The 144,179-nt window shown below is 47.0% G+C and overlaps 1 protein-coding gene and 1 pseudogene across 5 annotated transcripts; one reads left to right on the forward strand and one right to left on the reverse strand.

The window, feature by feature from the left end:
- Positions 1 to 11,179: 11,179 nt before the first annotated feature.
- On the reverse strand, positions 11,180 to 96,958 carry UBE2QL1 (ubiquitin conjugating enzyme E2 QL1). 5 transcript variants are annotated; one of them, XM_074387348.1, is made up of 3 exons: positions 95,626 to 96,405; positions 12,885 to 13,011; positions 11,203 to 11,260 (listed from the first exon to the last, which is right to left on the reverse strand). In XM_074387348.1, exons 1-3 carry the CDS (start codon positions 96,403 to 96,405, stop codon positions 11,247 to 11,249), a joined length of 921 nt encoding a protein of 306 aa, XP_074243449.1. In that variant the 3' UTR covers positions 11,203 to 11,246. The 5 variants fall into 5 exon arrangements, 4 of the variants coding, with proteins under 4 accessions (XP_074243456.1, XP_074243449.1, XP_010341363.2 ...); XR_012514231.1 differs by lacking the exons at positions 11,203 to 11,260; positions 12,885 to 13,011 and adding exons at positions 52,803 to 72,460; positions 77,510 to 77,774; XM_074387355.1 differs by lacking the exon at positions 12,885 to 13,011 and having other exon boundaries at positions 11,180 to 11,260.
- LOC141581034 (ras-related protein Rab-5B pseudogene) lies at positions 13,385 to 16,810 on the forward strand (annotated as a pseudogene).
- Positions 96,959 to 144,179: the final 47,221 nt, after the last annotated feature.

The following is a 144,179-nucleotide window of genomic DNA, read 5'->3' on the forward strand; positions in this document are numbered from 1 at the left end:
GGCCATCCGCATTCGTCTGAGAGGTTTTCGGGATCCGGGCAGGAATACACTTTGAAAGTGGCAGTAGACTAAATGGCCTGGAAGGGATAGAGCCCAAGTCCGGCTTTGTTGCTGCTTGCTTTATGACTTGGAACAAGCCATTTCATCTTCTACCCATCGCTCATAGCTACATTGGAGGTCACAGACCTCATAGATTTCTTTGGAAACTTGTTCGTGCTTAGAATGCAATAAAAAAGTTGTAAAGTATTTATATCCATGAGGTCTTTGAAAAATGCTGAGAACTCATAAAATGGTGATGTCAAGGTTATAGAGCTTCCTCTCTGATGATACATTTTACAGAACAGCCACAGAAGAAAAGAGAGAATACTTTTATTAAAAATGAGACTCTTAAAGGAACATGCAGGGAATTTTCCCCCAACATTTTCTGTAGGGAGGAAACCCCGCAAGAGCTGAGGCAAGAGCCTGAAGCCTCAGCCTGCTCTCAGATAAATGTAGAATTAGAAACAAATTAGAGACACAGTTATATAGTTATTCCTATATATAGTGATAAATAACTGCATAGCTATTCATAAGTAATCACAAATATATACACATATATAATGATATATATAATGATATATATATATGTGTATATATTTATACAGGCCAAGAAGCATGGGACTGAAGTGGCATTGGAAAAGAGGTGACCCTAAGGCAAGATGCTCTAAGTCCTCTGTCACGCCCACATAGGGGCTGCTGGAGGACGCCTCGGCTGGGCGACAGTGTCCGTGCTGTGAAAACGCCCACCGTTCAGCCAGCCAGGGAAGGAGGTGTCCAAGATGGCAGAGACATCTCCTTCCCCGGAGGAGTGAGGAGAAAACTCCGCTCCTCCAAGCTCTTGTGGTAAGCCTGACAGCTGTCAGGGAGGCCCGCAGACACCCTGGGACTTAACTGTCTCTATGTGACACTGTGCTTCAGCGATCATGATCATGTTCCATGGCGACTCTCAGGTTCTGCTTCTGCACCTGGTTCCTCTTTTTATGAGAAGATAAGAATTAGTAATAGTAACGTAAATCACAGTGACCTTGCGATTTCTTGACAAGTAAGAAAAAAGTGCTGACGCCTTAGGTTTCCCCCCCCACCTCGGCTTCTTTAAAGTCTTGGGCCCCCTGTCTCCAAGACATGCGATTTACCTGACCCTGTCACTGACCACCATGACCTCATCCTACCTGTCCTGCTCCCTGCTTTGTACTCAGTAAAAGTCAAAGTGTCCAGGCACTCGGGGCACTGCTTGTCTCCAGGCTTTGGGTAGCAGTGGACCCCGGGACCAACTCTTTTTTCTCCATCTATGTGTCGTGTGACTTTATTTTTAACTTCTCATCTCTACACCAGCAGGGAGGGACTCACTGGACCCTATAGGGCTGGACCCTGTGATTTTTCAAATTGCAAGTTTCTCTTTCCTACTGTAGCTATGAACAAAGCCCAGTAAGTGAAGTGAAGATCTTTTCTTTTTGGGCAAACAGAGCTTCCTTTTGATATGATCTTCTTATTTCTCTAACACACCCTTTGATGCTGGCAGGTGGAAAGGCTCAGTAGTAATCAATATTCATTGACACCGCCCCCTTCCATGGACAGGAATATTGTGGGAGGCAGGAACATAGAAGGCCTTGCTCATCTCTCTTGTTTTCTTCTCATGCACCTTGGAACAGGGGTCTGGCTAGACTGGCGGATTACCTTGTTCTCGCACTGATGATAACGACATATCTGAGACTGGGTAATTGATAAGGAAAGAGGTTTAATTGACTCACAGTTCCACATGGCCAGGAAAGCCTCAGGAAACTTATAATCATGGCAAAGGGGAAGGAAGACACATTTTACGTGACAGCAGGCAAGCGAGAATGAGAGCCAAGTGAAAGGGGAAACCCCGTATAAAACCATCAGATTTTGTGAAACTTACTCACTGCCATGCGAACACTATGGGGAACACTGACCCCATTATTCAGTTATCTCTCACTGGGTCCCTCCCACAACATGTGGGATTATGGGAGCTACAATTCAAGATCAGATTTGGGTGGGGACACAGCCAAACCATATCAGCTGGGGTCATTTGGCAGGTATCTGCTCTAGGCCTTGCTTGTGGGCCGGCTTCCACCTACATTTAATGTGACAAATGAAAACCAAGAGAGAAGCCAGATGCAAGAATTCCTTCATGTGAATTCACCTGGGCGGGGAGATTAGAGAAAAAAAAATGAAGCTTCAGATTGCCAACCAACAAAATCAGTGCAGATCATTCTAGACTCAGTGGAGGTCAGAAAAGATGAAACTGACCTGGGCCATTCGGTTGACCTTTCTGTGTCATAATGCACCTCCCGCTGGGTCTGCCTGGCTTTTCCCTTCCTCCTCCTGACTCCCTCTTCCCGTCCTTCCCAGGATGATTGTAAATGACCTGAAGTCCCCCCAACAATGAGGACATCAGGGAGACCACAATCTGTGAGCTGGGAGTGCAGACACTCACTATGCTAACTGTGGTGGTTCATACTGGAGGTTGGGAGCCTTGGAGTTGGGAACCTGAAAAGAATGAGAGTGAAGGAATTTAGGAGCTCTTAGGAAAAGACCAGAGTAGCTACAGTAGACAGATGGGAATTTAAAGAAAGATGGTCTCCAAGGACTGAGGCCAGGGGAGGCATGAGGTTGGGTGCTGGGCAGTGCCAGGGCCCAGTGGATGTCCCTGGCTGTGAGGTTGAATGAGCCTGGCATGGTGAGTGCTATTTTTCTAGCTATATTCAGCTGCCCAGACATAGGAGCAGAGTTGGGGAAATTGGATTTAACTGACTTGGGGATTTGCCAGGAGTGTAGACGTGGGTGATGACGTGGGTGCTGATGTCCTTGGAAACTGTGGAGGAAGTGGCAGTGTGCATGGCACATAGTCTGCAGGTGCAGACCGCTGGGGCCTTGATACATACAGGTTCTGAGTGTCAGGGCTGAGGCGGGGCCTGAGACTCAGCATTCTTCGCCGGCTCTCGGGAAGGCTGCAGCTGCCGGCCAGGAAGCCCACGTCACACAGCAGGCTGCATGGGACAGCAGTGGCAAGAGGGCACAGAGCTCCGAGGGCCTGGGCAGGGCAGGGGTCTTCGGGGGCAGCTGTCACAGTGAAACTGCAAAAGAACTGACATAACAAACTCCATTTTTGTCTAAGGGATCTCTACCCATTCCTGCGTGTAGGCTACGATAATTTTAGAGCACTGAGATAATACGCAAAAACAGCCGTCCAGGAGTTCTAAAAACTACCTCTGGGGTGAAAGGGAAAGTATGTAAACAACTGTGTTTTGTGAAGGGAGCAGGGTGACGGACCAAGCACAGATGCGTTCCCCCACTGCTCGGACCCTCCCTGCTGCCCCGGGCTCTGCAGCTGTGAGTTCCCTTTTGCTCCCAATCCCCAGTCCCCGCGCCCGACCCCCTTAACCTGCAGAGAGCCTGAAACATGAACTGATTTCCAGTGGTGCTTTTAGACGCTGTATGGCCACCATCTTGCTTTTCTGGCAGTCTGAATAAACCTGCTTTTCCTCCCACCAACTCTTATCTCTTGACTTTTGGCTTTTGAGTGATGAGCAGCTGAGCCTGGGTTCAGATACACAGTGAGAGGTAAGGGGCCCCACTCCCCCTGCACCGGTGGAACTGGGTGTGGGAGAGAAAGGAGGACTCCGGGTGACGCGACGTCTTCTAGGAACAGTCAGCTTTTCATGACAGATGGAGGGAATGAGGCTTCAGAGCACAGGTTGAGGTGATGGAAGGTCCCGCTGGAGCTCCAGCCTGGGAGGTCCTCGGCTCAGTGGGAGGGGCGCTGAAGAACCCACAAGAGGGCCAGGAGAGTGTGGGCTGCCGAGGCCACAGAAGCAGGGTGTGGGGTGACACCGGCCTCCACTGACTCCACAGCTTGTCTGCAGGATGTGCCAGTGCTGGCGCTGGGACACCCATGCCAGCTCCTTTGGAGACGGGGTGGGTAGGGGTGGAGACGGGCTGAGGGAGGCAGGCCAGGTCAGGGAGTTGGGTGAATTGTGCCTCGGAGGTGCTGGCACTGATCTCGTGGAGAAGGAACCAGGCCTCGCAGGGTCATACAGCTTTGCATGGAGGACCCTGCAGGGATGGCGGTGGCTGGGTGAAAGGACCCCAGCAGCGGGCACATGGCCAGCACGGGTGTGGTGTGGGTGGCTTGAGGGACATGGTCTCAGGAGCACCAGAGGCTCTATGTCCCCCAGATGTTTCCGCATTCCCACGTTACTTGTTCTTTGGTGGAGGTGACTGACATTCTGATGAATGCACCGATAATGACACAGAGCGTGACTCAGTTTCCTGGGGCAGCTGTAACCAATGACCATAAATTGGGTGACTTGAAGTCATAGAAACGTGTTCTCTCACATTTCTAGACCCCAGAAAACTGGGATGGTGGTGTCAGCAGGCCTGTGCCCCATCTAAGGGCAGGATGGGGGGGCCCCCTCCTCCTCCTCCGGCTTCTGAGGGTGTTGGCCGCCCTCAGTGCTCCATGGCTGTGGCTGCAGGGCTCCCTTCTCCACCCCCATCTTCATGCCACTTCCCGTCCTGTGTCTCTGCCTGCAGACCTCCCTCTCCTCTTAGGACACCAGTCATTGGATCACATGTCCAGGATGACACCCTAACCTGATGACTATTTCCTAAAAAAGGTCACATCCACAGGTAAAAGGGGCTGAGACTTCAGCATATCTACTGGGGATACAAATTGTGTCACACTACAAATTTGCCCACTACAGAGGGGAATTATGTGAAGCAGCCAGAGTCATTCACCCCGGAATTCACCACCTCCCCCTTTAGCTCTCCAGCTGGTTACTTAGACCCCAGGCGGAGGGCCTACTGGGAAGGGCTACGGAAAGAAGGCAACCAGAGCCAGGTATGGAGGCCAGGAAGGCACTGGAGGGAACGGGGCTGGGGCTGGGACTGGGGCTGGGGTCAGAGACCAGGCCCCAGGGGGAAGTTTTGTGGCCTAGGAAGGGGGTGAACAGGTGCTAAAGATGCCTGTGAACTCCATCCTGGGTGGACTGTTGGCTCTTTCAGTATTTCTGGGATGCAAGATCCTCAGGGATGCTCAGAGCCCATGCCCGCTTTACGTGCCGAGGAGCAGGGAGTGGATACATTACAGAGTGGAGACAATACTTTTCGGCATGGCCGAGTTCTGGTGAGGGCCCTCTTTCTGGCGTGTAGATAGCCTGTGTCTTCATATGACCTTGCTGTGTGTGTGTGTGTGTGTGTGTGTGTGTGTGTGTGTATGGAGTGGTCGAGAGAGAGAGAGAAAGGAGGGATTAAAGAGCTCTCTTGCTTTTTTTTTTTTGGTATGGAGTTTCACTCTCGTTACCCAGGCTGGAGTGCAATGGCGCGATCTCGGCTCACCACAACTTCCACCTCCTGGGTTCAGGCAATTCTCCTGCCTCAGCCTCCTGAGTAGCTGGGATTACAGGCACACCCCACCATGCCCAGCTAATTTTTTGTATTTTTAGTAGAGACGGGGTTTCACCTTGTTGACCAGGATGGTCTCGATCTATTGACCTCGTGATCCACCCGCCTCGGCCTCCCAAAGTGCTGGGATTACAGGCTTGAGCCACCGCGCCCAGCTCTCTTGCTTTTTCTTACAAGGACACCGGTTTCCTCATCAGGGCCCCACCTGCATGGCCTCATCTAAACCTAATCACCTCCCAAAGAGCCCAGCTCCACATACCGTCACATTGGGCTTTAGGGATTCCATATGTGAACTTTGGAGAGACACAAACATTCCTTCTGTAACAGGACTCAAACTGAGGGAAACACTTGGCCCCATTCATCCCGACCCTTTTCTGTCCCTTTTTGAAGATGTCACGGTGACTTTGACAGGATCGAAGTAGAATAAACAGAAAGCATCCAACGTCCAGCCATGGCAGAGGGCAGGTCCCTGAGCCAGGATGCCGTCGGGGATGTGTTTCCATTTCTGGATCCTACTCCCTAGGAGGGGAGCGCTGTGCAGGGCGTTGGTGAGGAGGGAACGTTCTTCCCGAGGCTGCTTTTGACATCACCCCCAATAAGTGTGAGTCGGTGAGATGGGGTGGGGGCTGCGGCTGGGTTTGCGACTCTTGGCTTGGGAGACCCTCCCCGCTGAGCCTGCCCACCAGGACTGTGGGGCAGAGCCATGCTTCAGAACACCCACCTTTTGGCACAGAGTGGTGTCGGCCGAGTTCCTTACATGCAATTCATCTTCCTACATCAGCAGGCCTACCGAGGTGCTCAGCAGCTGCCCACTTCCCACCCTAGGGCACCCACCTGTGCCTCTGGGCACACAGGGACATCCTCCCACCGAAACCTCTGTGGCTCTGGGGCTCCCCAGGCTGTGCTCCTTACGCTCCGAGGGAACCATGGAGCAGCCCGAGGACCAAGGGAGGACTTCAGCACAGCCGGTGTCCCGGGTCTTCAGTACTCCTGTCCTGGGGGGTGCGGTGCTTTGTTGGTAAGGACCTTCCTGCTGTACCCACCGCACAGGCCACCTGGGCCTCAGGTCTGGCTGGTGGATTTCCAGAACAGGCAATTATAAGACACACGCCACATTTTCTTTTGGCCTTAACTGGAAAAACTTTTCTTCTGAGCCTGCTGGATGGTACCACCAGAATGCTCCGAATGGCTTCGTGTTGTAGTAACCTAACCTGGGTTAGCCTAACTGACTCCATCTTAGCTGCAAACCTGACAGGCTCTCTCAAGCCTCTCCCTCCCTGCCTCGGCCCCTCAAGTGCATTACCGGGTCACGCTGCATGCCGAGCTTTAAACCGTCGAGAGTGGTTCCCAGTGTTCCCGGGACCTGTAACCACTGTAACCTGGTCCTGCTCAGCAAGGCTATCTGCTATTGTGAATATCTTCCTTGGTGATATATTGTATGGACAGTTCCCCTGCTACCCCGCTTAGTGATTCTGTGGAAATACCCTTAGCTACCAACAACGCTGGGAACCTCTCTGAAGCGGGGAACAGAGGCTCACAGCCCCAAAGGGACTCCCCCAAGGCCTCCGGGCTGTGGTTCTCATTCAGGATCTGTCTGGACAGAGCTGGGTCTAAACCACTGGTTTCCAACCAAGGGCAATTTTTCTTCTCCCGGGACATCTGGAAATCTTTGCAGATATTTTTTATTTTGCTTGGTATGTACATATTTTTAATTGAGGTGAAATTCATTCACATAACATGAAATTAACCATTTTAATGCAAACCACTCAATGGCATTGACCGCATACACAACATTGTGCAACCACCACCGTATTTATTTATTTATTTTTGAGACAGAGTCTCACTCTTGTCGCCAGGCTGGAGTGCAGTGGCGTGATCTCAGCTGACTGCAACCTCCGCCTCCGGGGTTCAAGTGGCTCTCCTGCCTCAGCCTCCTGAGTAGCTTACAGGTGCCCACCATCACACCCAGCTAATTTTTGTACTTTTAGTAGAGACGTGGTTTTGCCATGTTGGCCAGGCTGGTCTTGAACTCATGACCTCAGGTGATCCACCCGCCTGGGCCTTCCAAAGTGCTGGGATTACAGATGTGAGCCACCATCCCCGGTGCAACTACCTCTTTTATCTAGTTTAAAAACATTTTCAATGAAAAGGAAACCAATCCCCATCAAGCAGATGCTCTGTTCCCAGCTCCTGGCAGCCTCCAGCGTGCATTTTGTCTGTACGATTTACCCAGCTCAGATAGCTCATATAAATCGAACCACACAGCACACCCACTTCTGTATCTGACTTCTGTCACTTAGCATTATATTTTCGAAGTTCATCCCTGTAACAGCACGTATCGGTATTTCATTCCTTTCTGTGGATGAATAATATTCTGTCGTATGGATAGACTGCAATTTGCTTACCCATTCATCCGTACATGGGCATTTGGATTGGTTCTGTCCCTTGGCTATTGTAAATAGTGCCGCTATGAACATCCATGTACATCTGGAGACATTTTTGGTTGTCATAATTGGAGGGGAGATGTGCTACTAGCATCAAATGGGTAGAGGGCCAGGATGCTGCTAAACATCCTACTGTGTGCAGGAGAGCCTCATACAACAAAGAACTATCCAGTGTAGAAGGTTGGCAGGGCTGGGGTTGAGAAACCAGTCCCGCATTTCCATGTAAAGGCTAGAACTCACTGGACCCCAAACCTGCTTTGTCAAAAAAGTGACTTTTGTAGAAATTCATATCTTTGAGTCCTCTTTGTCTCCACTGGAAAATCCTGTTGACCCTCCCTTCAAGGTATGTCTACAATCCTGCTGCATCTCCACTTCCATTTACCACAGCATCCAAGCCCTGATCATCTCTTCTCTGGATCCAGCAAGGGCCTCATACTTGAGCCGCCCACACCGATGCCTTCAGTTTGCATGTGGCTGTGCGATGGTGGCCCAAGTCTGTAGGTGGCCCCCAGAGGGCCTGTGTGGCCAGGCTGTCCTTCCTTTTGCACGCTCTCCCTCTGTCTTCCTCACTTATCCCACTGTAGCACGCTGACCTTCTTCATGGTCCTGGAACACACTCTGGGTTTCCCAGGGTGGATTCTTTGCTCTTGCTATTCCCTTGGCCTTGAAAGTTGTCCCTTCAAACATTCCCATGAGCTGCCATCGCTTGGGTTAGTGTGGTCTCTGCTGACATGCTGCCTTCTCAGAAGTCTTCTCTGTCCAAGCCTCTCTCTGTCCCTCTTGCTCTGTTTTGTTTTTCAGAACACTTGTTGTTACCCAGTCATAAAGAATGTTTGTTAGATTTATTTGTGTGTGTTTCACTTTTTTTTTTTTGGTCCTCTCTGCTAGAATGTCAGTTCCATTGTACAGGAACTTTGTCTTTGCAGGGCTCTCAGCTCCAGGAATAGTGTCTGCCACATAAACACTCAGTGAATACTTGTAGGATGAGCAAACCATTATATTTTGTGAATGAGCTCAGGATCCCTGAAACATTACACTCTCGGGGATTATGATCCTTTGAAATACAGTGTTGAATTCAAAGGTGTGTGCAAAAAAGGTTCTCAGGCAAGTAAACCAGAGGTCACAGTTTGCATGTGGTATTATTGCAAGCACCTGCTAATGCTTGTTTGTGTGTGTATTTTTAATGTAGAAGAGTCTCTCCTACTCTTACTCAGAGGCTGTTTTAGACTTTGATGTTTGATAAATTTCCAGCAAATGTTATAGACTGCATTTCCAGGCTGCAACAGGCTGAATGCAGAAAATCAGAATGCATCAGGCTTGGTGGATTGAGACCGAAGGCTGCAGCAAGAGATGAGAGCAGCTCGGAATTATCTAATGCAGGCCAAGAACTCAAAAGCTCAGAGCCACCTGCATGTCGGGGAGGTAGCTCTGCACACCAGCATGTTACCTAAAGGTGGGGTCTGGGCAGTACCAGGACAGCTCCTGCCCCTGAGGCTCACACTGAATCTCCACAGTGTTTATAACTAAGGCAGAATTCTTTACTTGAAAGTATAATAATGTGCACCCATATTTCAGTGTTATTATCCAAGATGGCTAAAACTCTTCAAGTTTTCTTTAAACTTTAAGATTTTTGTGGACTGGAAAACCACCTCTGTGGATCAACGCATCCTACTATGATGCTGGAGAATGAAGGGTTGCCATCAATGAGCTCATGTGCTGGTAGAGCAGAATAAATCTAAGGCTGGCCATGACCAGTATTTCTGCTACTGGGGAAGTCCAAGACTAGGATCCCTCAGGACTAGCTTCTGATGGGCAGGAGAACCAAGGAAGTCCTAGGAAAACTCAGCAGCTGAGAAGCTCTCTTCCTAGCTAGACTGGCTCAGAAGAAGGTCTACACCAAAAAGTTTCAAATTCTGTGCTTACTTGCTTAGAATTGTGAATGGAATGTGGCCCATGTCCAGTCTTTGCTCACCACTTCCCATTCTCACTCTATGCTGTAAACCCAGGCACTGGCACAGGTACACAGCAGCACATGTGCATGCCAATCATTACTCTTACTGACAGGTACCAACTAGATCTACTAGAGATTGCAGTGCATGGATACCAGAGTATGATGAGAACAAATAAAAGAATAAGGATGCAGAGTAACCAGCTTCACTGAATGACTCATTCATCAGTCCACCCACCCATTTATTCATCCATCTATCCATCCATCATCCATCCACCCAAGCATCCAACCATCCATCCATCCATCCATCCATCCATCCATCCATCCATCCACCCAAGTATCCATTGAACCATCCATCCCTCCAACTGTCCATCCATCCATCTACCCAAGCATCCATCCAACCATCCATCCATCCATCCATCCATCTATCCATCCATCGATCATCTGTCCACTCAAACATCCATCCAACTGTCCATCCGTCCATCCATTCATCCATCTACTTATCCATCTATCCATTCATCAATCCATCATCCATCCATCCATCCCTCTATCCATCCCTTTACTCAACTAACCATCTAAGCATCCATCCCTTCATCCATCCATCCATCCATCTCTTTATACAATCATCCATCCAACTATTCCTCTTTCCATCCATTTAACAACTTCTCACTGGGCACCTACTGTGTTCAGACATTGTGCCAACCATCTGATAATAGGCAGTGGACATGACAGACCTGGGTCCAGCCTTCATGACACTTAGATAAAGAGCTATAAATGAAAGGACATGAAGGATTATTTCTCACTCTTTCCTACTAGTGATGGCACAATGAGGCCCAGAAAAATGACCAGCCATCAAGAAGGAGGAGGTGGTGGAGCTGGAGGAGAATAGACACGTTTTGACTTCCCACCCAGTGTTCTCAGAGGCTGCTGTGAGCTCACTGGCACTCTGCACGCCATGACCCAGACTGAGCTTTTCTGAAGCCATGTAATGAAGAGATTGCCGATGCTCTGTATGAGGGTTCTCCAGAGAAACAGAATCAGAACCAGTAAGATATGTGTGTGTGTGTGTGTGTGTGTATGTGTGTGTATGTGTACAGTGTTGGGGTTAGGGGAGTCAACCTCTGAGTAGTTGAAGATCTGTTTATAAGTGTTGACCTTCCAAAACTTTTGACTCCCAAAAAACCTAACTACTAGTAAAGTATTTTTGACCTGAAACCTTACTGATAGCATAATTAACCCATATTTTATATACTATATGTGTTAAATACTGTATTTTTACAATAAAGTAAGCTAGAGAAAATTTTATTAAGAAAATCATAAGGAACAAAAGAGATATTTACTATTCATTAAGTGGAAATGGATCCTCATAAAGGTCTTCATCTTCATGGTCTTCACATTGAATAGGCTAAGAAGGAGAAAGAGAAGGGATTAGTCTTGCTGTCTCAGGGGTGGCAGAAGTAGAAGAAAATCTGAGTATAAGTGAACCCATGTAGTTAAAACCCATGTTGTTCAAGGGTCCACTGTGGGGCATATGTGTGTGTATACACGTAGAGTTTACATATATGTAATGATCTGCAGTTAGCAAGCTGGGCTCAGAGGCCAAAATCAAGAAAACTGACAACCCAGTGTGAAGGTCATCAGGCAGGAAAAATTCACCCCTACTCAAGAAAGAATCAGCCTTTATGTTCTAGTCTATGAGCTACACATCAGGGAGGGCAATCCACTTTGTTCAGTTTATTGATTTAAATGTTAATCTCATTCCAAAGCACACTCACAGACACACCTAGAATAAAGTTTGACCAAATATCTGGGCACTGTATGGCCTATTAAAGTTGACACATAAAATTAACCCTCAAATGCTACGAGGAGCGCAGACCTGCCCAGCAGGAAGAGCTCGTAGGATGTGAGAGGTATCATGCATGACAGGGGAGGTTTGGGAGCTGCGCTGTAGAAAAGTTGAATCGTCACCATGGAAGCCAAACACACCGTCCTTCCCTTCCTGGTAGGTAATGCTATGAGCATCTGGGAAGAGGGAGGAATCAATTTTCTCTTTTTGTTTTGAAGGGAGAGCTTTTGGATGGCTTTTCTTTTGTGTGTATGGACTATTTTCCATTGCTCCTGAGCAGTATTCTTTCAGAACCTGAGAATCCATCTTAGGAGATAATAAACAATACACACAGCAGAGGAAAGAGAACACCTCACATCTGCACACTTGTCTTTTCTTTTTTTGAGACAGGGTCTCACTCTGTCACCCAGACTGGACTCAGCTCACGGAAACCTCCATCTCCGAGGTTCAAGTGACTCTCCTGTCTGAACCTCCCTTGTAGCTGGAATGACAGACAGGTGCACACCGCTACTGCCCGGCTATTTTTTGTATTTTTAGTAGAGAAGGGGTTTCACCATTTTGGCCAGGCTGGTCTCAAACTCCTGACCTTAAATGATCCACCCTCCTTGGCCTCCCACAGTGCTGGGATTACAGATGTGAGCCACTGTGCCTGGCCTCACATCTGCACACTTCTAATGAGAATCTGCTCTGCCTTGAAATTAGGCCTACTAGCTTTTTAATTTTTCTATTAAAGAACAGCAGAAAAAATTGCTGTTTGATGACTCTGGCAGTGATTGTACATCCTCAGTAAGCCTAAATTGGACAGTTAGAGAGCCGGGAGTGGCTGTCAGCTCTGGCCTACATACTTTTTCCTGAGGAGAGCAGTAAAATACAGCAGAACACTTCAGAATGGTCACCTGGTGATCAGGCCTGGGGACCTGTACAGGGAAGAAGACAGTTCTTTGCCCCAGAAACTGAGCGACCACACTCACTCCGAGGCCCTAGACAATCTGAAGACTGAGGGTCCGCACCCTTGCACAGAGGGCAGGCGTGGGGCAGGTCACAATCAGGTGTTGCTTGATTTGGTATTCTGTAGGAACAAGGTCCAGTGAAGACCATTTAGCTGGTGGTTTGCCTACTGGTAAGATGTCTGCTTGTGGTGAAAGTCCAAGTTTGGAATAGCCCAGAGAAACAGGAGTCCCACCTGGAGTGGATCCTTGAGCCTCGAATGGGTGATGTTGACACAGAAGTTCGGGATACCGGAGATGGGAGAGAAGAAGCCTGGTCCTGAGCTCCCTGCAGGGGTTCCTTCTGTGGCCCTGGGTTGATGACTGTGGGTAACAAGTGACAATCTGAGCGATTAGCAGCTGCATTGGAGGGCTCTGCGGCAGGCAAACGTGCTAGGCCGCAGCCCGGGTTAGTAGACTTCTTGGGCAGTAAAGGCACAAGGGCATGCCAGCTTCTGAGCCCTTGGGTTGTTGAGGTCTGTATTTGCAGGGATCCCACAGGCCAGCCCTCTCTAGATTCTCTGAGGAGAAATTGTTTCTCCTGATCACCAGGAAAAGCAGCAGCTCCAGGGAGGAATGGAACAAATTTCTGCTCCCAGCTTGTGGACTTGAAAGAAGTCAAGGGGCCTACCTTTCCTTGCTCTGGGTTGGCCTGTCCCAGCACCATCTTGGTTGTCTTCTTGGGTCTCTGGGTCCTATGTGGCAAAGACCTGTTGACAGGGCCCCCAAAGGACCAAGGGGCTCCCGGGGTCACCACAACCAGAGGCGGGGGCTGAGCCTGAACCTGGTGAGATGTAAAGGCATCTAGCAAGGTGGTGTTAATGGATAGAAGGGAGAGAGGAGAGCACCAGGTGGAGTGTTGAGTAGAAGCGTGTCCAATAGGAAACCCCAGTCAGGGCTGTGGAATGAGGAATGATGGCATTGAAACCTCAGCCGAGGCCAGCACAGGGGCCTCTGAAGGAGGCAGGATGCAGTGCTGGAGGACTGAGGCAGTGTTTGCAGGGCTCTTGGCCCTAGCTGGCGGGAACCGCACAGCTCAGTGCTGAGCTACTTTGCACTACTGAATTTCTTGTGTTTCATCATTTGTCCTTTATCACTTGTCCATATTGTCTTTAAGTCTGTTGATACGACTGTGGTTTCTCTTTGATAATAAGTACCCGGGGAAAGGGCCAGGTACAGATCCAACTGCTCAGGAGAGCATCTACAGCCATGTTTGTTTTTTGCTCAACCTAACTTCAAAAATAAGTCTGATAGAATTTTTCACTTTCTTAGTGACCTCAGAGAGGTTCAGCACATTCTTCTCATGGTCCACCATTCACTTATGCATTCGATAAATAGTAATTGAACTTCTTTGCACTCGGTCTGGTACTATGGTGTTAAAAGATGGGTCATGGATTCTTTTTTTTTTTTTTTTTTTGAGATGGAGTCTCACTTTGTTACCAGACTGGAATGCAGTGGCCAGCTCTTCACTCATTGCAACCTCTGCCTCTCGGGTTCAAGTGATTCTCCTGCCTCAGCCTTCCGAATAGCTGGGACTACAGACACGGGCCACCATGCCCAGCTAATTTTTGTATTTTTAGTAGAGATGGGGTTTCACCATGTTGGTCAGGATGGTCTCGATCTCTTGACCTCATGATCTGCCTGCCTCGGCCTCCCAAAGTGCTGGATTACAAATGTGAGCCACTGTGCCTGGCTGAAGCATGGATTCTGTCTTTCCAGGGAGTTAGTTACATGAATAATTTTAATACAAGATGAAGATTTGCATACTATTCAATCATCTTCCAAGAAAACCCAATAGAATCAACAAATGATTATAATAAAAAGAAAATTTACTAATGTTGATGGATACCTGATAAGTTTAAAAAAAATCCAGTGTTTCTCTAAAACAGAAATAACCAGCTAGAAAAACAAAATGTAAAGTATCTAGAAATCATTTAAGAGTATATGAAGCTTCTAAGGGGAACATTTAAAACTTACTGACAGATATGTTAGATAATAGAAATTGATGTGAATAAATAGAAAAGAACACCTCTCCAAGATGGGATGACAATATTTTTAAAGAAGATAGCTCTTAAATTTCAGTGAGACATCCAATAAGTGAAGTTTTTTTGAAGGAACTTGATAAACTTATTATAAGATTTGTCAGAATCTAAAAATCTCTGAAAGAAAAGGAGTGGGAAAGGGAACATGTCCTACTAGATATAAGGACGTTCTGCAAAGATGCAGTAACAGGGACGATATGGTATTTTTAAAAGAAAAAAACAGCCAAGGAATCATAGGACAGAGCTGAGAGAGAGATCCTGGGAATCCCACATGGGAATAGAATACACAACAAAGGTGGTGCTGCCTTACAGGATGGAGCCCACGTGGGAGTCGTCTCCAGGCCAGAGTGGGCAGGTCGAACACGGAGCAGGCACCTGCAATCCTGCGGTCTTCTCTGTCAGCCTTGCGGGGAGGCTCCAGTTTCCAGTTATCCAGTCAAGCCTCATGTAGGTGTTGATCTCAAGGAATTTGGTAGGTGTGATTAAGGTCTACAATTGTTAGTGTAAAGGGTTCCCAATCCAGACCCCAAGAGAGGGTTCTTGGACCTCTTGCAAGAATGAATTTGAGAGGTAAAGAGTAAAGTGAAAGCAAGTTTATTAAGAAAATAAATGAATAAAAGAATGACTACTCCATAGGCAGAGCAGAGGTGTGGGCTGCTCAACTAATCATGCCTACAGTTCCTTCTTGATTGTATGCTAAACAAGGGGTGGATTATTCATGAATTTCTGGGGAAAGGGTGGGAAATTCCTGGAACTGAAGATTTCTCTCCTTTTTAGACCATAGAGAGTAACTTCTGTGCCTTGCCATGGTGTCTGTAATCGATCATGGTACTGGTGGAAGTGTCTCTTAACATGCTAATGTATGATAACTAGCACATAACAAGCAGTGAGGATGACCAGAGGTCGCTTTCATCGCTGTCTTGGTTTTCGTGAGTTTTGGCTGGCTTCTTCACTGCAAACTGTTTTATCAGCAAGGTCTTTGTGACCTGTATCCTGTACCCACCCATCTCATCCTGTGACTAGAATCCCTAATCTCCTGGGAATGCAGCGCAGCAGATCTCAGCCTTATTTTACACAGCCCCTATTCAAGATGGGAGTTGCTCTGATTTCAATGCCTCCGACACGATCAGCATACTTTACGAAAGGGAGATTGCCTAGGATATTCTGAGCAGGCTTGATTCCCTCAGCTGAAAGGCGAAACTGCGTGTTCTGTATCTGCAGTTTCAGCCAACTATGGATAGAAAGTATTCAGAAAAAATTCCCAAATGATAAAAAGCAATGCAACAATAAAACATAATACAAATTGAAAAACCCAATACAGATTCGACACAGGCTTGGGGACGACAGGGGAGACGGAGCCCCAGGACTGTTGAAGTCTGGAAATCCCCTCCCCTCCCCCTCTTACCTTTACGGCATCCCCCTCGTCCACCCTTTCCCACTCTGATGATCTGGCCACGACTTAGCAGAATTACACCCAGGCCCAGTGGGGCCTGCAAAATATGCCAGTTCAAATTTGTTCTGCTGGGAGAATCTACAGTGGGAAAGTCAAGCCTGGTATTATGTTTTCTCAAAGGGCAGTTCCATGAGCACCAGGAAAGCGCCATCGGGGAGGCTTTCCTCACCCAGTCCATTTGGCTAGATGACATAACAGTCAAGTTTGAGATCTAGGACATAGCTGGGCAGAAGCGATGCCACAGCTTAGCCCCCACATGCCACAGGGGTTCCCAAACTGCAATGGTGGTTTATAACATTACTAATCAGAAAACCTTTGCCTGAGTGAAGACACAGGTGAAGAAACTACAGCACCAGGCCAGTCCGAGCCTCACGATTGCCCTGGCGGGGAACAAAGCTGGCCGGCCAATAAGCGTATTGTGGAGTCTGAAGAGGCCCAGGTGTATGCAGATGAGAACAGCTTATTGCTTATGGAGATTTCAGCCAAGACAGCTATGAACGAGAATGATTCCCTCCTTGCAATAGCTAAAAAGTTGCGAAAGAGTGAACCCCAGAATCTGGGAGGCACAGCAGGCTGAAGCTGGGGTGTGGATCTCCGTGAACAGTCCCAGCGGAACAGGAGTCAGTGACATAGCAACTGAGGGTATGGAGCTAGCACGAGAGCTGAGAAATAACCTCCCTCCTGACGCTCAGCACACAGCCCCTACGGGGGCTCAAACTATCTTCCCATCTCAGCCTTCCAAGTAACTGGGACCACAGACACGTGCCACCGCAGCTGGCTGATTTTGTATTGTTAGTAGAGATGGGGTTTTGGCATGTTGCCCAGGCTGGGCTCACACTCCTGAGCTCAAGCGATCCTCCCATCTTGGCCTCCCAAAGTGCTGGGATTACAGTGTGAGGCACTGCCCTCAGCCTGTGCCATTTTCTATGACACTTGAGCATCCTTGGATTTTGATATCTGCGGGGGTTGAGGGTGGTTCTGGAATCAGTTCCCCATGGATACTGAGGGACGGCTGTACTTCATCCTGGTGCTCAGTTGGAGAAAATGCTGTGGTGTGACCACAATGGCTGGTTGCTTTCCTCTGTCTATTCTTCCACAGTAATAGACCCCAGTTTGGTTTGTGGCATAAATAAATGAAAAATGTTTCTACCTCTTTTGGAGTCAGCTTTTGGCCAATAAGATGCAAGCTGAAATGTTGTGTGAAGTGTCTGGGAACTATCTTTAAAAGACAGGGAGCATAACCTTCATCTTCCCATCCCCTTTCCTGTTGTCTGGAATGTGGATGTGATGGCTGGAGCTTCAGCAGCTCCTTTGGACAATGAGGCAACATACTGGGAACAGGAAGGAGCCAGATAGAAGTAGCTTGGGCCCAGGCATCCATGGAGTCACTGTACCTGTCTCCCAGATAAACCTCTGGTGTGGAGGCTGCAGACCTTTAAGTCAGGACTTCTTCCAGAGACTAACCATCTGAGGTTATTTTATGTGAGATAATAATATATCCTTATGTTTTAATTTCTATGGTATGGAGGTTTTTGTTATAGGTAGCTGAACCAAGTCCTAATACACTTAAGGAAGGGAGATTAAGGCTGTTGGTTGGTCCATCCTGGTGGCACGAGACACAGGTATTGATGAGTAATTGGTGCAGGAGGTGTGAGGAAAAGAGATAGGTTGAGATGCCACTCACGTTTTTTGCATGAGTGCTGCACTGGCAGAGCTGGAGATGGGGAGAGAAGGACATCAGGGAATGCAGTGAGCTTGGTTTGGGTCAGAGAACGCTCAGGCTATTAGAAATGAGGACCTGGGAATTAAGGAATAGGCCTGGGGTGGAGATGACACTGAAGTAATTAATGGGTAGAGCCACACAGTGAGTGAGATCACCCAGGAGCATACGTTACAACGTCGGATGGTAGTCAGTTACGACTAGCCGGCAAGAAAGGAACCAGGAGGAGCAGGGGAGTGGGCGGTGGGGAGGGAGGTGCAGGGGAAAGGGGATGGAGAACAGAGCAGCCTCCCCAGTTGGAGAGATGGGGTGGGCACCAGCCAGCAATGCCAGCTGCAGTTGCTCCTCAGGCAGTCCCTGGCCAGGTGTCCACATTAATTTTTCTAGCAAAACCCCTAAGTGGGAAGGGAGTCGTAGGGATATGAAGGGCATGGGCACAGCAGGGAGGTGGCAAAGGCTTAGCGGCGCTGCCAGGAACAGAACTGATAGTTCCTGAGTCCAGGTGAGTGGGGAGCAAGTGTAGCCCCAAGGGGCCCGGGGAGAGGGTGCAGCAGGTCCTGGCCCAGGAGGCCCACAGTGACACTGCTGGGCTCTCTGAGGAGGGAAGGATGCCGAGGCCTTCATTTTCAGGCTGGGGGATGCCCAGTCAACTCATAGCCCCTCTGCTTCTGGCTGTTGATGCAGTCCGGGACATCGAGCCCATTAGCAGTCACTCTGCTTCCCGCTCCAGGCACGGGTCTCCCCGCTGCTGTGGGACTTGTGCTTAGCTTGGCTGTAGCTCCTGTGCTTGTGATACCATCTTGGAAGCTGCTGAATGCAAAAGGAGTCTGTGTGCCTCTGGAGCCCTAGAAAGAGGGGCTGACTTTTGGGGACAAACTTATTTGGATGGCCTGACTCAATTTACCTTTCAAGAAAAGGTATGATATGGTTCCCAGACAAAGCATCCAGACAGTTACCATAGAGGCCCTGGAGGCTCTGTGTGTCCAGAACCTGCTGCTATCCCTTCCCACCCAGTGGACACTGGGGCCAGACCATAGGTGGCTCAGCCGTCCCTCCTGCAGGGAGACCCGCAGCTGCTGGCTGGCACCGGTTCCCCAAGGGTAAACACTGTCTCCTTCTCTGATGTTCACTGTTGCCACCTGAGTTTGGCAAATGCCTCCCACAATATTTATTCCAGCATTCCTGCTGGCCAGGAGATTCTTAGTGCCGCAGTTCCCAGCAACAGGGTCTCAGAGCTCCTATAATAAACAATCCCGCTTTCCGTGGCTTGCCCAGTGCATTCAAAGGTGACTGCACTGGGAGTCCTTTCTCGAAGGATCTGAGGAACCCAATCATGTCTGGCTCAGCCACCTGGTCCTGACTGTCCCTTCCCGCTCCTGGCAGTCTGATCAACCACAAGTCCATTCCAGGTTCCTTCTTACTCAAGTCCCTGTCTACACTGACCCCTCTCACCACATGAGAGGATTATAACATTCAAAACGCCTCACAGACCCAACATTTTCAGTTCTATAAAAACAAATCCGCCCCCAAATGCAAATCCTCATAGTGCATCGTGATCTAGAGTGTTTTGAGGTGTCATGAACGCATGATGCTTGTTAAAACGAAGCTTTCAGGGAAAGTACATCTCCCTAAGATTTCTGCTATAGTCATGGAAAAAACAACTTTTTCTAGTTTTTAAGTTTTCTTTCTTAGAGTACGGCTACATACAGCTAACTTAGCAGGTTGTAAGATGTTTAAAACCTCTCCTTGACTGTTTGGGTCCAGGTAAATGTCTTGGCTGGCTTTCGCCACAGAGTGACCCAACTGATTGGGGACGCTTGTTTGTAGCCAACGCACCCCCACCCACACACTGTCTTGTCTCTACCTAGCTCGCTGGCCCGGGTGGTGACGCCCAGTCTTGAGTATGGATGCCTGTGGTCTGTATATCACAGTTCTTCCGGCAAAACCTTCAATTAGAGGAATGCAATGGGGATTTTCATCAGCACTTAATACCACGTCTCAGTGGCAATTACAGAACAACGAAGACAGATCAAAACTTGTCAGTAGAAAGACATTTACAGGAAAAAACCCTTTCAATATTTTGAAAGAAAAATAAATAGGACTCAAATCAACATATACACAGTAATGCATCACTGGAGCTTCTCTGCTAAGAGAGATGTGTTTAGATCAAGTTTCACTTGAACCCTAAGTAAATAAATGCTAACAGGGAAAGCCAGTGTCACTAGAGGTGGCAAGGGGTGGGGGCCAATGGTGCAACTGATGCCAGATGGCATTCTGGGAAATCTCCCCACACCGTCCACATAGCGATGGGTATGTGTTATAGCTGGAGTTCTTCAGAGAAACAGAATAAATAGTCTGGCAGTTTGGGGAGCAGCTGATGAGCAGTGGTCTGAAAACTCCGGCAGGATTTCTGTGTTGCTGTCTTAGGGAGAATCCCTTCTTTGGGAAATCTCCGTCTTTGCTCTTAAAGCCTTCAACTGATTGCCTAAGACCCACCTATATTATAGCAGGTCATCTGCTTTATTCAAAGTCTTCTGATTTAAATGTTAATCATATCTTTAAAAAAAAAAAAGCCTTCATAGCAACATCCGGACTAGTGTTTGCTGAATGACTGGGACCATAGCCAGACAGGTTGACACATCAAATTAACCATCACAGTGGGAGAGGCCTTTCTTGCTGGACCTCTGCTGGCTGGATGGGGTTTCTGATGTCACATTCCCTGCTGGTGAGCCCCTTAGCATGTCCTTATCTTACTTTCCTCATTTCTGAAATGGTATCCTAATCGCTCACTCCCCATGGGGCTGCTGTATAGGCTGGGTGTGGTGAGGCTCAGACAGTAGCTGCCTCTGGCCAGCTGCTGCGGGGTGCTCGTGAGAGGTGTGCGTTTTCAGTCAGGGGATTTAGTGTCTTCTCTCTGGTTTTCCTCTCCCCATTTCATGGGGTGACCCAGTTTTTATGTTCCTTGTTTTTTCAGATGAGGTGAGCGAGAGTTATATGACATGGTCAAAAGCAGAAGCCGTTTGTAAGAAACTTCCCTCCCTGTATTTGAGAAAAGTGGAAACCAAGGGTGGAGGTTTGCTGGGTGTTCAGAGGTAGGTCCCAGGTGTGGAGGGGACTTGGGGGTCCCTTGGGGGATGGCCTGGCTGCAGAGGGAAGAACTCCAAACCCTCAGGAGGACCAGCCCCCAGGCAGGCAGGGCCTCTGGGCTTCCCATCGGGGGCCGCAGAGTTGCTGAACTCTATAAAGGTCTGCTGGGCAGTGAGTGTCCCCACAGTGACCAGGGTGGACACCTGAGGGAGGGCTCTGGGGCCCTCCTGATGCCTGGCTGAGACTCAGTTTCCTGCCTTATGGCAGATGGGGGACGAAAGTTAGAACTGAATGGATTTAAAGAAAATAAAGAAATGACTTGGTCTTACATTCTTGTTTGCTAAATTAAAATTACATGTGTCTCCACTCAACTGTTAGTTTGTTAGTGATTCCCACTAATAGCCATAGTCACAAGATTGTGCTGATTTATCCACCCCATCCCTTGTCGACACTGTGGCCTTGTCTGGGCTGAGTGGTGCTTCCCTTTTCTGCAGGGACACCTGGCCCCGCATGGCAGGCGGGAGAGCCAGACTTCATTAGCTCTAGCTCCAGCCCGAAGGAGAGATGAGCGCCCCGCTACTCCTGCCCGCCGCCTCCCAGCAACCAGGCCAGCGCCTGCACCCACTCAGGCTTGCAGACAAAGCTGAGCCGGGAGGGCAGCACCTTTGTCCGTTGACAACAAATGCTGCAAAGGTCACCGATCCCATCGTCTTCCTCCTGCAGCCGTTCGGATCTGTCTCCTTTCTGGGAACAGACGCTGCTCCCTGGATTCTTGGCCAGTGTCTCCTGGGGGACTCTGAGCTTGCTCCCTGGGCCCATCCTTCTCCCTTGTAGGCACAGCCCCTCTCTTTCTTGAGGACTTGGGGCCTCGTAGTCTTCACCCTGTCCGGGGTATCGAAGCCATGAGGATGCTGGAGTTGGAAGTAACATAGACGCTCTCATCTCTCCCACCCTTTAATTCACAGATCTCTTCAACACTCCTCACTCATGGGCGTTCAGCCATCAGATAAGCCCCGTGACGGAGAACTCACTTCTTCCCCAGGGTGATTTCTTCCTCACCAGAGCCCCGTTCTGCAGGAAGTTCTTCCTCACCCAGAGCCCCGTTCTGCAGGAAGTTCTTCCTCACCCAGAGTCCCTTTCTGCAGGAAGTTCTTCCTCCTCCCAGAGCCCCATTCTGCAGGAAGTTCTTCCTCACCCAGAGTCCCGTTCTGCAGGAAGTTCTTTCTCACCCAGAGCGCCGTTCTGCAGGAAGTTCTTCCTCCTCCCAGAGCCCCATTGTGCAGGAAGTTCTTCCTCACCCACAGCTCCGTTCTGCAGGAAGTTCTTCCTCCACCCAGAGCCCCGTTCTGCAGGAAGTTCTTCCTCACCCAGAGCCCCATTCTGCAGGAAGTTCTTCCTCCTCCTGGAGCCCCGTTCTGCAGGAAGTTCTTCCTCACCCAGAGCTCCATTCTGCAGGAAGTTCTTCCTCACATTGGTCTCCCTGTAACTCTCCATCAGGGTTCATGGCTCAGCCCCATCCAGACACAGAAGCCGACCTCTTGTGAGGTCCCTAATGAGGACCACCCCTCAGTGTTGAAGACCTTTGGCCCATACACATGAGGTCTGTGGGATGACACCAGACTGTTGACCAGTGTCTGTTCCAGAGGGGACAATGCCCCAGTGTGTGGTGGAGGGAGAGGGAGTGGAGGCCTCAGTGCTATAAGCAGGTGTGCTGAGGAGGTGAGAGCTCGATTCCTTGCATAATCTGAATTTCTCTCTGTGCCCAAATGCACAGCGTAGCAGAGAGCAAAGACGGAATACACCGCCTCTCTCCCTGAGAAGGGCAGAGGGACCAGCCAGGCTCAGGCCTCCTCAGGTGCTCAGGAGAGAAAACCCAACCTAGTGGTCAGCACCAGATGAATGGATATACGAGAGATGTGGTCAATCCTCGCAGGAGAATATTATTCATTCTTTAAAAAGAAGAAAATTCTGACACATGGTACAGTGGGTGAACTTCAAAGACATTGTGCTAAGTGAAATAAGCCAGTTGCAAAAGGTCCAAGGCTGTGATTCCACTCCTATGAGGTCCCCAGAGGAGTCACGTCCTTAGAGATGGGAAGTGGATGGGAAGTCCGGGAAGATGAAGCACTTCTGGAGATGGAGGGAGGTGAGGGCCACAAGACAGCGTGACCATGCTTGGTCCCCCTGAGCTGTATACTTCACGATGGTTACAATAGCAAATTTTACGTTATACATATTTATGATAATAAAAATACAATTTGAAATGAACAAAGGAGGATTAACAAAAAGCCAGACCTTGACAAAAACAAAAGAAAACACAAAACCCCCACCAGAATCTCACCTCAAATTCGGGATGGAAATGCCTTCTCTGGTTCTCTTCAAGGGGGAAGAGGGCAAATCGACAAGGTCAGGTAGCAAGGGTGTCAGGAGCAGCTTCCACAGGGCAGCAGCTGAGCCACGGGCACAGGAGGCGCCCCCCACCCGGGCCAGTGTGAGGGACAGAGTCCTGCCCACAGGATTGTGGATGCAGCCACCTGCAGTTTCTGGAGCAGGCTGAGCCAAGCGTCTAACTCATCGGGGCTGCCCGCGGCCTGAGGGCCAGGAAGTGCCGCCCTCAGGGGGACCCGCTGAAATGTTGAAAGGAAGTTCCTTGGCCATACTTTATTTCCTTCAGTTTCAAACACTCCCAAGTTCACCCCGACCTCCCATCCCTGCCGCAGCCTGTGTGGACTGAATGCAGCCTCGCAAATTCACGTGTTAAGACTCTAAGCCCCAATGTGCCTGTATGCAGAGAGTTGGCCTTCAGAGGGAGGTACTAGGGTGGGTCCCAAATGCAGTAGGGTTGGTGTCCTTGTAAACAGAAGAGACATCAGAGCTCTCTCCCATTGCTCCTGTTTCTGGAATGGGTGTGGGCTGCCTGGGAGCCGTGCCCTCTGGCTGTCCTCCACAGCGATGTGCAGGTGCTGCTGTGGGGCCTCAGGGCTGGGGCCTGACCATTCGGGGCATTGGAAGGGGCTCAGGTCTGTGGGTACCTCTGCCCACATAGATGGGGTTCATGTTCCCTCTGAGCAGGAGGAAGCTCCATTTCTGATGGCCAGTTCACCTTGCTCTACTTCCCAGACATGGCAGACGGCTCTGTGGTCCATCTCTGCCGACTTCCAGGGCTGAGGCTGGGGGCCTCTCAGATGCTCCAGTTCAGAGAGCACCTCATTCTCTGAGTCCTCACCACACTTCTCAGAGAAGAAGACTTGCAAACCTCTTAAGAGGCTGAGTAGGACTGGGAAGGGGCGGCCTAGATCCAGGTTTGGAGGCAGGGGAGAAGCTGCTCACTGCCAGCCTATGGCCATCCTAGGCCCCTTGAGGGGACCTTCCTGAATCATGCTTCATCCTGCCTGGACCTCCTGTCCCTAGGGAGGCAGCCCCTTGTTTCCTCCGTGGCTGGGAAGCCTGAGCCTTTGCTGTCTAATAGGCAGTGCATGCTGAGCAGTATATGGAAAGAAACCAGCTGGGGAGACAGCCAAGCCTCCCTGCCACAGTGGGACTTGTGCTCAGCCTCTGAATCAGCCTCCGAGTCAGAAAATTTCATGCTGCCACAGCGCTTCCCAAGGAGGTACATAGTCCAGGATACGCCAGGTTACAGGATGCTCCAGGGTACAGGATGCTCTGGGTACAGGATGCTCTGGGTACAGGATGTTCTGGGTACAGGATGCTCCGGGGTACAGGATGCTCCGGGGTACAGGATGTTCTGGGTACAGGATGTTCTGGGGTACAGGATGCTCTGGGTACAGGATGCTCCAGGGCACAAGATGCTCTGGGTACAGGATGCTCCGGTGTACAGGATGTTCTGGGTACCAGATGTTCTGGGGTACAGGATGTTCTGGACACAGGATGCTCTGGGCACAGGATGCTCTGGGTACAGAATGCTCTGGGTACAGGATGTTCTGGGCACAGGATGCTCCAGGGTACAGGATGCACCAGGGTACAGGATGCTCTGGGGTACAGGATGCTCTGGGGTACAGGATGCTCTGGGGTACAGAATGCTCTGGGGTACAGAATGTTCTTGGGTACAGGATGTTCTGGGCACAGGATGTTCTGGGTACAGGATGTTCTGGGGTACAGGATGCTCTGGGTACAGAATGCTCTGGGTACAGGATGTTCTGGGTACAGAATGCTCACGGGTACAGGATGCTCTGGGGTACAGGATGCTCTGGGGTACAGGATGCTCTGGGGTATAGGATGTTCTGGGTACAGGATGTTCTGGGAACAGGATGTTCTGGGTACAGGATGTTCTGGGCACAGGGTGTCCTGGGGTACAGGATGCTTTAGGGTACAGTTGAAATAGACAAAGGATGTGCAGTTAAACTTGAATTTTAGATTAAAAAAAATTAATATTTTAGTGTAAGTATGTCCTATGCCATATCTGGGACATACTTACACTAAAAGATCACTTTTTATGTAAAGTTCTGCTTCAACTGGGCAGTCTATATTTTAATTGTTAAATCTGGCAACCTGCCTAAGACAGGGAATGCATTCCTGCAGGGACAGGATTCAACAATTCAGGACTCCTTTTTTTTCTGGGCTTCCCCAGGGCCAGCCCTCTCCAGGGCCTCATCAGAATCCCCAGGGATGTGTTCACTCTCCTCCACTTGTCCTTGTAACGGATGCTTCTTGACCACCTGATGACCAGGCAACTGGACTTTACAATGGGGTGGTAAAGGCTATGACCCAGCCAGGGTGCCAGCAGGCGGGGCAGGTGTGGAGAAGCAGAGAATGGGCAGGATCAGCCAAACCTGCAAGGGTTATGGTGGCCTGCGCCAGGGTGGGGCTGATGTAGCCTTGGCCCAGGCTGGGAACAGAATGAACTCCCCTCTGGTGGGGAGGGAAGAGGTGAAACTGGGGGAGGCCAGGAAATATAGGGGGTTCCTCCATGCCAGGTGGTGCCTAGGCACTTGGGTTCACCCATGCCCCCACCCTCACCCCACATCAAGAGCCATAAACTCCAGTTAATTACAGAACGAGTGCGCATAGCACACCGTGGAAGTTGTCAGATTCAAAGTGGAGTCACTTGTGTCAAACTCTTGACAAATAGAGCCAGGGAAGCAGCGGGGGTCCCACACACCATTTGCCTGATAACAGAAACTCTCACAAGAAGTTTTCCCAAACTGCAGCTCACTAATGAGTCACACGAGGGCAGCCAGCAGCACCAGGACAGCCCCAGCTTACACAAGAACACCCGTCTGGCACACTGTCACCCAAGCCCAGTGCAAAATGACAAGGGCCTAACCCTAGCTCCAAGATTGCCAGTCACACCCAGCAACTGCCCACACTTGCCCACTGGCACGTGCCAGCTCTTGCAAGTCACTGCTAGTGCCCATGAACTTTCTTTCAAAACAACTTGGGGCCACTCCTCTTTCCCCAGTCAACCCTAACTTGTCCTTGTTCTCTGGATTCAGCAGAGGCTGCTCTGGTCTGTATCGATGTCCCAGATTTTAATCCTACTTCTTGTGTATTATTTCAAACAAAATCTTATTTAGAGATTCATCTCTACTTTTTTGCATGTTGACACAGTCTGGGGTCAGAAGTGGGGTTTGAAGCAGACTCACCTTGAAAAGATCAACACCCTTGGAAGGATTGGATGGGGTGCCCACACTGGGGCTCCTGGAGGGTCCCTGCCCCTGGCTTCCAGGGGTTGCCTCCTCTCCTGGTCCCATGACTCTTTCTTGAGTTGAACATTTATTTTTCTCTTGGTTGAGTTCTTTGGTTTTTCTTGGGATTTGTTTGTGAAGGGTCTTTTCCCTGCTGGCTGCTGAGGTCTCCTATTAGGAAGGGTGATACGATTTGACTGTGTACCCACCCTAATTTCAGCTTGAATTCCCACATCTCGTGGGAGGGACCTGATGGGAGGTGATTGAATCATGGGAGCAAAGCTTTTCTGTGCTGTTCTCTTGATAGTGAATTAGTCTCACGAGATCTGATGATAAGTCTCCTTTAAAAAGAGGAATTCCCCTGAACAAATTCTCTCTCTTTTTGTCTTCTGCCATCCATGTAAGATGTGACTTGCTGCTCCTTGCCTTCTGCCACGATTGTGAGGCCTCCCCAGCCATGTGGAACTGTGAGTCCAATGAAACTTCTTGCTTTTGTAAATTTTCCAGTTTCAGGTATGTCTTTGTCAGCAGCTTATAAACAGATTAATACAAGGGCTTTTCTTTTCCTGATTTACGAGGGTCTTTCCCTCCTGCTAAAGAAGGCTGTGTTGTCCTTTCCAGTGAGCACGTATTTTATTCTTTGGTTTCTTTTCACACACCAGATATTTTGCTTTTATGTATTTGGCATTAGTGCTGGCTTGACTCGATACATTAAAGTATGGTCTTTAAAAGTTCAAAGATGGGCTAAGATAGTTCTCTTCTTCTTGGACTCTGGCTGGTGACACATTCAAACATTATGGAGGTCATTCAGACATATTTTTTTCTTAGAACTACATGAAAAGACTCTGACTTAAAATCTGATGGTCCAGATAGGTTGTGTATTTCAGGGGGTAACTCAAAGCCCCATACTGCACCCAGTACTCGAGGACTGCCTTGCTGCAAAGCACCACCTCAAAACCAGCTGGGTGCTCTCCCCTTGGGAGGCTTGCCCACCTTCCCACACCTCCTCCTCAAGCTACAGTCTATTTTCCACCACGCCTTGGCTATTCCAGCATACTGACTATATAAGTAACAACACTTGAAAAACAGCAGGTACAAAAAAAAAGTCATTTGACCTTCATGCTGTTTCTTAAAAGCAAAAGATGCAATTCCCATGTAAAAGACACACTCCCTGAACTAGAAGGAAAGGCAACACTCTTATCTTCAAGGATGAGGAATTAAAGCCGAGGAAATACTGCACAGAACTCGTTAGAGTGACTTTTATCTTTTAAGCCTCCTCACATAATTTGGTTCACAGCCTTCATGAGATGAGCTATCTGGGCAAATGAAAAGCCTCAGAGTTTAGCCTTGCTCCATTTTGTCAGGCATATATTTTGGATTCAATTCTCTTTTTATAAACTTATGACTTTATATTACTATGTTTTATTCATCACAAAATTTTAAAGGTAAAGACTGTAAGGTCTTTGTCTATATGTTTATATGGTTTTAAAAATGTTTATATGCTATATTACATGATCTTTTTCTGTAAAAATGTATAAAAGAACTTTATTGGCTTAAAGAAAAAAACAAGCACTTAAATCAAATAATTTATCACCAATATAGTAATTATCCTAAATTTCTTTTAGTTGACCCGACTTGATTATTTTTGGTGAATAGGCTGACTTTAAATTGATTAACAAACTGAAAATGAAGACATCTTCAGAATTGTTAGCATGGATTTCTTTTTGGTTGGGGGTGGTGCTGCTGAGTTTCTTGGTCAAATGTTATATTTGTCTCTGTTAAATAATTAAAATCATAAAAGTATGTGTTTGACGTAAGAACAAAAGTACAGATAAGAGTGTAATGCAATGCCATTGTTTCCTGTATATTAAAGACAAGAATTTAACATTTAGGGTTTTTCTTTGACAGGAAAGTAATTTGAAATAATAACTAGCTCCAACATCTCAGTTTGCATAGCTAATCTAGGTACAATTGTTAAAAAATAAATTCATTAAGTGAATATAAATTGAATAAATGTTTATAGATAAACTTTTCATGAAATTTGAAATCTTAGATACGTTACAGTGAATTAAATAATAGATACTCATAAAATAGCTGAGTCATTTCTTTTTTCTTTTTATGTTTTTAAGTTCCTGGATACATGTGCAGGACGTGCAGTTTGTTACACGGATAAATGTGTGCTGCGGTGGTTTGCTGTGTCTATTAACCCGTCCCCTACGTGTCAAGCCCAGCACGCATTAGCTATTTATCCTGACGTCCTCCCTCCCACCACCCACCCTCCACCCTTCAGGCCCCAGTGTGTGTTGTTCTCCTCCCTGTGCCCATGTGTTCTATAGCTGAGTCATTTCTAAATAAAATACTGAAACATGAATTGCTAAACATAGATTCAAGTTTACCTACTTTTGGTTTCCTAAATTGTATAAAAATTCAAAAGATATTTGGGTCTATTAGTAAATAAATAACTCCACATCGATAAGTTGTTCTATGAAAATATATTTTTAGATAACATATATAAAAATATATATTATAAATATATGTATATTTATATATATGTATTTGTATTTTTTTGAGACGAAGTCTTGCTCTGTTGCCCAGGCTGGAGTGCAGTGGCGTGATCTTGGCGGCTCACTGCAACCTCCACCTCTTAGGTTCAAGTGATTCTCCTGCCTCAGCCTCCCTAGTAGCTGGGATTACAGGCATCTGCCACCATGCCCAGTTAATTTTTGTATTTTTAGTAGAGACTGGGTTTCACCATGTTGGCCAGGCTGGTCTTGAACTACTGACCTCAGCTGATTCTCCCGCCTTGGCCTCCCAAAGTGCTGGGGTTACAGGTGTGAGCCACCACACCCAGCCAAGATTATAAAATACATAGTCATGAGATGTTAACATATACACAGTATATAATAGTTCAAAATTACTTTCTGGGTTTTTACTAAAAATTAAGGTTACTAAAAACTAAAGCTTTAAATTAATATATGTAATATATGGATATTCTCTATGCACAATATATACAAAACAATTTTTGTATGGTAAAAAATTTTGTGTGGTCTCAGTGACAAAGGGAAAAAAGAATTCCTAAGGTAAAGTAATTGAATATTTTAATATAAAAAGGGGAAAGCATGGGACCAAGACTGGGGGCTTAGAAGAATGTTGAAAGGGCTGAGCAGCTCGTGTAGAGTGTCTGAAGATGGGCCTTGCCCAGGGAGCTGGAGTTTTGTGTGTGACCAGGCTAGCTGGGATTGGAAGGGAATCATTTACAAATATTTCTGAGAACTTAGCATGGATGTCAGGGGTGCACTGATAAAGGCCTGGAGTCTGTCCTGTATGTTTAGAGCAGGGTTTTCTTAGGATGTTGATTTGCTCTTATGAAACAAACAAACAAACAAACAAAAAACAAAACAAAACAAAACAAAAAGCAAAGCTTCGCAAGGGGTTTTGATTTCAATGTTGAAATTCGTTCCTTTAAATTTCCAGCCATCTTCTGAGCTACAGCTTTTCCCTGTTTTACAGTTTCTATTTAATTTCAAGTTGGAAACGCTGTCTTCTTCATTTAAATTGATAATGTTATTTCTCACGGGAGAGTTTTCCTCTTAAGGTGTTTCTGATTCAGGATCTCAAGGGTCTGGCTTCCTACCCGTGTCACTACATGCAGCCAGTCTGTGGGTCATGCATCGTTGCCTTCTGCTGCTGTTCCTTCTCTCCTTAAAAGGCACATCTTTTCGCTTAACTAAAGTAGCAACTGTCTCCCTCACATTTTTCTGTCTGTTGCTATAGTTTTTATCCCTCCAGATCTGAGTCTGCTCTCGTCGTCTGACGCTGAGAATGCTTCTCTTAAAGGCCTAGGAGAACAATGTTTTCTTTAGCAGAACTTGAAACTCTACTCTTAGATTTTCTTGCAGTGTCTAAATTGCTCTGCGTAACCAGGCAATTTCACATGCTTTTAGTTTTTCTAAAAGCCATGCATTCCCCTGCTCAGGTATTGGGTCTCCTGATTATATTATTCTTCTGTAATATTGGTGTACACGAAGAACCTTAGATGCCTACTCTTCTAGTAGCGGACTGAATTCAAGCACTTTTTCATCAAGTTTGACTTCCAGGTTATCCAAACAGGTTTCCCATAAAAAGAGATTTCTTTTGTTTTGTTTTGTTTTGTTTTCTACCTTTTAGATAAACAGAGCTAGTGTGCTGTAAGGCAGTTTCCTGTGGTTTGTGCCATCTTTATTAGGGTTTTGATTACTTGGGAAAATGAAGTCATCTCTAATACAGGTCTAAGAATTTTCTCCTCTCAACTATGTAACTTTCTGTGTTTGCTTTTGGCATCATTCTGAGTAAATAATTGACTATTTGACAAACTTCTCAAAATCAGATTATAATTACAGTCTTTTTAACCTAAAATTGACTTTGGGATTTTTCAGTTGGTTTCCTTAAAAGCCTCAGAGGATGTATTTCTCTTTAGGCTTATTGGATATATTATGTAAAAATCACTGCCAAATAACAATGAGATCTTTTTAAACTTATATTTATATGGATATGTTTATTGATGTGAATATTTAAACATTATATGACATTTATAAAAGTCTAATAGTTCTGATGTGCTGCTGTCAATCATAGTTCTGGTTGTTATCTTAAAATGTAAAAGAAATAACTGAATTTTCTTTTTGATTGCTGAACTTCGTCCGATTTTAGTCATCATCATTGTAAGTTCTTGTCATCTATAGGTCGATTTTTCTCTAAAGGCATCTGTAATCAGATTATAAAAAAGACTCTAAGGAGTACTCTTAACTACAGGCTTCTAATAACTTTTAAATCAGTGGACTCAATAACAATTTCTAAAACACAGATGAAAAACTAATGGATTCATGAAATTGCTAATCAAGATCGAGCAGAAGAAAACTTACATGAGATTGAATAACTGATAAAAATAATGTTTTTTTGAAATTTATTTGAAACGTTGCTGGTTTTTTATTTGAAATATTGTTGATTCTTAAATGTTTTGTTTTCCAGATTTAAGAAAACTTTCTCTCTCAAGCTACCTATAGTTTACAGCAATTTGGTGAAGTATAGTGTTATAAAGGAAGGTGAAAACATGTATTTTTTCTTCCAAATTGATCCTTCAAAATTAAAAAATCTATTTGTGAGTTTTTAATTTTATGATGATATAGCTATTTACAGAAGTTCAACACAAATCTCTTTTCTTTATAACAAGATGCATCTGGAAATGTTAATTATATCACCAAGGTTTCAGTGACACGTCATATTTAAAATTGCATATGGGCATCACAGATAAAATTTAAAGCTTGCCTTGAGGCTCTCTAGCCTTACAAAAAAGTTCAAGCTGAGATTAAATCACTATTCTTGCTACACTTACGTAAATAATCAGGCCAAATCTGGTGAAACGGAATTATTTTACAAGCAAATCAGTCTTACTCTGATTATCTTTGACAAATATCAGAATGACTATAATGTCACCTACCATTGGACTGCAGCTCTGTGAATTGTTTTCGAGTTCTTGTAATCTAGCTGTAGACTGTACTAGATCCTGAATTCGAGTTCCCCTCAATATCTGGTTACAACCCTCCCACTAAGTACAAGAACCACTGTCTTCCGCAGGCCCTATAAACTGAAACTGAATGCAGTTCTGAGGACAAATCTTGTGTCTGATGTTTGGACCAGACAGAGTTCACCAAACTGCCCAACACCATAACCAGAGACATTTGCACAACAATATGCCAACTTCATGCTGTAGACAGCTTTTCTCAAGACATCAGAGCAAGCCTCCATATCATAAGGAGACTCCTACACTGTTACCTTTGTCACTTGTCAGGGTTATGCTGAAGGTAAAATTTCACTATTAGTAACTACTATGGGTAACTTGACAGAACCTGACATAAAAATTCCTTTCATTCACCGAGTGGGTAACTTTAACAACATCCTTAACACAACTTTTTGTTCAAATTGTACCAGGGGTCTCTTTTGTAGAGTTGGCGCTATGCTTTAATTCAACCAAGTCGAGGAATGCCACTCAATGGCTACCATAGGCCTCGCCCAGTTCCCCTCGACCTTTTGATTAGTTTAGTTCTTGCCCTTAGGCTTGGGCTCTTGGTCCAAAGCCGTTGAATAAACTGGATTTTTTTTTTTTTTTGAGATGGAGTTCCGTTCTTGTTAACCGGGCTGAAGTGCAATGGCGCGATCTCAGCTCACTGCAACCTCTGCCTCCCAGGTTCAAGCGATTCTCCAGCCTCAGCCTCCCAAATAGCTGGGATTACAGGCGCCCACCACCAAGCTTGGATAATTTTTGTAATTTTAGTAGAGACGGGGTTTCACCATGTTGGCCAGGCTGGTCTCGAACTCCTGACCTCATGTGATTTGCCCACCTCAGCCTTCCAAAGTGCTGAGATTATAGGCATGAGCCACCGAGCCTGGCCATAAACTGGATTTTTTATGCTCTTGCATAGTAAATAATAATTATGCTGGAGCATAACTGAATTATGCATAATTCAATTTACTCTGAATTATTTCCTTTAACCGTTGTACCTGCTGTCTGTCCAATCTCTGCAGGAATGACACTCCAAATATAGTAATGCTGGCCCAGCACTTCAAAATGATAACCAATGCTTATGGAACTGACAACATGGAACTTAACAGTGGACTCAGGTGGACTTAGCCTGACAGCCACTTTCTTCAGACTCCTTTGCTGCTCAAATGTGGCTAAGAGGGTTTTGACACTAACTCCTATTCACCAATCACTTCCCTGACATCGAGCCAAACTAGCAACCAAGGACAGGTCTGTACTGCCACAGCGGGACAGTCAAAACCTAACCCCAGAATAGTTGATTCACAATACTTTTGGTGAAAGATCTTGATCAAAAGGGGGGAATGTAAAAGTTGTAAGACTCAAAATGAAATCACTGGTGTCAAATCCTGGCAAATGGAGCCGGGGTGGGGGTAAGAATGGGGGTGATATGGTTTGGATTTGTGTCCCCACCAAATCCATGTTGAATTGTGATCCCTGGTTTTGGATCACAGGGGCAGTTTCTCCTGGTTTAACACCATCGCTCTTGATGCTGTCACTGAGATAGTACTTATGAGATCTGGTTGTTAAAGCATGGGTGTAGCACCCCACCCCCCATCCCTCTTGCTCCTGCTCCAGCCATGTAAGATATTCCTGCTTTCCCTTTTTCCTTCTGCCATGACTGTAAGCTTCCTGAGGCCTCCCAGAAGCAGAAGCCACTATGCTTCCTGTATATCCTGCAGAAATGGGAGTCAAAGAGGCTTAATTGAAACTCTTTTCTTTTTAAGTTACCCAGTCTCAAGTATTTCTTTATAGCAGAATGAGAACAGACTAATACAGGAGGGGCTCTGATGCATTATTTTCCTGATAATAGGAACTATCACAAGAACTTTTCCCAAGCCACAGCTTACTAGATAAGCCATACAGCACAGCTAGTTGCTTATGCAAGAACAGTTGCCCGATACTCTATCTTACAAACCCCAAGCAAAACTATAAGCATCTAACCCAAATTCCAAGATTAGAAGTTGCATCTAGCAACTACTGACACTTGCCGGTCAACACTCACCAGCTGTGGTAAAATGATGCCAGGGCCAATGAACTTCCTTTTAAAATAACTTGCATAACCTCCTCTTTCCCCAGTAGGCCCTAACCTTTCCCTTTATTCTTTGAACATGCCGGAGACGAGTCTGGTATGCATGTATGCCCCAGATTGCAATCCCACTTCTTGAATATTATTCCAAATAAAACTTTTAATCCAGAGATTCATCTCTTTCTCTATTTTTTTTTAACATTGAAACATGGCTGGTAAGGGGCAGCAAAATTAAGGGCAAGGCAAGATCTGGGGGCTGGGATGGGGTGGAAGAGGTCACCGTCACAGACAGAGTGGCCAGGAACGGGCCTCACTATGAAGGCAACGGTCAGTCCAAGGCTTTCAGGCAAAGGCTGGATAGCAAGCAACTCAGGCAGGAGAAGGCAAAATCCCTGAGGCTGAGAGCAGCGGCTGGCACACTCCAAGGACCAACAGAGAAGCAGGAGAGGGGTCCCAGTAGAAACGAAGAATGGGGGGCCTGCCCTTGGGATTCACTCACAGGTTGTGGCTTTGCAATTAGAGAAGGGGGACACTCAAGGGTGTTCTAGAGAGGCCTGGCATGACCACTCTGGGTTGGAATGGACCACTCTGTCTGCAGAGCTGCGAGTATTCTGTGGGGTGTCAGGGACGGTCAGCGATTTCTAGACCAGACTCAAGCAGCTCGTCACAGGCCTTTCTGGTTTTCATAAGGAGAACGGGCATTCCGGGGCAGAGCAGGGCCACGAAGGCCAGCTGGACCCAGGCAGCAATCCAGCCAGGGAGGTGATGGGGAAGGTGGTGCCTAGACGTGGGCATGGTCCAGGATCAAAGGCCGAGATGGGTGCTGGCTGTGTATGGGAGCGACAAGGACTCCAGCAAGGGTGGAGGGTGGGTTGTGGTCACCTTCACGGAGGAAGGCAAAATGAATGAACGAATGCTCAGGTGGGCGGTGAGTCTCCTGGGAACGGCTGAGCCTGCTGTGGTTGGACACAAGGATGGGGTGTTGTGATGGGAGATGTGGCTCAACATGATTTGGAAGTGTCGTTGTGCAAATGTCTCAGCGTGAAGCCCCAGCAATCAGCCTGGACTCCTCACACCACTCACTGCCTCCCGGGGGACACACTGTCCCCAGGTGCTGCCACAAGTCTCAGTGCCTCCCCCTCCCCCACACCCATGGCCATTGCTGCCCAGATGCCTGGCTGGCCTCTCTGTACTGGACATCTGTAATGAATGGTATCCCTGTCCCGGGCCTTTCCCCCTTGGGCAATGGGGACAATCAGAGGCAGCCATTCCTGTGTGATGGCCTGTCATCGCTCTAGAAATGCAGCCCAGCCATCCTTGCGGCTGCCTGGCTCAACGCCCCCATCGCTGGCTGTGCACCCCCCACGCCTCCAACTATTCCCGCCGTTTCTTGGCTCTGTGCTTGGCGGAAGCTGCTCTACTGCCCGGGACTCTCCCTGACCTGGCCACGGCAACCCAAAGTCAGAAGCTGCTCCCTGACCACACTTGCTCCTACAGGAGCCGAGGCCCGGAGCTGCACCCCAGCTCACAGCGGTCATGAGAATCTGCCCTTGTCATGTGTCTCTTTCTTTCACTGGGACTTCTCTCTCCCAGGAGTGACAACTCCCACCAGGGCACACGGGGGCTTCATTTATTTTGTCCCTAGTGTTCAATAGGTGCTCAGGCACCTCAAACAGAGGTCACTGACCCCCGAGCTAGCTCTGTCTTCCCTTCCAGCATTGCGGGGCATGCTCTCCCCTTGTTCTTTAGGCCTGGTGTGCCCATAGGTCAGGTGCTCCTAGATCCAGGTGACCACACTGTCCCCTGGGGACCCTACATTCCTGTCCACCCTTGTCAAAGTTTCTTTGCTAAACTCCCAGAATCATTCTCACCTTCAGAGCCCCTGCTCCCTGTGGGCCTGGCTGGATGACAGTCAGATGTGCTAAGCACCGGAACAGCCCGGCCCTGGGGCTTTTGATGTCTTGTGAGTGTCAAGGCTTCCCCGGTGGTCACCTGCAGGGACCTTGTGTCAGGCCGTTCTCGCATTGTTATAAAGAAATACTGGAGGCTGGATAATTTATAAGAAAGGAGGCTTCACTGGTTCACGGTTCTGCAAGCTGTATAGGGGGCATAGTGCTGGCTTCGGCTTCTGGGGAGGCCTCAGGAAGCTCCCAGTCATGGCAGAAGAGGAGGCTTGCATGTCACATGGCAGAGTGGGAGCAAGGGAGACAGAGTCGGTGCCACCCTTCACAACAACCCCCTCTCTTGAGAACTCACTGCCATCAAGATGGCACCAAACCATGAGGGATCTGCCCCCATGACACAAACACCTCCCACCAGCCGCTCCTCCAACACTGGAGACCACAATTCAATACAAGATTTGGAGGGGCATCCAACCTGGGTTAGAGCTGCGGCTCAGGTAGCTCACCTGGAGGCTCAGGTGTGTTGGTTTCTTGTCACTGCCACCACAAAACACTACAAACATAGTGGCTTAAAGCACACACACTCATTATCTTACCATGCTGAAAGTCAGGAATTGCAAAGTCAAGCTGTTTCCAAGGCCGGCTCCCTGTAGGGGCTCCAGGGGAGAATCTGGTCCTTCTAGAGGCTGCCGTGTGCCTTGGCTCCTGGCTTCTCCATCACATCACTCCGACTCCTGCCTTCTGTCATCACGTCTCCTCTGACTCTGACCCTCCTTCCCCACTCTGATAGGACCCCTCTGCTGACACGGGGCCCACCCGGACAATTCAGGGCAGCCCCCGCAAAGCCTTCGCTTCGTCACCCAGGCAAAGTCCCCTTTGCCATGCGAGGTGACATATGCACAGGTCCTGGGGAAGACGTCCATCAGGGTGTCCCCAGGGGCCGTGAGTCTGCCAGGTGTAGCGGGCCAGGGCTATGTTTCTGTCACCTCTGCTGGTCTCATGTGTGACAGGTGTGGGCCTTGTATGTGTGTTCTTCTGGGTGGGCTGTGCAGATGTGTCTTCACCATTGAGAATTCTGCTCTTTGCTCACCTGGAGAAGGGCACCTGGCCTGAAAACTTCTGTTTGTTAATGGGTGTGCGACCTGTGGTCCCCAGGCTGGTCCTGAGTCATTGCTAAGGGACTTTCAAGGGACCTCACTGGGTTAGCTTGCGTGCCCTTCGAGGCACATGTGCTGCAGGGCACAGAGGCTGCTGAAGAGCTCAGAACAACCCCTCCTTTCTTCTCTTCCTCCTCCTCTCACCCATGCCAGCCCCAGATAGAGTCAGGTGATTCCCCCTCCCTCCCAATCTGTGTCCTGCCAACATCGTGGCAGCCCCTGAAATCTCATAGATGGCCCCCTTCAACTCGTACTGTCTCTTGGAGCCTCCTGATCACAGATTTCCTTTTCAGTTCTGCTTTCTCACTGCTCCCTTCACCTTTGATTGCTTTTAAGTAGAAATTTACAGGAAATATAAAGCGTTTTCCCCTACTAAAATGGGGAAAGAAAAGAAGCCACAGAAATAGAATTCCAGGACACTCAAGTGGGCCACTTGGGCCGTTCTGTGTGAATTCTGTCACTTGCAGGCCCACGCAGCCCTGCTCCCTCCCAAGGGATCTTTGTTCCAAGGGCTGCTTCCTGGCGGGCATTGGTGGAATCAGTGCAGCCCCAGACCAGGCAAGCCCAAGCAGGATGGGAACCCTTTATGGACGTGTCCCACACTTCCACCCCATCTTCAGAATGTTGGGGGAAGGAAAAAGAAGCTTTAGAAAGAAAGAAGAAAATGAGAGGGAAAGCAAATTATAGGGCACACTCTAGACTGATACTTTGCTCAGGTCTTGCTCATGTGGCGGGCTCGTGTTCTGTTTGTGGCTGGGAAATGCCAGTCTTCTGTTTGTGGCTTTGTATAGAAAGGCACATGTCTTCCTGCAGGCAGGTTTTGCCAGCGAGCCTGCCTGGGCACGAACCCGGCTATCCCAGAGAGAGAATCCAATCTAAAGCAGCAAACTGATGATTTCATGCATGACTCCATGTTTCATTTAGTCCTGGCCTGATGAGCTTTGGGAAGGAAGGTAATGAACCTGACCCACAACCTCCCACGCACTTCCACATGCATCCAGAGGCTACCGTCCATGGGAAAGGTGTGGCGTGAGACCTCTCTTGCCCTCTTTCCTTGGTCCCTGTTTCTAATTTCTCTCTTGTTAAAATGTTCCCTGTTTCTGTTTAATCCTGCACCAGGTCTTACAGAATCTACTCTGCATAAGACAGCTCTACCAGGGCTATGCACAGGGCTGAACTCTGGGAGCGAGCAGGGACTATTGAGCGTTGGCACAAGCCCCATGTGTGTGTTGAGAGAGGCCAATGAGGGAAGCTTGTTTTTCAGGAAGCACCAGTGTTTCCTCGTGGTTATTGGAGATGGAATTATGACTGGCCTCTTCCTTTCCTGGAAAGATTGATCTTTTTGTACCCAAATCATTTTTTTCTGTTCTTTCTCCTCATCCTCGATTTGCCCCTGAAGATGTCTGTTCCCAGCCAGGAAGGGCACAGGTGATGGGGGCTGATGAGTCAGGACTGTAGGGAGCGTCTGCAGAACCAAATGGCAGGACTGGGGTGGTCAGCTGTGACTCAGTAAACATCTAACTGCAGGTTTTCATTACTCAGAGCAGAGTCAATAGAGGAAAATCCAATTAAAGCAAAAAGGTACACTTTGGCAGCTGGCGATTCACTCTCCCAAAGGAGCCCACGTGGGATTTCCTAATGAAATGAGCCCTTTGTGGATCCTAAGGCTGAAGAGAACCACAAGTTCCTTGCTTCCTCTTTTCTCCCTGGGCAAAGTCTCCATTGAAGAAGCAGAAGGACCAGGACCGTGTGTCCCTCCTGTCACTGGCCTTGGCCTCAGGTGCACTGACCTGCTCAACGGGGCAAGGCCCTGCTCTGACCCAGCACAGGAAAGATGGAGCTGAGTGGGCTCTGGTGTGGCAGTGCCATGATCACGGAGCAGTGGGGGTGGCAGGGGTTTGCTGCTCACAGAGGAGGGAAGGGCTTCCCCTGAAGCCAGTCACAGGTGGAGCGGGCATGCAGGTGTTCGTGCCAATCTCCGTGCTGACGGTGATGCTGGAGCGGGTTGGGAAGTGGTCCTCACAAAGATATGTCCACATATTAAATTTCCCTTTCTCTTATTTGGGAAATGGGTCTTTGTAGGTGTAATTAAATAAAAAATCTTGGGACGAGATCATCCTGGTCTATTTGGGTGGATGCTGAATCCAATGATGAGTGTCCTTATAAGAGGAAGACAGAGGAGATTTGATGAAGACAGAAGAGGATAGAAGAGGAGAGGCCGCTGATGGAGACAGGGACTGGAGGGTGGCAGCCGCAAGCCAGGGAGCACCCAGGGCCACCTGAAGCTGGAGGAGGAAAGAGGGTCCTCACCTAGAGCTTTTTGAGGGAGCATGGCCCAGCCAACACTGTGACCTTGGACTTCTGGCCTCTGGAAGTGTGAAAGAATAACTTTCTGTTGTTTTAATTCACCCAGTTTGTGGCCATCCGTTACGGCAACCCAGGATACAAATACAGTGCCCAGGGCACAGTGGTAACCATGCATAAATAGCTGGACAAGGCCAGGCTCTACAGAACCATCTCTTCATCACTGAGCTTGATGTCTCAGGGTAGGGGCAGACCAGGGCAAAAATGGGAGCTTTGCCATCTATGTTAGTGGCTGTGTAATAAATTACCACAAATTTAGCAATTGAAAAAACCATTATTTATTATAAACCTGGATGGAGTTGGAGACCATTATTCTAAGTGAAGTAACTCAGGAATGGAGAAGCAAGAATTGTATGTTCTCACTTGTAAGCAGGAGCTAAGGTATGAGGACCCGAAGGCATAAGAATGAAGTAATGGACTCCAGGGACTTGGGGGAAGGTGGGGGAAGTGGAGAGTGATAAAAGAATACACATTGGGTACCGTGTACACTGCTTGGGTGATGGGTACACCAGAAAATCAGAAATCACCCCTAAAGAACGTACCCATGTAACCAAACACCACCTGATCCCTAAAAATGATAGAAATAATAATATTCGAACAAAAAACCACAAAATTTTTAAAAAAACATCTATTTATCATCTTTTAATTTGCATGGGTTGAGAGTCCAGGCCCATTGCCTAGCTGGGTCCTTTATGCAAGGTCTCACAAAGTTACAGCTGAGGAGCTCACTGGGCTACGTCTCTCTCTTTTTTTTTTTTGAGATAGAGTCTCAGGCTGTCGCCCAGGTTGGAGTGCAATGGCGTGATGTCAGTTCACTGCAACCTCTGCCTCCTAGGTTCAAGCAATTCTCCTGCCTAAGCCTCCTGAGTAGCTGGGATTACAGGTACACTCCACCATGCCCGGCTAATTTTTTGTATCTTTAGTAGACAAGGGGTTTCACCATGTTAGCCAGGCTGGTTTTGAACCCCTAACCTCATGATCTGCCCACCTCAGCCTCCCAAAGTGCTGGTATTACAGGAGTGAGCCACTGCACCCAGCCAAGGGCTATGTCTCTTTCTGGGGTTTGGGGCTCTTCTTCCAAGCTCAGGAGGTTGTTAGCAGAATTTAGACCCTTGCAGCTGAAGGACCGAGGTCCCCGTCTGCTGTGTGCTGTCAGCAGGGGCTGCTTGCAGCTTCAGGAGACCCCTACAGTTCCCTCCCCTGTAGCCCCCTCACAATTTGGCATCTTGTTCAAAGGCCTTCAGGAGGATCTCTCTTTTCAGAGATAGGCTAGACTCTCTTTTAAGGGGAGGGACAGTGGGGAGTAAGGAGGATGGGGAAGGATAACATAGGGAGAAGTGCCAGATATAGGTGATGGGGGGATGGAGGCAGCACACCACATTGCCATGTATGTACCTATGCAACAGTCCTGCGTGATCTGCACATGTACCCCAGAACCTAAAGTGCAATTATACATATATGTCTGTGTGTGTATGTGTGTGTGTGTATCTATGAAGCAGGGTATATCAACATCCATGCCCCATTGGGATATTGGGTAGTCACTCTGTAATTTTCCCCTTGAGCATGTTAATACATGTGTATTCTGTTTCTCCTCTTACAAAAAAAAGAAAAAAAAAAAAAAAGAGCTCAGCTCAGGTCAGATGTACCCAAGTTAATCTCCCTTTTGATGAACTGGAACTCAACTGCTTAGGGACCTTAAGTACCTCGGCAAAGACCTCTTCATCTTCTTCATCTTTACCGTATAATGTAACATAACCATGGGGTGATATCCCATTCACTTTGCTGTATTCTATTGGTTTCCCCTCTTCAGAGGAGGGGATGATGTGGGTGTGACTCATTGGGGAGGGAGGTCACCTTCAGATGTGGCTGGCTTCTTCCTTGCTGTTCTTTGCAAGCTTCTGATGTCTTCCTAGCTCCTTTCCTTCCTCACCCGGACTCCGGCACCTGCACACTGCTGGGGTCTTTGTTCTTTGCTCCGAGTGGGGCAAAGTATTGATGGCACTAAGAATTGTGGGTACAGCTACAAAGGCCCGTTTCCCAGATAAAGGAAAAGGTTTCAGGGTTTAAGACACAGGATATCTTTGTGAGGGCCACTTCCCAACCCACTCCAGCATCACTGTCAACATGGAGATCAGCATGAACACTTGGGTCCTGCGCTGGCTTCGGGGGAAGCCCTTCCCTTCTCTGTGAGCAGCAAACCCCTGCCACTCCAATGGCACTTGAATTTTCCGAAAGATAGAAACTCAAATTCCCCGGGACATGGTTCAGGATATTACTCTTGGTGCTCATGAATTATGTCTGAAAAAGAGTAGAAGCAGCATAAAAAATAAAAATTCAAAACTGTGTTATATTAGACACTAAGGATGCATTGAAGGTCTTACCAAAAGAACAAGAATAAGTAAAACATGTAGTGAACTAGTGGACATAGAATCCAATAATCTTCCACCTACGAAGGAGGAATCCTGTGGAATTTATTCTAGATTCAACTCTGCTCATCAGAGTGTGGCCATGGGTGGGTCGCTTCAGCTCTTTGGTGTCTCTTTTCCCTGAACTGTGAACACTAACATTCCCTCAAATGCTGACACTAACATGACATCAGATGAATGTAAATGGGACCATGGGTGTCCAGCGTCTGACATGGACTCCCTGCCCAGGCACATAGTGCCTGGCCGCCCCATGTCCCTGTAGCGCTGTCTGAGCACCCAGCAGGGACAGGACCACTTCAGATTGCCAAGTGCCAAAGGCCTTTGAAAACCTTCTCTAAAAGGCAGATGGTTTGGAAAAAAACAGGAAAAACATCCAGTGTTAACTTGCTGCCTTCAATCCAGTGTCTTAGGGACTTAGGGTGAAATTCCCCATGACATGGTACAGGATGTTATTCTCTGTGCCCATGAAGTATGTCTGAAAAAGAGTAGAAGCAGCATAAAAAAATAAAAATTCCAAACTGTTATAATAGACACTAAGGATGCATTGAAGTTCTTACCAAAAGAATAAGAATAAATAAAACATGTAGTGAACTAGTGGGCATAGAAGCACATTATCTAGCAATTTCAGTTTTGCATTTCTTATTTTGACATGGCAGGAGGCCAGGAACAAACTTTCCATATGCCTGAGGATCTCTGAGTTACAGCACTCTTATCTGTGAGGTCCTGGGTGATTAAGATGTGATGGGTGGGACTCAAGCCTAAATTCTGGCCTAGACCACCTGGACACCTGAGGGCGATGCCCGCCTGGAGGACACTTGGGCAGGTTCAAGCTGTGTTCTTGGTTTGGGCTTTGCTCCATAGAGCTCAGAGGACCCCTGAGCACTGGTGAGGTGGGGGCTGTATCTTTTGTAAAGGAAGAGAACCCTGTGTGCCTCTGGCCTTTGGTACTAAGAAGCAGAATGAACTGCTTCCTTGGGCTCCTTTCCTGAGTCCCCATAGCCCAACCTAAGCCCCTATGGGGGAAACAACCTTGCCTAGAGAAAATGTCAAGGAAAAAAATGATATTTCCATGTAAGGCCCATAGGGTAGGCCTGAATCATTCATCATTCACTATCTATTTATTCATTTATCTATCCATCCATCCAACATCTATCCATTCATTGCATCCATCCATCCATCTGTCCATCCGTTTATCAGATCATATCTCCATCCATCCATCCATCCATCCATCCATCCATCCATCCATCCATTCATCCTGTCATCCATTCTGTCCATCTGTCTACCCATTAATTCATCAGTTCATTCAACCCATCCACCCAATAACCCATCCATCCACCTATCCTCTGCAACCCATTTGGTTTCTGTCTAACATTTTCCACTCAAGCCCTTTGCGCTGCACCAGCCCTGTGGGAGAAGACTAAAGTAACGTAAATCCAAAGAGAGGGAGAAATCCAAATGAGCTGGAAACTTCCAGGAAACTGAATCAACAGAAAACTCTCATTCAGAAGAAGCGCATGCTTTTAACCTATATGTTCCCTACCTGCAAAGCTTCACACTATGGCAAACTGCCCACAAAATAATACACTCTTTCTCTTGACCATTATTGGTATTCCTTCACTGTGAGGGATGGGACGCTGGTATTGCTGGAGGTTAGTGCTTAGAAAGTGTATGGGAATTAGCACTATTTGAAAAGATGTGGGTTTGAGTGATGTTTTTGATTTGGTGTGTTGTCTTTTGAAAGGAATACTCTGGCCCACTGACAATGACCTACACTATTGACGTGACCAATATATAGTTGCTAATGGCTCTAATTTGGGTGTCTGATTAATGAAATCAGATTTTAAACAAATCTGTGTCCTCCATTGTAAGATTACAAAATTGTGTGCCCTAATATAGCCTGAAGTGAGTAAACCTTACCCAATTGAAAAAGAAATTCTTTTTTCTTTTGGGGGAATTATTCGTAAGATAAGAGAATTAATTTGGGAGGTATATATGTATCTCTCTGTCTCTCTTCATCAATATCCTTTTCCTAGGCCTGCATTAACAAATTAACACAAACTTGGTGGCTTGACACAACAGAAATTTATTCTCATGGTTCTTGAGGTCAGAAGTCCAAATCAAGGCACTGCCAGAGTTGGTTTCTTTTGTTTTCTTTCTTCATGTTCCAAGGTGGTGCCGCACTCCTGGGTTCACCCTATGACTGTGTGCGGGCAGATATACTTTATATTTCTAAGGCCCCATGTCTGGTCCCAGCATTGTAATACATTAGATGAGGCTCCCAGACTCTGAATTTAACTTCCTGTGCCTTAAAACAATCTTCCAGACAATGGGGTCTCTGGGTTATACTTCCCTTGTCATAAAGAATCCTTTCACTGCTAGAAGGCATTGGACGAGGGTAGTTTTAACCCCCTCTACGTGAAGGCATGGAAAAGTGTTTGAACAGACTCTGAGCCGAGGACAGAGCCTGGGGCAGACAGAAACAAATTAAATCACAGAGTTCCTCCTAAGAATCTCCGAGGCCATTTCCATTTATTTATTAAGTAAATAATCGGCACGAAAATTAGAAGTCATAGGCTTTGCTTTAATTTTTGATGCTATCTTTCTAAAGTACATTTTAACAAGCTCCGAAATATCATTTACCGAAAGCGGCTACTGTTCCCATTTGAATGTGAGAATGTCTGAACCTTGGATGCCGTGAAGTCCAGGGCTCTGAGGACATCAGGCAGGGACACCAGATCCCCAGCAGGCGAGAAGGTGGTCCTCCACGACAATCAGGAGCACAGAAGAGGAAAACAAAGGAGGCAGTGTTACCAGTGTGTGCCGTTTTGGAAATTGGCATGTTTTTTGGAAAAGCGACACCATAACATGTAGAAACTAGAGTAAAGTGAGAAGAAAACCCTTGAAACGATGAGAATAAGATTGTATAAATCAAGTAAGTATGTGTGGGAATACACACAGCATTCGGTAAAGGTGAGAAATGCTATCTATCGCAAAATTATGGGAACCACTTAAAAGGGGTATACTGCAAAGTTGTAGCTGGAAACATCCTTGAAGTTAGAGACTTAAAAGTTGGTTTAGTATTGACTTAATGTGATGTTGTAGTGATTCAAGAAAGTAATTGCCCATGTTTAAGTAAAATCAGATTAGAAAAATCAATTATACTTAATGCCTGCTTCTGATCTATAAGCTGCACACTATCACCTACTAAATCTGCCTCTCAGTGTTGCCTAGAGACGAAATGAGAAGATAGTTCTAAAAGGTCTCTGAGAAATTACAAACTTTGCAAATGTAGGAAAAGGGAAAGAAAAGAATGATTTCCTATGGGAGAGTTTATTCATGCTGCTTAGAATTATTCCATTGGATTTTACCTTCAACATGTTTTATTAGAAAACCTTTAATGACTCAAAAAATCCTCTGCGATGGGTTTAAAAAAACATTGTACTTTCAAAACTCACTGTATCCTGACCTTGCAGCTGATATCCTGGCTCACTGCTGTACAGTGATACATAATCTCAACACTTGAAGGTTGAACAAGTGAAACACAATCGATTTCAACTTCATTTTGTCAAGCGGTTTGTGTGTATGCCTACTTTAATATCTCTGCAGTTTCCCCTTGTTTAAGTAAAATAACGTGTTTCCAATAACGTTTATTCTGCCATGGGAATAGACCTGTAATAGTGCATTCTCACATTGCCATGAGGAAATGCCCAAGGTCGGGTAATTCATAAAGCAAGGAGGATTGACTCACAGGTCCGCATGGCCGGGGAGGCCTCAGGAAACTTACAGTCATGGTGTGAGGCACCCCCTCACAGGGTGGCAGGAGAGAGAATGAGTGCCAAATGAAGTGGAAGCCCCTTTTAAAACCATCAGGTCCCATAAGAACTCACTCATTATCACGAGAACAGCATGGGGAAAACTGCTCCCCTGATACAATTAGCTCCACTAGGTCCTGCCCTTGACTCATGGGAATCATTACAATTCAAGGTGAGATTTGAATGGGGACACAGAGCCAAACCATGCCGAGAACTCTCTTAAGACAAACACCTAAGCGGCAGAGCAGAGCTGCAGAGGATGCATGTTATATAGCCCTGCCCTGAACCTGTCCTACTGACAAGGAACACACCCTGAATTGTCAACATGAAAGACCAGGGCTTTGTTCAATACTGCTGGGTATTTTACTTTTGCCTTAAGAAAAATGCGTCCCTGGACAGAGACTACCCAAACCACTGCCTGTTACTCTCTGGCACAGCTGAGGCTGGATGCACACTGGGGAGGGTTTGTGATTCTGCACACTTCCACTTCCATCACCCCACAAGCTCAGAGTCAATGTCCTATGGATGGTGTCTCTTTCATGCTTTCTCCCAGAGGAAAGGATGCAAATTACCTGGATGAAATGAACAACCTGAAAGTGGATCCTAACAGCCAACTCGGTGGTCAACTTGACTGTGCCAAGTCAATCTCATTGCTATGTGTAAAATAATGTACTGAGCTCCACTTACACACCAGGCCCAGGCTCTTGGCATTTCAGAATTTCAGTTTGGAAAGTGGAAGCCAAGTGTCTGGGTGCAAGGCTGAGTGCCTTATCTACATTCGAAAGAGGCGTGATGTTCTAATCAACAGTCCCAGCCTGTTCAGTACTAAAACAGCCACATTTTGAGATTAAAAAAAAATATGCTCTTGATTAGAAAATGATCTTGAATATTGACTAGGGCTGAGAAATTCCTTGGGTAAATGGCTCAAAACAAAAACTGAATACCAACACACATAGTAATGTGAAAAGTGAGCTGAAGTGCCTCTTCGATAAATTGTGCTTAGGACACTTGAAAATTGTAATTTTCCAGAATTATTATTCTATAAATTCTCCAAAGAAACGTCTCTATAGTTTAGTAGCAGTTTAGGCTATAGTTTTGTGCTAAGCACACTGTCTCACTTAAGTTGAGAAACTTCAACGGAAATCTTTGTCACTAACTTTTATGAATCTTTATAATGCAAATGGCAGCTGAAGGAGACATCTAAATCACACTGATTAGATTCATTAGATTTGGTTCTGTTATATTTCATTGATTTTTATGGAGAATGCTCATGATATGCTTCAAGGTTTTCATTTGGCAAACCACAAATGAGTCAAGGGACAAAAGCTCAGAGGGTGTCAAGTGGCAGAAAGTCACCCTCCGTGGCCCACAGGGAGGACATGCGTGGAGACCCAGATAAATCCTGACAATTGCTGAACACAGACCATGCAAGGACACAGCAAGCATTCCGTGTAAAGATGTTTATTGGTTTTAAAGTTTTGTTTTCCAGAATCATTGTTACTTTTTCTCATTAGGGCAGTGCCTCTAGGTTATTTGACTCATGCACTCACCATCTTCCAGTGCTAAACAGTTCTTTCCTATTGATTTATGCCTCATGCATTTTTCACTCTTCTTTTGAGGATCACAGAAGAAGATAACTCTGGAAACAGGATACACCAAAGTCTCCCCGTGAATCGCAGTGAGAGTCTGAAGTTTCCCAGTCACCCACAGTATACAGATCAGCATCCTAACATTGCCATCATGGCAACCACATTCATGAAATGAAGTCACATTGCAGAGAAGGCAGGAATGAAACGAAGCACATCAGGTGACAGCAGTTTCTGTGTTAGCCCAATGAGTGTCGTGACCAGTGATTGTCCAAGATCTAGAGATACAAAATGATTGCATGTCTACAAAGTAGGATAGCCACTTAATTTATCACCAGTAGAAGAAAGGAGAAAGCCACCGCCTGGTTTTAACTCTGTAAGAGACACAGGATGAGCTGGCGGGGGCGGGGGGTGGGGTGGGGTGGCAGTGCAGGGATCTGTTTTTCCCTCCCTGCAGCCTTACTAACCTGGAGGGCGGCCTCACCCCTGAACCACTCCGTGCACCCTATTTGTGTATCCTTATCATGACCTTGAAAGAAAATCTTGCTTCCCTCTGCTGTGATTGTTTCTGTTTGGCCAGCACACTTTGCTTCTGTGTTTCTTCTGGAACCAAACCGACATCACTTATTGCTTTCTCGAATGTCAACAGAGTTTGTTTGCCTTTCCAGTTTATTGAACACATTCTGCAGATCAGATGGGCCCTGGGCTTAAAACTGATACTCAATGCTATGTGAACTAGAGGCTGCAAAAATTAGAAAGATAAGTAGAACCTAGCAGAAAAATAAGAACAGAGCTGTACATGATTTCAGTGTCCTTGGAGAAAAAAAAATTACAAAGCACTGACTATGATCCCTGGGCTGAGCACCAAGCCCATTACAGAAGCTTCCCAAAGCAGATGGAGGGAATTTCTACCCTCTGCTCCAGCTCACTTTGAGCACAGAATGGATACCATGGGTGTTTCTCTGCTGACTTGGAAGACTCGTGACTGTACTGATTCCATGGTGGGGTAAAGAGTGTGTGCTTGATGAGGGCCATACGAATTGCCTCATGGTCTCATGAAGTGACATAAAGGATCAGAAAGCCACAGTAAGGCAGTGGCCTTGTGGCTCCTGTCTTACGTGGACAAGCTCCTCCAAGTCTCTGGGCTCGCCTCTTTCACTACAGAGGGTGTAAAGTTAGGCTAAGTGGTCTTCCAGATTCAGAGGCTTTACCCTCTGTATAGTCAGGAAGTCAGCTCTGCCCCTTCCGAAAGCAAATTCCATTAAAATTTGCATGCTATTGGATGGGTACACTGAAATGTAATTGCTACACACAGGGCAAGTGCCACACACCAGGCTAGGCTGTCAGGCGGGGCTGCGTCTTGCCTCCTGAAATCAGCTCCACGAACAGGGTCTCTGCAGGTGAGAGGTGGCAAAGAACCTCCAGGTCTCCCGCTCAGGGCCAGTGAGGACAGAGCCGACGCTCCCTGTCAAGGTGCCCTCAGTGCCTCCCGTTTCTCACCTGCCCTTCTTCCCCTTGCCTAGCCATAGCTCAACCCTAGTTTACTCCAGGAAATCCTTCTGGTTTTCAGTCAGAAGATCTCTGGATTTGCACCAGGTCTTTAATTTCTGTAGGGCAATCTGGCACTTGCCTCGTTTGGTGCCGGTCCTGTGTGCTCTTCCTGTCTTCTGAGTTCCTGTCCAGGGAAGGGGCTGGCCCTTAATCTTCTGCACGCCCTACATTTAAGAGGAGAATGCTGAGTGGAGAGATGGTCAATTACTGGTTGAGTTTTGGGTCAGTTGGTCACATGACTGTAAGAACTCAGGACAAAAAGCAAGTATGTGATTACCAGGTAATAAGTGTATTTTAACCACTGTAATCGATCATTCTGAGTGGATATCCAAGTGGGTTCTAATTAAAGCCTGTTGTAATGTAAATGTCCTGATGCTATGAAAATGATGCTTAAAGCTCGTTGATGATCTTTAGTCTCCAAAGGACATCTGCTGTATCATTTTGGCCAATTTTCACATTGACCTGATTGGACTACACAGCTGAGGAAACTGAGGCTCAGGCAGGTGGAGCGACTGGCCAGGTTTATACGGACCTATGGGTTTTTGTCTTTCAATCTCAGGTCTTTTTCACTCACCTACGCATTTTTCACTTTAAAAAAAGGTCAAATTTTGACAGATGGAGCTGAAAACTTTAAGCCTACACCCTGGCTTTTCTGCGTAATAGATTTTAGAGAACGGGAAGTCTTTGGAGGAGTATTGGCGTCTGTGCGTGTGTGTGTGTGTGTGACTGGGGTAATATTCTTGCTGCTCACATAGAATTTCCTAAGACATAAGCAGGTCTTAGTCTTCTAGAAAGTTACAGACAGCCCATGTGGAGGTCTTACCCAGTAGTGGAGAAGGCATCCAAGAACAAGGCTGGTTGGCTCAGGAAAACAGCTGGATGGGAAGGAGTTTTGCATTGAGGAGAGGACAAATGAGTTTGAAATTTTCTGTTTGTTTGGCTGTGGGCCCTGGCTTGGGGCGTGGGGCTATCAGGACGTGAACATCGGCACCCACTGTCCAATTTTTCCCTTACTGTCTGTCCAAAGAGAGATAGGTAATTCGTCCAGGCCTCTTCCTCTCACACTGGGCTCCACGGGCAGGTGTCCACTTCAGCGGAGTGGAAGGAGGCTGTGGCCAAGGCGTGGGCAGCCAGGTCTATTCTGTGGCCTAACGGTGCTTCCAGGGCTGGGCACCGCGTGCTTGCCTACGAAGGGAGTCCGGCAGAAAAGGAGTCTGTGTCCATAACAGCCCAAGCAAGGGTGGAGTTTCACATGACTTCCTACTGCTTTTAAAATGAGACATTCTTACCAATTTCAATGAAAAAATGTTATTTTGTTCACTACAGAATTGATTTCTTTTATAAGTTTCTAATAAACCTAATGGAAATGCCATGCAAAAGAATCAAACTCTGAGGATATGGAAGGGGCCAGATTGAGCTGAGTGTCTTCCTGCTTTGTTGCTGGCTGTCACCCAGCCCAACCCCAGGGTCAGAATAGTCTTCTGGCTGCATCCCTTGGGGCAGTTCTCAGAGTCAACTGTGAACCTGTTCTTCAGTCACTAATAAACACTACTGAAGTGACTTGCCTTGACATATATTTCTCTCCCTAAAGTAAAGCTGCTTTTAATTTTCATTAGAAGAGGAAAATATTTAGAAAGCAATAAACTCAGGTGCTTTCCCTAGCAAAAGGTTTCTGTCCTGCGTCTTTAATCTCCGCAGTGTAATTCCATGAAGACCAATAGCTCCAGGGTCCGAGGACTGCCAGCCAAATTTCACATTTCCAGGATGAAGAATGCTACCGTGGGGAGGTGGATGAGTGAACAGTGTAAGTTCACTGTCATCAAGTTTCACGGCTGTTATGATGCACAGGGAACATGAGCAGGCCCTGCTTTCTTAATACACTCTCATTTTCTTCTGGCAGAGCTGCGTGTGTGCAGGTGGAGGCAAATGAGAGAGTGGTAAGGGAAAACCAAAGAAACGATAAATCTGGTGAATGGCCAGCCCTGCTGAAAGGCACCAACCCCTGTTTGCTGAGGAGAGGTCTCTTGGGTCTCTGAAAACCTGGACCTAATGAGCAGGTCCGTAAGTAGGGAAAACTGCCTGAAGAATTGAATACATTATCCCAGAAGACTTCTCCTCCTTCCTAGCGGTAAGACACAGCTGGCAACATCTGAACTCGATCCAATCATCCCTTCAGCTCCCAGGCTACTTCTGGGGACCACTTCAATCTACTGAATTTTTGCAAAGACTGTGGGTTCCTAAAACTCACTTCTGGCACCTGACCCAGGATGCTGCTCTAGGATGACATGTTGTACTACATGCAATATTTTAAAAATTTAAGAGTATCTGAAATATTTTAAATGGAAAGATAGCCCACAATGACTGGATCCTTGAGGCAGTGTATCAGGTATGCATGATTTTATTTAAAATGTGTCCAATAAGACTTTCCACTTGGAATGAACATTTTTATCTCTTTCCTCATATTATTAGAAACAGTATTTCTTCATTTCATGGAGTTTCTTAGAAAGTTCTAAGTAACTTAACAGAGGAGAAAAATGAAACCCCGGGGAGATTAAATAACAGGAAGTTGACACCACAGCAAGGGTGCTCACCCATCCCAATATCGGGGGACACACAAGTGACTACTGGGTGAAGAAATAGACCTGGTCATGCAAATCATCATCTGATCACTTGGTATCCTTTGGCAGTTCTGACATTCCCTGTCACTAGCACAGATAATAAAATGAGTCAGATGACTGCAGTGAATGGGAAATCGTCTTTTGCTTTTGGTGGTTGAGAGAAGACAGGAACACAAAGGCGCGGCCGTGAGAGCGTTTCCTAACCTTGGACGACACTGTTCGCAGCTGAGCATCCACTGCTCTGCGCCCCAGAGGGTGCCCCTGGTGTCGGCGCCACCATCTGCCGGGGTGGCCACAGTATCTTCTGCCTTCCCTCTAATGGCACTGGTTTATCTGTGGACAGCAGCACACCACAAATCAGCATCGAGAGCACATTTTCACCAAGTGGGCAGTTGTAGTTTTCAATCACTAGAACCTGGCAATATTAAATTTGTGTTTTCGGGAGCCAAAGGTCATAGCACAAATGAGGTCTACATGTCATCACAGCGGACCATGGGCCACAGAAAGACACATCTTCGGGTTATGTTGACCTTCCAGGAAGAAACACAGAGATACAGAGCACAGCAAACACGTGCCAGGGACGCACGCTGGCAATGCACGGCGTTCCTATGAAATGTGAACGGCGCCATTTACATGGAAATGGAGCGAGCAGGGGCATTGAGTTTCCTGCCGGCTCATTGGAGCTGCTGTCATGGAAAGAAGCTCAGGGCAATGTGACTGGGGCAGGCAGAGGGGCAGGCAGGCTGGGAAATGTCACCATCTCAACATGTGTTCTAAAGTGACTTAGAGGTGATCATTCATTTATAATCGAAACATAATCCGAACGGCATTTGCTCCGTCTTCCTCTCTGTAAACACATCTGTTCATAAATAACTTAAACGTCTCCTTGGCATTCAGGATGCAGTTCTGGCTGGAGTAGAAAAGGGTGGAGGATGCACAGCGTTGAGGAGATGTCGGGGTACTGGTGTGTGTGTGGACAGGCGCTCGAGCGTCTACTGCAGGCGGCAGACATCAGCCGTCGGACACGGGCGGGGTGACCCAACCGTATTTTTCATGCGTCTTCACCAAACTCTTAAAGGTAGCTTCAGCTTCCTTGCGACTGAAGGACTTTTTTGATTTGCCAGCTTTCCTACAGATCCGTCCCTGCGTGAGATGAAAAGAAAAACCAGGTTTAGAACGTCACTGGGAATTCTGTTTCCTACCGTCTTTATTGAAAGCACACAGAGTCGTGGGAATTTCTGATGTCTGAATCAATGCCACGCACTGGCCACAATGCCAGCGGGGTTGGGGCAGCCTCACTGCCCGGATGCAGAACAATTCAGCTCTGGCACCAAACAGATGGGCCAGCCTGGGGCTGGCAGACCTTCTGGGCAGTGGGGTGCTGTCTTCACAAACCCACACACAGCATTGGCTGATCTGGACTTGCTCATTCCACGGTGCTGGAGAGCAATCTCTGCCCCAGTTCCCGAGATAGGGCAGGAGGGGCCAGCCTTATCAAAAGAGCATCAATTCTTTTGATGGTCTCCCTGAGGCAATATACTGTTCGAGCTTCCTTTCCCTCCCTCAAAAGAATGCCATTAATTATCATCACTTAAAATTCCTCTGTGATAACAGTAAAGATAAATTTATGTTTATAAAGAGATGTCTATATTTGTATATTTCTATAAATATTTTAAAACTCGAATTTTAAAAATTCAAGTTCCAGAGCCAGTAGTGAATTTATTGGATTCATGTCACTTCAGTGCGAATTCATGAGGCAATGGTGGACATTTTCATGGAAGAAAAGACCGTCCTCGAGGTCCAAGAGAGGGTAGAGGTCAGGGCAGGTGGTTTGTCACACAATCCCGAGAGGGTGGGGCCGGGGGTGAGGCCGCGCCCCCTCACAGTGACCAGGCTTGTTCGGCTCCTGAGGACAGAGCACTGGTCTCTGCAGTGCTCAAAAGGCACTGACCCATTTTAGATGGCACAAGAGGGCTCTGGACATGAGAAAGAAGAAAGCAGGCAACAATGCCCATGTGACAGCATCTCGGGAAGCCTTGGGACATGTGGTGTATCTGGCATCGGAGGGGAAGAGCAGATGGAAGACAGCCAGGATTCGGGTGATGCTGGCCTCGGCTGGGCCTGTGGCAGCTCTCACTTTTCCAACCTCAATTACTCTTCATTAAGCCTCTTAATGGTAGATCAACTGAAACGCTCCCTTACCTGAGGCACATTGACTTCCACGTAGCCTCTCCCAGGCTCTCCTGGAGGATCTGCTCCTCCCCGTGGGCATCCCATGCACATGTTTTGTAGATGGCGCAGAAACGCCTGGGAAGACCTGGCTGAGCTTCACCCGCTGGCAGGTGCAGGCGTACTGTTACCAAGCATCGCCTGCTGTTAAGGGACCTTCACGAACAGAATTTCTCTCTGAACAGACCCTCTGCACTCCCAATACGAGGCACTGATACCACAGCACAAATTTGGGCACATACTGGGATGGAGAGGGGACCAGGCCTCCCCACCAGCGGCTCCTGCAGCACCCAGCAGCCAGGCACCTTGGACAGCCTTAGAGGGCAGAAGCCGCACGGGTCTGGGCGGCCACCAGCAAGCAAGATCCACGCGATCCTGGCTCTCTGTTAACCCACTGACAACTCCAACGGGAAGGCAGCCGCAATGACCCCTTAATCTACTGGGCAGGTGGTGCCCTATCACCTGAAATGGAGAGTGGAAGAGGCCATTTCACAGGCCTGTATTCAGAGCCTAGCAGGCTTCCTTTTCAATAATTGTCTTTTCAGCAGTGGACACACAGGCCGATCCCTAGCGTGGGAGTCAGAAGTCCAGGGTTATCAACTTTGGCTCACTCTGGACATCCCTCTGCTTTCACTTGTGCATCTGTCATTGGGCCCTATTTTGACAGCAGGACCTTTTCCTTCTTTAAAATTTTCTTATTATTTTTAGATACAGGGTCTTGCTCTGACATCTAGGCTGGAGTGCAGTGGCGTGATCGTAGCTCACCGCAACCTCAAAGTCCTGGGCTCAAACCTCCCTCCTGCCTCAGCCTCCTGAGTACCTAGGACTACAGGTGTGAGCCACCACACTTGTCTAATTTTTTTTATCTTTTATAGGGATGGGGTCTCACTATATTGCCCAGGCTGGTCTCAGAGTTTTGGCCTCAAGTGATCCTCACACCTCAGCCTCCAAAGTGCTGGGATTACAGGCATGTGCCACCATGCATGTATTCGTTTTGAAAATGCTATCTAGCTCACATAGGAAGAGGTGCTAAAGGATGAAGGAAGATGGGATGAGCAGATGACAGGAAATGACCACTTCCTGTCTGCTAGCAACATCCCCTTGCCTCCCTAGGATTTGACTCCTATTTTGAGTTGTATAACTTCAAGCTTATTTGCTTATGTGGTATAGATATATGATTTAAAAAAGACCACTTAGAGCTAACATTCATAATCATCTTCATGTGGGCTGCGATCAAAGTCCAAAGTTATTTAATTAAACATATGAAAACACATCTTTCACATCTTTATGAGGATGTTAGCATCAATTTCTTCCTATTTTTTTTTTTGTTTCTGGAGACAGGGTCTCACCGTCATCCAGGCTGGAGTGCTGTGGTGCGATCATAGCTCACTGCAACCTTGATATCCTGGGCTCAAGAGATCCTCCTGCCTCAGCCTCCCAAATAGCTGTATTACAGGCATGCACCACCACATACAGCCAGTTAAAAAAAAAAAAAAACAATTATAGAGACAGAGTCTTGCTTTGTTGCCCAGGCTGGTCTCAAACTCCTGGGCTCAAGCAATCTTCCCGCCCTGATCTCCCCAAGTGTTAGGATTATAAGCATTAGCCACTGTGCTGGCAGCATCAAGTGAGTTTCTACATCAAGTGAGAGCAAATATCAAGGGTTGGATTTTTGGCCAAAATGTATATTTTAACCATCTCTATCCTTTTTCTCTATAATTCTGAAAAATCTATGGTATTATTTAAAAATCCTGAAATAAAGGTAGCTAGACAAACACAGGCTCACAATCATCTTGCAATATTCTGTGGCTTTTGGCATAAACCCACACTTTGCCTACTATTTGTGAAAGTCTCAATTGTTACAAGAAACAACAAGCAAAACCCCAAAGTAACAGACAACCCTTTGTTGACTTTTCTTCCCTGGAAGAATCATGAACAGAAAGCTCCAGTGCTTAGTCAATTCAACAACTGGGAGACAGAGCCCGTTATGAGCCAGTCAGGGTTCCACGCATTCATTGCACTCCACTGTCGACAAAGAGCTCTCATCTCCTGTCTCCTACACCCACGTTTAAAATTAACAAATACTTTTTTCATAGGTTGCCCGTCTTCTTCTGATTGGCAGTTTCAATAAGACACAGCAAAATGCTGGACTTAGAAACCACTCCCTATATTCCCCCTATATTTCCTGCTCTCCCAGGGTCACTGAGCTGTTCTGACATGCCCTTGCTGTGCTCACTGCACCAAGAAGAGGGGAACGCTCCATCCCAAGTTCCCTGTTTGCTACAGATGTTTGGGCACTTCCATTCATCCTTCCAGGAAGTGTGAACTTCTGGGAATCAAGTGCAGACAATACCCATGTCACACATCATGAAGGACATCCAATAAGATAATCCATTTGAAAATACTGAGGACTTTGAACGTCATATAATAGCTGTTCTTCTTCTCATAACATTTACCTTTCTCCTTTTTCTGTTTCTATTTAACTAATAATCAAGGAATCTAGTCTGAGATATTTTCTTTGAGTGACTCTCGTTTCTTCTAAAATATCTCTACTTGTACTTAATGTTAAGAGTCATAGATGTGACTATTCACTCATCCACCGCAATAGCTTTGTGCTATCAATCAGAGTTTACGGCAACACCTTTGATAAGTAACACTTTCTGCCTTTCCTGAGCCACACATGATAAGTGTATACTTATGAACAACGACAGGATTTTGCCATCACAATCTTAAAAGCCTCACTGTAATACTGAAGCAGAACAGTGTTAATGAGAATGTAATTCTCCAGGGCTGTATCTGTCAAACAAAACCAGTAGGTGGTACTTTGATTTGATTCTTTTTTTCCCTTATGGCCTTTTGAGGGCCAATAGCAATTGATTCAGCATGAAAACATTTTAACACAGCTAATAAGATGACAAGTGGCCCCAAACTCAAGTCCCCTTGCAGCCCCCATGCACTTGAACTTCAGCCTGGCACGTCTGCATCTCCCTCAACGGTCTCATGTTTCTCATTCATTCATTTATGCATTCATTCAATGTGTTGAGTGCTGAGTCTAACAAGATAAAGTAATGCCAGGTCCCTGCCTTTAGGGCTTAGAGTCCATTATGGGGAGATAACCAGGCGTATTGCAGCTGCTGGGGCAGAGGATGTGGAGCATTCAGGGTCCTCACTCTTGGTACTGTTGGCGCCTTGGGCCAGGTAATTCTTTGTTGCAGGGGTGATACTAGCACGGAAGGAAGTCAGCAGCACTCCTGACCTCTGCCCACTAGGTGCTAGGAGCACCCCATGAGGAATGACAACAAACTGTTTCCAGACGTTGTTAAATGTCCCCACAGGAGCAAAGTCACTCCTGATTGAACACCACTGGTGTGCAGAACAAAAATGTCAAAGCTAGGAAGAGTCAGTTCCTTCTTTATTCATTCAGCAAACTATCGCTGCAGGACTTCCCTGGGTCAGGAACTGTCCTGGTGACCCGGACGGCAGAGCTTTCTAAGAATAATTCTGGTCCTCATGGAACTTATAGCCCAGAGGGTATGATGGAGTCTATGTTGGGGAAGAAAGAATAAAAGGAGAGAGAATAGGGGTGGTGGTGGTGATTTGTGCATTGAGAAAGATTTCCACTGGCAATAACGTAAGCTGAGCTTTGAAACATAGGTAGGCAGGTGTTTACCAGGCTATGGTGGGAAAGGATAAGGGGTCTCAAAGTGAAGGTGTGAAATGGCTCACTATACTCAGGGAACGATGGACAGATGCTGGGGGTGGGGGGTTGGGCACAGAATTTAAGTGTGTGTGTATGTGTGTGTGTGTGTGTGTGTGTGTGTGTGTAGGTGTGCATGCTTGTGTGTGTAGTTGGTGGGGAAGGAGTTGCATAATTCAATAGACTTGGCTTCAAATCCCTGTTCCAATACTTCCTGGCTCTGTGACCTTGGGTGAATCACTTAACTTGTCTGAATTTTGATTTTCTCATATATAAAATAAGCATTATAATAGCATTACATGGCACTGGATTCTGTAAGAATCTAATGGTACAACATATAAGATGCTTGGTGCAATGCCAGGTACAGGGTGAGCACAGTAAATGGGGCTTCTTATTTTTTAAACTATCATGGAAATTCTGCTTCTTTGGTAAAGATGGTTTCATTCTGTCCTCTTGAAAGAACACACAACATTTCTGTCTTTTCATATAGATTTTATGACTTGTTCTGTCACAAAAATGTCCACAAACAAATTCAGTGTATTGTATTTACATGGCTTATTTCTTAGCCTTTTGAGTTAAGCCTGTTTTAATAGGTTGACATTAATTCTATACTTCTCACTGGATTAGATTTTTCTTCTCATTCCTTTTCTTTGCAAACATACTTTCTTGTTATTTTTGTGTTTCATTTGCCTGTAAATTACAGACTTTTGCCCTCTAAAAATAGTTAAAATTTCCAGACTCCTTATGTAAAGTTTTGAGTTTCCTGAACCCATTTCCTGAGCTAAAATTATAGAGCTGCTACTTGTTTTTAAAGTCTTTGAAGGTGTAATTGTCAGCCTAGAAGCACTCATAACCTTGAACTCCCTGACACGGGTCATAAGCATGTGTGGAGCTCATTTTAGACTTCCCCCGAAACTTCTATTTGGGGGCAAAGATTAAAGCTCACTAGGCTCTTGGCTTCAGGAAAACCAATGCTTGCAAGCATCTTTCAAAGGAGGTCTGCTTTGGAAAGACACTAGGGATTTCACCTTTCTTTTAAGGTTTAATGTTCAAAGCAAATCCTAGAAAAAAATCAACTTGTAAATTTCTAAAGGGCAGATGAGACTCTACAACAGATCAGACTCTTCTAAGAAACACATTCCCAGATCAGACCAATGACATGTAAGCCACTGCCAAGCAGGGGACTTCAGCTGGATCTGGTCCAATGAGACAGGAAAGAGAAGATTCATAGGAAGGCGAATATAGCCCTTCTTGTGAGACTGAGTGTGTGTGTGCATGTACGCACGTGTGTGCAAATGTGAGCACGTGCACAGGCGTAATGCATGTCCATACATGTGCATTTGCGTATTGTGCACGTGTGCTCATTTGCATGTTGTGTGTACTTACATGTATCATGTAACATGTGAGCATGTGTGTTCATGTGTGCACATGCAGGTGGGATATGGTGGTTACATTCAAACTGCAGGGACAGATGTGAGCCTCCCTGCTGTGGAATGGCTGCTGACCAGAGCCCACCCTAACCTGAGGGAAGGCTCTTGGCTCTCAACGGAGTGCAGGGACCCCCAGGCCACATGAGCCAGTTTGATGGGTGGTCCTTTTGCACAGTGAGAGCTTCAGCCTGGTGGGCTCCGAATCTGTCAGAAAACCATCCAACACCAACCAGTGCAGGGAGGGGACAAGCAGAGAAGCTGAGAGAGCAGAAACAGGGAAGGGGGAAAAGGACAGGGTGCTGCTGGACCTGATGAGCCTCCAATGAGGTCACGTCAAGGTTTTGTCTGAAGCGCAACCCCAGAGACTGCCATGTCTCCACCCTGCCCGTAAGTGCCGCGGTGACTGCTCCATGCTCAGCTGGACTCTGAATCTCGGCTGCTGCGTGGCTGTTTTACATCCCATCTCATTAAATGCTGGCCTGGGCAACCTTTGCGGTGAGAAGGAAACTGCTTCCATCAAGGCACTTGCCAAGGGCTATAGAAGAGCTGGGTTCAAATCAAGGGCTCCCAAGACTGAAGGCTGAGGCACCACAGAGGACCACACATGTGGCACCAGGGTGTCATGAGGGGCGAGATCAAAGAGAGGTAGCCTCAGGGCCAGAGCCTGCGGAGGGGCCCAGAATCCGTCAAGGAGGGGGCTGGAGGCAGCCACATGGGATGGGCGGCTCCCTCCAGGGAACCAGGACTTGTATGCAGACCAGCCCTCCCCGCTCACCCCTCCAACGCCAGCACGGGGCACTCAGGCTTCTGCACTCCCCATTGGGTTTCACTCAAAGTTTGTGCGCAATATGGCTTGGGTTCCTTTCATCATTTAGACAGCAGACTAATTCAGACGCACTCCCTGTGACTAGTTTTGATTTAGTTCCTAGATCTGGTAGCTAAAAGTAGTGCTGGGTGGTTTCTGGAAAGAATCAACTTGAAATGGTCACCTCGGAAGCCATAAACTGGATCTTTCGGTTACACTTTCAGAACACACTGTTTGCCTCAGAGACTTGTTGACTCACGCCCAAGCCAAACACAGACAGGTGACCAGCAAAGTGGCTTCAGAGTAGACGACTACAGCCTGCCACTGGGTCTGAGGTGTAGAGGACAGTGCATTGGGGGGTGAGGCATGATGGGCCATGTAGCTACATGGACCAGCCACACAGTGACCAGCCACAAGGTGTGGCTTTAGGTGGAAAAGACCACTCTCCTCCAGGTGGAGAGTGGTTGTGCTCCCATCTTGATAGAGATACGTAGTTTCTGCAGAAAAAAATGCACTGGGAAACCCATTCCCATTAGAGTGAAATTTCTCTCTCTAGTGGGAACGTTTGCAGGCCTGGAAGTGGGGATGGTAGGGCTGTGAGTGCCCAGGTGAGGTGAGCAGAGTCCCAGTAGGTGATGGGATGTCCTCAGGAAGAAGGCTGGGTACGTCCTGCTGACACACAGAGAACATGGCCCTTCACTCCAAACCTTCAAACGTACCTTCTGAGCATCACACCTGTGGGCTTCTCATCCTTCTTTTTTTGAGACAGAGTCCTGCTCTGTCACATAGGCTGGAGTGCAGTGGCACGATCTCGGCTCACTGCAACTTCCACTTCACAGGTTCAAGTGATTCTCCTGCCTCAGCCTCCCATGCAACTGGGATTACAGGCCCACACCACCACACTCAGCTAATTTTTTTTTTTTTTTTTTTTTTTTTTTTTGTATTTTTAGTAGTGACAGGGTTTCACCATGTTGGCCATAAGGGCCTTGAACTCTTGACCTTGAGTGATCCACCCGCCTTGGGCTCCCAAAGTACTAGGATTACAGATGTGAGCGCCACGCCCGGCCAGTGCTTCTCATTCTTAAAAGTGAGCTTGAGCCTACCAAGATGTGGAGGAGAGTGTACAGGACAGTTAAGCATGTCTTTGCTGGCTTGGTGGGTGGTGCGTGGCCATGGAAGTGCCATTTCCCACTTGGAGCTGGGAGACAAGATGGAAATATCTGATAGCTCTGCAGAAGCGGGTGTCCTCCAGATGAGAGCGCCCCTGCCTGGGCCCTGCTGACGCTGGAGCTGGGCCATTCCTGGCTGGAGGGCTCCGATGCACGCCGGGTGTGCCGCGGCCTCCCTGGGTCGTTCCCGGCTGTGTGCACCGAGGGCGTTCCGCAGCCTCCTGGTCTTCATTCTCTGGATGCCATTAGTACCCCACTTCTGAGTGGTGACAACCAACAACGTCTATGCATATTGCCAAGACTCCCTAGGGGCTGAATAGCTGTGGAGAAGCCCTGCTCTAGATGCTGTGGGGAGTGGACCATGGGAGTGCAGAAGGGGGCACCTAACCGGGGCTGGGCGCCCAGACGGTTGGAGGAGACTTCCAGGAGGAGGTGGTTCAGGAGCTGAAGGCAAAAGACTAGCGGCAATGATCCAACTAGAAAGCAGAAGAGGGCAGCAGCAGCAGATGCTGTGGGAAGGCGGGCAGTGAGCAACTGGAGGCTCCCCAGAGGGGGCTTGCTGGGGAGTAGGGGAGGGGAGAAAGGGGCGGGAGGTGCCCTAGTTTCCTGGGCCTGCTGGAACAGAGAACCCTAACTAGGAGCTTAAAACAGCAGAAATGCGCTCTCACAGTTCAGGCAGCCAGATTCTGACACAGAGACGCGGGCCTTGGGGAGGGTCTGTTCCAGGCCCCCTTCCCAGCGCTCGGGGGCTGCCGACACCCTGTATGCCTTGGCATGTAGGCACAGCGCTCTAATCTCTGCCTCCCTTGCCACATGATGTTCTCTGTGAATCTGTCTCTGTATCTGTCTCTGTTCCCTCTTCTTACAACGACACCAGTCATTGCATTAGGGACCACCCTAACCCAGCAGGACCTTGTCTCAACTCGGTGACATCTGCAAAGGCCCTATTTTCAAATAAGGTCAAATTCACAGGCACAGGGAGTTAGGACTTCAACTGTTTTTGGGAGGACACAACTCTGCCCACAGCAGGCATAAAGCTGACAGAAGGGCATGTGTTCATGTGTGCACATGCAGGTGGAATCCGGTGGTTATATGCTCCTCTGCACCAGGACCACCCTGCAGGTGGCAGCACACAGGGCCAGGTTTCCTGTGGATGGGTCATTTGGGAGGCGGTGCGGAGGTCAGGTTTGGGGTGTTGGCCAATTAAGTTACTGTCATGGTCCAGAGAAGATGGCAAGGGCCTGGCAGAAGCCACTCAGGTGAGTCCAACTAAGGCCACGTGGGCAGGGCTGGGGGAAGGATCAGTGGGAGGCCTGAGCCCCTCCAGGCTTCTGACCTGGGAGGAACAGGTTTTCAGGGTAAGATACTGAGTTCTGTTTGGGTTGGCTGGCTTTGGGGTGCATACAGAAACCCAGGCAGGAGGCTGCTGGGTATAGCAGTGGGAGCCCACACTGGGGAACCTCAATGATGAGTATGGCGAGGTTCTGCAAGGAGGGGCGTGCAGGGAGGGGATCGTGCCTCCGCTCTGCTCTCCAGCCATAGGCTGTGAGCAGGTCACCCTCCCTTCACCTAGCCCTGCACCTGTGTCACATACCTGCCCATACCTCCTGTGTGGGGATAATGAGCACCTGCTGCGCAAGGTGAGATGGGACAGAGGTGGTGGGCCACCATGCCCAGTGACACGGGGCCAGGCCTGCAGAGAGACGCTGTCTTAGGAGCAGGCTGTGTGGTCTCAGGCAGGTGTGTTTGGCTGGGGATAGTCAAGAGGAGAAGCAAGAAACCTAGGAAAGGGTGATTAGGGCAGGTGCAGCAAAGCGTGCACAGGTGAGATGGCCCGGGAAGCACGTGCTGGGCCAACCTCCAGAAGACAGTCATCTGAGATGTGTGATGGTTACTTGGTTTATAATAATATCAAGACTTTAAAAACTCTTTTTGACCTTACTATATATATTTTTAGCAATCTCTGCACATTAAGAAAAATCCAGTTCTTTAAAAGAAGTGTAGCTTAGCTACTAACAAGTCCAAAGAAAGCAACCTGTATTCCCCAGAGGTTTATGGAATACTTGCTGCCCCACAGACCTCGAGCTGGGTATTAGGTAACGCTGGCACTCAGAAACTGTCTTCTAAAATTGTGAAACCTCTCAGGACGACAAAGCCAGCACTGGTTTCATGTAAACTCCAGTGCTATTCATCAGGAATGAAAGTAAAGCCACTCTACTTAACGGTACACAAAATCCTCCAGTTCTGGCAGCACCAAAGGCACAGTTCACGGACGCTTACAAAACAGAAGTGGTGCTTGCCTCTACATTTTAAAGAAAGTTCTAGTAAGTACTGAATCTGTTTTGAAACAGATGGTACTTTCTTGGAGGAAGCAAGCCCAGAAAAAGGAACTTTTTGCTAAAAATGTAATGATATGAGATAATCCTTTCAAAGTTATTTTTTTGGAGATCCCACTAATACTTACCCTTTTGCATAAGCAGCCAGTTCCAGTGGGTTTTGTTAATGTGCACTTTAAGACAGGTAAGTGACAGACATGCTCGTTAACGGCATCACAGTGGCTGTGTCGAGGGCTGTCTGAGCCAGGCCCCGTTCTCAGGATGGGGCAGACACTCTCACTAAGCCACGCCAGGACACTCCAGCAGGTGGGTGACACTGGCATCAGCCGTATTTTACAGATGAGAAAATGGAGACACACAGATCAATAAGGTGCTTGGAATCCCTCAGCTAGGGAGTGCCAAGAGCCAGGATCCCAGTGCAAGAATTCCTGGCTTTGGAGGCCACACTCTGAGCCCCAAGGCCAGGCCAACTCTTAGAAACGTGGGGAAGGGTCACAGATTTAAGAGAAGGCAAACCGGATACTGACTATTTACTAAAAAAAAAAAACAAACAAAAACCGTGACCCCCAGCTGTGCCCCCTGCTGTGGGACGCTCCTTGGCCACCACTTCCCTGTGTACCTCTCACTGTCGTCTAGACAGGGAGCGCCCGCCAGCCGTCCTGTCATTTGCCACGTGGTTTGTCTAAGTCCCGAGATTATCAGGGCCCCGAATCTACCTCTACCACGTAGAGTCTGGTCTTCGCAGCAGTTGTGAGGGCCTCAGTACTCGCTGCCTGCCTGACGCAGTGGGCAGGGTGGGTGACTTCCAGTGAGTCTCTGTTTCGAGACGATGGGGGCAGTCTGTGTTTTTCATTTTTGCCAGGCCCAGAATGCAAAAGGAAGCTGCTTTTCATGGGCTGGACCCAGGACACCGCACTCCACTCTCCAGGCTGAAACACTTACTCAGAACAAAGCAGCCCCTGGCCTGTGTTTTCTCCTTGTGAGATCATTCCAGCTGTCTGCATGCAGGATTCTGGAGAGGTCTTCATGAACACTCCCCCGGCCCTGTCATAATGGACAGGCTCGCCGGAGGACACAGACATCAGCACCCCTTTGTTTATTTCAACATTTCACTCCTCAAACTTGGCTCCATTAAGACACACGTTTCCCTGACCAGCCCCAGAGACCCCCACTTTCTTCCTGAAGTCGCCCGCAGTTAGAGTCAGTTCTGTCTGCTCCTATGCTCAGTGAGTGATTTGCAAGAAACAACGATGTTCTCCTACCCAACCTGACCTCTTAGATCAGAATCCAGCCAGCTCTCTCCCATGTACACTTGGTCTTCCTCAGGGTTCCATGTTTTTCCTCCTCCTTGGAACACACACTGAACAGGGAGAGAAGCCAGGGCCATCGCTGTCTCAGCCCACTCATTATGGTGGCTTAATTCTCACTCCATCCTCCTGTTCTGGCAGGTGAGACTCTGCTCACTCAGCTGTGTGGTCTCCCCTACAGCGTCCCCTGGATGCCTGTGGCTGCCTCCACCCTGCCACACCTCCTTGATTTCAGGATTGGGCGCTGGGGATCCAGCACACTCCTGATGCTGCACATGATAGCGGGGAGGCCCCCAGCGCAGGCAACTCTTTCATGAAGCCCGGCCTTCCTCACTCCCAGGAAGGATGAAGCCCCCGAGCAGGAGGGAAGTGGAGCCGAGTGAGGGGTGCCAGGGAGACCAGATGCACTGGTGGGCACCCACTCGCCACGTCTCCTGCCTTTTGCTTGTTTCCCGACACAATGCATCTGCATCTCCTGGGATCTCTCTCTCCCGTGCACAGGCAGACCACCCCCCTGTGGCCCCACGCCCTTGCCTGTGTTCTGCTGTCACTATGATCACCCCCACCATCGGGTGATGGGGACACTTCATTTCACAACTGCCATAGCCCAGCCTCGCTCGGAACAGTTGTCTCAGCACAGATAGTAGGTGTGGCAATGCCGGGGAAAGTCCAAAGAATGAAGGAGACCAAGAACGTCACTAGGAAATGTGAGGGGAATCAGAGCCTGGGAACGAATTTGTCAAAACAGAGGGCAGCCACCATCTGTTCTCTGCCTCTGCTGGCAGGAGCTTCACAACTTTGACCAAAGAGCCCGAACTTAGTTGTTCTGGAAAAATTGTATCAAGAAGAAACACATGATTTTCACAGGCAACCCAGGTAAATGGCGCCTGGTGCCTTTCACTGCTGAGCTGGCTTCAGGGAGGGTTTGCGCTTGACGGTGGCAGGTCACGGCTGCACTCTCCTTCCAAGCCACGTTACTTACAATGAGAGAGAACACTCATGTCACACAGCACGCTCAGCAGTGGAGCTTCCCAATGCAGAAGGAAACTCAGCAACGTCAAATAAATGCAGCTACTGAGATGTTTGAATCACTGTAAGTCTTCGGATATATTTTCAGGGAAAATATCAGTGTGAAAATATTATGATTTGGGCACAAATTCCATAAAAGATAGGTCACTTTTTTGAATAGTCTGTTTTTGCAGTAAAAACACAGCAATAACGAGACTCTACTTGGATTATTTACTTCACCTACTTTGTTACTTTTCTGATTTTTAAAAGAGGGAACTGTGCTTATAAAGATGTGAGATTTAATTTCTGTCCCTAGGAGAAATTAAATTGTTCTAGGAGGATGGTTTCTGGGAGACACCAGGTCTGTCTCTTGCCTGCCTGTCTTTCTTGAGGCACTGAGTGAAGCCGAAACTCGTGCAATACGGGAGGTGGACGAAACCTCCGGGAACAGTTTTGCATATGCGATTTGTTTGCAAAGAAGCACTCAGATGTACTCAACAGTCCACTTGGTCTTTGGCTTACACGTGCCATGTGGGAGAACTCTTGAAATTCATACCTGCAGCCTCCCCCTGCCACCCAAATGCCAATTCCACACACCCACGTCCTGCTGGACACTTCCACCAGGCCAGCAGCTGCTGTCTCCATGTGGACGTGGTAACAACCAGACCTGTCCTCAGCAGGCTGACCTCCGACTTCACCTGTCCCCAGCAGGCTGACCTCCGACTTCACCTGTCCTCAGCAGGCTGACCTCCGGGCGCACCTGTCCTCAGCAGGCTGACCACTGAGTACACCTGTCCTCAGCAGGCTGACCTCCGAGTGCACCTGTCCTCAGCAGGCTGACCTCCGAGTGCACCTGTTCTCAGCAGGCTGACCTCCGGGCGCACCTGTCCTCAGCAGGCTGACCTCCAGCCGCACCTGTCCTCAGCAGGCTGACCTCCGAGTGCACCTGTCCTCAGCAGGCTGACCTCCAGGTGCATCTGTTCTCAGCAGTCTGACCTCCGACTTCACCTGTCGTCAGCAGGCTGACCTCCAACAACACCTGTCGTCAGCAGGCTGACCTCCGAGTGCACCTGTCCTCAGCAGGCTGACCTCCGGGTGCACCTGTCTTCAGCAGGCTGACCTCCGAGTGCACCTGTCCTCAGCAGGCTGACCTCCGAGTGCACCTGTCCTCAGCAGGCTGACCTCCGAGTGCACCTGTCCTCAGCAGGCTGACCTCCGAGTGTACCTGTCCTCAGCAGGCTGACCTCCGGGTGCACCTGTCCTCAGCAGGCTGACCTCCGGGTGCAACTGTCCTCAGCAGGCTGACCTCTGAGTGCACCTGTCCTCAGCAGGCTGACCTCCGGGTGCACCTGTCAGCAGGCTGACCCCCGGGCGCACCTGTCCTCAGCAAGCTAATCTCCAGTGCAAGGGGTTGTGCTCTGGATACAATTTGCCAAGAATCTTTGACATGACTAAACGGTGACTTGGTCTGCAATGTTGTTCCTTCTACATCAATCAGGCTGACTGGGAGGAGGTCACGGCCAGGCCCAAGCTCAGTTCGCGAGGCCCAGTGAGGCCTGGGGGGGCATGTGGAGGTCAGGATGGAGAAGCACACAGGTGGGCTGTTTGAGACAGTGTCATGGTGATCAATGCTCCTGAGGGCGTGAGTACTGGTGTGGGCATGGAGGTGTGTGGCGGGTCCTAATGGCTGCCCCTGTCCCTCCCCAGGGCACCCTCATGTGACTGTGGACCTCCAGCACTGATGAGGGCTGGTGATCTGTGGGTTCCGATGTGAGCCATCGTGGTGAGGATGGGGTGAAGGTGGGAATTTCAGGGTCCCTGGAGTTAGGGTCTGGTTTCCAAGGGGAAGGGGATGTTTCCACCTCTCTCTATGCCAAGAGGGGACCACTCCTGTCCTTGTGAATAGCAAATCATTATTGGTGGCAGCTAGCGTCCAGTGAAGACAATGCAGTTCGCTTTTATAAATGTCAACAACATTTTCCTGCTGAAGAAACCAATTAATTAGCAAGTGGGCATCTCTCATGTGACATGACCAAAGATCACTCCAGGCAATGAAAGGAACCAAAAGGTCTTGGCACAAACCTGCCATGAATTTGCAGGGTGCGTTTCGCTTTCTGCAGCAGTTCACAAATAATTGTATGGTAAGCTTAGGAGCAGCAAAACAGTGTATGCCTGAGAGGGGCTGCATGTGGCTCTTCAACTGGGGCCTTCAGAGTTTCAGTTTTATGAGGTCATTGTGTTGTTGAGTCAGGACAGCACAGACCTAGCAAAGCTTCTTCCTGCAGCAACACCCACCCAGAAGCTCCATAACCCGGAGGCAAACCCAAATACATCCTTAAAATGGGCTGTTTTCCCCCATGGGAAAATTAGATCTTTAAGTGCTGAAGAACTTTTAATAACGAAACACCTCATAATAAATGAGCCATGGTCGGTGCACCTGCCCTGAGGGCACCGCTTTGACCGTTTTGTGCCTTGGCTGCTCCTGAGGTGCAAGCTGCAGAGGCAGCGGGGGCACAAACATTGGCACCCCTCGCCTCCCTGCTCAGGCTCTACCCTCTAGAAAGAAGGGACTCCCAGTGCCACTGGCTCCCTGAGCTTCCCAGGTCCTCATCCGTGACTAAGCAGCCACACCTCACTCCGATTTTGAAGTCCCGGAAGTGTTTTAGCCAGATCAACGGATGTGACGAACTTAACGCAAATTATCCTAATATACTTGAAAAAATCAGTGTATTTCATAAAGCATTCTTTCCGACAGGTCTTGGGGTCAAATCAAACCTGTTAGCAGGGGCCAGGCCCTGGAGAGCCTGTGTATTTCTGCACCAGAGCCTGGTGGCTCTGACTGGTTCTCCAGCGTGGTCCACGGGGGCGGGGCTTGTCTTCTGGGCAGGCTTGTCTTCCTCTCCAGCTGCAGGCTAGCGGACCGTTCCCTTCCAGCACCAGGCAGAGCTCCGGCTTCAAGGCCAGAGTCTCATGCTCCCTTTAGCATGCCCCTCCCTCCTCCGGCAACCCCCGCTCACACTTGCCCATCATCCAGCCCTGCCTTCCTACCTGTCCTCGGCTTACACTGGTTTGTTAAATTTAGAGCTCAGAGTAAGAATCCACACAGCAGTGTGCTACAAATACTGGATAAAAGGAACAGACGGAAGCCATTTCAGGGCTACACGGTATCATTCGCCTTTCCAGACCGGCTGGTGTTACACAGGTGACGGTTCCATTATAAATGAAACCCGTCACATGCTTCATGTTTGCAAGTAAACATGGGCCAGAGATACGGCATAAAATAGCTTACTCAGCGTAGACAAAGTGATTTGGGAATCTTTATGGAAAATGCTCTGTTCTATTATCATAAAGTCTTAAGAATGCAATCGAGAAAGAAAGCGGATTCTAAATTCAAATTCCTAGTCTCTGGTTGAAAAGCTTAGAAAACTAAAGGGCTGATTTTGATTGACCTAAAAATTAACAAGAGATTTTCTATAAGCAAGTATGATAGCTATTATTACTTTTAGGTCATTACTTTGGAAGATGTTCTGATTTCAATTCTTTTATTTGTATAAGGGCATTGCAATACAAGCTTTGCTTTGCTTTTTCATTAAGTAAGAATCATAGTAACCAGAGAAAATAATTCAATCAGTGATTTTTACAAGCGTCACTGGAAATCTTCAAACAGCATTTATTTTATGATAGAATATAAGGAAAGCTGTGTCAGCCACTGCCTCAAGGACCTCACATATATACACACACTCAGTCCTCACAGGGTAAAGTCTGCTCCAGCCTCTCCTCATGATGGAGAAGCGGAGGCACAGATGTAAATTGCAGATGTAAATTGCCCGATGCCACACAGCTGTTAGTCGCTGGAGTTGGGATGTGACCTGGTGGGACTCCACCTGGGTTCCGGGGTCTGTGCTCACAGCCCCTTCTCACCACGTGTGGTGATGGAACCTCGGAGTGATGCCCCGCAAGGCGTTATCCCAGTACTCAAGTGCTCCTTACAAGCGGCGTACCACTGCCCACCTGCCCCCTCTCGGGTGCTCAAGCCTATTTACTGAGGAATGAATGACAGAGCTTGTGGGATTATCACTGCGAGTCTGAAGGCCCCTGCGCACCACAGTTAGAATTCCAAAGGAAGGATGGTGCACATGTTGCCGTTTTCCAAAACGTGTCCCACACAGTATTTTACACGTTACATCACCTAATTCTCACCCAAGAGGGAGGTGCACTTGTGATTTTTCAAATGATCGAGTGAAGAATGAAAGAATGAAGGAACAATTAACTTCTCCTTGTGGTCCATTGTGGACCACGTAGTTTTTCAAATGTTTGTCAAGAATGGTACTCTGAGCAGTGAACTCTTGTTTCCACATGAGGGTGTGCCCTGAAATCTCAGCAGTTTAACAGACGAAAAACTGTTCTGGCACTGAGTCTGCTCCGGGCCAGTGTCTGCTCTCCATCATGAGCAGGCGGCTCCAGCCCCTCCTCATGATGGAGAAACGGAGGCACAGATGTAAGTTGCACAATGCTGTGCAGCTGGCAGGTGCTGGAGGAGGGACGTGACCTGGAACTAGAGTCAGGAATTAGGGGCAGGAAGAGGTAGTGCCTCACCAACCCAAGCCTCATCCTGAAACTGGAGCTGGAGCCCTGTGATGTCTGAACATTGGCAAGAAATATCAGCACTTTGCTGGCTCTGGGAATTTTTCAATAAGGCCACCTAAGCCAGGACTTCCCAACCTTCTCTGGCCATAGACTGCCCCCCTCCCATGCCACGCATGCACTCCTAGTTGTTCACACGGGTGTTCCACGCCGGATGAAAAATCCACACACAGGCACAGACGGTGGTGTGCCAGCTTCAGGCTGTACCGATACATACCATGTGCACAAGCAACATCATTTTAGCCCTATAGGCTTAAAGTTTCTGCCAGCACTCACATCTGATCTCAGCTTCCCAACACGTATCTTTTAGAGGTAACCATTTTCAGAAAACTGAATTTTCAAAGTACAATCTTTAAATTTTACTGAAAAGGCCCTATGCAATATGTTATGTTTGCAGCCAATGATTTGTTGAAAACCTGTTGTGGAAGGTACTGAATCAGATGTCAAAGGGAGCTAAGAAGCAAGTTATGAGAACTGCCCTTTTCCTCGTAATGGAAAAGTTAATCCCAGGTGTATTTTGTGATATTTTAAATGGCATAAGAACAATTTTACAGATTAATTTTCCTGGCTTTGCTATTGTGATATTTACATTGGCTTGTGGTAAAATTCAAAGGTAACAAAAATCAAGCTTCTTCAATCTCCATAATTGAAGCAGCAAAAATAAGTTTTGTGCTGGCTTTGTTTGCCTGGCTCTCAAAATGCTGCGTTTTTCTGCGTCACTGGGATGTGACTTTCTGTTGACCTTATTTGTAGATGCTAGAATTGCCTACATAGAAAATCCTAAAGGCTCAGCTATTTTTGAGGAACTGGATTTGGTAGAGAGCGTTAGGGTGCCACAAATAGCCATGTGTGTCCTTACATTTCTGCCTCCCTTGCAGTCAGATGGGGGCCATGCAGCCAGTGCTGGCCAGTGAGTGGTGAGCAGGAGGAGGCGTGTGTGTTCCGGTGCTGATACCGACCCGTCCCCTCGCCCTGCTGTCACCGCAGCTGCTGTGGATATGGAGGCCGTGTGCTCCAGATGGAGAGCGGACACTGGCCCACAGCAGACTGTCTGCCAGAACATACTTTACTTGTGTTAAACTGCTGAGATTTCAGTGTACACTCTCATGCAGAAATGAGAGTTCACCGCTCAGAGTAACATCCTTGACAAATAATGGAAAAATTACATGGTCCACACAAAGGGAAGATGATTTTGTAAAGGAAGAGCAGAAGGGGTCATAGTCTATTGGTTGTTGCAATAGGAGGCCACGTTCCTAAAGGCAGTGTAATATTTCTACAGGAGCAGGAAAATTGGGGAACTGAGCAGAAGAGAGAATCGTATTTACATGGGACTGTCACGGGGTAACCATAGCAGCAGGAAGCCATGGGAAAGACCAGGTGGCTCAGACAGGGGGCCAGGGAAAGTGTCTACTGCAGAGCAAGGCAGCTGGGTGTCTACATGGCCGCTCGCATGGAGAAGGGCTAGAGATGGATGAAATCCAAAATGCAAAAGGAAAAGCTCGAAGGCCAGTGGGAAAAGGCTCAGGAGGATGCCTTGTGATGGGATGGTGAGGAAATGGTCTTCCCAAACAGCCTTGATCACAATATAACTTCTTCAAAATTAGGTATAGTTTTTTTCCCCCAATAAAAGATGAGAAAGAGAAGAAGAGAAAGAAAATTTGGGGAGAAAAGATTTGTGATGTCTAACACCTACCGGCACAAGGAGTTAATAGTGGAGAAAAGAAAACTTTTCTGGAAATTGAGAAGAAAAAGCTAGACAACCAGAAAACAATGTAGAGAAGGGAAAGAACATCATCAGGACGTCTAAAGAAGAGGCCTGGGCGGCCGACGAGGACGCAGCGTGCAGTCCAGATCCCAGTCATCAGGGAAGCACAAGGAAAGCAGCGGTTCGAAGCCTCCTGGGTCCCGTCAAGGGGCAACACCGAGCGAGGAGGACGATCCCAGGTGTTTACAGAGAAATGTGTCGATCGGCCGTTTCCAGAATGTCAAAGGCATTCTGGAAGTTTCTGGCAATACCTCGAGACCATCAACATGCTGAGGCTCATGCGCTTGTAAGCTCACAGCTGGGCATCAAGCCCAGAAGACCCGCTTGCAGGTGAGTAGCAGTGTTCCTGTGACCACAGGGAGGTGGGAGATTGCGGGCATCCCCGGGGGAGTGGATGAGCAGAATGTGATCGATTCACACCTTAAAAAAAAAAACGCAGGTGTGAAAAGCAATGGACCAGACATCTAAAACAGTGACACAGCCGGCTCGCCAGCCCAAGTTCTGGGTGAAATAACTAAGATTTGGAGCAAGGCACAGAGAACAGCACTGGCTAGGCCGATTAAACACACATGTGCATGGGATGCCACCACATGCCTGACAAGATGAAGCGTATTTAGCAATATCTGCTGGAAACAGAATGGACTCCCATGGGCCTTGTACGGATGGACTGGTGGGCTATCGTTAACCTCTCCCTACTCCTGAGGTGAAAAGTGAAAGTCACAATAAAAATGTGATTTACGTGAATGTGTATGCAAGAATTTATTATGCTTGTATAAAAATGTGATAGTTTCTAGATACATCAATAATAACAGATTTGAACACACAATGAAAACAAGATCTCACCTATGGAATCAGCACACATTATACTCCTTGTTGGGCAGCCTCTAAGCTGTTCCCCAAGTACCTCCAATTCCTGGTGTTCACTCCCTGTTTGACCTCCTTCCCCTGAGTGTGAGGAACCTGAGCTTGCTTCTGTTGCATAGAGGATGGCGGAATGATGGAAAGTCACTTCTGAGATTAAGCCACAAAAGGCTGCAGCTTTGGTCCTGGGTGCCCCCTCTCTCTCTCTTCCTAGCGCCCTCTGAAGGAGGCCAGCTGTCATGCTGTGAGCTACCCCATGGAGAGGTCCACAGGCAAAAAACTGAGGCCTTCAGCCAACACCACCCAGGAACTGAATCCTGCCCCCAGCATCTGAGTGCTCATGGGAGCAAATCCACTCCAGTCAGACCTCTGGATGAGACAGCAGCCCTGGCCCACTGTTGCCCTGCAGCTCTAAGGCAGACCCAGAGTCAGAGGCACCCAGGCATGCAGCACTCAGATTCCTCAACTACAAAAACCAACCGGGAGAGAAGAGATGGTGGTGGTTTCGAGCCACTGAGTTTTAGAGTAATGGGCTATGCTGCAAGAGATAACAAATGCAGAGGCCTGGGAATCAACTTGACAAAAAATTTCTGAAGATAACAAAATAGGCTGGGCATGGTGGCTCAGGCTTGTAATCCCAGCACTTTGGGAGGTTGAGGCAGGTGGAGATCATGAGGTCAAGAGATTGAGACCATCCTGGCCAACATGGTGAAACTCTGTCTCTATCAAAAATACAAAAATTAGCTGAGTGTGGTGGCATGTGCCTGTAGTCCCAGATCCTCAGCATGCTAAGGCAGGAGAATCACTTGAACCTGAGAGGCAGAGGCTGCAGTGAGGTGAGATTGCACCACTGCACTCCAGCCTGGAGACAGAGCAAGATTCCGTCTCAATAAATAAATAAATAAATAAATAAATAAATGAACGATAAGATAAATAACAATCAAATGAAAAATGGACCAAGGACAAAATTAGAAAGTCAAGTGGTCAAAACCCACTCCCCAAATCCCAAAGAAACAAATACAAAAACCCCAATTGTATGAAAGACGTCACACCTGAATAAAATAGAAAGTATGTAAGCTAGAAAAGATGAGATATGCTTTGCCAGTGAGATTCGGAAGTACTGAAATCATCAGGGTTGGAGAGGCCTGGGAGGTTTCCAGCCTCCTGCTGCTGATGAGACTGGAACCCTGGGTAACCTGAAAGGCAATCTGGCAGCACCGTATCCAGTCAATTTGGAGGATGTTCCCGCCCTTTGATCCAGTACCCCGCTTCTGGGAGTTTCCCATGGTATTTAGAGTACAAGGAGCAAACGTGATGTACAGTTCTTCCCTCCCAAACAACGCAGTCCCTGTGGGTTGTTTAGGGAGGGAAGAACCGGAGGCCTCCTAACTGTCACCCAACAGGGCTGGCTCAGTCATCCACAGCACCCTGCACCCTTGGGAGCTCAGAAGCCTTTTGAAGATTTAGTTGACCAGGAAGATGTCCAGTCTCCTTATGAGAAAAGATGTGCATGCCTCAGACCATCCTGAAGAGCACGGGCCCACTGCTGAAAAAATCATGTTTACCTGTGTGCACGTGTGTGTGTGCATGTGTGTGTGTTCATGGGTGCAGAAAAACAGCCAGTATCTCTAACAGGTGGAATCATAAAACTTCATTCTCTACCATAGCATGTATCATTTTCTATAATCAGAAAAAATTCTTGAGAGTTTTACAGTTTAGACAGTATGGCATATGCCATTATAATTCTGTGCACTGTCCCCAAATTCGTGCTTTTCCTGGCCTTTTCATGAAATGTCGAAGCACTGATCATCAGGGCAGGAATTGTAAAATGATAATAGTAATAGTAAGAGCTATCATAGCATTATACAGTTGGCTTGTTCCAGGCCTGGACACACTTGGATCAGCTGGAAGTGCCCAAATGCACAAGCCCTCTGGGAAGCACCAGGCTTCTGGGGGTCCAGCCTTCATTTAGAGGTGAAAGCCATCACACCATGTTCTGCTCTCTAAATAACCCTGAGCCTCTAGAGGAACTCTGCGCTCAGTGCTGGTCCACACAACAGAGCCACCGCTGGGCTCGGAACACTACGGTTCCTGCATCACTGTGGTCTCAGTCTACAATCGCCAGAGACCATTACAGGGTCCTGCCCTGCGCTGTCACAGAATGTCCTCTGTGTTCGCTCTCATCGCGGACGGGCATCTGATTCCAATGGAATAACATTTGTTCACCTGAACCAAATTAGAGCAATCTCCTTCTCTAATAAATTGTTATCATCATGAGGGCAGATCAAAGTTGGCAGCAACAGAGGAAATCTATTTATATTGTTCTCCATTTAATTGGCTTTTTTTGGGTTAAGTGCACTTAGAGGAAGAAAAAAATCCCTACAGATCATTTAAATTATGACATTGTGAAAGTCAGGGGTGTCATCCTGAAATTAAGATGTAAATATCTAAGTGATACTGTTTGAATAAAAAAATTTATATAACTACTTTAAACATACATCTCCATTTTACAAAGATCATTAGTGTGTGTATATATAGACATATATGTAAAATCTAAGGACATATACATACATAATTACATATATATAAAATATAATCTGAACACTATAGTTTAACACCATAGCTTGTGTGTGTGTATATATATACATATATATATATATATATATATGCCTTAGAGCACAAAATATGCATAGATATAAAGTATAGATTAAAATATTTAGCTATAAACACAAAGTTATAAAATATAGATTATGTTTATATACATATATACAATAAAGAACCCAGCCTTATACGATTTTGATGGACTCTGATATCTTTGAAGTTTATGGAAAATCCCTCAACTCATGAAGCCTCTGGGAGGGGTCAGCCTGGGCGCCTGAGCATGGGAATGATGCTTACGTAGCTGTCCAGCTGTGCACCTGGACACATGAAGGTAACAAGTGATATGGAGAAGAAGCCAAGGCTCAGGCAGCTTTGCTGCCCTCCATCAATGTGGGTGGAGGAAACCAAGTCAGCCCAGCTCTTGCAGAGGGCAAAATTCCAAGAGGGCAAGAGACAGGAGGCCGGGCAAACAAGAAGGATGCAAGAGATGCAGAGGCGGTGCGTCGGTGGCATGCACCTGCCCGCCAGCCTCTGCGGAGTCACCGCGAAGCCCATCCTACCCTCTTCCCAAGTCTTGTGGCAGACTGGTGGTGATAGTTGAGGACATTTTAATGAATCTGTCTACTTCTGAGTAAAATCAGAAGAATGCATGTAACGTGCAAATGATGCAACACGACTGCTCTCTCTGATGCGCCTGTGACCGGTCTGGTGTCTCAACCCAACTCGGGGTAGGTGCTTGTTCAAACAGTTTGATCGATCGAATTAACCATTAATAATCATTTTCTGAAGTGACTGTAAGTCGAATGAGTAAAATTCACATAAAAAGTAGAATTGAAGGCTTTCAGAAAGCATTTTCCACCTAAATTTGGCAAGACATTTAAAATGATGAAAATGATTAAGAAAAAGCATCAACTTGTTACATCAGCATCAAAACCAACAGAAGGAAAACAATCCCCATGATCACTTCAGCCTCCACTCCTCACTGGAGGGCCACCTTCAAGGCTCACTGATGCTCCAGGTGGTTGTCTGAAATAAGAATGTATCAGTCAGCCCCTGTCCCCTGCCCCGCCTGAATGTCTACACTGCCTGCCTGACTCCATCCCCTCCAACACTCGCACTTTGCCACGCGCCCCTTTCCTCTGTCCTCAGGCCAGTGCACACAGCAGGATCATCTGTTCGCCCACCCCGCCTCACTGCTCCAGCTCCAGGGAGGATGACTGGGTTCCCTAAGCCGTTAGCAGTGGCAAGGCCATGCTCTGAACCCGAGCAAGGGACCAGGGCAGGGGACTGGCTCAGCCAGGACAGGGCATTTTCAAGCAGGGGCTGGAAAGGAAAGAGACAAAGGAATACTGGTAACCTTGACCACGTGCAGAGAAGCAGCAAGAGAACAGGGACGGGAGAGTTATAGGGATGGTGACGAGGTAAAGTGAGACAAAAAATAGTGTCATCCAGGGATGACAGGGAAATGGGAAAAGTGCCAAAGAAGACGGATCGAGTCCCTGCTCATGGATCTGGATGAGAGCAAGGAAAGAGGACCAGCAGGCAAGCCAGGAAGAGTCCTGCAGGTGGAGGGAGGGCCAGGGAGGAAACTGAGGTGATCCTGTGATCTGAAAAAGGAAGAAAAGAAAATTCTTGGACAGCTAAGAATAGAGAAACCTGCAAAAACTAAAGTCTGTGAGGAGGGATGTGTCGATGCTGCAGGAGCAAAGGGGCCGGAAAGTAACACAGTTCGGGGCACGTGGAGCCGGCAGGCCGTGGGTGGAGAGGCTGGGGCGCGGGAGCAGCAGGGCAGACAGACGGGGACGTGTCTAAAGATAGACAGGGGGACATCTGAGAGGCAAAAGCCACAGCAAGGAAAACAAATGACACCAACTTATAAGTGCTTGGAAAGCAAGACTCCCCTGTGGGCTGAGCTGAGTCCTCCCAGATTCCTATGCTGAAGTCCTAGTCATCAGCATCTCAGAACGACACGGTATTTGGAAACGGAGTCTTTATAGAGATGATTACCTTAAAACGAGGTCATCAGGGCGGGGCCTAATCCAATGGGAACGTGTCCCTCCAGGAAGAGGAAATCCAGACACAGGTAGAGGCGAGAAGATGACATCTACAAGCCAAGGAGAGAGGCCTCGGGCCCCAGCCCTGCCCACGCCTTGGTCTCAGGCTTCCCATGGAGAATGCATTTCTGCATAGGCCCCAGGCTGTGGGTACTTTGTCTCAGCAGCTCTCAAGTAATAATATAGACTAATGCAGGCTCCAAGAATAAAAGTCACAGCTGAATGGAAGGAGGAAAGGGGAGGAGAGGGAGGAGAAGAGAGCAGGGAAAGAGAGAGAAAGAGAGACTGTGAGGAGAGAATGAATTTACACAGTAGCATCGAGAGCTCCAGTCAGGGGAGGACCACAGTGAAATAAAAGAGAAGACATTTACAGAGTTCTTTAAATGACACCCTTAACACCAAAGTATTCAACAGTATGAAGACCCAAGCCTCATGTGCCGGGTGACAGTCCCAGCAACAGGATGGTCAGCAGGCTCCTCCACTTACTGCCTCTCCACTCAAATGCAAAGCTCTCAGACTCCTGCCGGGTGGATTTTCTGGCAAATGGTATGATGATGTTTCAAGGGCATGTGATTAAAAACGAAACCCCATAAAGCATATTCTCATGCATCCAAACCCTCTGACCGATGAATTCGGTGTTTAGAAAAAGAATTGAATGCACACGACTTAGGGCCGGAGTGACATGCCTTTGGCAGTCAGCATCACGCGAAAGCCCTTTGATGGCGCTGGCATTGTGGCTAAAAATGTCCACTTTCCTGACGCTGCAGTTAGGGTGCACTCCACATCCTTTGCCTTTCTCTGATGACTTGATCTCACAGTGACTGAAGGACATCAATTCAAACTCATTTTACAACAGGTGCTGGTGCCTACTAAGCGCAGCGTGGGGAGGGGTGGCTGTTCTTGCAGGTCCCTTGTTCCCACCCGCCAGGGGCCACACTGCCCAGCCCTACCTGGGGAAACATCTAGCCCAGGATGGTGAGACAGGACACAGCCCCCCAGGAGGCCCGCTGGCCACAGCCAGCTGCAGGTGTCATGCTCTCGGCTGGGGAAGAGATGAACAGCCTGGCAGAGGTAAGGGCAGAGGTGGATGGGTGGGGGACGGGGGACTCCAACAGGACAGCTGGCCTTGGGGTGTGAGGGGGCTCATGGCCAGCTCACACTTCCTGAGTGCCGAGCAGACCGCTCCCCATGATGGCTGCCTGGTGCTGACAAGGACTGGAGGTGACCCTGGTTCCAGTTTTTGGAAGAGGAAACAGCCAGGGGAAGAAGTGGCTAGTTCCACTGTGAAGACACTGGGCGCAGCACTGCCTAGCTGCTGAGTCAGAGGGGAGGGCTCAGTCCCTCCACGCCTCCCTGCACTGCTCAGGGCCCTGGGGAGGTATCGGGGGCAGAGGGAAGGAAAAGGAAGGGACAGCAAGGGAGGAGAGAGGGTGCTAGGGGAGTGTGAGGGGAGGAGGCCGCCTGGGGCCCCAACAGCAGAGGGAGACAGGCTGGTGAAGGAAACAAGCAAATACACAGAAAGGAAAAAGTGGAGGCCGGGCGTGGTGGCTCATGCCTGTAATCCCAGCACTTTGGGAAGCCGAGGTGGGTGCATCACCTGAGGTCAGGAGTTCAAGACCAGCCTGGCCAACATGGTGAAACGCTGTCTCTACTAAAAACACCAAAAAAAAAAAAAAAAAATTATCTGGGCTTGGTGACTCATGCCTGTAATCTCAGTTACTCAGGAGGCTGAGGCAGGAGAATTGCTTGGACCGGGGGTGGAGGTCGTAGTGTGCCAAGATTGCACCATTGCATTCCAGCCTGGGCAACAAAGGCAAAACTCTGTCTCCGGAAAAAAAAAAAAAAAAGTGGCAACGCTCTGCACAGCCTAAAAAGCAAACATGGAAATGCGGGAAGGGCGAGCAGTCCAGGTTCCAACCTGCCGGAGGCGGACGCAGGTTGAAGGTGAGGCGGGAGCTCTTTTGCTGCGCCTGGAACCGGCCGCGGGAAGCTCAGATTCTCAGGGTCCGTTTCCAGCAGCGATTCCCATGGCTCCCAGGCAGGAAGTGAGCAAGGGGTCATCCCAGGGAGGTAGGGTGGCTCTTTCCAGGACAAAGAACGGCTGTGTCTGGATTGCTGATGGCGAAGAGGGGCACCCCGAAGCATCCCACAGCCCCCAACAGAGTCCCTGTCAAAACGAGGTGCAAAGTACCCTCCACCCTCAGGCCCTGGGGAGTGGAAACTGAGGTTGAGAACCACAGGATCCTGGGATTGAGTCTTGGAGAAAATTACTTGTTGCTCATCTCCCAGGTTTCTGTTAGGAAATTAAGGTATTCATTCCTATCTAGACTCGGTATTATTACTGTCTGCCACTTCCCTTGGCTCTGCAATCCATTAAGAAAAAGTTTAAGAAAACTAAATCGTTTCCAGCTCTGTTTCCCAACTCTGCTTAATTACGTAATTCTAAATATTTATTGTTTCTTTTAAAGGCCTAAGAAAACTAAAATGCTCGCTGGGTGCGGTGGCTCATTCTTGTTATCCCAGTACTTTAGGAGGCCAAGGAGGGCAGATCACCTGAAATCAAAAGTTGGAGACCAGCCTGGCCAAGATGGTGAAACCCCGTCTCTACTAAAATTATAAAACTTAGCCAGGTGTGGTGGTGCACGCCTGGAGTCTCAGCCACCCGGGGGCGCTGAGGCTCTGGAATTGCTTGAACCCAGGAGGCAGAGGTTGCAGTGGCCAAGATTGTACCACTGCACTCCAGTCTGGATGGCAGAGTGAGACTCTGCCTAAAAAAAATCTAAAATGCTAGTTATAGTTAAAAAGTGTCTGAGCCTGGCAACAGTGCCTCTGTAGTCATACATGAGGGTGCCATTGATAACCCATTGAGTTGTAGCTTCTTATCAAGGGACCAGCACAGATGGCCCTGCAGAGCTATGAATGCCATTGACTGCAAGAGGTTAAAATACCCGGAGCAGAAATCAGCTGCGCTTTAAGTCCCAGTGAATCTCTCTTTTTGAAACATCATTAAGGCATTTAAAATCCTACTGAGGGTTACCTCAGGCACTCACTGTCACCCGCCGTTGAAGCCCAGCGAAGGCAGACACGGCCCTCCCTGCCACCCCCTTCACACCTGCTGGCTGCCAGGGTGTGGCTGGCTCTGAGCTCCTTGTTTGTTCTCTCCGACCTCCACAAACTGCTCAAGTCCTCCTCTAACTGAGAAGTGCAGCCAGCAGTGGCCCAAACCCTCAACTACAAAGCACTGAGATCAGCTACTTCAGATAAAGACCTTCAGCATCTAATCAGACACAGGAACAGACACAACCACCACGTATGTGCTGTGATTCTACAGGAACTCGCTGGGAGCCATTTCCCCTTCCTTTTCGACCATCTTGCCATCTTGAATTTGGGATTGCTTTTTGAGATGGGATTGTAAATCTTTTCTAGTTTCGTTGTTCCTACTGCAGAAGTTAAAACAATCGTGTATTGGGAAGAGGATTTTCTCTGAGTGGCTAGCAGGTATAAAATGTTATCACAACTCAAAAGTATCACTGAGGTCTTGGCTTACAAGTGACCTTGTTCGCTAGGCCTGTTTCCCAGTTCTGCTGAATTATGTGAAGTCTCAATATTTGTGTTTGTGTCTTTTAAAAAGCCCTTAGAGGGCAGAAGAATCGCTTGAATCCGTGAGGCCGAGGTTGCAGTGAGCTGATCTCATGCCTTAGCACCCCAGCACCCCAGACTGGGCCAAAAGAGCAAAACTCCATCTCAGAAAAAAAAGAGCCCTTAGAATAATCTGGAACAAAAATTTGGTGCAAAATAACAGCACAAATATGAAGCCTACCTGGGTTTTGGGAGACCTTCGGACCGAGGCATCGTTCCCAGTCCTGCTGCTCACAGAATGTGGGAAGAAGTGGTAGTCACAAAAGTCACAAAAATCAAGGACTTCTGCACCACACAGAAAAGTGTGGGCATCACCCTGTTCCCCAGCGCCTTCCTCACCCAAGGCCCTATACCAAGGACGTGCCAGGCTCTACTTCACCTGCTCACGCAGCCCTCTGTTCACTGCTGTCCTCCAAACTCAAATTCTTTCCCCAGCCTTTCCTTAGAATCCCTGTATTGTACATGTAAAACATGTTGTCAAGCTCTGGAATAAATAAAAGAATTTACTCGCCCCATTTCAGGGTGAAACCTTCCAGAACAATTAGAAATATTAAAAAAATACTATCAATCTGTAAATACCATGACTTACTGGTTTAAAGGAATAGCAGGTAACAGTGAAATACATGAGACTGAAGGGCGATAAAGAAAATTAAGATTGGGAGCAATGTACCAATCTTCACTTTGATTATGTCAAGAAAATAACGGCATCAAAAGAAAGGATGAGTCAGGAGCAAAGAAAGGGATAATTAGAGATGCAGACTTCTGAAAGCTTTGACTTATGAAAAATGCTGTCTTCCATTTATCATTCACTCAAACTGTGCTTGACTCGTAAGACTAGTTAATTGCACAACATTATTTTTGTGAAGACCAAACAAATTACAAAATAGCCTTTCACACTAGGTTCAGAAGCTGGAAATATCAGAATCATTTTCCTGCAGCAGAAATCTTACATTTCCTTCAGCCTCCCTGGGCAACTTAATTTAATGGTGATGAATGGAAGTTTCCATAGATTTCTATGGGGAAAGTCCCACAGGGATTTTGGGCGAGGCTTATTCTGCCCTAAGTGTACCCTGAGTGATGGTGGTCTTTTTCTTTCTCCAGCTCTTGTCCAGCCCTGCGGTTAGCAACCTCTCATACCTGGTACTTGGCAACTCCCTGCACACATGCAGCGGCATGGGGATGATGCCCCGGGGCGTTCTCGCCAAGTAGGTGTAGGAGGAGCCGGGCCCTGGCAGCTCCTTGAGGAGCACTGGTCTACTTCAGCCATGTCACCCTCAGGAGCTTGAGAACACAGGAACTGGCCTCACTCCTCAGTCCGGGACCCCTCCCTGGCCTGGGCCTCCGGGAAAGCTCACACGCCCTGTGCATTGGAGAGCTGAATGCAATCATGGGGTGAGGGCGCTGCCTGGCCCTTGCCCTCAACCTCAATGGCAGCCCCACAGCTGTTGGCAGATCCCCCTCCTTTCTTGATCTCAGGCCCCTGACTCTTGGGGCAGCCATTGGCTGCTTTCTTCACTCACTTTCTCCCACATCTGGGTGTTGAGTCCTAGGTTGAGGCTGTCTTTCCTGGTAGAGTCCTGACCAAGTCCCAGTTCTGAAGTCTTGGAGCATCTTCTGGCTACAGAGTCAGCATGAGGTGGTCTGAAAGGCCTGTAAAGGTTAAATGGCCATCACCCTTGCTTGGGCTTTTCCAGTCTGCTTGTCCCCATCAAGGGCAATAAGGTCAAGTGCTGACCAACAGCTGCTGCAGAGCCTGCTGTGTTCACCTTTTCAACAAAGCTGGGGGCACCAAGGGCTGGGAGAGCCTGCAGCTTATCCAAATGGGACATCTGGTGGAGCTGGGAAACCAGCGGGTCTCTGAGATCTCTAAACGGTATGTGGCTGGAGCCAAGGTGGGGATGGAGGACCTTTAAGATTTTTCTGAGGATAGGGTGATCGGAATAATCTCTACTAAAAGATTACACAACAGCTAAATAATGTGTTTAACAGGAGCAAAAAAGAGACATAAATAAATATGAACAAATGGTCTGAGCACTGGAGGACAGGTCTTCTTCTATTTGCTGACTATGATGCTGATATTACAAACCCAGAGCAGTAGTTATGGCAACACTACCCATGCCCAGGAACTGATTTAGATATTTCGTTGTGGGCGCCATTTCCACGTAAAGTGTAATATTTCTTCTTAGAATGATATGCAGGGGTGCTGAAAAACCCTGGGGACAGGAGGATGTTTTCTGCCTGTAATGGTCTCAGATGAGGAAATTCTGATATTTCTAAACTATGGGAAAATCACTGGGAGTACAGCAAAAACAGCGTAGACATCCCAGAGGATCAATGAACTGTATCCCACACCCTGTCCTGTGAGAATGCAGATTCTACCCACGTGAGTCTTCAGACTTGGGGAGAACCCTAGAGATAGCTAGTCATCTCTTCCCAAATGCAGAAAGCCTCAGCCTAGAGTTTGGGTCAGTGCTCAAGGCCCCAGCTGACTGAGCAGTTAAGAGAACATGAAGCAGGCATTGGTATTCCACTGTGGAGTAGCCTCCAACTGCCATAAGATTATACAGCATATCACAGATGTTTCTGAGAAACTCTGCAATTTCTGCAGGTCGAATATTTCAGCGAGGTTTCTCTTAAATTCTTCTAAAGAAAGGGCCTTTCCTAAAAGTATGAATATTAAAAAGGATCCATGTAATTGACTACAGTGAATTTCCCTTTCAACTGTACTGAAACCGTTTGTGTTCATTCTGTGTAACTTGTGATAATTGCTGGAGTCCACAACTTTTTACAAATTTTAAAAACTGATTAATGAACCAGTTTTTCACCTTGAAGCAAAATGATATCCAAGAAGTTTTCAAGTGGGCATTGCATTCTGTAACAAAGAATGAATATCAACAACACTGAATGGCTAACAAGGACATTGGGTGTGCATTTAGAGATCATAGAGGTAAATGTTTTAAATAAGAATACTCTTCTATGTAATTTGCTAACCAGCAAAAGAAATGAAGCTAATTTAAAGATGCTACTGAGGTAATGGAATTCTTATGATATCAAAGTTGAAGAGGTTAAAAAATCCAGATATCAGTCTGCACTAGGAAAATAACAGAATCCCAGAAACCAGCCCCGGATGGTGCAAAATCATTTGATGATAGAAAATCAGCAAAGACAGCAAGAAGCGTTTACAGCAGTAGATTCAAGAGGGCAAAAAAAAAAAAAAAAGCATCTTCTGGATTTTCTGTGAATATCTGTAACAATACAGTCATGTATGGAAGCATCTGAGCCACCTGGGAGAGAACATTGCTGTGAAACAGTCATCGTTACGAAAGCACATCTCTCTGTGCATTGGATACTGCTGTGTCTTGGTCACACGTTTCTGTGCATTTAATTCAATAAATCTCCTTCTTTAGACGCAGGAACATCTATCGATCACCTCCTCTATCCAAGGAGCACAGGCACATCATTTCCTTTGATCCTTGTGATTCATGTGAGCAGTGGAGTTTATGCTTCTCACCTTTAAGGGAGGCCCCTGATGCTCAGGGAGGTGGGGGGCCTGTCCAGGAGTGAGCCATGCTCAGGAGGGGGAAGGGGCTGAAGCCGTGCCTCTGCATCCAGATCCCCGGCTTTATCCCAACCCCATCCAACAATAACATGGGAGAACTGAGATGCCTGTTGGGCTCCTAAATCTTTATCCCAATTGTTCCCCCACTGAGCTGCAGAATAAGGTTTAAGAGCTTTCCCAAAACAGCTGTCACCACCTAGAGCGATGAGCAATACCTCCAGTTCTCAACCTGGGGCCCATGCATCCCTTGGGGTATATACATTTGGATGGGAAACATGTCTCCATTTTCACTAACTTCAAACTGCAATTCAGCACTTCCTGTAATTAGGATTGAAAGTTAAGAAACCACAGAAATATAAGCAATGCGTTGGGTTTGTCACCAATAGAAATCCCAAATGTTTAAAAATTGCATGATGGTTGTTGTAGATATTTTGAAATATCATTGATGTTCATTACTGTCAGATTAGGAGAGTTGTTAGACCTGCCTCCAGATCTTAATATCTAATGTGTTAATAAAGTGCTTTTTAAATTTTAGTTTATTACTTTTTTAAAAAAGTTCTGATAACTGTATTTAAGTATAATTGGTTTCCTTTGAAATCCTATGCATTCTGTTTTGTGCAACTAAAGACATTCTGGGAGGAGTCCACAGGTGTCCCCAGATGCCTTGAGGCCATACAGTCCTCCAGGTGGCTTCGAGGGGTTTGGGGCAGCAGGAGGACTCCTGTGGTTGGTCTCCTGTTTCTCTCCGACGGCTCATTGAGAATAACCAAGAGGCTTCCATCTCCCTAATTTATGAAAAGGCAGATGCCAGGATATCCTTTTAAATGAAATTACTAATAAAATAAGCACTTTAACTCAATTGAGTAGAATTCAAACTCACTTTTTATTAGATCAGTTTTATTTGTGAACTATGATAATGCCTTTTAAGCTTTGTGAAATTTTGATCTTTATAGTTAGAGTAGCCATCCTGTATGAGTTCTCTGAGGACGATGTTTCATAGTGTAGATTATAAAGAGATCAAAAGAAGTCAGCAGGGCGCTGGAGGGGTGGGCTGGCAGCCACCAGTCTCTGCAGCTCACCTGCATTAGTTTTAGGCATCGTTCCCATTGGATGAAGGCACTTGCCCTGGAGGATCCTAACCTGCTGCTGTGGATGAGGCTCCTGGTTTTGCTGTGCTCTTCTTTCCCAGCCAACCTGGAGGAGGAGAGCTCCCTCCCCAGGGGCGCTGTCAAATGCAGGCACGGGTGAGCTGCAGGGGAGGGCTCTGATAACCAACAGCCTTCTTGCACAAAGCCAGGTTAAATACTTTATAATTCATTTAGTATTTCAATGGCTCTTAAAAAGTTACATTTTAAAGGCTTCTAATACTCAGCTAGTTACAAATTAGTGTGTTATTGATTTAAGCTTGTAACACACTCAATTCTGGTGAAGTTTCCACTACAATATTTTTACTTTTCCTTGGCGGAGAAGCAGAGTTGAGGAGGGTATGTCATGAATCATGGAGGAGTCCAGCACAAATTAATCCTTGCAGCAATTGATATTTGCTTGGTACAGTTATGTACAATTCCTGACAGACGTCTTCTGGGAAGCAATATGAGCACCCAATCTGACACTAAGAAAGCAACCTAATACACACATATCTATCTGTAAGGCAAAAGTATTTGGTTTAATACTTTTGTGCACAAAATGTCCAAATTCATAAAATATTAATCACAGCGTTTTAGTAGACCCAATACATAATAAGTTCCATAACTCCATTTTCTGATATTTGGAAATGTCTGATCTTCAAGATCAAAAAATGAAAAGTACCCTTAAAAATATTTTTATGGAAATTTTCCCTTCAATTCTCAAGAGAGCTGAGGACAATTCAACTTTATGTGTAACTGATCCTTTACTAGACAGTATTTCCTTAGCTTCTTCATCAAAGAACTCAGTGAAAAACCTTGAGAATGCCTGCCAAATACTGTGATGAAGAAATAGTATTTGTTTTAGAGAAATTATTTTAAAGTAGCCATTTCTTCAACTGAGTGATTTTACCAATGCAATAATTATGTTCAAAAAGCATTTCTTTCTTGAGTTATTTTCAGAATCTCTAAAATGCCTTTCCCTTTCGTTTACAGAATAAATAAAGCTGTAATAATTATCTTTCTCCTACAATTTGAAGAAATTAAGACATTCATCCATTTTGCACAATCAGTACAAGGAGCTTAAAACAAATCTGGGCCAACATATTTGTCCAATATTGCTGAAAATTCCATACCACGTGTCAGATTTGACGGATGCACCATTTGTCCTCTTGTGGGTTGATTCTGAGGATGTAGCAAAACCATGCACCATGGAACCACAAAGGCACCCCTAGCATCCATATGTAACATGAGGAACAGTCATACTACACGTGGTACTTGGTTGGGGCGGCTTTTATGTGCCAACTAGACACCTCCTCACAACCAGGTGGCTCTGGTACTGCACTGGTTTCCTGGTGACAGCTCAGCTCTGTGCATGATTCAACCTCCACAGGCCTCAGTTTCTTCCTCTGTACAATGGGAATAACAACAGCACCCACTTCACAGGCTGCTGCAAGGATTTAATCAACTCATTCACATAAAGCATTCTGCACGGCAGCTGACCCACGGTTAGCTCTTACATTTCATTGCAAGAAGGGCAAACCGAGGAGGATGGGGAGTCTGCTCACAGAAACAGATCTTGTGGCAAACATTTATTTGGCACACACAAGGTGTTGGATATTTAGAAAAGGGAAAGGGCAATAAAGTTGTAATTATGTAAACTGGCAGGATCAGCACAGAAATGAACATTTCCTAGACAATGCAGAACTTCCTACTCTGAACCGCAGAAATCATCGCTTTTATTGAAGGAGTGGTTGAGGGGCTGTTTGTGGAGAAGTTGGGGCACCTGGGCAGGGTTTTGAAGGACGGCCAGGAACTCACCTGGGAAACATGGGCAAGAGGGGCTTCCAGGCAGGAGGGGCTGGTGGAAGAGGGGCCTCTGTAGGGGCTGTAGCAGATGTAGGAATACCATCACGGCTGGACACTGCTGGGAAAATTAAGCTCTATTTCATAAGTTTCATAACAAAATGTGATAAAGCCTGGTCTGCATTTTAGAGGGGCCATCAGGTGGCATCAGGGAGGATGGATGATGGGGACAGAGAGACTGGATGGGGGCACTGGAGGAATCCAAGCAGATGACAGGCACCCACAAGGCAGGAGCCCAGGGCTGGAGAGGAGGGGGGCTGGAGAGGAGAGCCTATTACCGAAGAACAGGAACGGAACAGCTTCTGTGAGTGTGGCTCCCTGACCTCGACCAGATCTGCTGGCTGGGTAAGGGGCAAGGGCGCGCAGCTTCTTCCGGCTTCTGCAGACACACCTGCCCTCATCTCTCAATCCTTTGCCACATGATTGGTGGTTCCAAATCTGCTCTCCCAGTCTGGTGTCCTCCTCACACTCAGCTGGCTTCCTCCTATCCTAGTGGGATTATCGGACCATGGAGAGGACCAGGAGAGTGCTGTAGACAATGCACAGAATGGGGAAGAGTCGTCATGGGAATGCCAAAGGCCATGTCACTACAGTGCTCAGTGAATGGATGAATGATGTATGCAACAATGAGAAAATAACTGAACAATTAAACCTTAGCGTAGCTTGCCGATTTACTGAGTAGGGAAGTGTAGGCATTACTGGAAACATTTCTGCCATTACTACAACTCCTTGTTTGGTGTGGGGGCATGCCTGACCTCTCCATCTAACAGCAATGAAACCATATTCCAAAATACACTGAGTGACTAATGCCCCATCTTAACATTGAATCTCAACCTCCCTTAAGGACTGTGCTCCCTCTAAGAACATCATCCGGAATTTCTGAAGACCCTGCTGACCCCAGGACCCCACGGTACTCATGTCCCCACTGCACACACAGGCCACTGTCTATTGTCAGATCCACAGATATTTCCTAAATATTAACAAAAATATACTTGTGAGGCTGCCTGGCATGTCAAAAGGAAATGTGAACAGTTTTGTCTTCTTTCCATAGAAGGTACATTCTCTGTGGCAGACACTTGATGTGTATCTAATCCACCAATGATGCCTAGGAAGTTCCTGCTTGATGGGACCACTTGAATCCCATGCTGTATTAATTAGCCACGGCTCTGGAGGGTCTGCTCACACCACTCTCCGCAGCTGCGTCTCATTGAGGGTGGAGCGAATCATCCCTACATTTTTTTTTTCAGGGTTTACACTCCCTGGTAGTCTACGAGAGCAGTCCACGGAGGAAGCCTGGCTTTAGGATGGCATCTCTATAGTCTGATCCAGGTGGGGAGGGGAGGTTGGGGGATTAATTACCACCGCTTCTGAAGCCCTGGGCATGGTTACTGGTGGGTGAGGCTGTGCCAGCCAGGTGGAGAGGGAGAAGGTGCATCATGGCCAGCATCAGGCAGCTTTTCCAACCTGGCTGCACATTAGAATCATGAGGAGCTCCTCTGACCAGCCTCTGCCAGGGCCTGATCCTAGACCACAAAATCAGAGTCTCTGAGGGGATGGCCCTGGTATTAAAATAATTTGTATACTCCCTGGGGCATCTAATGTGCTGCCAGGGTTAGGAACCACTGGCAGAGAAGGAAGGACTAACACTTGTGACCAGCCATCCTCTCCCCTCCTGACTTCCACATCAACATGTCTAGGGCAGCAACAACCTCCGATTCCAGGAGATCTGAAATGGGGCTCAAAACCCGGTCACGAGTGGCAGTTTTGTTTCCTTAACTATAAAAGCCATTTCAGCTGGTGCCTCATCTGCCCTTGACATGGTACTAGTGAGGCTGGTGTGGACGAGTCTGTACCTGGGTAGAGAAAGGAGGCACTGAGCAGGCTGTGGGGGTCAGGCTTTCATTCAGACTTCAGCTCATTGCCCAAGTAGGCACATTCCACTAAGAAACAGCCACGAACCTACACTGTCCTTTCAGAGAAAACCAGATCTTCCCCATCACTTAAGGGAAATCAGAAAAGCACACAAAAAGACACGACACCCTCTTCCTGCAAGTTCTGTTTCTTAAAGTCTCACGGTGAAGTAAGAGTGGCTTCTGCCATGAGCTGCCAGGCACCCCGGGCTGAGCTGCCGGAGCTCTCCAAATGGGTATGGGGCTATTTTTAGGATGCAGCCCTGCCTGCGTCCTCCTGCCTGCCCTACTTGATAGAAGAACAAGTAGCTATTTTTTCCTCTGAGCAGTCCAGCATATCGATACCTGAAGCTGCAGAGTCATCGGTGGTGGCAATAATCCCTGTCCCCTGTACACAGCGCAGGACAAAACACAGTAACTCATAAGCACACTATCAAAAATCCACATCTCCCCCTACAAATCAGACGGTGTGGCCCACCCCTGATGGTCACTGTTCTCACTCTAGGCTGTTGGAGCTTCCCTCTGGGTGTGCAGCCATTTCTCTGCTCAAAGCTGCGGGCAACGTTCTCCATGCAGTGCCTCGCTCCACGTGGCTTCATCTATTGCTTTTCAAACTAGCACAGCAGCTACGGAGACAAGATGCACAACTGGTTAAGAAATTCCTGTTTGGATTCCTTGTGGGCTGAACTGTTTCTCCTCCAATCCCCAAGGTACATGGTGAACTCCTGACCCACAGTACCTCAGAGTGTGACCTTATTTGGAGCTAGGGTTTTGAAGAGGTAATTAAGGTAAAGTCAGGTCAGGAGGATGGGCCCTAATCCAATCTGACTGTGTTCTTACAAGAAACGGGGATTAGGACACAGACACGCGCAGAAGGAAGGCCGTGCGAGGACACAGGGAGGACACAGCGTCTATAAGCCGAGCAGGGAGGACTCAGGAGGAATCAGCCCTCTGACATCTTGATCTGGGACTGCCAGGTCCTGTGTTATAGTGGCCCCAGCAACCTGATACAGAGCCTTTAAAATTTTTGTGTGACGTATGGCTGGGTGAGGTGGTTCACACCTGTAATTCCAGTACTCTGGGAGGCTGAGGTGGGAGCCCAGGAGTTCGAGACCAGCCCGGGCAACACAGTGAGACCCACATCTCTACAAAAATACACAAAATTAGCTGGGTATGGTGGCATGCACCTGTAGTTCCAGCTACTCGGGAGGCTGAGATGGAGGATTGCTTGAGCCCAGGAATTAAAGACTGCAGTGAGCTATGATCATGCCACTGCGCTCCAGCCTGGGTGACAGAGGGGACTCTGTCTCAAAAACAAAACAAAACAAAACAAAACAAAACAAAAAACAAAAACCTGTGTTTTATAGCTGGTTAGAAGCCCACAGATTTTAGGAGCCCAAAGGGCCGCTCATTTTTGTCACCCTTTCTGATGAGACTGCTGGTTTTAAAGACATAAGTAAAGTGCTATTTCTAGGCCGAATGTTCTGGAAGATGGGCTTTAGGTTGTCTGTGCGTGTCTGTGTGGGCATGCGCCTGCACTGCGCCTCCCAATCACAGCATGGTGGAGCCCCTTTCAGACCTAAGGTGGATTTTAGTGACATCACCGAATATCATTTCACAAAGCTGACTGCAGAGCCCTTTACTCTTTCATGACACTATGACAAGTTTCCTTTATTAAAAAGCATCCAGAAACCATCACGCAAACAGAACTTGTCCTGAAATTGCTGGGCAATTTTAAATTCAAACACTAAGACCTGAGGACACTTTAGTCCTGATGTTCTGTGAATCTTCTGCGGCTGGCTGGCTGAGCATCTCTCCTCTGTGGACAGAAAGGATTATTACAATGGTCACAGTTCATAAACCACCACCTGGAAACAGCAAGGTGCTTGGATGGAGTCTGGCTTGACTGTCATTTCCAACAGCTTTTACTCATGCTAATGAGATTTCAGAGCCTTGCTACTCATGAGCTGTTATAAGAACACGAGGCTGTATAAACTCCACCTGACTCCGTGAAGCTACGGTTTCCTCACCTGTACAGCGACCATCAGAAGAGCAGAACCAGTGAGGGTCACACATCCCATGTTCTTAGCTGGCACAGGGCTTGGCACAAGCAAGTAGGAAAGGCTCCCTGCTGCCGCTGCAGTTATTGTCATCAACACCGTGTGCATGCCGAATTGTATGGTTGGCTCTGAAAGGCCAGGGGAGGACTGAGGAACTGTCACTCAACTACCATCTGGTTCCCTGCCCCTGGCGATGCCTCATTAACTAAAAAGGAGACACTCAGGAGGTGAGCCGAAGTGGAAGCAGGGCTCGGAGTCAAGCAGCTTTTGGGGACCCAGTTGCTCACACAACTGCAAGAACAAGATCCCTGGCCAGTCACACCATCGTCCCATGCTCCAAGCCTGGAGTAGAAGCCAGTGCACTCTGACACTCTTCATGGCCAGGATCCCCCAGTGCTGGTGCTATTTTGTCTAGGTTTACAGAGTCTTAAAATGCAGTTTTTGTGGGTTAAGCTACCTACTAGGTGCAAGCACTGTGCTGGCATTACAGGCTACTTTCATTTGAAAACCACCATTTTCCAGCTTTTGAATGCCAAAAATCTTACACTGGAGCTATGGGTTACATACTTTTGGTTCAGTAAATAATAAAGGATGCAAATAATTATCTAAAAGTATACTCTCAACACTCTTGCCAGTTTAAAGTACAGAGTTTTAAAATCCAATTATAAAAACCTAAGAGTTACCTAAAAATGCCCCAAGTCAAAACAGGGTTTAGTAATAGACAAAGGGGGAAGATATGTATATCATTACTTCTACACAGAATATTTCACATAGGAAATTTATATATTCATTTAAGACAAGCACAATTCATAAAGCAACATGCAAGAAATTTTGGTAACACAGGCCAGTCAGTGAAAAGCCTCATCAAATGACTGAATTTATCATATCACATGATAAACCTAAGCTTTTTATTGTACACAAAACTGTTAAGCAGATATTTTTATGTTACACACAAAAACTCTTAAAATTGTTTTATGATTTCTCTAGAGGTATAGAAACAGCGTATCCTCAATTCAGAAAGTTCAGCTGAGCAGTAAGCATTTTCCTCTATGAAAGCTTTTCTAACTCTGTAGCTTACGAAAATGAACTCTATAAAAGAAATCCCAACAAGTATCGGAACATAACTGGAATATAACGACTCTCCCTTTTAAAGTAATTATTGGTTTGGTAGCTGTCCCAGTTCTCCTTGAATACTTGATCAGGTATTTTGATTGCTTTCCCAAAGCACACTACCTCTAACTGAGGAAATAATTTTTGGTAACTACCATATGTACTCTGAACAACCAGTAGGTAGTGAATTTGCAAGAGTGCGTAAAGGGACAATCAAGCGCAGGTTACTTGAAACACCGTCAGAATCCTTTTGTGCACAGAATCCTAAAACATTTATGACTGTTCATTTCTTCCTTTCTTTCATTGCATTTTGAATATTTTATGTATGCCGCACATTACTCTCTCTCGGACAGCTGTATGTTGGAAGCAGCATGAAAAAATGCAAAGAAATTGAACTGGTACTTTTAAAAGTGCTGAGTTTTTACCACTATTTCAGATGCAGAATAGACACTATAACGTGATATGCTAGGTGGAGGGCAACGGGTTCAATCAGTATTTTATCAAAATAAGGAATGAAGAAATTGATCATTACTTTCAATAAAGAAACCTCTGACTTGCAAACTGTATGTGAGAATCTCAATTTTAAACACAGAAAAAAGGAAATATACTTCCAAGGACCTGTGTATTTTATACATTGTCCATTGGTATATGGCCCATTGACATACAAGCACCAAAGGAAATATTATTATTCACGGCATTAACGTAAAAATGGAAAACATTTCATTTCCTAAGCTCGCTCTCTCTCTTTAAAAAAAATTCCCCCTTTTTCATTTCAAACCTTTATTTTCTTGCATCTTTCAAAATATAGGCAGTGGTCCAGTTGACCTCTAAGATCTCTTCCAAACCTGAAATGTGAAGATCCTGTGACCCCAGAAGGGAATACCACATTCCTCCTCCCCTGATCCCCAATGTCATCTTGACTGTGAAGACTGAAAAACAGTAACAGACTGTTCCAAAGAGTTCTGATTAGCAAGGATGCAAGAAGCAAATAACCAAGGAATTTCTGCACAGAATTCTTCCACATCATTTGTATAAATCCTGTTTGAAAAAATAAAACTAACCCCCATGCTCATACTCCAACACATGCACCTTTGATCAGACTCAACATTGAACTGCAGGATGGATAATAAACCTCTGATATGAGAGCACTAAGCCTCCCTCTGCTGCAGATGTTTGTCTAGAGTTGCTACATCCATGCTATTTCTAACTCGGGAAATACGCGGGACCTAAACCCTAGAAAAGAGGGACTCGCAGGACAGGTCAGGAATTACCTGACCTTCTCTGCGGGAGTTAGGATGCTATTTGCTTGGAATCCCAGGGGTTCCAGCTTTAGTGAAATTGGCAGAACAAGCATTATTTGATTAGTGTGAAAGAGCATGCAGTGAAGGGGGCAGAGAAACAGGCCAGGCAGGGAGGAAGTGATGGCTTCTGATGGGCCGCCTGTAGAAAGATCAAGCCGAGGTCATTTGGGATCTTTTTAAGAAAACAATGATTTTTCATAAATCAAAAAGATGCCCATATAGCAATGTAATTTTCTTAAACGATGCTTAGTATTGGTTCAGGAAAACACCAGAGAACTAGACCGCACTCGACAGCACAGAATTTGAGCAGATAACACCATCAGACGCTCACCCTGCTCTCAAGTACTTTGGAGTTTCTCTGCGTAAAGCTGCCATCTGATGCAATAGGTGAGAAGACTCATGCGAGCTGTTTGGCCCTTACTTTGGTATTAAGTTAAAATATTTAGCCCTAATAAAGAATTTAACTGCTTGGGACAGTGGGGTGCGGGGAGATGAAAAAACAGAAACAAGGTCTGAAAGAGGCCAAGACCTGGAACCTCGACCCCAGTGGTGGTGGCCGTAAGGGGTTCCGGGAAGGAGGAGGCTGCTGCGGGGAGAACAGGCATTTCCAAGACGGGGTCTGGTCTTGTCCCTTAAGGGAGTGCCCAACCACACCTCCGCCTGTCTAGAGTGAGCTCCCAAGAGTGAAATTTCCACCTTTCCAGTAGAGGCAGTCCAGAAGAAGGCAGGGAGTCGGTTTACAAGCAGGCAGCTGGCCCTCCCCAAGCCAATCACCTGCAGACCTCCCACCCGGGACCTCTGCGGAGGAGCCGTGTGTGTGTGTGTGTGTGTGTGTGCGCGCGTGTGTGTGTGTGTGCGTGTGCGTGTGTGTGTGTAGGGGGGGAGGGTTGGGGGTTTGTGGGGGTTGGGAGAGCAGCTGGGTTGAGCACTTAAATCCTGAGCTCCAGAAAGAGTTCTCACCTTCATAGAGATGATGGAAACAGGAGACTGAGGAGCAGACAAGGGAGGAAGAGCAAACGGGAGAGGAGGGGAAAGGAGAGTGAAAGAAGAGTGGGGAGACAGGGAGGGTGGAGAAGGAAAAAAAGAAAAAGGAATGGGGGTGGGACGAGAAGCAGGGACAGAGAAAGGGGTGTGGGGAGAAAGAGTCCAGGAGGAAAGGGAGAGGAGGATATGGGGGAGGGAAGCTAAGGAAGAGCGGTGGGAGAGAATTATGAAAGGAATGAGGAGAGAATGAGCCAGATAGACCAGAGAGAGGGGCAGGGGCAGAGACGGAGACCAGACGCGGGGTCGGGAGAGACCGGAAGGAAAGCAGGGGCAGGAAGAAAACACTCAGAGCAAACAGGCGGAGGCACTCAGAGCATTCCCGTGGGGCGCTGGTGTAGACACGGCCAGGAGCGAGATGGCCGGAAGGGCCCTCACCTCAGGGCCCTGGCGCCCGGCGGCGCTAGATCCGACCGCGGCCCCAAGTCCCCAGCCCCGCCGCCCCGGCGCGCGCCTTACCTGGCCCTTGACCAGGCTGGCCGCGAACTGGCGCATGACTGCCTCCACGGTGTAGGCGCTGGACCAGCCGCGCGGCGTGAGCAGCTCCATGCAGATGGCGCCTCCGTCCAGCACGTAGCCGTTCTCCAGGCGCGGGCTGAGCACCCGCATGAAGGGCGGCGAGAAAGGGAAGTTGTCGGGGAAGGTGAGGTTGAGCAGGATGAACTCGGTGTTGGTCTCCTTCATGTCCTGCCACAGCACCGAGTCCTTGTCCACCTGGTGCAGCTTCACGTTCCAGTCGAACAGGCTCTCGTCCACCAGCTCCACCGAGATGAAGCGGTCGCTGAGGCGCGCGATGTCCTGCAGCTCCTTCATGAGCCGCCGGCTGCGCACCTGCGTGCAGTGCTGCTGGCGCGCCGCGGGGACCAGGCTGCCGCCGGTCGCCGCCGCCACTGCCGGGCCCGGCCCCGCCCTGGCTCCAGCCGCCCGATCGCGGGGTCCCCCGGCCCCCGCCGCCCCCGCCGCCGCCGCCGCTGCAGCCGGCGCCTTGTCGCGCGGGGCTACCTCTGCCGCGCGCTTGCCCTTGCCCTTGCCCGGCCCCGGGCTGGCGTCGCCCGCGCCCCCGGGGTGCTGCTGCTGCTGCTGCTGCTGCTGCTTGTGGCCGCCGCTCTTGGCGCCGCCCTTGCCTCGCAGAGACGCGCTCTGCTGGCCGCCGCCGCGGTGGTTGTGGTGGTGCTTGGGGTCCTCGGTGTCCCGGTTGTGCAGGCGGATGAGCCCGATCTTCCGCAGCAGCGTGGCCATTTTAGGCTCGGCGCCGACGGGGGACTCCCCTCTGCTCCTCCCCCGGAGCCCGGGAGCCCGGGAGCTGGGGGCGCGGGGCGGCGGCGACCGGCGACAGCTCAGCGGGGCGCGGCAAGGGCCACCCCAGGCGCCGGCGGTTGTGGCGCAGCGGAGCGGACAGCAGCACGCGCGCTCGCCGGCTGCGGCGTAGCCGCTGTCATATGACGGGGCCCGTTCCGGTTCGCTTTCCGGCCGCCCGGGGAGGGGAGGCTCGGAGGAGACGCGGCGCGGCCGTCCGTCCTCAGGCCAGTCCCCAGGCACAGCCTGTGGAGTCCCGGCGTCCGCTGTCCTTTGTGCGCGGCTGTGGCCGCGCTGGCCCGGAGTCGGAACGCCGCGCCTGGGCGCGCAGAGCCGCCTGCAGTGCCCCGGAGGCAGCAAGTGGCCGCGGGCTCGCGCCTGGCGCTCCTGCGGGCTGTGCAGCGCTGGCGGCTACCGCGGGGCCCGGGCCGCTGCCGCTCGCGTCGCCGCCGCCGCTGCGGCTGCTGACATTGCAGAGGCGGCTGCTCCGTCTGAGCCGAGCGCTGCGCGGAGGGGGCGGCCCTGCCGGCCGGGAGGGGGGGCGCGGGGCGGAGCCGCTGGCTTGCCTGCGCCGAGCCGCCCCCGCCGCCCGCTCCCGCCGCGACACGCGCGCGGCCGCTGGGGGGAGACCGCGGTGCGCGCCCGGCGGGCCGGACTGGGGTCTGCTGGGTTGGGGGGGGCGGCGCGGGACAGGCCGGGGAGCCCGGCGGAGGCGGGGCGCGGGGCGTGAGCCTGGCGCGCTCGCGGGGGTCTCAGGCACCGGGCCCGGATCTCTGTTCTCCACGACCTCCAGCCCGAGCCTCAGTGAGCGCCCTTAACCCGGTGAGCGCAATCGGGGGAAGGGTGGGAGACAGCCTATTGACGCCTTCGGGTCGGAAGGAGCCCGGGGTTCCGGCACAGCTCTGGGCCGGCGGGGGTCGCTTTCTAAAGGACGGATCCAAGAATCAGGGCCGGGGAGTGGGATGCCCAGAGTGTGCCCGCCGCGACGCCCGAAGAGAAGCCCCCAGGGTCACTACTTTGTTTCGCTGGTTCACCCCCTCGTCGCCCGCCCCGCTCCCCTTGCGCCAGCGGCGCCGCGGGCCTCCGCGTTCCCAAGAGGGGTCCGCGGAGGAGAGGCCGCGGAGCACTGCCCGGTGACTCGTTACGGAAGGTTGCGGAGAAGCGCGCCCAGCGCGGGCGGCCGGCGTTCGGGGCAGAGCACCCCCTCTGCCGACCCCGGAGTATCCACCGCACCGGATCCCTTCGCCTTCCACTGGGATGCTCGCATCCTCGCCCTCCCTTCCTTACTTGAACCCATTAAACTCTGTCTTTCTCTTTTTTTAATCTGGTCAAATTTCAAGCAAAAAGCAAGTTTAGATCCCCAGGAGCTGGAAGGACTGGGAACCGCAAAGCTTCCAGGTTTGCAGGAGGCATCCTGCTCTGCACTGTGGGGTGTGTGTGTGTGTGGTGTGTGTGTGTGTGTGGTGTGGTGTGAATGTAGTGTGTGTGGTGTGTGTGGTGTGTTGTGTGTGAGTGTGGTGTGTGTGGTGTGTGTGAATGTGTGGTGTGTGGTGTCTGAATGTGGTGTGGTTGTGTGGTGTGTGAATGTATGATGTGTGTGAGTGTGTGATGTATGTGTGCAGTGGAATGGGCTGCACATATCCTGTGTGTGGAGTGTGTGAATGTGTGTCTGAGTGTGGTGTGTGATGTGTGTGAGGGTGGTATATGAGTGTGTGTGTGTTGTGTATGTGTGAGTGTATGTGAGCATGTGAGTGTGTGGTGTGTGTGGTGTGTTTGAGAGTGGCGTATGAGTGTGTGGTGTGTGTGTGATGTGTGAGTATGAGTGGTGTGTGAATGTGTGATGTGTGTGGTTATGTGGTATGTGTGAGTGTGTGGGGTGTGTGTGTGATGTGTGTGTGGTGTGTGTGTGTGATGTGTGTGAGTGTGTGATGTGTGGTGTGTGTGTGTGAGTCCATGATGTGTGTGTGAGTCCATGATGTGTGTGTGCGGCCGAGCTGCCCAGTGGTGAGTCTGTAGTGATGGTGAAGTACAGGAGAGATGACCCCGGAAGCCTAAATGATTTAGGATTGTAAACCTGGCTGCTGCAGCCACTGCTGCTGCTGGTGGTTTGGCTTTGAATTTGAGGAGTCTCCGAGTTCACCAGGGAAGCCTTTCATTCTGGGAGCCTTCATGGTGACTTCTTGTTTTTAACTTCTTTTACCATTTTTAACTTTTCTAAATCAATAGAAATTTTCACTGCAAAATAACTCTTCTGGCCACTGTGGAGACAGTTAGAAGCCTGCAGGATCTGGGGTCGGGTGTTTTGGGGTTGTGTGTTTTGGGGTTGTTTGGGGAAGAGACAATTGACAACATGAGCTAAAAGAGCAGGGGTGCCTGCATGCCTGGGTCCCCTCAAGGCGACCGGACAGACAGGTGAGTCTGCAGAGACCTTGGGGGCCTCTGCTCTCAGGTGGGTGCCGTGCCAGGGGGAATCTCAGCTGCGACAGTAGAGCCTATTTGTCCTGGTTTCATGGTTGGTTTTGTTTTGTTTTGAGACCCTGCTCTATCCAGCCCTTCCGTTTTTTCTTTTTCTCAGAGTGAGAAGGAGGATGACAGTGTCTCTCTGTAAAGTCCTGTGAGCTCATCTGACATGAGAGATGGGACCAGTCAGCAGGCACTACATGTTTTATTATTTACCTTCCACAGGGACCCTCTCAAGTTTCATTTGACCCCTTTTATTGGTGTGGAAATGACTTTCGGGGGGCCCAGCAGCTTCCCTCGCTCAGCTTTGTGCTGAGAGGCCCAGCTGGGGTTCACACCCAGTGGGGACCCCCTGTGCTAGCTCTATGCTCCTTTACCTGATATTCTGCTGCGAGGCTGCATTGCTGGGGCTCAGACGCAGGCATGGCCTCTGTCCTACCCCAGGAGGTGAGAAAGCATCTCCTGGGCTGATTGTCCAGGTTTCAGAACCCACTGACCTGGGCCGAGGCTTCAGAAACTCTTTGTAGCAGTGACAGCAACTGATCCCACTTGAAACAGAGACATCATCAGATGTGGTTTGGGAATAGTTTAGCTGAAATTGCAGGCAGCTCTCTGTGAGGCCTCTTCCATTAACTCTTGAATGGAGTTATTGCTAGGGAGATCATGTACCTTACTGTCTGGTTGTAGATTTTTTTTTTAAGTCGAAGGATCACAATACTGATGCTGGGGCTGGGCTCACGCCTGTAATTCTTGCACTTTGGGGGGCTGAGGCAGGCAGATCACTTGAGGTCAGGAGTTCGAGACCAGCCTGGCCAACATGGTGAAACCCCGTCTCTACTAAAAGTACAAAAATTAGCTGAGTGTCATGGTGCACACCTGTAATCCCAGCCATTTGGGAGGCTGAGGTGGGAGAATCGCCTGAACCCAGCAGGAGAAGTCTGCAGTGAGCTGAGGTTGGCCATTGCGTTCCAGCCTGAGTGACAGGGCAAGACCATCTCTCAAGAAAAAAACTTTTGCTGGGACAAGAGGCCAAGCCAGAACAAGCTGGTGTAGAGATGGTCATCATGTCCCTTGTTACTGTCCCTCACTCTTAGATCACCTTGGATCAACTCTTAAAAAGGCTGAAGCCAAATGTCAAAGATTGGAAACAACCTAAATCTACAAGAAGAGGGGACGTGTTAAGTAAATCATACTGAATCTACTTAGAGTATATTTTGCAGCAAGAGCGTCACAGTTATCAAGATTATATTGTAAAATGGATATAATTCATGATCTACATAATAATTGTAAGTGAGAAAGTAGAGTGCAAAATTATGTCCATACAGCAGCTTCAACTACATAGAGCTATGCACAGGGAAAAAGACTAGAAGGAGAAATTTTGAATGCTATTATCATGTTAGTACAGGTAGAAAATCTCAATGTAGTCCTTCCTCAGTTGCCTCCAGCCCATGGATCTAAACATTTGCTTACATGACGGGATGCTCATGTCAGGAGTCAGCAGAAGGACCTGTGTGGTTTGCAAACCCTCCTCCTTCTCCTATCCCAGAAGATTCTAGGGAGTTCTGCTTTACCCATGGCATGAACGGATATTTACCTAGCCCAGCAGTATGTAGAGGTTACATTGTGTTATAGTTATTTCATTATATTTGATTTTCAGATATTCTAAAATGGAATGTATACCAGTAAAAATGCAAATAAATTGTTACCAAATGTTGTCATTTTATTGAAGACTAGACTTATAATATTGAGACAGTTGAATTAAGTGCATTTATCATAGTTAAATAAAATAATTTCTAAGGACAACTGTGGGTATCTCGCTCCTGCTATGCTCTCGAGTACTGAGGGGTGGGGAAGGGGAGTGGTTGGGGAATCTGCAGACAACCTGCACCAATCTAGCATCAAAGGAAGGGAGAGAGGGATGCTGGCCATCGCAAGAGGCCCATCATCCAAGAATAAGTCCTATCTGCCAATGACTCCTCCTGTGAGCATTCACTCAGTGGTCCCAGGTGCCACTGTCTCCAGCTGCAGTTTTTATGAAGGCAGGAGCTGCAGTTTGCCCATTTGTTATCTGTCTCAAAATCTGCCTCCCAGTATTTCAGTTGGTCCTATTTGCTCATAAGCCCCAATCTCCTAAAGTCACCAAGACCTTGCCTCAAAATACCTTCCTTAAATGTGTACAGTTTATTTACTCTCCTGAACTAAGATATGAAGATTACTGCCTAAACTTAAAAAAAGATTTTCTGCTAAAATAAATCACTTTAAGGGAGTGTAGTGTGGGTCTGTGATGTTACCAGGTCACGTGTCCTTTGATGCCATTCACTTCTCATCACCAAGCCTGGCACTTAGATGGCATTTATACATCTTGAGTGCTATCCCAAGCACTTTACATATATGGACCCATTAAATCTTTGGACAGCCCTATTAAGTAGGTACCATGCTTATCCTTACTTTATAGATGAATAAACTGAAGCAGGGAGAATTTAAGCAACTGGGGTAAAATAATGCAGTAAACAGCAGAGCCTGGATTCAGACCCGGCTTTGGCTTCAGACAGAGCTTGGAGCCACTGCTCCAAGAGCACTCACTGCATGCAGTAGCTTTAGAGACAGCGGTGAAGAGATCCTAGCCTCCTGGAGCTGCTAGGGAGGATGCCTTTTTCATCCTCTAATCAGTCTGCAGCAAATAGTTCCAGATGCTGAAGGAAAGAGTTTGGGGATGTCAAGGGATGTCTCAGGCTTACCTCTGAGTTTGCTCAAGACACACGATGGGCACACACATTTTTGTTGTTGAATTGAAAACCCAACACAATCTTTATTTCACAGCATAGACATCTGAGGTCCCAGCAGTGAGTCTTGCTCAGAGTCACACAGGAGGTTGTGAGAGAGGAAGCTGGGCCCCTGGTCCTGACACCTTGTCCAAGGTTATTCTCATGGCACCACAGTGCACAGGCTGCTGGGCCCCTATGAGGGGAATGGCAGAAGGGAAGAAAAGAAGAAGATGAAGAGGGCTCGAAAAGAGGGAAGGATGGCAGGGAAGGAGGTTGGGCAAGTATGGCAACCTGACATAGGTGGCGAGGACTTCTGTCACACTTGTCATCCACTGGCACATTGGCACACCCTTTCTGTGCTTGCAGAGTTTCCCTCCTGAGACAGGTTGTCTTTTCCAAAGATGGCCATGCTGACTTTGATTGCAAGGTTCTCATGGAAGGCTGAGCTCTACGTTTTGCGATATTGAATCTGAGCAGCAGCTCAGACTGCTCTGGCCAGTGTGGGGACACATGGAAGCCATGTGACTTCCAAGACTAGGTCATCATAGGACACTGCTCTCCTCAGCTTTCTCTCAGGATGTTTGCAGAAAAAAACCCAGCCACCATGTTGACAGGAAGCCCAAATCACATAGAATGGGTACATGTGTGGGTGTTCTAGCATCAGCCCAGTTGAGGTATTTGCAGACAGCCCACAGCACCCACCAGACATATGAGTGAGTGGGTCTTCAGATGATTCTGAAGCCTAGTCTTTGAGTCTTACAGCTGAGGTCCCAGTCATTGTAGAACAAAAACAATTCATCCTACGGTGCCCTGACTGAATTCCTCACCCACAGATACTGTGAAAGATCCAAAAGAATATTGCAGATTTAGATCAGGCAAGAGAAAGAAATAGAGAGCATACAAATAGAAAGAGAGGAAGTCAAACTATTCCTGTTTGCAGATGACATGATTCTATATCTAGAAAACCCCATATTCTTGGCCCTAAACCTCCTTCAACTGATGAAACAACTTCAGCAAAGTTTCAGAATACAAAATAAATGTACGAAAATCACTAGCATCCTATACACCAACCACCGTCAAGCCAAGAGCCAAATCGGGAATGCAATCCCATTCACAATTACCACAAAAAGAATGAAATGCCTAGGAATACAACTAACCAGGAAGTGGAAGATCTCTACAATGAGAATTACGAAACATTGTAATCAGAGATGACACTGACAAATGAAAAAAACATTCCATGTTCATGGATAGGAAGAACCAATATCATTAAAATGGTCATACTGCCCGAAGCAATTCACAGATTCAATGCTGTTCCTATCAAACTACCAATGACATTCTTCACAGAACTAGAAAGAAACTATTCTAAAATGAACATGGAATCAAAAAAGGGCCTGAATAGCCAAGGCAATCCTAAGCAAAATGAACGAAGGTGAAAGCATCACGTTAGCTGACTTCAAACTATATTGTAGTGGTATAGTATGGTACTGGTACAAAAAACAGACACATAGACCAATGGAACAGAATAGAGAGTCCAGATATAAGGTTGTACACCTACAGTCATAGAATCTTTAACAAATCTGAGAAAAACAAGCAATGGGGGCCAGGCAAGCTGGCTCATGCCTGTAATCCCAACACTTTTGGAGGCTAAGGTGGGCAAATCATGAGGTCAGGAGTTTGAGACCAGCCTGGCCAACATGGTGAAACCCCATCTCTACTAAAAGTATAAAAAATTAGCTGGCCATGGTGGTGGGTGCCTGCAATCCTAGCTACTCTGGAGGCTGAGGCAGGAGAATCACTTGAACCAGGGAGGCAGAGGTTGCAGTGAGCTGAGATTGTGCCACTGCACTCCAGCCTGCGTGACAGTGTGAGAATCTGTCTCAAACAACAACAACAACAATAACAAGAAAAAACCAAGCAATGGGGAAATGAGTCCCCATTTAATAAACGGTGCTGGGATAACAGGCTACCCACATATAGAAGATTGAAACTGGACCTCTTCCTTACAGCATATACAAAAGTTAACTCAAGATGGTTTAAAGACTTAAAGGTAAAATCTAAAACTACAAAAACCTTGGAATATAACCTACGCAATGCCATTCTGACATAGGAAAGTTAAGAGCTTCTACACAGCAAAAGAAATAGTCGACAGAGTAACAGACAACCTACAGAATGGGAGTTAATGTATGCAGACTGTGCATCTGACAAAGGTCTAATATTCAGCTTCTATAAGGAACTTAAACAAATTTACAGGAGAAAAACACCACCATTAAAAAGTGGACAGCGGACATGAATAAATACTTTTCAAAAGAAGACGTACATGCAGCCAACAAGCATATGAGAAGCTCAACATCACTGATCATTAGTGAAATGCAAATGGAAATGACAATCAGACACTATCCCATACCAGTCAGAATGGCTATTATTAAAAAGTCAAAAAATAACAGATGCTGGCTAGGTTGTTGACAAAAAAGAACAGTATACACTGTTGGTGGGAGTGTAAATTAGTTTAACCATTGTGGAAAGCAGTATGGTGATTCCTCAAAGAGCAAAAAACAGAACTACCATTTGACCCAGCAGTCCCATTACTGGTTATATATATCCAGAGGAATATAAATCATTCTTCCATAAAGACACATGCATGTAAATGTTCACTGCAACAATATTCACGATAACAAAGACATAAAATCAACCTAAAATGCCCATCTAGGACAGATTGGAAAAAGAGAATGTACATATACACCATGGAATATTATGTAGCCATAAAAAAGAATAAGGAACATGTCTTTTGCAGGAACATGGATGAAGCTGGAGGCCATTATCCTGAGAAAAGTAACACAGGAACAGAAAACCAAATACTGCATGTCCTCATTTTTAAGTGGGAGCTAAATGATGAGAACACATGGACACAAAGAAGGGAATAACAGATACTGGGACCTATTGGAGGGTGGAGGGTGGGAGGAGGGAGATTATCAGGAAAAATATCGGGTACTAGGCTGATGATATGGTTTGGCTGTGTCCCCACCCAAATCTCAACTTGAGTCGTACCTCTCAGAATTCCCGTGTGTTATGGGAGGAACCCAGGGGGAGGTAATTGAATCATGGGGGCCGGTCTTCCCTGTGCTATTCTCATGATAGTGATTAAGTCTCACAAGAGCTGATGGGCTTATCAGGGTTTTACACTTTTGTTCCTTCCCCATTTTTCTCTTGCTGGCGCCATGTGAGAAGTGCCTTTCATCTCCCACCATGATTCTGAGGCCTCCTCAGCCATGTGGAACTGTAAGTCTAATTAAACCTCTTTTTCTTCCCAGTCTCGTTCTGTCTTTATCAGCAGTGTGTAAATGGACTAATACAGCTTAGTACCTGAGTAATGAAATACTCTGTACAACAAACCCCTGTGACATGAGTTTACCTATGTAACAAACCCGAACATGTGCACCGAACCTAAAATAAAAGTTAAAAAAATTTTAAAAAATATATCACTGATTTAGGCCATTATATTTTAGGGTGATTTGCAATACAGCAATAGGTGATCAACACAGCTTGTCACAATCCTTCCTTCCTTGAAGCCAGAAACTTGCTTTCTTAGACTCCCTTGCAACCAGACACAGGCGTGAGACCTGGTTTCAGCCCATCAGACACCCCTGAGCAGAACTGGAAGCTGGAAGAGGGAAGCCCAAGGAAAGATCCTTCCTGTGAGTAGGTGGGGAGCCACAGCAAGGACGGCTAAGGTCCCCACAGGACTTCCGAGCCCAAGGTCTAGAGTGCTTGTACCTGGCTAAAGCTGGGGGGTCTTCCCTGGGGTGGATCAGTGGTATAATCTTAATTAAACCACTTAGATTATATGAGTGCCATTCTAGGCTGTGTAGATTCTTAGTCAAATTTCTGACCCTCCTTTTTCAAGTGACATCTCTATATTCCTTTTGGTTGAGCTGGGTTGAACTCTGTTGTTTGCAAGCAAGAACCCTGATTTATACACCTGCTAGCCAGTTTAGACTGCCCTTGCTTGAAACAGTTCCTGACATAGAGTGCACACTCCAGACATTTTGTTGTTGTTATTTGCTGTCCAGTGCTCCCTCACTCATGGACCCTCCGGCTCCTCTTACTGTTTCAAAGTCTTCACTTTAGTGACTATCCCAGTTTGCTGTTTTTCATATAGCCCTCAGGGTGGCAAGTAGGTCTTATCTCTTCACCAAATTGGGTCAATTAGTGGAAGCTGCCAGGAGAGAAGCACCGTGTTAAGGATTGTTGTTGACTTAGAGAAGAGTGTGGTCATCGATGAAGAATGTCTGCTCTAAGTGCAGGGGTGGGGTTTGGCGTTTCAAATACCTTGCTGCCTTTGACTTAACTTCAAGGAGTCTGGAGCAAAATAATTCGGTAAAACTAATTCACATAGGAATTTAAATAACATGTAGTTCCCTAGGAGCATATATATATTTTAAAATAATACATCTTGCATTCACTGGTCCTTTAACAGAAAGCCATCCGGAGGATCAAGTAGGAAATTTCTCTTTATGGAAGAGGACATGCAGTTAACTCATGGCTTCCATGATGGGTCCAGCTGCTGCCTTTTCCAGATTCTAAAAGTGACTGTAATGGAATGACCTGGAAGTTACACATGCCATCTTTACTCATAGCCCATTCCACAGTAGCTCCAAGGGGCCCGGGAAACATAGTCTTCAGCTAGATAGTGTGTGCCCAGATTAGACCCACTAGAAATAAACAGGGACATATGGACACTGGGAACCAGTTAGGAGTCTTTACTGCATGTATTTTCCTGAGTGGATCATAATAGCTCAATTCTGGAGACTGAAACTGTAAAATCAAGGATTTTGGATTCTGCATGGATGCATATGACTTTTATTAGGCTTTTTTTTTTCTAACCTGCATCTGGGCAATCTTCTAGTCTGCCCTTCTGATTGGAAAACAGGTTCCTGCCCTTATAAATTAACACCATCTTGCAACTCTCTGGGGGTATAAGCTATCTTCTCTTGGGTTAGATATGGCACATCCCCTCAGGGTGTGCCGGGCTCTGGTTTGGTGGCCATGAGGGTATTACTGGGTGAGCATTGAGGAGAACCAGTGTTCCCTTGCAAGGCAGCTTCCGGGTAAGATCAGCATGAGGGCTTCAGGCAAAGGGAGGCCAGTCTCCCAGCCAGACCAAGAGAAATGACGGCTATGGGTGAAGGAGGCAAAGAAGGTGAGGGATGCAGGTTCTCAAAGGTTTCTGAGCCGACCCAAATGGACTCATTTCAGTTCTCAGGGTCTGACTTATTTTCAATCCATGCTCTGATTCTCACATGGGAGGATTGCGAATTCAATGCACTTCATAATTCTGCAACCTCAACAGTCAAACTTTTGGACTGATTTTCAGCAGTATCAGTCCCTCTAGAAGACCTTTGGTAATCTTTTAGGGCTTTTATGGAGTGTTTAAACTGTTCTGATTCTTTTTAGTTATTTATCAGTTCTCTCATGGTTGCAAGATGACGTCCATACGTCAACAATTACAGCTGTTCTTCCTGTGTGCTTTTTAAAAATTAAATAATTTTTTAAAATTGGGAAATAAAAATTGTTTCTCTGACTCTTGTTGAGATTTTCAGCCTTGGATCTTGCTCTTTCCACAGCAGTCAGAAGCAGCCCAAACCCCCACCTTCCCCTTCTCCTCATCCTTGCTACCACAATGTTCACGTTCAGCTGTGACTTGCTCCCCTAAAGCTTTCCTTTCCCTGTGTCCTGTGCCTCAGGCAACCACGGCTGGTGATAATTGTGGAATTACCATGGTATGGCTTTACACTACTGTTTTTCCAATTTTCCATGGACTCCAACACCATTACTAAGTTCAAGGTCAAAGTCGATTAATCATCTCAATCTTTAAACCCACTCTGGCACTGAGCCCTAAGTCAATATGCTAAGTGTTTCAACCGAAGGGTTGTTCTTGTTCTTTTTGTTGTTGTTTTTAAGAGACAGGGTCTTGCTTCATTGCCCAGACTGGAGTGCAGCAGCACCATCATAGCTTGTTACAGCCTGGGCTCAAGCAATCCTCCTGCCTCAGCCTCCTGAATAGCTGGAACTACAGGCTCAAGCCACCACGCTCAGTCACTAGAAAACATTATGCTTCAGATAATTTGTTATAAGATGTGGAAATGTTCAAGGAGCAGAAGAAGAAAGTCGGGCATTAGCCTGAGGTCCCAGAGCAGGAGCTTACCCCTGACCTGAGCTTCTGTTGATACTCACGTGGCTGCAGAGGTGTTGTCAACATGGACTGTTCAAATCCATGGTGGCTTCATGTCCATGGTCATGGCAGCAACTGCCAGGAACTGGTGTAATATCATGACTCGTTTGTGAATTCATGACCTCCAAATGTCGCGTGTTCAAATCCAACAGGGTGGGTTTGTGGACTGCCTGGAACCATCTTCGTGCAAATCTCTGAACGATTGCTCTCAACCTATACCGCACTGAGCTTTCTTAGCAGAGCAGAAGGAACCTGAGATGGCTTTTGTAATTATGGAGTATAGATTTTCTCTGGCAGTTGAAGGAATTCTTGAGTGATGAAATGAGTCATGCATTCCTTTCTGAAGAAGAAACTGCTTGGTCCTAAAGAGATTTCCAGAGATAATAATCTAATTTCTCCTGTCCTTTTCATCTTTGCTTGAGGCAAAGACAGTTACTTTCTGGTTGTGTGGAAGTGTAAAATGACAGCTGATATTGCATGTCAAGGTAGCGTCTCTATTCAATGCTACCTTAAATATTAGGTCTAAATATAGGTCCAAATATAGTATTCTGAGAGAGAAAGTCAATTCTGCTTCCTGACATGGCTGTGGGGTGGTGAGTGAAATAGTATAATTAGTCGAAACTGAGAACGTGTATTATATTTATAGTAAGCATTTTTAAAGCATTACAATGTAATGAAATCTTTTAAATTTTTTTGCCAGCAGTTTATGACAGTAAATGTCTTCTTGCTCCCATGTCGATCTAGAAGAATATAATTAGTCTGAGTGCAGTGGCTCATGCCTGCAATCCCAGCACTTTGGGAGGCCAAGGTGGGCAGAGCACTTCAGGCCAGGAGTTCGAGACCAGCCTGGCCAACATGATGAAACCCCATCTCTACTAAAAATACAAAAAATTAACCAGGGATGGTGGCGTGCATCTGTAGTCTCAGCTACTTGAGAGGCTGAGGCAAGAGAATCGCTTGAACGCAGTAGGTGGAGGTTGCAGTGAATTGAGATTGCACCACTTCACCCTAGCCTGGGCAACAGAGAGAGACTCCATCTCAAAAAGAAAAAAAGATAGTATCTGATTTTAAAAACTATTTTAAATAGAGTTAATTTACATATAATGAAGTGCACACATCTTAGTTGTACAACTCAGTGGGTTTTGAAAAATGGTTTTCACCTGTATAACTTATCCCAATCAAGGCATAGGATATTTCCATCACTCTAGAAAGTTCTGCATGTTCCTCTTTGGTCATGCTCACCCCGTCTGTCCACCACAGGCACTCTGTGTTTTGATTTCTCTCATCAAAAAATAGTTTTGCTTATTTCTGAACTTCGCATGAATGGAATGATACAGTACATACTCTTGTATCTGGTTGCCATTAATCCATACATAATCTCATGATAACATTGGCCGATGCTGTTGCATGGGTCAGTCATTTCTTTTTATTGGCCAGTAGTATTTATTGTATGGATATTCACCATCTGTTTATCCATCTTCCTTTTGGAGAACATTGGATTACTTTGGTTCTGACCAAAGTAATTCTGCAGATGAACAATGAACACTGGTGTGCAAGTCTTTGTAGATGCTTATTTTCTTCTGCCTTGGGTAAAAGCCAAGGAGTGGAATTGTTGCATCAAAGGCTAGGTCTATGTTTAAATTTTAAGAAACTCCACAACTCTTTTCTAGGCTGGTTGCACCGTTTTACATTCCCAACTGTAAAACCTAGAAAATGAGAAAAAGGATCACCAGCGGACCTGGAATTGGGAGACATCCGTGAAAGATGGCGGTAGATAGCAGCAGGTGGGCAGACAGGTGTGGCCTGCCACAGAGCTTGGAGCTCTTCCAGAGGAAGCATGAATGAAGAGCAGGGCATGGGCTGCAGATTGTCACCGTGGTGAACCTGGCTCTGCCAGCAGGAGGCAGCACTGGGAGAAGCACCCAGGCTCAGGACAAAGGCTGGGTGCAGCCAGGGACCCCACGGGTTGAACTGGGAGCTGCTAACCTTGATGGGAAATACCATTCCTTCCTTCTGGAAGTGTGCACTTCATTCTCGACTAAAGGTTTGAGGAAAAGCAACCTTAAGCAAATAATTAACACCCAAGGAAACAAAGTTAAAAGAATGAGAGAGAAAGGGTGTGTGTGTCAGGGGGGAGACAGAGAAAGAGAGAGAGAGAGAGAGAGAGTCAAATATAAAATACATACAATGAATGTCGTCAGGAGAGATGAGATAAATGTGGTCACTCAGTGCATAGATTACTGAATACATTCATACTGAATGATATAATATGTGCATAAATAAATTAGTCCAGGAATGGCAAGTGGGGAGGGGAGAGAGAGCAAGTCAAATATAAAATACATATAATGAATGTCTTCAAAAGAGATGAGATAAATCTGGTCACTCGATCCATACTTTGCTGAATACATTCTTACTGAATGACAGAATATGTGCATAAATAAATTAGTCCTGGAATGGAAATTTATATGGGAAAGCTTGTGCCCTAATCAAAGCAATCCCCACTGGTGATACCAATTTTCCAGAAACATATTTGTGCAGCTTTTCTTGTGCGGATCCAGGTGCTACAGATAGGGAGGAAGAACGGTCAGGTGGCTGACCCTGGCACAGTCCCACATTGCTTTGAGAGATGTGACTGCGCAAACCGTCAGGCAATACCTGGAAGAGAAATCGCCGCTGATTGCCACCACGATGGAATGAGTCATGACTGCAGCAAAGACCGTGAGGATGCCGCAGCTGCCCTGAGCTTGGAATCCCTGACACGGGGCTCAGGGAACGGTTTTACCCTTAGTGTGCGAAATAAATTTGCCCACAGGAGAGCCCCGGCACAGAGTTATTTCAAATGCAAGGCAAATGGCTGAGGTTAGAAAAGAATAAATGCTATCCTAGCTTAATTTAGGTTGTTTACTAGGAAAAAAAGAAGATGGGAAAAACAATGTGTCAAACATGGTAGCGATTTCAGTGGAATGCAGAGTCGTAAATAATTAAGGTGGGCGCTCTCCCATCCCATCTTGGCTTTAGAATCTGGTACTATTTTGAATTGCCAGAGTATTAATTTAGCTGAAAGAATGCTAGATAGAGGGGGTGGGAGGCACTGGTGATTAGGGACCCCAGATATTTATTTTAAGGTTCAGTGATATTTTTGGTCTGAGTTATGTCTATGCCTCTATACTCATATTTAAGCTTCACTTTGTCTTTTGTTTAAAATATACATTTTTTTATTCGTTTTGTTTTTTGAGACAGAGTCTTGCTCTGTCACCAGGTGCCAGGCTGGAGTGCAGTGGTGCAATCTCGGCTCACTGCAACCTCCATCTCCCAGGTTCAAGTAATTCTCCTGCCTCAGCCTCCTGAGTAGCTGGGACTACAGGCCCGGCCACCGCCACGCCCAGCTAAATTTTGTATTTTATTAGAGATGGGGTTTCACCATGTTGGCCGGGATGGTTTTGGTCTCTTGACCTTGTGATCCGCCTACCTCAGCCTCCCAGAGTGCTGGGATTACAGGCATGAGCCACCGCATTTAGTCTAAAACGTACATTTTAATGATAGCTATTTCTACAAAAAGTGTATGTGTTTGGACACATGGGATATGTGAGTGGGCTTTCACACACACACAGGCACAAGGACAAGAAAAATCTGTAGTACTTTACTCGAAGTAAATTAGCTGTTTTTGAAAATGTCTACAACGTCTCATTTTCATACTGGAGAAGGCGGTCTGCTTCCGTGCACATCGATACTGTGGCGTTCCTTTCCTCTTCGCCTCCGGCTTGCCTCTTTATCGAAATTAGCTCGTGAGACGACAAAACCTGACTGGCCTGTTCGTTGCTCTGTGGGCCAAGCAAAGGCATTGCAGTTTTACCGTCTGATCCTGGTCCTCCCATCCCACAGAGCTTCCCAGTCCTCCCTGGGATGTCACACTTGGTCATGTGAATCACTCTCCACATCTTCCCCGTGCTTTCTCTCTTAGCCAAAAATGCCACCAGGAGCATTAACCCTTTCTGTCAAGAGGGTGAGTGATCAGTGAGCGAACGACAGAGTAACTGCTATTTGACCTTGAAAGAGTTCAAGTTTAACCTGATATTTACCCTTCCTATGTTTATAGCGCTGGGATATTTTCTCATTTCTTCTATCTTCATCCAGTCCAGGGCATTCTAGTATTTCATTTTTTAGAAAATGCTAAATTGGGCCAGGATCAGTGGCTCATGCCTGTAATCCCAACAGTTTGGGAGGCCAAGGCAGGTGGATCACTTGAGGTCAGGAATTCGTGACCAGTCTAGCCAACATGGTGAAACCCCGTCTCTACTAAAAATATAAAAATTAGCCAGGTGTTGTGGTGCACACCTGTAATCCCAGCTACTCAGGAGAATGAGGCAGGAGAATCGTTTGAACACTGGAGATCTCCACCTTGCATTGAGCCAAGATCGTGCCACTGCACTCCAGCCAGGGCAACAAGAGCAAGACTCCGACTCAAAAAAAAAAAAAAATGCTAAATTGATTTCACTTCTTTCTAATAGGCTTTGATTTGCAGTGTTAAAATTGTACTGTATATCATCTTCTACTGATAAAATGGAACCTCCTCTCCATCCACACATCACAAAATATTTCATTGAAACCGTTGATAGGTAGGAAAGCGGTATTCTGGACTATGACTGGAATACTCGATATGAAGCTGTCTTTCAAAGAAAGAGAGTAGACTACCAAGACTTCAGGAGAAATCACACTCAGTTATTCCTGAATCGTGTGGAACCTGCCCAGTGCTTGCCCTCTGGGGTGTGAACCAGCCTGGAGCTCACCCTGTCCTAACTTCCCTGTGTGCACGTGTGGGCGGAACAGCCAGAAAACTTTGTGCTTTGCATTGGCAAGTAGCTGCAGAGGGAACGTTTATAAGACTTTTCTCCGAGTCTTATCACTTTGCAATCTCATCTTTTCTGAGAAAATATTCTATTTTTTTTAGTGCTGCTTTTTTGTCTAGGTCGGCAACTTTTTTTTGAAGAGAGATTTATTCAGAGTTGGCCTCTGCAGAATAAAAAATTAGGCAATTTAAAAAGCTAGATATTACTTTCTCAAAACAGATAAGACACAAGTTGTACATATATATTTTTTAAAAGCAATTACCATCTGCCCGATAGAGAAGAATAACTGTTGGAATTGAGGTTTATTGTGTAGTTTTATAGTTAGGATGCCTCTGAACAGAATAATATCCTTATCAGAATTCATGAGGAATGCCTTCTAATATTTTCTTTTATTTTCAAACTCATTATGTAAACGGCACTTCGCTTTTCGGCTAGAGGAATTTAGAATGCAGAAGGTTGTCTTGCAGGGCAGAGCATTTGCAAAGATGTTTGTATTTTCTAAAGGGTTTTGAGAGGTGGAGGCGCTACTCGAGAAAGCCGACAGCCAGGTCCTTTTGATAGATATCACCCATGTCACTGTCATCAAGGGTGCGCACTGAACTAGCTGGTGGCTCCCAACCCCAAGGCCAGCTCCTGGCTGCGTTAGATGTGGGTGGAACCCAGCCAGCAAGGCTGTCCTGTGTCCCCCAGTGTCCCTCCCTCCTGCGGGGCTCCTTCGCTTTCTCGGTCCTACCTGTCTCTGGACCACTTACACGCTCTAATCTGGGACATGGCTGCTCTCGGGCCACTGGTCAAGGCCTCTCCTGTCCCTGAGATGCCCTTGCCTCCCCTTCCTCAGTTACCTGTGGTCTCCTAGCAGTGTGGATTATTTGGATTATTCAATCAGGTTTAAATGAGAATGGGCTGGGGGTCAGGAAAATGCCGTGTCCTCCCCAGACACACTCACAGAATTTACCCTGTTCGGGGCTGAAGTGTGCCTCCTATAAATCCATACGTTGACACCCTAACCTGCAGTGCTTCAGAAGGTGACTGCACTGGAAATAGGGCCTTTAAAGAGATAATTCAGGTGAAACAAGGTCATTGGGGTGGGCCCGAACCCAGTATGACTGGTGTCCTTTTCATAAGAGGTACTTAGGAGGACACAGGAGGACTCTCAGGAGAGAGGCCTCAGAAAAAGCCACCCTGCCAAAGCCTTGATCTTGAAACTTCAGGTTTCAGAACGGCGAGACAATACGTTTCTGCGGTTGAAGCCCCAGCCTGTGGTACTTCATGATGGCAGCCCTCGCAGACTGACACAACCCCGCTTCAGGAATCTGTTCACCCAAGTGGCATTTCGCACAACACAGGGGAGCTGTCTTTGAGCATGGCTTCCTGGCCAAGTCTAGACGGCAGTGGCTTCTGTTTCCAGCCTCCTTCCCGGAGCTAGTTGTAGTTGATGGTGTAAAATACAGGCAGACCCTGACTTTGGGAAAGGCTGTGTCCCCACGGCTCACTTTTAAGTCCGTTAGACAACAAACTGGGTTTGTCCTAAAAACAGTACTATGCACAGCACTTAGGTCCCCAAAGCACTACACAGTGGCTTTAAAGATCCAAATATACAGAATTATTTCCTGGCTAGTCTACGTCCTCTCTCACAACCCATCAGACAGGCCTACCTAGCCCCCCCCACAGAAGGCTACATTGCTTTCGGTTTTGCTGGTGCCACCGGGGCTTTCCCTGGGCTTACCCAGCCCAGAAGCTGGGCCCCAGCATGGTGGGGAGGGGTCCTTAAAGTCTTCCATTCCTGTATTTGAAAACTCTTGCTTAATAGCTAGCTTTGCTTACTCTTTCCTGCCAAGCAGGTTATGAACAGCCTGTAAGCAGGGTTCTCACTTTCTCCTCCCCTGCACCCCTCAATGGCCAGCAAAGCCTGGCATCTGTAGGTGCTTGAAAACAACCTCAGAGATTGTGCAGATGGAGGAGGCTGTGGTCTCAGCGGAGGATGTTTCGGACCTGAGGGGAGGGGACATGGCCTCCCCTTCCCTTTCCTGTCCCTCCCCTCCCAGATGGGAATTGCAGCTGGGGAGATAGAAAGATCTTCCCTCCCCGTCCCCCTCTCTGTCCTATTGACGGTGAAAGGGTCGGGCCCCAAGGGCTCTGGGAGAGGAGAGGAAGAGAGGAGGGCAAACTCAGGAAAGGAGCAGCCCTGGGCTGTGGCCGGCCACCTGCCAGCAAGGAGACTCTGTTTTGCTCTCCCATCTCCGAGCAGAAAGAGCCTCAGAAAGCATCCAGTCCATCCCTGGATTCAGAGATAGGCTCCTAAGTGGCCACACTGTCACAGAAAGGCTTCAAAGACTGCAGCAAACGCAGTTCCACAGACCTCTGGGGCCCAGCGGACTCCTAAGCCTGGTGCCCTTCTGCTTGGCCGGTTCCCCACCTCCTCCATGTCCCCACCAGTCCCCAGCCTGGGAACCTCTCCAAAGGAAGGCAGAGCAGTGATGAGCTAGCTCAGGCTGGGAAACAGAAAGGGCTATTTTTAAAAGTCATACACAGAAGCTGAGTCTGTGACATAGAACAAGTCTGCATGTAAAGAGGAAATGGGATCCATCTGGTGACGATTTTCAAACGTCACAGAGTCCAAGGTCATGATGGTGTATGAAAGGAATGTTTCTTAGAGGTCTAGGATCTGCTGAACTTTATAAAACACTGACGTTTGGAAATATTCAAATTTGAGAATAGTTTATTAAAATATCCACACTTGAAAATAGTGTCAAAGTAGAAACACAAATGCGTGACAAATTGCCTAATATCACTAATCATTAGGGAAATGCAAATCAAAGCCACAGTGAGGCCTCATCTTATGCCAGTTAGAACGGTCTTTACCAAAAAGACAAAAATAAGCGAATGCTGACCAGGTTGCCGAGGGAGGGAGCTTCTACACGGGGTGCGGGAACGTGACCCAGCACGGCCACTTGGGGAGTGGTATGGAGGCTCCTCAAAACACTGCAAATAGGAATATCACATGATCCAGCAACCCCACTAGTGGACGTTTATCCAAAGGAAAGGAAATCAGTGTATCCAAGAGACGTTGCACCCTCATGTTTACTGCAGCACTTTTCACACTTGCCAAGGTATGGAATCCACCTCGATGTCCAACACAAATAGATAGATAAAGCAAATGTGGTACATATGCACCATGGACCACTATTCAGCTCTAAAAAAAGAGTGAAATTGGGAGGTTGAGGCAGGTGGATCACCTGAGACCAGGAGTTCGAGACTAGCCTGGCCAACATGGTAAAACCCCATCTCTACTAAAAATTCAAAAAAATTAGCCAGGCGTGATGGCGGGTGCCTGTAATCCTAGATTCTCAGGTGGCTGAGACAGGAGAATAGCTTGAACTAGGGAAGTGAAGGTTGCAGTGAGCTGAGAACACCCCATTGCACTCCAGCCTGAGGGACAGAGCGAGACTCTGTCTTAAAAACAAAAGAATGAAATTCTGTCATTTGTGGCAACACGGATGAAACTGGAGAATGTTAAGTAAAATAAACCGGGTTACACATTGCCTGTTCTCACTCATATGTGGAAGCTTAAAAAAGTTGATCTCACCACACTGCCATGTGTGTACCTATGCAACAATCTTGCATGTTCTTCACATGTACCCCCAAACCTAAAATGCAATTAAAAAAATTAATTAATTAAAAAAAAGTTGGTCTCATAGAATTGAAGAGCAGAACAGAGGAAACTAGAGGTTCAGAGGGAAGGCAGATAGGGAGAGATTTGCTGAAGAACACAAAATTACAGGCGCGCAGATTGTAGGGATAAGTCCTGGTATTCTACACCAGCAGTCCCCAAACTTTTTGGCAGCAGGGAATGGTTTTGTGGCAGATGAATTGTTTCATGGACCAAAGTAGGAGTTGGGGGCAGCTTCTGGATGAAACTGCTGCATCTCAGATCATCAGGCATTAGAGTCTCATAAGGAGTGTTCGACCTAGATCCCTGGCACGCACAGTTCACAGCAGGGTTTGCGCTCCGTAGAGACTCTAATGCTGCTGCAGAACTGATGGAGGTGTTGCTGGGGCAGCCCTGCCTTCCATTCATCTCTTCCTCTGAACTGCTGGCTGGCCGCTCGCCTCCTGCTGTGCAGTTGGTTCCTAACAGGCCGTGGTACTGATCCATGGCCCGGGGGTTGGAGACCCCTATTCTGTATCACTGTGGGATGACTCTAGTTAACAATAATATATAATTTCAAACAGCTAGAAGGAGGACATTGAATGTTCACAACACAAAAAAAGTGCTAAATATTTGCGATAGATATGCTGATCACTCTCATCCGATTACTATATATCTTGTTATATATATTGAAACATACAATTTTATGAAATTCAGCAAACCCTAGGACCCACAAACATGTACAATTGTTATGTGTCAATTAAAATGCATGAATAGGGATTGTCTTGAAAACATGCCTGAAAGTATTACCCTGTCTCAAGGAAAGCTCCCTGAAACGGTGGGTGAAACTCGTTTATTTATGCTGAAATACAACTCTCCAATGTCCTACGGCCTCCTAAACTGAACTCAACCGGTAACACTTGAATCTCGCGCCCTCTCTCCCTCTCTTTTCCTCTCTTTCTTTCTCTGTTTCTCTTTCTTCTCAGACAAGAACATCTGAATGTGGAAATTGTCAAGCCTGGAAAAATCCATGACCCATTCAACCAATTTTTGTCTTTGCCCACTGCACCAAGATTTTTCAGACTATCTGGACAAGCAATTGTTGAACAATGACTGAAGATGAGACACAGTATTGGGCCTAGTCTCAAGGGGGTTTCTAGAAAGATGTAATTGTCCTTTTGGGTGGCAGTTGCATAAATGTGCTCCAGACAGCCCACTTTCCCATGAGAATGGCATGGAAAGCATTGCTCAGGACCTCATGCAGCATCTTGTGGCTGAAATGTATTCTCAGCTTGGATTGACTTTTGTGAGTATGGAGTTTCACAGGTTTGCTCACAGCTGAGAGGCTGCTCTTTCTTTTGCCTTAGGCTTGCATCTCTCATGCTCTGGCGAAGCTGTTTTATTTCAGTAGAGATTTTGGCGAGTGGTCTGTTGGGTTGATTTTCTGGGCACCACCAAAAGAATTACTTAATTGGGAGTAAGCTGTTTAACTTCTGTGAAATATGTGTTCTCATCGATACAATGAGGAAAGTACCTCCTCATACTGATTGCTAGATTAGATGTAACATTTCCAGAATTTCTAGCACATATGAGTCAGTCAAATATCTGTGATCTGAAAGACATTAATACTGGTTCCCTTCAGCTTTATTCTCATCATAGATGTCTGTGGCATCATGATTCAACCAGGGGATTTTCGACTTTGGCACTGCCAACATTTTGGGCCGAGTGAGTCTTGGTGGTGGGGGTTGTTCTGCACATTCTGGGATGTTGAGTTGTACCCTTGGCCTCTACCCTCTGGATGCCAGGAGTGCCCCCTATGCCAGGTGTCATGGTAAAAAAAAATGTCTCCAGATGTTGCCTACCATCCCTGTGGGGACAAAATCACTCCTGGTTGAGAATCACTGATTTGACCTAAAAGGATAGAGTTTTTAGTTATGAACTTCAGACTCAGTGAGTTTAAGGGATTCTCCAGATGCCACCCTGCAGTTTTCTGACATGTCTCTAATGCATGCTAGCCCACCTCAGCCTCCCTAGTAGCTGGGATTATAGGCATGTACCACCACGCCCTGCTAATCTTTGCATTCTTTGCAGGGACAGGGTTTTGCCATGCTACCCCAGTTGGTCTTTAACTCCTTGGCATAAGCAATCTATCCACCTCAGCCTCCCACAGTGCTTGAGAGCAACCAGGCTGTCCGTGCGAAGACGAAGAAGCGCTTGCACAGAAAAGAGATGCTGCTCAGAACTGCTTAGGGACTGAATGGTGTTGTTAGACATCTGAGGAAAAGGATGTGTTTTGAGGCTGTGACTACTGCTAAAGAGGAGAACTGGTACTGGAAGTTTGCTGTGTCCTTAATTCCTGTGACCACCATTAATTTTCTGTCTACTTCCAGAGAAGTGTTGGAAAAATGGTATGAACAGTGATTGTACCAAGCCTGATAAATTTTATTTTATTTTATTTTTTAAAATGTTTTTGAGATGGAATTTCACTCTGTCACCCAGGCTGGAGTGCAATGGTGTGATCTTGGCTCATTACAACCTCCACCTCGCAAGTTCAAGAGATTCTCCTGTCTCAACCTCTAGAGCAGCTGGGATTACAGGTGTGTACCACTACATCTGGCTAACTTTTGCATTTTTCGTAAAGACAAGGTTTCACCATGTTGGCCAGGCTGGTCTTGAACTCCTGACCTCAGATTATCCACCTGCCTCGGCCTCCCAAAGTGCTGGGATTACAGGTGTGAGCTACTGCACCTGGCCATAAACTTTATATTGCTTCCACATTACAAATGTGATTTGATTCAAGATCTATGTTTATACATCAACAGATGCATTCATGCTTCCACCTATTCATTCATTCTTCCATCCATTTATCTATTCATCTGTCAGAGCCCCTTAGGGATAACCTCTCTCAAAAGGCAAAAGGCTAAATGTTTTCAGCAAGTGCAGAGAGAATCAGGATCTCCAGTGTGATCTGCTTTTAAAGAATATATATCTGCTCCCATGTGAAAGCTAGACCACAAAAAAAATAAAAAAATATACATATGCATATATATACACATACATGTAGGTATATATATTAAGTATGCACAGATATATGTAACATATAAAATATTTTAACAGATGATATGCATGTTAATAGATATGTTATCATAAATAATATAATTACAATCAGATACTCTAGGTATATGTTCTCCAGTGAAAATGGCATCAGGCGTAGAACTTGCATATTTAAGTGAGAGGGAAGACAATTCTGTTCTCAAAGACATTTTAATTTAGTGAAGCACAGCATATGAACTAACGGTATGTTTTTAACAAAAAAGTTGCAGGAAATAACATTATTATTATTATCATTATTATTATTTGAGACACTCTGGCTCTGTCACCCAGGCTGGAGTGTAGTGGTGCCATCACAGCTCCCTGCAGCCTCAAACTCTCAGGCTCAAGTGATCCTCCCACCTCAGCCTCCCTAGTATCTGGGATTATAGGCATGTGTCACCATGCCTGGCTATTTTTTGTATTTTTGGCAGAGACAGGGTTTCACTATGTTACCCAGGCTGGTTTTGAACTTCTTGGTTCAAGCAATCTGTCCACTTCAGCCTCTCAAATGCTGGGATTACAGGCATGAACCACTGCACCCCACCAAGATTACATTATTATGTATGTATTTTCTTGTGAAAGAGAAAGATGTCTTGGTAATTGGGGAACTGTTATTTTCCTAATGAAGACTTATTTCTCTGTGTCAAGTTAGTGATTTCCTTTTGCTGAGCCTCAGTTTATTCACTTTTCAGATGTTTTCATTTCTATCTATTGGAAGTTTTTGTTAGAGGCTATTTCATGAGAAATTTGGAACTCTTACATTGGCCGATATCACCTAGTCAATTCCTACTTTCCTTCACTACTTACACATTTTCAAAATTATTTCTTAATCTCTTGCTTGTGTGCAGGATGTTTTTTCTACTGTGTAAATGTTTGCGTCTAGTTGGTTGATTTTTATGAGCCGCTTGTCTGAAGCTTGATAATAAGCCATCATTTAAGCAGGGCTTTTACTTTGTGAAGAATGAGAAAAGTTAAGTTACAGTACTGCCAAATTTGATGCACAGCACACTCGATGCCCCAGGTACACTTCCAGATGTTTTTATTGGAAACTCCCTTTTATTTGCAGTTTTCATCTGCTTCCCATCTTTACAAATTGTGGCTTGTGTCTGCAACTCTCTAGATTTCATCTATTTCCAAAGTCAAATGATTTTTCATTTATTTGAATCAAATGAGGTCTGCTGTTAGTCAATTTTGCAGATGTGAAAAAGATATTGTTCATTCTTCACACAGCATTTCCCTTTCTTGTCAAATGACAAATTCTAGCAAATCAAAATTTGACAGTAAAGCAGTCTTCGTATTTACATATTCAGGATAAGCAATAAGCAGGTGATTTTTAAAACTCTTCCTTTTAACCTAAGAATTTAACTCTTTCTTTTAACATGAGTCATAAAGACAAGTTTCATTCATTAACTCTTCATTCATTCAGTTAACATTTGTTGAATGTGACAGACTTTGCTAGGCTTTGTTAGAAAAAGAAAGCAAAGAAGTGAGGAAGGAAGAAAGGAAGGAAGGAAGAAGGGAAGGAAGGAAGGGAGGGAGGGAGAGAAAGAGGAAGGGAGAGAGGGAGGGAGAGAGGAAGAGAAGGGAAAGAAGAAAGGAGTCGGAAAGGGAGGGAAGACAGAAGAAAGGAAAGAGAGAAGGAGAAGGAAAGAAGGAAGGAAGGAGAGAAGGAAGGAAGCAAGAAATGAAAGAAGGAAAGAAACAAACAAAAACAAATAAAAAGAAAGAAAGAGAGCAGGAAGGGAGGAAAGGAAGGAAGGCATGAAACACGCCACCAGGGATTTCTGGGTCTGTCCTCTGGTTCAGCCATTCTCAATCTGTGCACATGCAGACTCACCTGGACAGGGGTGTGTGGCTGTCTTGGAAAAAAATTGGTGCTGGGCTCTCTGAAGACCAATGAACTGGAACCTCTTGGGTGAGACTCTGACATGGGTAATTTGAAAATCTCCTAGGTGTAAATTGTGCAAGGTTGGGATTGTTGGCCTAGTTAAATAGGCAGGTAAACAGATCTCTCCCTGTGATGCACTGAGTGCCCTAACAGAGGCCAGTGCCAGTGCCAGGATGGAGGACGCCCTTGGCTCTGCTTGGTAGACAGTACACCCCGTGAGAGGCTGGGCCAGGCAGGAAGGAGGAGCCTCTCACAGCTGTGCATGGACGCTTGGTTCTTGGGAGCACAGCAGCCTTCCAAACGCATTCCTGCAGGGTGAGGCCCACACTGCAGTGCTGTGGACAGTGTCCGACGTGGACAGTGTGGCTGATGTGAGTGGTCCAGGTGGCCGGCGCTACCCTCCAGGGCCACACACTGACTCTGGATCCGCCAAGATAACTGGCTGGGCACGAGGACAGACTCAGACTCTGAGAGGGGGCAACATTGGTACAACAATCCGATAAAATTAGGATGCTGGCCTGTCACCCGAAGGTTACTCCCTGGTCTGCATTCTCCACGGTGGTGAGTCAGAAAGAGATACATCCTCCTGGATGGGGACAGAGGGTCTCCCACAGGATGGATTTGCCCAGCCGGGACAGCATAGCATGATGCCCACTTGTGCTCCAGTGATCCCAGACTGGAGGCAGAAATTCCATCAGGAAAAAGGGACTGCAGAGATGGCACCTCTGGTGACTCCTAGAGTTAAACGCAGTTAATCAGAATTCCTTCCTTCCTGTGTTTTTCATCTCGATGGAAACTTTTTAAAGTTTCAATTCATCATTAAGGAATGCTGACAGATCTGCCCTTGCTCCATGAAACCCACCCTCCCTAGCACACCGCAGGGTCCCAAGTAATCCAAAGGGCTCTGGTGGGAAGCGTGACTGCAGGTGACTGTTTGCAGCCAGCTTTAGTTTTTGCCTGTGTTCTCCGTGGCCCTAAGTCCCCCTCTGGCCCTTAAAGTGTGGTGCATATTCACTTTCATGTCCATATCACCTCTCTCTGGTGAGTGCTGTTTTTTGAACGGAGGAAGTTGGGCCAGGCAGAAACTCTGCGTCGTTCAAATCAGCAGCGACTCCAGAGGAGCCCGGAAGGACAGTGGGGCTGGGGCCACGGAGTCCAAGCGCACGAGGCTGGCGCTCTCGCCGTCACCCGCGCCTCCCACAGCCCGCTGTGGCATGGGTCCCACATCCCTCCCTAGGAGACTGCCTGTCGCCTTGCACACATGTGCCCATTAAATCCCCAGCTCCCGGACAAAAGAGGTGGTCAACAGGGAGTGCTGGGAAGCTGAGGAAATCATCCATCTTCAAATACCTTTTCTTTCTTTTCTTCTTCTTCTTCTTCTTCTTCTTCTTCTTCTTCTTCTTCTTCTTCTTCTTCTTCTTCTTCTTCTTCTTCTTCTTCTTCTTTTTAGTGAATTTGGTTTTCTGCCACTGGCGACACTCCTCACGTTGACTTTGTTTTTTATTTTGTTTTATTTTATTTTTTGAGACTGGGTTTCACCAGTTTGGTCAAGCTGGTCTTGAACTCCTGACCTCGGGATCCTCCCGCCTCGACCTCCCAAAGTGCGTGGGCCACCGCGCCCGGCCTCTCGCGTTGACTTGGAATGAGGTGGCCTGCGCCTCCCTGTGGGAGCCCGACGGAACCAGAACGCGCACCGGGAGCAACTGGCGGAAAACGGGCGCGGTTCCTGGAGCTGCCGTAAGGACGCGCTGCACACGGCGGGGCTTAGAACGGCTCCAGGTCATTGTCCCGCAGCTCTGGACGCGGGAAGTCCGGGAACAGGCTGTTGGGGGAGCCACGCTCCCTCCGAAACCAGGAGGCTCCGCCTTCGCCTCCCCTGGCGGCCGGGAGCTCCCCGCCATCCTGGCCTTCCCAGGTTTGCGGCTGCGTCTTTCTGACCTCCGCCGTCCCACCGCCCGCCTCCCTGTGTGTCTCTGACCTTAGGTGGCATTTTCCTCTTCTTACAGGGACACCAGTCATGGGATTAGGGCTCACCCCGATGACTTCATCTTAACTTAATGATACCTGTATAAAAGGCTCTTTCCGAATAAGGCCGCGTTCACAGGTATCAGGGTGACTTCAACATGTCTTTAGGGGGCACATCCAACCAGTCGCAGAAGGTGAGAGGAAGTGAGTGTAAAAACGTGAGCCAGGAAGAAGGCGAAGGTGAAGGGGGAACACAATCTCGGAGGGGTCTCCGGAGGTATGAAGGGGGGCCAACGGTAAGTCCTCTGCACTCCGCCATCGCCCCGCGAAACACCTTCCAGCTCCCATGGCAGTGGTTTTTCACTCGTGAATATAGTGTTATGTCATTGACAGAAAGTAAACGGACAGAATTTAACCATCTTGATCTGTGGGGCAGAGTCCACAGTCTGTCTTACTAGCCGAGTTTCGGCTGGAAGGGGGACCCTCAAGGTGGCAGACACAATGAAGAAGGCGGGTGATGACGTCATCTGCAGGTCCGCTCTCAGGCACGTGCTTCACTGCGGGCCTGGGCACCAAGCCGCACCTCTGCCACCCCCTTCATGCCTGCTGCTCTGGGAGCTGTCCTGGCAGTGTGGGTGTGCCCTAGGAGCTGTGCAGCCCTGCTGATGCCCGCTGCCCTGGGATCTTCCTGGCAGCGTAGCTGCACCCTCAGAGCGGTGCAGCCCTGCCTCTGACTCCAGAGCCAGGGAATTCTTCAGTTTGAAAAACAGAAAACAAATAATCAGATCCAAAGGCTCCAACACCGTAATCACCACACTTAGAAAAATAACCGTAAAGCTGAAGTGTTTTACTTGTCCCCTAATTTAAAAATGTAAAATTGTAGAAGTGAGTTTTCCAGTGACACATTTGTGACACACAAGGGGCTTCTGGTTCTCTCTAGAGGAGCTGTAGGGCTCTTAGATGCCATAAGAGCTAAATTAAGACAGATTTACTTTAATTACAAGGATGAAGAGAAGCGGTAGGAAGTGACAGGTTGGACTGGGAAGTGCATGAGATTTAGAATTGGCCAGACCCAGTTTTTAGTCCTGATTCTGTAAGTCCTGGTATGTGAACAGATCAAATCATTTAGGACAAACAGAAGCAAATTTAACCTGTCTTGGGCTTGTGGTGGTTTGTGTCTGAGAACGTGTACAAAGGACTTGGTGCAATGCCTGGGACTGGGTGGGTCCTCAGCAAATGTGCCTCTGTACAGTGCATTGACCAAGGATCAAATCTATGAATGCAGTGTGTTATGCATGGAACTGCAGTCCCCCCAAAAAGATATGTTGACACCCTGACCTTCCATACTTCAGAGTGTGATTTTATTTGGAGATAGAGGTGATTAAAGTTAAAGCAAGGTCACAGGGTGGTCCCTAGCCCAATCTGAGCTGTGTCCTTGTAAAGGGAATGTGTGGACACAGAGACAGCCATGCATAGAAGGAAGGCATGCAGTGCAGTGGACAGGACACAGAGGGAAGACGGTCACCTACAAGCCAAGCAGGGAGGACAGGAGCAGAGCCTTTCCTGGCACCTTCAGAGGGAGCCTGGCCCTGCCAACACCTAAATCTTGGCTGTCTGGACTCTCCAAACTGTGAGCAATAAATGTCTGTTGTTTAAGCCCCCAGCCCATGGTACTTTGCCACGTGCGCCAGGACATTAATACACAAGGGTTGTATCATCAACACAGGAGAGTGGGGGCACAAGATCAGTGGATGCTGCACAAGTTGGGGGCTGTTTGCACCGCAGGGTCCAACCACACTCAGCACAAGATCTGCATCAGCTCCAGTAAGTGCCAGAGCCGTCAAACGCCAGCACAAGCACCAACATTCAACACAAAAATGCCCTTTATAGCAGCCGCCTTACAATTCCTTTCTCTATTTTTATTAGTTAGGTCTATAAAAAGACTAGAACATCTTGAAGATTGGAAAAGCATTTGGGTGCAGCATAGCCACTGAAAAAAACCCCAGAGAAGAGTTCGAGTGCATCTCTGACATCATGCTGTAACAATGTATAATTATAGGAGTTATTATTAAATTGTAAAATGTGAAGCTGGGAAAACATGTAATTTGGTAAGCTCGGTCTCCTGCCTGGTATAATTACACGCCTCTCCTTCCGTTGACATTGTATTTACAGGGCGAATGTTGTCTGGGCTGTTGCCACAATGGTTAATGTGAGACACGACAGAGAATATGCCAAGGTGACAAATCAGAGTCAAAAAGAACACTTGTTTTATTTGGTACCTAATATTTTATTTACACTATGACATGATAAGATCAATCATTCAGTTTAATGAGTGCCAACTGGAAAGTTAATGGTGACTTCTTACATTCTGCTTTCTTCTGTGGACTTTCTTTTAAATGGCCCACTTTGCTATTTATGATGTAATCATTTAAATATGTAAGTTGACAATGATTGGATTAGATGAAGTAATTGAATTTAAAAACAATGGAACAACTTAGAGCCTGCATCTTTGGGGGTTAGAGCAGATTGTTTAGTGTCAGCACTATTGGTACTGGGGCAGGGTGGTTCTCTGGGGTGGAGGCCCATCCTGCACATTGCAGGGTGTTTATGGCACCCCTGCTGTGACAGGGAAAGTGTCTCTAGACATTGCCAAGTGACCCTTGTGGGATGGGGGAGCAAAATTGTCCCAGTAGGGAATCACTGGGCTATGGGAAGTGGGTAAAGGATTATGCAAGGATTAGTCAAGGTCAAATTTAGAGTGAAATCGTAGCAGCTAATGCACCATGTCTGATGACAGAAGAGTAGAAAATCAATGTGGATTTTTATCTCTGGACAATTCTACTTTTCCAAGTCAATTGTCTTGTTTGTTTCTTCAGTTTTGCAAGATGAAATCAAATACATAGTTATCGGTAAAACTGAAGTGAATGCCAAGATTGTAATTATGTACAGAAATATTCCCAATATGTAACCAGTCACAGGGAATGGGGAGAAATGGAGCCCTATCCCCTTCAAGCAAGATCTTTTTCCCTAGTACTCTATGTCCTTTCTGGTGGCATCATCTTGTTTGGGGTTCTCTGGTTGGTCTTAGGGCTCCTAGAAAAGTTGGAGAGTGTTTAAACTAGCTGATCATTAAAATTAGCCCACGTGGCCTTGTAAGTGATGTCGGAAACTCACTGCAGATTATTAGTGGACAGGTGTGGCCCAGGTATGAGGGGCATGAGACTGGGTGGGAGATCGGGGCCACGGCTGACTCAGGCCTTCCCAGGCTGCCAGCATGGATGCCACTCATTGTTTTATCATCTGACACCTGCTTTCCTTCTTGCCCTCCAAGATATCCAAAGGGATTACTGGGGCCCTTCATAAATCATGAAATATCCTGTGTTTCTGGTGTCCAGGGTCCCCTTCATTTCTCTTTCCTGTAAAATGGGTGGTGCGGACAAGGGCATTTCATTTTCTTCCACTCTGGAAACCCAGGGCCTGTCCAGGTCTTCAGGCTTCAGCTTCTCCTTCCAGGCCCCCACTGTCCATGCACACCTCACCAGGGGGTCACATGACCCCACAGCACCACAGCCACCCTCATGGCCTGCAATCCACCAGAGTGCTTCCTCAGGTCACTGTCAGTGTCAGTGGTCCCCAACTTCTTTGGCACAGGGACTGGTCTTGTGGAAGACAATTTTTCCATGGACAGGGTGGTGGGGGAAATGGTTTGGGGATGAAACTGTTCCACCCCAGATCATCAGGCATTAGATTCTCATTAGGAGCCTGCAACCTAGATCCCTGGCATGTGCAGTTCATAATAGAGTTTCAGCTCCTATGAGAATCTAATGCCACCACTGATCTTCTCACTTAGGGAAGGTGGTGGAAGGGATACAGGGCACCTCTTCTCTTGCTTCAGTGCCATGAGATGCAGCAAGTTTCAGAGGCAAGGCTTACAGGGAGGCATTTGGCAGAAGTACCTCATACAGGTCAGCAGGCATCTGCTGGCTTCAGGGTAAAGGCCCCAGTGAAGGGAGAGTGGCAGCCAGGTCAGCTTCATGTCCTTACACTCCCTTCCCAGGATCTCAGGAAATCCTGAGATCACTGAGAGGATCACTGGACACCTCTCCGTGCCTGGGTTTTCATGTGCAAGACAGGGCATTTAAAAAGATGGGGATGCCTAACTTGGACTGGGGGTAAAAATTGCATGAAAAGCTTAAAGCTACTCCCTATGATGGAGCCACGCTGTGCTGAGTTAGCTGACAAGACACTTCATGTTAAGCAAGAGACATTGCATTAAAGGTTGTTTTATGAAATGTTTCTGCATGTAGGAACTGAAGAGCGTGGAAACTTCTCTCTGTATGCTGGCCACTGGGAAAAGACTGTCAGGGTCACTACTTGCAGGAGTCTGTCCTGTAGACCCTGACAGATATTATGCTTTGCCAGTTCGGCTCAGGGCCAGCATAACTAAGGTATGTGAAGGAGTTTACCTAACTTGTTTACTCATGTGGTCTTAAAACTAACCTTTGAGCCAGATGGCCCTCTTAAAAGGAAGTCAGCCAAGGAGATTACTCTCCAATGGTGTTTGCTTTAGGTATCAGAACCTGTGCCTTAGTCTTCAGCCTCTAGTGGTGTTGACTGAAGCCTATGTCAATTAAATTTTACTAAATAAATGCAAGTCTCTAGCTAGTGGAGGCTGGCAGTTGCAACTGTTTACGGCACTGTCCAAGGTGCCTGTAAGTGGCCACAGACCCTCAGTTGAACTGGCAAAACATAATATCTGTGTGTCAGTGTACTTTATTTATCCATCACTAAGTCAGGGTCTGTAGAACAGACCCCCGCAAGTAGTGACACCAACACAAGACAGTGCAGGTGGCCATGTGCCAAGGAAACTCACAGGATGCTTTCCCATCTTTTTATCATTGCTTTTTAGAATGCTTCAATGCATCTGTCCTTGTGTCTACCCACCTCACCAAGGTACAGGGAGGGTGTCCATGACACCTGGGGTCCCCCAGCCCTCCAGGGCTCAGCAAGGAGCAGGTGTGGGTGCAGGCTGTGTTGCTTGGGTTGAATTCGCATCCCCAGCCTACTTCATAATGAAGTCTCACCAGAAGAATTTGGCATGTGCTTCAAAGTGTCCTCAGCTCTGCCAGATGGAGTCAGCCCTAATCTCTACCTTGACTTAGGGAATTTAGCATGCAAGGAGAGTCACTGTTCCATTGGTGTTCTGATTCAAATGTTTTCCCCAAGAGCTGGTTGTATCTCTTGCCTTGATGATCATGCATTTGGAGACCATGAAGGAAGCACAATATTATTAACTTGAAAGATGGGAACCATGGCCAAGCACGAATGCCACTATCCTGTAGCTTTGTTGCCCCCAAGATCATCAGTTTAACGTGTTTATTTAGCTAGCCTACTGCGCTGTTATTCAACCAAACACTGATCTAGGTGTCACCATGAAGGTATTCTGCAGATGTGACGGTAGTGGATTGGAAGTGTCTCCTCCAAATTCATGCCCACCCAGAACCTCAGCACATGAGCTTATTCAGATATAGTGTTTTTGCAGATGTAATTAAGGTCAAGGTCAAGATGAGACACTGGATTAGGGTGGGTCTTAAATCCAAGGAGACTGTTTATATGATGGAAGAAGATGCAGAGATGCAGAGGAGAAGACCAGGTGAAGAGAGAGGCAGAGATTGCAGTGATGCTGCCACAAGCCAAGGAATGCCTGGAGCCAACAGAGCAGAAAGTGGACAGGAAGTGGACAGGAAGTGGACAGGAAGTGGACAGGAAGGAGTCTCTCTGAGCATTCCCTGAAGGATGGAAGCCCTGCTGGCACCTTGATTTCAGACTATTGGTCTCCCAAACAGTGAGGGAATAAATTTATGTTTTTTTTTAAAGCCATCCAGTTTTGTAATATGCTAAGACAGTCTTAGAAATGAGTATAACACCCACAGCCAGCTCCAGGCTTAGTCCAGATCCTGGGGGCTGCAGGGGTGTAACAGAGTTCTGGATTCAGAGACAGAGAATTTGGTTTACATCCCATTGACGGCTCTCAGAGCTGCACAAAATTGACCATGTTTCTTCATTTCACTGAACCTTGACTAATACTCGTTCACCACTGTTTTGAGATGTATCGTAGATGACGCCTGTAAAGATAGTCCAGAAATGGTCATGGAATGTAAAGTTTCTGCTAGGATGTGTGTACATTCTAGCAGAACATGCAATATTCCCTAAATTACCTATGAAACTCTCCCCATGCTGAAAAACATACTGGCGGTTTTATTTTATAATGCATTTTTTGGTTGTTCAGGGGCTGATTTTTTAGCTGTAAGATTTCCCAAAAAATCAGTTTGCTGCTATTTTTGCTTTTTGCCTTTTCCCGATTCCTTGTTTTTCTACCATGTCAAAAGAGATGGAATAAAGGGTGGTGATTGTGGATCTTTCCTTTATCCTGGCTGCATCTGGGAAGCACTTGGTGGGGTTGGGGGCAGGTCAGACAATTGTTTACTTTTTGATGCCAGCTCTGACTTTACCTTTGAAAATGATCACTGATTTTGTTTTCTAAGTTGGGGCTTTAAGAATCTTCATTTAGGCTGGATGTGGTGGCTCACGCCTATAATCCAGCACTTTGGAAGGCCGAGGAGGGTGGATTGCCTGAGGTCAGGAGTTTGAGACCAGTCTAGCCAATGTGGTGAACCCCTGTTTCTAGTAAAAATAAAAATTTTTAAAAAATTAGCTGGGTGTGGTGGTGTGCACCTATAATCCCAGCTACTCAGGAGGCTGAAGCAGGGGAAGTGATTGAACCAGGGAGGTGGAGGTTGCAGTGAGCTGAGATCCTGCCATTGCACTCCAGCCTGGGGACAGAGTGAGACTCCATCCACACCCCACCAAAAAAAAACTTCATTTAAAATAATAGCAAAATAGCTGATTATGATGCTCATGGTCCTAATCATGCTTTAAGAAGATTATTGGTACAATTGATGCCATTTGAATATGAATTATGAATTAAATAAATGGTGCCAATGTTAAATTTTGATCCTAAGTGTGCTTACAAAAGGGAAGGTCTTTGCTTTTGGGAAATATGTAGAGAGAAGAAATGAGGATAAAAATGTATATTTCTAGCTGACACTCAAATGATTCAAAAATAATAATATACATATATAAACAGAGAGAATAATAAAGCAAATAGAGAAAAAACGTAAGCAACTGTGAATTTGAGTAAAAGATATATCAAAGTTCCTCATTCTATTCTTGCACTATTCCTGTACGCCAGAGATGATATCAAAATAAAAGGTCACCAGAAACAGTGAAAAAATAAAAAAATTTTCACTGAAAAAGGATTCATCTTGTTTATCTTAAGAGTTTTTATCAGTTCATGTTTGGACTTAACAATTGTCAGAGCGTGACAGAGAGCGCCCGCAGACAGAAAGGAGAGGCTTGAGCTGCACTCATGTTCCGTCCTGCATTCTCATGCAGGGACTGGGAGAAAAATCAGAAGCTCAACACCGCAGTCTCTGCAGAAGTGAGGAGTGGCTCTGAGGGGCTGTGCTGAGGAGGGCCAGGAGAGGCTGGACAGCCATGTCCACCCCCAGCCCTGCCTCTCTCTGGTGGACCCAACATTAGGACCCGGCCCCTACAACCGTGGCACGCTCCCTGCTTTGTGCTTAATGGTCTTGAGCAGAAGCATCCCCAAACCCAGAGCAAACCCAAAGCAAACAGGTGCAGCCAGCCACTCTCCTGCATGGGCCCCATTCCTTCTGCTTCTGACTTTAAACTTCCATGTGGAGTGTTACATTTCTCAAGGATGCTTTTGATTTCATGAGCAGCCTATTCTGCCTTTCCCCAGAAAGCTGCCGAGACAGGGGAAAGTATTCCTGTTCTTTGGAGGAGAAGGAACAGGCTTCTGTTTATTTGACAACTGTGTGGGCCACTGAGCCAAGCCTTGGGCTACAAGAGGGGCCACCCAGCCTGGACCTGCCCTCACTGGCCAGAGAGGAATTACATCTCGTGAATCAGTGGCTTCAGACTCAGTCCACGACAAGGAAGAGGGGTCTACAGAACTAGGAGGTCTTTGACCATAAATTTTAATCTCAGGGGAGATCAAGGGAGGACTTTCTGGAGGAAGTCACAGCTGAGCTGAGAGGCTTTTAGATAAGAAATTGGATACTTGGTTTAGAAATGGAGGTCTTGATTTTCTCTCTGTGATTTACATACACGAGGACACTTGAATGACAGTGAAACTGGCTATGCTAAAATGCAATTTGGGATTATTTATTTTAAGGAATTTCACAAAATCTCTCTAATTAGGGATACCCCCTCAATACAAACAGGGAGCCCCAGAGAGCATTAAAGGAGGAAGGAGAAATCTTTTCTGCTTTGTGGTGTAGGAGCAAAGAAGCCATGAGCACCAGGGCTTGGCCCAGGTGGTGGGGACGATGGTGCGGCAAAAGCATTTCTCACAGGGATCTCTGGTTGGCTGTGACTCAAGGACCTAGATCAAGTGCGAAAACGCACAGGCCATTTGAAATGCTAATCAATCAGGAGAGGTGGTCTGGGAACCACGAGGGCCCAGATGATTTGGAACTACGAAGAGGAGGCACTATTCACCCTGGGACATTTTGGGAGGAGTCCCTATCCCCATCTGATTTTGGAGATAATTTCAGATATTGTTCGGAAAGGAGAAATTCTACCCAGAAGAGAATGGAGTGTGGGTTAGTCTCTGATTCTCAACCAAGGTTACACGTTAGGTTGCACCTGGGAAATGATAAAAATAATCTAGAACAATTAAATGAGAACCTTTAGAGATCTCCCTGGTTTATTTTAATGTGCAGTCAGAGCAGTGAACCCTGTGCTAGACCTACTGTCAGAGAGAAACAAACTTTCAGGACCTGGAAGACAGAACAGCGCTGGGATCGGGAGGCGCCCAGGTTCTGGAACTGCTCTGGGCCAGGAGTCCTCAAACTTTACTGCCCATCAGAATCCCTAGGGAGTTCCAAAAAGCCTAACGTTCACACCACACCTTATAGCAACTGAATCATAACCCATGGTGATCAAGATGTTAGCATTGTTACATTTATTTTTAAAGAATTCCCATAGTGAGAGGTCAGGCATTTGGAAAACATATACAGACAAGCTGGAGAACCGGGGTCCTAGACCAGGGGTTCTCGCATGTGAGGGTGGGCGGATGCGACCCGGAGCAGGGGTTCATTCACAGATCGCTGGGCCCCATCTCCGGAGTTTCTGATTCAGCAGGCCTAGAGGAGGGGTGAGAATTTGCATTTCTGACAAGTTCCCAGGTGGTGCTTCAGCTGTGGGTCCTGGCACACCCTCTGAGAACCATAGTCAAGGTGCAGCTGACCCCGCCTGTTCCCATCAGCCTGGCTACGTGCTGGTTCTGGCTGGCACCAAACGAGGCACCAAGCACCAACCAAGCCCATTACACTGCAGCCCTGGGTTGCTGCTCTTAGGAGTGAGAGTCAAGGTCTTTCTGTGGCTTCGAGGAACGCACACCTGACTCCTGGTTAGGTGCCTCTAGGGAGTTCCATCTGTCATCTGTCTTCATGGACCCTGGCTGTGGTTGTGGCTGAAGAGTGAGTAGAGCCAAGCAGACGCAGGACGTTGGAAGGAGGGCCGCCTTCCAGTCACGGGAGCCCATACCACGCTCAGGAACCGAGACAGCCGAAGCCTCTAACAGACAGAAAGATTTATTCTGGATGTTTATGTCTGAGAACCCCTTTCTCCCAACCCTTTAGAAAATTAAGCAAGGGTTGAGTTTTTCAGGGTAAGAAGTAGAGATAAATTATTCAACCAGTTAGTTTGACATTTAAAAGGCTATTTATAAAAATGATCATTTCTCAAGAAAATAAAAATAGTGAGAAACTCAAAATTGGCAGTTCTCACCGAGAGAGAGATAATGTTATGCAGAAGGCATTTTCGAGGTTTCCTGAAAACATGTTTTGGGTTTATTCAGTGTTCTTTCTCCTCACTGACATTTGACTAATCTCAGGCAAGATTCCCCAATTCCAAATCTTCTTTCTCACCTTGTCAATTTAAGAAAAATGCTTATTTGTTCGTTATTATGTCTACGCCAACCCTGGCATCAGATAATTCTGGAGGGGGGTGGCTCCCCTCAGCTCCCCGGAGCGGCACGGTGGAGGAGGAAGAACTGGCAACTGTGTTTTCCACGTGTGGGTGTTTCGTGGCATTACACCGGAAGTTACGTGGCACTGCACACATGGAAGAACTCTTTTTAGCTCTCAATTCCAGTAGGAGGTGATTCTTCCCCCAGAAAAAGAATTTAAATCTCTTCCCTCCCTCCCCTCTTCCACATTGCCCCATGCCTGGTTGCAGTTTATTGAGGACACAGCTGACAAAAGCATGTATCCTCCAGAGAGATATCAAGCAGAGAATGCCCGGATGGGAGCAAGAAACCTGCAGCGCCATGCGTTCATTATTTCAGTGAACACATGAAGGCTGAAAGTCCTGTGGCTGACAGGCATGGGGCCACCAGGCAATAGCATCCTCCAAGCCAGTTCAGATCATGTGAGTCCCGATCAGGATGGCCACCATTCAAGACCCAACTGGATGCTGTCCATCCTGATTTAGGACTATGGTCAGTCCTTAAAGGAGAAAACAATGACAATTCTTATCAGAACCCATAGTATATTATCCATGGTGCCTGTGATACAAATAGTCCATTAATACATCAAAGGCCCGTGAGCCAACCATCCTCAACTTACTTTGGTTGGTTTATAAAGCCTCCAGTTAAAGAATCCCTTTAGGTATTGTACATATGGATACCTTACCTGGGGAGCTCTGGTGTGACTATCATGCCCAAGATTTGGTTGCTGGGGTCGTCTAACGCCAGTGTCCCTCTGCACTGCAACTTATCCCATAGGTCCATGTGCACCTGGGCACAACATGGTGAGCCTTCTCTCCCAGGCCTGAAGTGGGCTGGACCCTCCTGGACCTTGTGTGGCAGATTCTCCCTTTCTCTTGCTGAGCATGTAGCTGTTTTGTACTCTAAAGAAGATATTGCAAGATTCTAGCCAGGGCCTTATTCTTTTTTTTTTTATTTATTTAATTTTTTAATTTTTTATTTTTTTGAAATTTACTCTTTTAGTCAGTTAACCAATTTTATTTTATTTTATTTTATTTTATTTTTTTATTGCATTTTAGGTTTGGGATACATGTGAAGAACATGCAAGATAGTTGCATAGGTACACACATGGCAGTGTGATTTGCTGCCTTCCTCCCCTTCACCTATATCTGGCATTTCTCCCCATGCTATCTCTCCCCACCTCCCCACCTCCCCATCCCTCCCCCATTTCCCCCCAACAGGTCCCAGTATGTGATGCTCCCCTCCCTGTGTCCATGTGTTTTCATTGTTCAACACCTGCCTATGAGTGAGAACATGTGGTGTTTGATTTTCTGCTCTTGTGTCAGTTTGCTGAGAATGATGGTTTCCAGGTTCATCTATGTCCCTACGAAGGACACGAACTCATCGTTTTTGATGGCTGCATAATATTCCATGGTGTATATGTACCACATTTTCCCTGTCCAGTCTATCATCAATGGCCATTTGGGTTGGTTCCAGGTCTTTGCTATTGTAAACAGTGCTGCTGGGAAAACTGGCTAGTCATGTGCAGAAAGCAGAAACTGGACCGCTTCCTGACACCTTACACTAAAATTAACTCCAGATGATTAAAGACTTAAACATAAGACCTAACACCATAAAAACCCTAGAAGAAAATCTAGGCAAAACCGTTCAGGACATAGGCGTAGGCAAGGACTTCATGACCAAAACACCAAAAGCATTGGCAACAAAAGCCAAAATAGACAAATGGGACCTAATCAAACTCCACAGCTTCTGCAGGGCAAAAGAAACAGTCGTTAGAGTGAATTGGCAACCAACAGAATGGGCAAAAAATTTTTGCAGTCTACGCATCTGACAAAGGGCTGATATCCAGAATCTACAAAGAACTAAAACAGATCTACAAGAAAAAAAACAGGCCTTATTCTTTAAAATAAAAATTTGTTTTGGAATAATTTTGGATTTGTAGAGAAGTTGAGAAGGCAGCACAGGGTCATGCAGGGCTGGCATCGGCATGACCCCCACAGTGAGCACCTTCCTAAATCCACACTCCAGGCACCTCCCTTGCCCACTCCTAATCCAAGCTACATTCCCCTGCATCCTCCTCCACCCAGCTTCCTCTAGTGCTCCCACCTGACATGACCATCGTACGTTTGCCACAGCTAAGAGGTGAAGGTTGGTGCATTCCTGTCATCCAAATACTAGACTTCATTTGGGTGTCACCAGGTTTTCTATTTATATCCTCTTTCTGATCCAGAATCCCACCCTGGTTAATGTTAGCCTGTTTGTGCTACTGTAATAGAATACCTAAGACTGGGTAACTTATAAATAGAAATGCAGAAATGTATGCCTCCCTGTTCTGTAGGCTGGGAAGTGTAAGATCGCAGCGTTGGCACGTTCTGTTGTCTAGTGAGGGCTGCTCTTGGCTTCCAAGGTAGCACTTTGGTGCTGTGCCCTCCAGAGGGGAGGGACGCTGTGTCCACCCGTGGCAAAAGAACAGAACAGGCCAGCCAAATGCTGCGGGAAGCCTGTATATCAGGGCCTTGATCCCATTGACAAGGGAGAAACTCTCATGGCCTAATCATCTCTAAAAGGCCTCACTTCTTGAAACCATCACATGGGCCACAAATTTCAACACATGAATTTGGAGGGGACACATTCAGACCTTGGCACTGGTCACACCTCTTTAGTTTCGTCTGGTCTGTGACAGTTTCTCAGCCTTTCCTCATTGTTTTTCATGACCCTGACAGTTTTGAGGAGTGTTGGTGAGGCATTTTGTAAAATGTCCTTTCATTTAGTTTCTCTGTTGTTTTCCTCTTGTTTACACTGGGTTTCTGGGGATTTTTTGGAAAAAAAAATCACAAAGGTGAAGATTCCTCTGTATTGATCTTGTCAAGGGTCCATGGTGTGGACCTGACATCACTGGGGATGGTAACCTTGACATTTTTGGTTCGGGTGGTGTCTGCCAGGTTCCTTCACTGTCATGTTACTACCTTCCCCTCACTCTGCTGTTGGGAAGTGAGTCACTAAGTGGAGCCCACACTCAAGGGGGCGGGGTGGTGTGAAGTTCCACTGATGGAGAGGAAGGTATTTACATATATTATTCGGCGTTTTTTGAGAGGTGGGTCCCAATGTCCCCTGAACTTACTTTTTGCCAACAACAGATGACAAAAACATTAGTAAGGCAGACAGCTCTTGTTCAGTGATGATATGAGAGATGTTCACATCTGGTGTCCGGATGGCCAGTGCTGCAGGAGTGGCTGTGGCACCCGGGATGGTGGGGCACCCAGCCAGAGGTGAGCGGTGGAGCTACGTGAGCCTGAGCAGATGGCCTGCTGACCTCAGTCCCGTTTTGGAGAGCTGCACTGACCACTGACCAGGGAAAGAGGCTCTGCCCCAGCCCAAGACCTGCTGTCAGGCTTTGGTGGTGTCGGGAATTGGAAAGCTCCCTGGCAATACATAGACAGTCATAATTAATGGAGACATCACAAGACAGTTTCCTGAATGAAGGTAGAACTGACAACCTCCTCTTCCAAGGGTATAATTAAAGACGCAGTTGAGAAATGTTATCTTTCCAATCCTGCATATTCAAACTTATCTGTCACAAACATATTGTTAAACTCCCCCTTCGGTCCTGGTTGTCACTTTTAAATGCCTGCTTGCAGCGACGGTTTATTATGCCTTTCTCCTTGAGTACTTTTACAGAGCACTTATGCCTTTCAACGGGCTAGCTAGATCTTCTGTAGGAGGCTGAGGGTTCAAAGCAAAGCAAATCCACTTTATGTCTTTATCAATTGTTCCAGTTACCTGTACTGGGAACAATCTCGTAAAAAGCCCAGTTTTTTTTAGATGTGTTTTCTTCCATTAGGTTTTCACATGGGAAGATCAACGGGGCTATCAAAAATGGACTGGAGTCTGTAAGTCACTAATTGAGCTCTGCCCAGGGTGTCTGGGATTTTGTTTCTCTCATTTAAAATCTCTTAATGCGGTGGCTTTTACTTGGGATGCTTATTTATTGTTGAATCTCTTCGGAAGAGGAGAAGCACTTTTCACCCTCACGGCCGGATCTGTGCCCACAATCTCTGGAAGGAGGAGAGGGAAGGAGACTCGTGTGCATTTGCAAGGTTAGTCCAGGACTCAGCCATCATTTCCTGTGGTTGCAAGTTCGTGATGTTCAGATGGCATGAGGCAGGATTTGTGCCTTGTTGCTCGGGGCTGGTGACCCTGTGGGCATTCCATTGTCGTACTGTGATCACAAAGAAACCAACGTGTGGCTCTGAAGTCACGCCTGCTTGATCAGTCCTGCTCGTCTGGTCCGATTTGTTTGTTCTTGTTCAGTCAGGCTGCTCTGGAAATGGAATATTGAGGGGAATGTGCTTTAGACATAACCCTGGGAAATCCTCAAAGGAGCCACACCGATGAGAGAGAAGAAAAACTCCCAGATAAGATCTGCCCAATACCTGAACTTACAGTGTCTGAGGGGCTTATTGATGTCATCCCCAGGATCTGTTAATTACACCCTCTCTCCATTTTCTTAGAGGCTGAGTGTGGCTGCTCCCCGCTTCCCCACCATTACTTCGTTCTTGGGGCTGGTTGGGCAGAATGACCAGGGCAGGCTGTGCTATGCATTTTGTTCATTTCTTCACCTGAAAACACACATCCCTCTGCCCTGTGACAACTGACTCATTCCCAAGGTTTCCAGGCTGATGTTAAGGTAAATGCTCTTTTCTGTACAGATCCCATTCCTTCTTTGAAACAGAATCCTAGGGACGCAGAAAGCAATGCGGGTTCAGAGAGAGTTATCGGGGTAGAGGGTGTGGAGCCGGCACAAGGCTCAAAGCTTCCTGAGGTCTTTGTTTTTCTCATCAGCAGCTCCTGCCTGGCTCTGCCCTGTTTGTTATCATGTTGAATCAAGTCACTACCCAAAGAACAGCTGGATTTGGTTTAACCTGTGTTTTTCCAGAGAAGACTTTGGCATAGAATGGGCATTCCTGGAGCCACTGGAATTGTGCGGTGGCAAAAGGCCAGAAGCCGAATGCTTCTCTGGGAGTGTCCCTGCTGAGGAGTAGGGGTGGCCACAGCCATGTGACCACTAGGGTTGTGCTTCCAACCCCCCCTCAGGAGCAGGGTGAGGCCCGTGATCAAGCTGTGTATTTCTGCAGTCAGTTGTCCCATGTTCAACTGTGAGGGCTACTGAGATGGGCCATGCTACGAAATTGGAGCTGTCAAGGAGGAATCAGGCTGATGATAGAGATCCCTGCTCACCAGTGCTTCTGCCACAATGATAAGTCATGCCAACAGTTTTCAAAGTGCTGATGCAAATGTCCATGGCGCGTGCTCGAGATCTTATCAAACTTAATTAAACAAGATTAGTCACCCGTGTTCTGTAACTGTACATGTGTATTTGCACTTACAGTATTTCCAATTCATTGTCAACATCACAATTCACAATGAAACGTGACCCTGAAATTGAAAGGTGGAAGTTAACGTGAACACTTTTAAAAGATTTTTAGTGTGCTTCTCACTGAGATATGTAGAATTTTCAACTTTTGTGCAATTGGAAATGTATTCAGCACGTTGGTAAAGAGCTCTGCAGGTTTCAGTTTAAAAAACAAAACAAAACAAAAAAAACTGTTGCTAAAGCCAGAAGGGACATTTTAAATGGCTTGTTCTTGAACTACGTTCCATGGAAAAATTTTATTTTACTTGTGACATAGAAACATGGGCTGTTGGCACTGGGACAAACCCTACAGACCATCGGTCACAGAGCCCCATTTCACAAGTGAGTGACCAGATGCCTGGAGGAGAAAAGTGGCCCACTGAGGCTGCCACCAACGAGGAGAGAATGGTGCATGGGAGTTGGGGCCAGGCGTGCCCATCGTTCGCTCAGGGAGATGCAGGGTTTTGCTGGCTTCAGAAATAACTTCTGAGTTATTATAACTATTATTATAACTATTATTATAATAACACCCCCCCAACACCCCCTATTATTCTCAAGCCTCCTTTTCTTATATTTTGATTTTTTTCTCCAATACTTTGTCAATATGAAGTTACTTTCTAAGAATGCTGGGCAGAAATAATCAGATGCAATAGCCAAAAGATTGATTATCACATTCAGTTAGTACAGTCCTGCTATGAAACCACCTGTATCAAAACAGGGACAATTGCAGGTGCCAGATGGTTGAAAAGGGGACTTTATTTGTGTGTGCCAAGTGGAATTGAGAAATATTTGGTCAACAAATACTTTTCAGGCCAGGCACTGTGGCTCAGCACTTTGGGAGGCCAAGGCAGGCGGTTCACCTGAGGTCAAGAGTTCAAGATCAGCCTGAGTAACATGGTGAAACCCCGTCTCTACTAAACACACAAAATTCGCCAGGCATGGTGGGGGGCGGGGGGTGCACCTGTAATCCCAGCTACTTAGGAGGCAGAGGCAGAAAAATAACTTGAACCCAGGAGGTGGAGGTGGCAGTAAGCCAAGATCGCACCGCTGAACTCTAGCCTGGGTGACAGAGTGAAGCTCTGTCACAAAACAAAACAAAACAAAACAAAACAAAACAAAACAAAACAAAACAAAACAAAACAAAACACCAACAAACACTTCTCATTGAGAGTCTGTATCCTGATGTGCATTCACTTCAAAATTAATAAGGTTTTTTTTTTTTTTTTGAGATGGAGTCTTGCTCTGCCACCCAGGCTGCAGTGCAGTGGTGTGATCACAGCTCACTGCAGCCATGAACTCTTGGACTCATATAATCCTCCTATCGCCCTCCTGAGTAGCTGGGACTCTAGGCATAGGCCACCATGCCTGACTGAAACTAACAAAATTTTAAAATTATTAGTGCATGCACCATGTAACATATACTACATAATCCCATTAAAGCATTCCAAAGAAAAGGTGAGCTTCCCAAGTTAAATTAAACCCTAGATGCATCATCTTTTGTTTCCTCACTGAATTTCATTGCAAATCAAATAAAGTTATTAAGGCAATAGAAATATATTCTTTAAAGTATTAAGTACACATAAAGATTTGGAATCCAAAGTAGTTTTCTGAAAATAATTTCTCACAGCAACTGGTTTAAGAAAATTCCCATCTTTCAGATCCCAGGAAATGCTTGGAAGAGCTTATTGCTACCAGATTAATCTTAAAAATCTTTGATTAAGATACATCCTCATGTCTTCCTTATAAGCATGTTAGTCACACAGAGACATAGTCACACACAATTCCATTCCTTAAAAGAAAAATGGTCTGTGTGTATCTGGAATAAACTGTCTTGGGGAATGTGTCAGCTGGTATTTAACCACCCATCTGGATACTGATGATCCTGTGTGCCTGGCTGGGGAATAGTGTCCTGTAGGTGACATGGCACAGTGAGTGGAAAAGTCCCAGATGGAAAAGCACCAGTCAGCCGTCCAGTGATGGCTGTTCTGTTCTCTGTCATTTACTCACTGTGCAAATTTGTTAGAGTTACTTATATGTTTTGTTTTTCACCTGTAAAATGAAGACATCAGAATGGCTAACCTCTAAGGCCTCTTAGAATTCTTAACACATTACAATTCGTCAAATCTCTGACTCCTCTTAGGAACCATCTAAATCAGCTCTGACAGCTCCATAAGGAGTCTTGAAGAACCATTTGGTTTCTAAAAATTCACCTGCCCATTCAGACAATAATGGTTGGAATGGATTTATGAAAATAGGTACAGAGGTGTCTTCCTTGTTCTTTAAAAGGCCACCTGAAATACTGAGCTTATATTTCTCAGGTAATTTTGATATTTTGCAAGATCTGTTGGGTTTAGAACACCCACAGTTTCTGCAACCAGGACTTGTGTCTATATATTAGCTCACAAGAAACACATCCCAGCCAGTACCTCCGCTAGAATACATCAACCCAAACCAGCAAAACTAGGGACAGGCCTCTCACGGTTTGAGTGTTTGTATCCCTCCAAAATGTGTATGTTGGAACTTGATACCCACTGTGATGGTGTGGAGAGGCAGGGCCTTGTGGGAAGTGAGTCAGTCACGGCGGCTCTGCCTTTTTGCCATGCTACCCTTCCGTCTCTTCTGCCATGAGGATTCAGCATTCATCCCCTTTTGCCCTTTTGGCCACGGGAAGACACAGCAAGAGGGTGCCATCTTGGAGGTAGAGGACAGCCTCTCCCAGACACTGAACTGTCGGTACCTGGATCTTGGCCTTCCCAGCCTCCAGAACTGTAAGAAATACATTTCTGTTTTTTATCTATCACCCAGTCCCAGCTATTTTGTTATGGTAGCACAAAGAAAGATAAGATGGTAGTGTTTTCACTCCAATCCCATCTCCCTCCTATTATCTTCCACTTGTGCTTGTGTGACTTTGACATTTCGCTAAAAAATTCCTTGGGCTTCAGTTTCCTCACCACTAAAATTAGAACTTAAACCAGGTGACTGCTATGGCATTTTCCACCTTTAGGATTGCATACTGGCAAGTAAAGCTCTCTGGTTTCATACATAATCTGAAGAAGGCTGATACACTGAAGTAAGAGGAACCTTGACTAGCAGAAGCATGCATTTCAGGACAGACCACAAACCCATTCTGATGTACAGTAATTGAAGAGTTCTGTTACATTTTAGCTCCAGTCTTTACATGTAGGAAAGCCTTGTGGTTTTCGTACTCATCAGGGATGTCATAAAAGTTTAGGCTTCATCATGATCTAAAAAGGGCAGACCAGTTCTTTGTCTGGGTTTGAATTATGCTAGTTTTGTTGGTTCCACAGAAATCTCTGATTAAATTTCCTTGCCCCTTACTGTAAGGAGTTTTTGACATGCTTGTAGCCTATGCTATAGTTTTGAGGGATTAAACACTGCTCTAACTCCCAGGAAACATATCAACTTAGTAGGCATTTGCTTCTAATACAAGCAACAATAACAACAGCAAACAGAAATAATCTCCATGCTCTCATCTACCCTCTTTCCCTAAAGTAGAATGATTTTCTTAAGAAATTCAGTGAGATGTCAGGAGAGAACTTAGATAGTTCTGGAAACTGGTTTCCTGAGCAACACACTCTACCTTCTTGCATTTAGGGACCCTGAAGCATAATGGTCGCCTCCCACTATCCCCAGCCAAGTGATGGGAAGGGAAGCCGGCCAGGTAATGAGCTCCACCCACAAGGACTGAGCTCCTGGGCAGCTTTGCTGTGCTTTGTACTTAACTGAGAAGGGATGAGAATCAATGGACAAGGAAAGCCCATGTCAGCAGCTAGAAAGACCAAGCTATATAAACAGGAAAGGAAATGTACCCAGAGCAAACACAGCTAAACACAGAAAAAAAGAATACTTTTTTCATAAATATGAATCAAACCCCACTATTCTGTATTCTCAGATGTTCAAGATATATTACTTCTGCTAAGTAAAAATAGGCTCTTATACAAAAGGAGAGCCATGAGAGAATAGCAAAGAATGACTGAAATAAAAGGCAATTTCTGAAATTAATAAAAATTAATGAAGTTTGGAATCTAAATGGAGAACATCTCCCAGAGGAGAGAATAATAACAAGAGACTGAATACATAAGTGAAAAAGTAAAGGACCCAACAGAACAACGTGGGAGGTCCAATACAAGACTAATGGCCAATAAAAAGAAAATCGGATGGAAGGAAACACATACAAAGACACTGTGAATTTCCCAGAATTAAAGAACAAAAGGGTTCAGATTGAAAAATCCCACTGAGTTCTCAATGCTACGAATGAGAAAATGTAGGCCCAGACGCATTCCTGAGGGATGTCAGAAAAACAAGTATGCAGGAAATCTCTTCCAGAAAACCAGCATCAACTTGAAATAAGATCTCTTGTTCTCCACCGTGGATCTAAAAGACTATAGTGTGGTGTCAGCCACATTCTGAAGGAAAACGGCATTGAACCAAGATTTCGCTACCCAGCCAAACTATCAATAAAACATGGAGGCAGGAATAAAAACATTTCAGATGTGTATGGATTCAAATATTTTACCTATCAATATCCTTTCACAGATACCTACTTACTTTATGTGCAAGCAAAGCAAGAAGCAGGAAGATAGGGGTTCCATACTCCAGGTCCCACCCAGCAGGAGGGTGTCTCCCAGGGTGAGGTGGTGTCGCCTGGACAGCAGCCAGAGCTGGGCATGGAGCCTGGGGAACCCCCAGAAGGGTTTCTCGGGAGAAGAAGTACTTGGTTGAATATAATAGACACTGGAGAGGTGGAAGAAAATAATAAAAGGAGGTGAAGAAGGCAAACTTTTAAAGAGTAAAAGGAAAAATAACAAGCAATACAGTAAAAGAAATGAAATCCAAGCACACTGTTTGGTTGCATGTAAGTATATTCTCATAGTCTTAGCAAGATAAACCCTGTTGGTTGGTTTATAACAACCTCCTAGATAAAGCACTGAAGAGCTAATTGAGTAGGGGGATAGTATCTTATAGATTTGAGGGTCAGGAGATGTGGTTTATACTTGATGGAAAAGAAATGAATGTGTATTCCATTGTATTACAAAGGAACCAACAGGAAAACAAAAAAATAGTGTGTACTTGATTGGGTATAGTGGTAGAATATAATTAAGTGAAACTCTCAATATCTCAGAGCATGCCATCAATAGCGAATGCTTAAATCGACAAGTTAAGTAATTCCCATATGAGTACATTACTTAGAGAGATGGCAGAGACCACCAGAAGAGGTCACAGTGGGGACATTTCACAGGGCTCCTCAGAGAAGGGGGACTGGGAAGCTTGGGGTGGAGGACGCTTGC

The sequence above is a fragment of the Saimiri boliviensis genome, chromosome 1, assembly GCF_048565385.1.
Source record: "Saimiri boliviensis isolate mSaiBol1 chromosome 1, mSaiBol1.pri, whole genome shotgun sequence".
In the NCBI taxonomy this organism is placed as follows: domain Eukaryota; kingdom Metazoa; phylum Chordata; class Mammalia; order Primates; family Cebidae; genus Saimiri; species Saimiri boliviensis.

Coding starts and splice junctions, on each gene's coding strand:
- UBE2QL1 (XM_074387348.1), bottom strand. CDS start 96,405: ATGGCCACGCTGCTGCGGAAGATCGGGCTCATCCGCCTGCACAACCGG. Junction 13,012..95,625: donor CCAGCCTGGTCAAGGGCCAG/GTAAGGCGCGCG, acceptor TGTTACCCACAG/TCATCAACCCAGGGCCACAG.